We start from the raw sequence: 112042 nt of genomic DNA, 5'->3' as shown, positions 1-112042 counted from the left end.
TGTATCCTGTTTGCAGCCCAGATTCCCTTACCTCAAAATAGGAGGGAAGGGCCAAGGGTTTTGCGACACCTTGACACTGAGAGCCAACTCAGTGAATTGCAGCTAGGGACGGGCTAGAGCCCAGGGTGGGAGAAAGCACACAGATGTCACGAGTGGGTCCTGGGACCCATCTCAGCCATTCATTTATTGTGTGATTCAAACAGCGGGCTTCCATTTTCTCTGGATTCTGGAATTAGGTCAAGGACCTTTCTTTTTTTTAGGTCACTGGCTCCTTTGAGAAAGTGTAGAAAGCAGCGGAGCCTTTCTGAAGAAAAAAGGCAGAGATACAATTTGACCTCAGGGAGTTTCTGGGGTCCCTGAGGTGCAGCAGTGGACCCCAAGCTAAGAATTAAGAATCTCAAAGGCTCTTCCCAGCCTTGTAATTCTAATTTCTTCAGCGTTCCCGTGTGCTGTGTTTCAGCTATGTCATCTACTCATTAGATACCAATACTAGATCTATTGGTTATGTTTTTTTGCTTCTAATGACATGCACTCCAAAAGATACAATAACCACTGCTTTGGTAGTTTGGGTTACTGCAGGATGCTTTAGTATTTTTTGGGCATGATATTTGTGAATTTTAAATGTGAAAGGCTAGTAAACTGCAGAAATTTAGGACGATAGAAAACCTGAATTAGAACTTAATCACTTCCGTTAATCTGAGCATAGGGGCTGACATCTTTACCATACAACATAAAAGCTTTATGGAAGTCATGTACTTCTGTGCTTTGAACTGTTTTAATAATGCTCATGAGACCTGTTAATACATGTCCATACCCCCCACTAGTCTAGGTGCTCCTTGAGGGCTGGGATGCTACGTCCATTTCTCTCACTGTTGTCCAGCACAATGACTAATGCATGAAAATCTAAATCAATCTACCTTTCTGTAACGGTATTTGGACTATAAGGGGGGGATGTACACTTAAGATGATCTTCATGTCAGGTACCTTCCATGTTTTTCTTCATTTAAACATATTGCTTGGTTGTATGGAATATATTTAGCATGGTTTTCCATTGGATTCTTCCATTAACAACCTTTAACATCCCCATGTTGGGTGGTGATTTAACCAGAAGTTCTTGCCTTCTTGCACCACTCTGGTTTAAAGTGATTATGGGCAGATCTTGGCTTTCTGCCAAGAATAAAACAGCCATAAGTTTTATCCTTCATGGTAAGAAACCATATACCCCCAAACAGGGAGTGAAATCATAGCTCTATGTAAACAGAAAGCTATTTAGCTATTATATTAGAAATGGAAGTGTGTGGATTTTGTCAATACAATAGATAGGAATGTAAATTGAAAACATTAAGTGTAGTACAGAACTAATTAAAACTATGTGTTCAAAGTGTTTCCTAACAGGAACAAACTCATTTAGTAAAAAGTCTGTTTAATTTTTCCTTTTAAGTGTTTTAGCAATATCAATATCAAAATGCCAGAGGCAAGAGGGAGGAGATATGGGGATACATGTATATGTATAGCTGATTCCCTTTGTTATAAAGCAGAAACTAACACACCATTGAAAAGCAATTATACTCCAATAAAGATGTTAAAAATAAAAAAAAGAAAAAAAATCAAATGCCTTCCTAAGGATAAAAATGTTTAAGTCCTTCAAAATTGACATATTGCATAAATGTAACAATAATTATATCCTTTAAGTACTTTTAGACAAAAGAATCAAGATACTTTGCCTCCAAAGCTTAAAGATAACAGGATGACAAGAAAAGTGAGGTCTGTATAGTAAAATCCAGCTAGGACAAAAGGACATTTGAACAATGAAAAGGTCTGACAGCTTTCCTACAATCACATTTGCTCAGGACTGCAGATAATGGAGAAGGATTCTGATGAATTACATACACAATTTAACTTTGAAAGTGGCTTGGGGTTGAATAGAGCCTCAGCTTTGGGGTCAGCTGTACCAGTGTGTTTATTCTGGCTTTGCCATTTACGTAGCTGTATAAACTCAGGAAAAGTACTTTTCTGCATCTGTCTCCTCATTTGTAAAGCGGGATAATATTCATAAGGCCTTGGGGAGGATTAAGTGTGATAAAATATGCCAATCACTCTAGTCATTCAGTAATATAGCGGTCTCTTTTTTGCTGCCTCTCCATAAGAAGTGAGCCTTTCAACCAATCATAGTATTTTGCTATTTATGACTATTAACAACCTTGTGTGTGAATTGAAAATTTTACTTTGAAAGGTCTAATCTCATATATTGAATGTTCACAATACTACTAAACTTCATGTCAGGCTGGCTGGCTTCAAGGCTTGGAGACAGGGAAGTGACTTTAACACTATTTTACAGATGAGACTGCAGATGCCTATAAAGATTAAGTGACCTATCCAATCCAGTATCACTCAGTAAGGACAATACTGAAACACATGGTTTAGCACAAGATTTGGATGTGATTCTTATACAAGACTGATAGGTATTTCTTGAGTTAGGCCAACAATGTAACGTACAATTTCATTTGCCAATGAATAGAGCTACGCTTATCAGAGCCACTGGCTTTGCAGTTTGCAAGAGAGAAGATGAGAGTCCGCAATGTAAAAGTTACTAGAAACAGAGCAAGATGTTTGTTAGGAAGATGGCTATGATCAGAAACTTGACCTCTATTCCAAATGGATTTTTTTTTTTAAGGAAAATTATGGTAGGATATAGTGTGAATGGTTTAAAATTTCGTAGCAACTTTCGTTAGCAACAGGGAAAAGATAGCTGACACTAGACTACAAATATTAAAAATGTGATTTTTAATAATATAAGTACAAAATTTTATTTCTTTATACAACTATAATGGGATTTGGATCAAACAGCTAGAATTTATTTAAAAAACAAAATAAAACAATGATATAAAAACTGCAAGAAGGTCTGAATCCAAAGTTTTTCCTCTAATAGTACCAAATACCACAAGGAACCGATTATTATACAAATGTGTACAAATTTTAAATACAAATACAATAGGTTTGGATTTTAAAGGAAAACAAACAAAAAGCAGGTCCTCGTCAGGACTTCATTAATGTGTACAAATGACAATGGTAGGATTGACTTCTTTCTGTACTAATCCACGTCTCCGAGGCCCTTCCTTGATACCCTGTGTCAAACAGAAAACTGACATGGGTACAGAGGAGGCGTGGGATAGGTGCTAACACACAAAATTAAACCAGGATTTCTGCTCTTCGTGATTTTGGTTCCCAAGCATTCCTGTTTCCTTCTGTTTCCCAGTTAAATTTCAAGACTGCTCTGAGGTGAGAAAGGCATTCAGCAGCCAGAATACCTTTAAGAAACACAGCCCTGTGACCACACTGGTGGGAAAAAAAGGAAAGAATTAAATAGGATGCAGCAGAATTAAATAGGCTGGCGGCACTGTCCTCAAAGATCTACTTTGATGCTGCAGTGCTCTGTCCAGGCCAAGGGAAGAAAGCAGTCACCTCAGAGCTTGGTTTTGACATGGACTCTCAAACTGAATTTAAAAACAACGCTGAAGTGCTCAACTGTTTTCTTTGGAACTGGGAAGCAAAAGCCTCGTTCTTTGGAAATAAGGGCAGCTGGGAATGGTAACATTCCTTTTTATTTACTTTCTTGACATTATTCATTTGTAAAGAACTAGAATCCCAACATAATGATTCCTTTTTGAGGCACGATACCTTAAAGTGTAGATGATTTGGAGTTTGCAGAGGAGACCAGAGGAAGGAAGGGAGGCAGAAATGACAAATTTGTATCTTCCACATGCTGTTGCTGGTGGAGGCTCTTGTTTTTAAATTATATATACAGAAATTTACAGGATAAAATTAAAATCTAAGAGAGTTTAAAGAGTTAAATACACATAATTAAAACACACATTCACACACGCACATAAATAACCCTACATGAGAACAGAGTACTTTTTTTGCAATTCGCTTACGTGTGGAATGCAGAACCCTGTGTATCTGCCCAGCAGGGGAACCAATGAGATGAACCCAGGAATCAGCCTGGGCAAAGCTCACCTTCCACACCCGCCAAGCAGCTAAGCAGCAGAACTGTGAGCTAAGCTGATGCTGCCAATGGAAGATACCAGCTCTTAGTTCTGCAGACCAAATGCTCTGGGTCAGCTCACGATATAGGCCATTCAACTGGTGGCACTGACAGCTTTACCCTCTCCAGGGCTCACAAATCTCCTTGGCTCCGGCTGAGGCTGCCAATGGTACCAATGATTACAGTAAGTTTTGAGACATGGACACTGGTAGAGCAGGAATTGGAATGAACCCCCTACTAAGTTCACTTAAGCCATCGCAATAACTTTCAGATAGGAACGATGTTATCACTTCCCACCTAGGTCACTTCAAGTTGAAAAGCTTTGTACTTTCAGTTAACTGACATCTTCCCATAATCTTTCCCATTACATTTCAGACTGTAAGACAGGTAAGGCAAATGGTCAGTGATGGGTCTGGAGGTACAACTGAGTTTGGAAAAAAATCACATTTTAGCTGACCTTAAAGCGATGCACTTGGCATCCAGAACAAGCCCCCAGCCCCCAAGTTACACTGATTTTTAAGGCAGATTTATCCACCACAGTAGAAGAAAGAATCCCAAGCCCACATTCATGCCAAGGTTTCCTCTTGGCTAAACCTTTGCCATTTCATAAAATTATTAAAAGCAAAGTAGTTACAGTCCTATGTATATATTATACATTAGATATATATATATATATATGCATATATATAAAAATTTAACAGCTACACCCCGAGGCCAGTGAAGGGGTCTGGAACAGTCACGTACACAAGCCAGCAGCAGGCGGGATAAGCGTTCTGTCCCAGGAGTCTCTGCTGTCACAGTCCAGGCATGATGTAAGCAATGTTGTCTAGTGTGTTTGACTGCAAAACAAAGGAAAAAGGTTCAGCTGAAGAGTATTTTACCTTAGTTCCCTGAGACATATTTCTTTGTTCAAGGGAGAGAGATGAGAAAGAAAATCTAGAGTTAGAGAAAACAGGGAGAGAGAAGATGTCACGCCGTTGTCTGTTATGCTGGGAGCTTTTCTGCTGACTTCTCCCACTAATCCTAGTAAACTAGAGGCAGGAGACTCCTGCACTTTCTTTGTCTCTGGAAGAGCAAATAGGCAACACAGGAGTTGCAGTACCTTAAGGGCTACAACGCTTCTCTCCAAAGGAGAGAAATCTTAGGAAATGGCGTGTTTGCTATTTCACTGAAAGCCTGGCATGCATTCAACACTCAGTGTCAGGTTCCATGGGCCGACAGCCTATGGCAACACTATATCCAGGAAGCTTTATGGGCTTGTGCTTGATAGGGCTCATTAAGGCAGGGCCTCTCTGGCTCCCAAGGGGTCTGGCCCCCAAAATCCCAGGAAACAAGGAAACTCACCAAGACCTGTTTGGGACAGCCATTCAACTCAGGTAGTTGTGTGGTCAGACACGCCAAGGGGCCAAGCGCACAGATGATGGAATCCAGAAGCACTGACAAACTGCCGGACACAGCCACCATGCCCTGAAAAGGAGAGCGTGACAGGAGAGGACTGCAACTTGAATCACACTCATGAGGCTCCCGCCAGGTTCTGGGTGAGTTCCTTGTGGCAGAAATGGAAGGTCTCTGCTTTGATAAGAATACATTCCCAGGTTTCCTTCCAATATTCCTAATCCACTGTACCCTCTGTGAGACCTTAGGTTAGTCACTTAGGAACAGTAGGAAAAAACGCAAAAAAACCTATACTGAAACATCTTAAAAAATGCCTCATCTATTCTGGAGACCTGCTGGGAAGATTTGTGGAGATCATGTATGCAAAAGTATTTTTCTTATGAACTCCACAAATATAGCTCAAATGTGATAACCATGAGAATTCTACATGTTAACATATAACACAAACACACACACACTTCTCCACATATGTGGCTGTTTTGATAGTGGATGATACCACTTTTCTGTTCTTTTTAAAACTTAACTTCTTACAAAATGCATATTGTTTATATCTCTGTGATTCAAAGAGATAACAAATAAGATTGCTTGCTACAAATAATGCTGCCCAGCTCTTGTATAATCTGCTTCAACCAGAAGTACTGTGAGGATATGTCACCTAGGAAGGCAGCACAGAAGCGTCCTTCAGAGAATGAGCTCTGGGCTCGAGATGGCGGGGTCGAGGACCTGGCTATCCCGCTCACCGAGAGGCGCAAGCGGCTTTCTATGCTGTGCCTGAAAAACACAGTACTGACAGCGTCTGTAGCATGGAGCGGATTAAGTGAGACAACAGACATATAGTACATAGTACCTGGGGTGGTGCCTGGCACCTGGGAAGTGCTCAGAGAGTATCAATAATGATTACTACTATTACCAACATCTTCATCTCCAAAACTGCCTTTCTGGCTGCCTGCTAGGGCTTTCATTTTGGATATTTCTCAATCTCAACATACGGTAAAGAGAAATAACCTACCCTTCCTCCTAGCATCCCTTCGTCTGCTAAAATCACCACCATTCACACACCTGCCCAGTCTCAAGGCCTTGCCACCGTTGAGTTTTCTTTCCCTTCATTCTCCTTGTCCAATGTCTGCCCCCACTTCCAAGGCAGGCAGCAAAGGGTTACAAGCATGGACCCTGAGGTCATGCCACCAAACTCAAGGCTCTGTTTCAGCACTTATGGGCTAAACGCTAGAGAAAGTTCCTTAACCTAAGTCTGTTTTTCCTTCTCTAAAATAAGGGAACACAAATTTTGTTTCACAAAGTTGCAGTGTGCATTAAAGGAAAGGATCCATGTACAGCACTCTGAATCAAAGCTGCCTGAGTGAGCATTCAACGGAAGACAGCAATTAGTAATATTATTCCCTACTTTTGCCCTACAGTTAATGATAGCTAATATTTTGTGTCTGACTCTCCCAATAAGCAACCTGAGAGCAGGAACCAAGTCATACTCATTTTTATACCCTTCCAATAACTACTGGGGTTCTGCACAGAGTAAGCTCTCAATAAATATTTGTTAAATTAAATTCAAATATTTGTCATGTCTAGACTAGATTATTGTTATAACTTTTCCCTAATTCTGGTCTCTTTTCACTCCCAATCTAAAATAGAAGATTAAAAAAAAAAAAAAAAAAAAATAGAAGATATTCTCAGTGAAAACCAAATGAGAGCTCTGATCATTCCTCCCTACTCAAAAAATTCCGGTAGTTCCTGAGCAGTCATTTCCCTCTGTAGTTTGGACTATGCCCTTAATATTCAGCCTTCCTCTACCTTATGCATTGGCTGTTCTAGTTTTTCATCATTTTAGCAATAAACCCCTTTGGAAATAAAACATAAAGTGGAACCCCAATATATAAAACAGCTAAAAGATCTGGTTAAAGTGAGAATGGGGGGTCTAGAGCCCCACTGGGTCTCTTTTGACCCATCTCTGCAGAAAACCCCAGGGCCGAGAAGCAGATGTTCTCTTGGTTTACGATGTCTCTCTCCAACATCTCCGTGATACCAAGTCCTGCTTATCCCTCCAGGTCCTGCTGGAACCCCACCTCCCCTTCACAGAGCCTCTCCTGACCCCCTAACTCTCTGCTCTCGAGCGCTGCTGTAACTGCTTCAGGTGGCACAAAGCCGCAGAATGAGAGCAGGCTGAGAAGTGGGGCAAGCTGCGCTCAGTCACAGCGAGTTGCATAAACTTGTAATAACGGTCACTTAATTTCATTAGGTTTCAGGTATTCAATCTTTAAATGAGCAAACTGTATAAGTCAGTGTTCCTTAAAGTGTAGTACGTTTACTAATTTCAGGTGGCGTAGAGGTGAACATTAATTATTTGATATACATCCATTTTGAAGTACATTAGAAAAAAGATTAGAGTATCTCACTTGTGATATCGAGGACATCATTGTGAAAGCATGGATAAATTTATTTAAATAAATATATAAATAAATCAGGAGCTTGGGATGAACACACACACACACTACTATATATGACAGATAACCAACAAGGACCTACTGTATAGCACAGGGAACTCTACTCAATATTCTGGGATAACCTATATGAGAAAAGAATCTAAAAAAGAATGAATATATGTATATGTGTAACTGAATCACTTTGCTGTGCACCTGAAACTAACACAACATTGTAAATCAACTATACCCCAATAAAATTAAAATTAAAAAAATACAAAGTAAATAACAGTATAAAGTGTTATGTGGAAATGGCCGAATTGTGAAGATACACACAAATGATTAAAGTCTGGGAAAAAGTGGAGTATGGGGGAATGGGGAATTACTGCTGATGTATATGGGGTCTCTTTCGGGGGTAATGAAAATGATCTGGAATAGACAGTAGTAATGGAGCCACAAATCTGTGAATATACTAAAAGCCACTAAATTCTACATTTTAAAAGGGTAAACTTTATGGTATGTGAATTATATCGTAATAAGACTGTTCCTTATGTTAAAAAAAAAGGGGACTAGAGATTCTGCAACATTCTTTCCCTTTTCTGGTCAATATGTACATGTAACTCTCCCACAGCAACTGCTCACAGAAGCTGGCTTGTTTTATTTGCTAATTATTAATCTATTCTATCTTTCCAATTAGACTGTAAGTTTCCTGAGGATACGAAATCATCATAATTTCTACTCCCCCCAGTTTTTGGAATAATGCCTAAGTACTCAACAAGTATTTGCTAAACTCAATGGAAACGTCAGGGAAAATCTGGAATATGGAAGGTGAAAAAAACAAATCATTTAAAATTTTAACTTTTTAGGAAACGTAAGAATGTCTAAATATGAAAAATAAATAAGGATCCCAGAATATTTTATTCTGGAAATATCTATATCCATTCAAATATCTGGGCCTACAGGAAAGTAACTGTTTTGACACCTACTAAATTTTGAGAAACTAGCCAAAGAACTTAGACAAAGCTTCATCTCTTGCGGCCTTTGGCATTTTATTTGTTGAATAATAATTCAACTTCCACATAAAAGCAAGTGAGGAGTTTTATATCCCTACACCGATTTCTCAGCTTAAAGATGCCTTTAGTAATTCAGACTGATTTCTTTGCTGAAATGTCCTATTAGGACCCAGTGGAAAACTGAAATACTACACTACTTACTGAGTTAGCCGGGAGAAATATGATTAGAAATTGAATATGGTAATAGAAATGGAACATGACAGCTTTGCAGGTTAAGTGATTTTGAAATTGAAGCTTAAAAGGACACAGATCTCCTTAGGGTACACAGCACAGTATGATTCAAGTGCAGAGTAATGAAGAGCTTGAGAGCCTCAATCTCCCAGTTGCTACCTACTTTCAAAGCAGCAGAGGAACACTTAATCCCCTGTACAATCTAATCTGTCTATTGAAAACCTTGCTGGAAATGCATAGAAAAATCCAAACTCTCTTAGAAATAAAAATGATCAAAGCTTCCATGGGATTTGTACTCATTTTTCCCATTGCATTTTTAAAAAATAAAAATGAGTTACAGGATTATATGTCAATTGTATCTCTGTAAAACTGGGGAAAAAAAAGTTACAGGGTAGTCTAATTTCCTTTTGTGCCATTGCTTCAATAGGATGGTATCAGTGTAAACTTTGAGAGCCAGTAGGTAGATTCCAAATCTCTAGACGTTTCTATCACCATCTCTCTTCTTTATCACCGTATCCTGAGCACCTGGCATAACCCAGCATACAGCAGTTGCTCAATGAATGTATGTGGAATGAGCAAGTGGATTCAAATCACATATGCAACTGGAGTCATGCTGCTGGCAGGGCCCTCACCTCGGTTTCCTGCAGGCGGTGTCCAATGAGGCTCAGGGACTCTCCCAACAGCTGGAGATGAGCAGCCACGTCGATGGGCTCTGTCTCAGGGGCTTTGGCTGGCGAGGCGGGTAGCAGCATGGTGGTGGGTGGGGATTTCTTTTGGGGTGACAGTACTCCTGCAGGGGAAGCTGAGAACAGAGGCAAAATAGAGAGAGAAAGCTTGCCAATGTTCTTCCAGATTTTCCCTTTTTATGAGCTCTACCAGGCATTAACAAAATTATGGACTGTGGGCCAAATTTGGCTCATGACTTGTTTTTGTATTGGCCTGTGAGCTAAGAATGATTTTAGATTTTTAAATGGCTGTTGTAGAAAAAACAAAGAGGAGTACATGACAGAGAATGCATATGGCCCTCAGACTTAAAATATTTACTCTCAGGGACTTCCCTGGTGGCAGAGCGGTTAAGACTCCAAGCTCATGCAGGGGGCCCGGGTTCGATCCCTGGTCAGGGAACTAGATCCCACATGCATGCCACAACTAAGAGTTTGCATGCCGCAACTAAGGAGCCCAAGAGCTGCAACTAAGACCCAGTGCAACCGAATAAATAAATAAATAAATAAATAAATAAATAAAATATTAAATAAAAAACAAAAAATAAAATATTTACTCTCTGGCCCTTTACAGGAAAGCTTGCTGACTTATGACTTAACATTTTCTAAATTTTTTTGGCAACCCTTAATATTCAGTAATAATATCTGGATATCAAGATCTGCTTCTAATATAGGCTATTCTCCCCATTTCTTAGTGAGGAAGCAAAATTCACAGTGCTCTAGGGAAAAGAATGAAAAGAGGGAGGGGTGTGGTCACTACCTTTCACCTTCATGGAACCTTCTGAGCTGGATGCTTTTCTTTTCACAGTTGTAGCTTCTGCTTTGTTCTGTTTGTGTTGCAGATATTGAGCTTTTTGCTTCCAAATCTGCAATCAGATCAAGGCAAACAAATTTAAAAGGGCAAAAAAGTAAAAGGGAAAGCAGTCATGGAAGAGGAGAATGAAGAAAAGAAAGGGAACAGTGGAGGGGAGCAGACAGAGGGTTAATGTTAACTTTTAAGCGGAGGGTCAGTGAACAGGCTTCAGGTAGCGGTGACAATAGTATCTTAGGAGAGGACCACGAACACCCCCCAGTGCTAATGGTCACATCACAGCATTGATTCTGCGATCACTCTAAAATTGAAATGTAAAATCACAGAGGAAACATCTGGCTCATCCTAATGTCCATGTGGTTTAAACATTTCTTCTAACCTGCCAGTTGGAAACACCAATACTAGGATAACAATGACACGGAAAACAGAAACTGAAGATAATTGACCTGGGTGAAAAATATATGTTGTTTCACCCAGATGAGCTGTACCTTAAAAAAGCAAGATGGTAATTGTAATGCCTAGACTACCTTCATCTCATCTAACTGGAAAGTGGCTGTGATTCAAATATGACTATTTATCGTTGTCTTATTAGCTTTTTGACAGGAAGGTTTATTATTTGGTAATGGTTGATGAGGATGATGACCTGGAACCTACTTACCTAGTAAACATTGTCCCATGTCTTTATTATTTGCTGGGACTATCAGGTGCACCACTTTCCTCAGTTCTCAGACCACAGCTGACTAGTAGGTGTTTGTGGTCAAGGCCTCTGACTTTAGATTCTCTTTTAACACGACTCATTGCCCAAGTTAGGTTATCTTTTGGCTCAAATGTCAGGTTGTTGGGAAAAAATTAGATGAGGTTAGAAGACAGCCTCCCTGCAGCTAAATCCTCATGTCGAGTGAACTGGCACCAACTACTTTATTGTCCTCTGCTAAACCATTTTACACTGATTTGTAATTTTTTTTTTTCTATGTTCAGTGTTGTTTGGGATGGTGTATAGGAGGATTACACATTTTGGAAGGCATAAAGCAATGAAAAATGTGTCCGTAATAAACTGTACTTACCAGTTTGTCTTTCTCTGGCAATTGCTTCCACACCTCAGCCAGTTTTTTGCTCAGTTCCCCAAAATCTAGCATAAAAGAGTAAAAAAAAATAAAAAACAAAAACAACCCAAAACAATAAAGGTTTAACCATAAACAAAACAGACGATTGATAGGAGCAACAACTAGGAAAAGGGTCTTGAAGATCAGATTTAAATAGCACAAGAGTCTTTCAGAAAATCAAACCAAACCCCGTCACTTTCCTTGATTCTTTTCTGGAAGGAAGGGGCTGTTTTGGTGGCCGTGAGACAGGCTCAAATTCTCACATGTCTACTCTCTAAGGATTTATTCCTTAAGCACCTTTCTGGTGTCTTTTAATTTGATCCCACGGAACAGGGCTTATCTACTTAAGTTAGAGAAAATATGTTATGGAGAATTTGACTGATTAAGAGATGTTAGAGTTTTACCGAATTTCTGAGAGCTCAGAGACAAACTTCCCTAGAGCAGCTCGGAAGCGATCTTCCAGACGTGTAATGCTGTGCTTCCACATGTAGAGCGAGGTCATGCTTTATAAAGCACATCTGTGTCTTTCACGGTGCTTCAGTGTGCCTCACAACAACCCTGGTGAGCAGGTTGGGAAGCTAGTTCACACATTGGGCAAATGAGATGTGCAGAGGGTACGTGACTTGTCTAAGGCCTGAGGTGTAGTGTGCTTCTCACCTCCCTAACTTCCGTATAGAGACAAATATGAACAATATAATATGTCATCTCACTCCGACTCTACACTGAGGGCAGTTTAAGGAAAAGGTCAACTGTAGAATCTTGGAAAGAAACAACTGCGTATTTATGTACTGTGCTTTATGGATGGGGTGAACTAAGACAAAATCTACAGTGACTTGCACAACTGAGGAAAGAAATGAGATTTGTGTTCTTTTCATACTATGGGAATAAGTTTGCCTGCTGACTGGATTAACTGCACTGCTTCAGGGACACAAATGGAAAGTAAAATCACTAAAGTTGAGAAATGTTCTTACCTATGCCTGGATGGTCAGCCACAATGGTTACACGATACTCCTTACAGAACACCTGGTAGGCTGACATGTTCTTCTTTTTTGGCTAGTACCACATAAAAATAGAACAGGGTAAGACTTAATTAGAACACAGGTTGAGCAACCTTGCATTTATGGGAACAAAACAAAAAAGATACCTGCACTTTTTCATCAAGAGTTCTAAATTACTAACCAGCTTTCCTAAACACGATAATTAATTTTTAATCCATGTTACTTATGACTCAGAGATGAGTATCAGTTTTATTTTAGAAGGTAAAAACCACATGCTAAATTAATTTTAGATTTTTCAGGTTGTTGCAGCTACTTGATAATTACTTGTAAAGCTCTTCATCCTTCCTACAAATGTTACATATTTCAGTTAGAATTAAGTGCTAAGAAAATCTTTACCTCTCCTGGGGTGTCTAGTTTTCATCTTCTTTGAAAATAAGAACCACATAATTTCCCTTTGCTTTGGGGCCAGAAAATCAAGAGCTAAATTTGTGTTCATATTGTTCCTCTGGTTTTGATTTCTAATCTTAAAATTTTCCTGATCCTGCTTTGACTGTCACTTGTAGTTTATCGTTATTTTATTATTCACATTCTTGTGGTCCAAGGTGAGAAGTAAATCAATAACTGAAGACAATTCTTTGGTACTTAACGTAAGACGAACCTCTTTCACTTCAACAAACTGCTTTGTACTACCTGAAATATGTTTATTCTTCACTTATGACAATTCCAAAAGCAATGCATGATTTTTGGGAAAAACAAAATGAGCTTTTAAAACCAGTTCAATCAGGGATATATAAAACAAGATATTATATATTACTGTGCATCCCATTTTACAATTATCCATAGACTCAGGAGAAAAAAGTTTTCCTACCTGAAAAGGTGCATTAGATAGCACCTGCTCAAACCTCTCATTTTGAGGATGAGGAAGGAAACTTAGAAAAATAGTGACTTTCCTGGGTCCTGCAGCTATGCCAGTTATAACACGAGAATGGCTACAACCTAGCCTGACCTCCAAGGCTATGCATTATGGGACAAAGAAAAGAAATATGTTGTAACAGAAAAAACTACTTTTCGAAAGAAAAGATTATCCCTTTATAACCGTTATCTAATAAACTGAGATGTCTTCAGTCTGGCTTTCCTTACAACCTCATCTGTAAGTATCAAAACATGATGATCGGTCCTCCACCGTCTCCCAAGATAGTCCTTTCTGGTTCTGCAGTTATAATGACATGAACAGTTGGCTGGTGCTTTAAAAGCTACCAGAAATTTCTGTTTGCCTCAAGAATCTGATTTTACAACCAAAACAAACCAACAAACAACACAGTCCTGTCTCGTGACTTCAGAGTTGCACCCTTTTTTTTTTTAAAATAAATTTATTTATTTATTTATTTTGGCTGCGTTGGGTCTATGTTGCTGTGCATGGGCTTTCTCTGGTTGTGGCGAGCGGGGGCTACTCTTCGTTGTGGTGCGCCGGCTTCTTGTTGCGGTGGCTTCTCTTGTTGTGGAGCACGGGCTCTAGGCGAGCGGGCTTCAGTAGTTGTGGCACGTGGGCTCAGTAGTTGTGGCTCACGGGCTCTAGAGCACAGGCTCAGTAGTTGTGGTACACGGGTTTAGTTGCTCCGCGGCATGTGGGATCTTCCCGGACCAGGGCATGAACCTGTGTCCCCTGTGTTGGCAGGTGGATTCTTAACCACTGCGCCACCAGGGAAGCCCCTGCACCTTGTTTTTAAACGAAGCCTGATCACACACTTTATTCACCTTAGTTCTTTTTTTTTTTTTAAACTTATTTATTTATTTATTTTTGGCTGCATTGGGTCTTCATTGCTGTGTGCGGGCTTTCTCTAGTTGTGGTGAGCTGGGGCTACTCTTCATTGTGGTGCGCGGGCTTCTCATTGCGATGGCTTCTCTTGCTGCAGAGCACGGGCTCAAGGCGCGCGGGCTTCAGTAGTTGTGGCACGTGGGCTCAGTAGTTGTGGCACGTGGGCTCAGTAGTTGTGGCTCGCAGGCTCTAGAGCGTGGGCTCAGTAGTTGTGGCGCACGGGCTTAGCTGCTCCACGCCATGTGGGATCTTCTTGGAACAGGGCTTGAACCCGTGTCCCCTGAACTGGCAGGCGGATTCTTAACCACTGCACCAACAGGGAAGCCCTCACCTTAGTTCTTAATGTTGTTTTCATAAAACAACTATCCTCAAAGGCCAAAGACTAGCCAAAACTTATGACAATAAAAAAGCTGTGTGATGGCTCAGACTTTAATTCCAAAAGGAATTCTGAAACCATTTTTGAAGAATGGCAACAACCCTGAAACGTCTTCCAAAGTAACTGCTTTGAATGAGACAGCACTTCTTTGGCTACGAAAATTATGCCATGTTTGTTATAAATTTAGCTTCAAAAATTTTAGACTAATCTTTTAAAAACAGCTTATTCATAGGCCTGACGTTTGGCCATAAAATAAAACTTGCAAGGAGTTTTAACAATGTTTTCTCAAACATGATATAAGACTACGAAAAGTCAATGCTCTCTATTCCACAAGGCTATCTACAGCTATAACATAAAATTGAAACTACCTTTACAAAATTAATCACAACTCTTACCCAATATGTTAGATCCAAATCCACATAGTGAAGAAAGGGGTTCGTCTCATAGCTCTTATAAAGGACTTTATTCAATTATGTAGAAAATATACCGGCATTTATTGAGTATCTGTACTGGATACAATGAGTAGTTAAGAGGATGAGCTTTTGAAGCCCAGATCTTATTCTAAGGCAGTCAAGCAGCATAAAGTAGTGGAAAACATATGAAATGTAAAGTTTAAAGGCCCACCATTTTTTCTCACCATTTTAGCTTCACCTTATACTAATTATTTGATCCTGAATAAAACGCATGAGAAGTGGATTGCTCTCTGACATGTGATATTTAAAAAAAAATATTGTATTTGTTATTTATTTATTTACTTATTTGGCTGCGTCGGGTCTTAGTTGCAGCACGCGGGATCTTCACTGCCATGTGCGGGATCTTCATTGCGGCATGTGGGATCTTTTAGTGGTGGCATGCAGGATCTTTAGTTGCGGCATGTGGGGATCTAGTTCTCTGACCAGGGATCAAACCCGGACCCCCTGCATTGGGAATGCGGAGTCTTAGCCACTGGACCATCAGGGAAGTCCCCTGACATGTGATATTAAAAGTATTTCAGTGGCAAAGAAGGAAAAACAGAGACTAAAAAAAAGGAGACTGAAAAGGAAAGAGAAAAAAAGTAACCCACCAAAGTATTCTGCCATTCATTTCTTAATAAATATTTACTGAGCATCCACTATGTGCCAGACATTGGGAATACAGCCAAGAACCAGACACATAACCTAACAGAAAAGACAGATAAATATGTCATAATAAAATGCGACAATATTATAGGGAAACTACTGGGTATTACAGGAACGTGTAATAGGAGCACCTCACAAATTAGACAATCGAAGAAAGCCTCTGGAGGAAGTGACGTTAAATGTACATTGGAAAGCTGGGTGGAATTAGCCAGGTGAAGAGTGGTTACGGGTGTTCTAGGCTCTTAGAGTGGTAACACTCATCAGAGAGAGAAGTAGGAGATGATCTCAGAGAAGCAGGGAGTGCTTAGAGATGGATGCCTTGTAACCTGTATTAAAGAGTATGGACTCCACTGGACAGAAGTGATGCAAGTATTTTAAGCAGGAAGTCCCATGGTCAGGTTGCACGTTAGGACCATGGAGAATGGACTGGAGCAGAGCAACAGCGGAGGCAGGAAGCCCGATGGGGGTTGGGGGGCTGCTGCAGGAGTGCCCGAGAGGGATGATGAAGGCTTACAGCCAAGACACTGGGGTTGGAGAAAGGCAGATAAATTGAAAGGGAGGGAGAAGTGACAGGATTTATCAGAGATAATGTGAAAAAGTGGAAAGAGCCTGGGCTTTGGAGGCCGACAGAGCTACGTTAGAATCCTGACCATACTATTTACTAGTTACACAAACTGCTTCATTTCCCTGAGCTTTAGTTTCCCTGTCAGTAAAACTTGGGTAATACCATTCCCAGAGGTGGGAATTAATCAGCGTTAGGCACTTCAGTAGGTACTCAGTCATGCTATTTCTGTGGTAGGCAGAATTCCAAGATGGTGCCCAGGATTTTGGCCTCCTGGTGGACACACTCTGTAAAATGTCCTCCCCTTGACTGTGGGCAGGACTGGTGAATATGATGGGGCATCACTCCCATGATCATGTTATGTTATATGGCAAAAGGGAATTTGCAGATGTAATTAAGGTCCCTAAGTGAGCTGAATCTGAGTGAATCCAAAGGGAGATTATCCTGAGTGGGCCTGACCTTATCCAGTGAGTCCTTAAAAGAGGTGAGACCCAACAGGAGACACTCTCCTGCTGTTGGCCTTGAACTTGAAGACAACAAGTTGCCATGAGTTTTACAACTGCAAGGACCTGAATGCTGCCAACAACCTGGAAGAGGACCTCTAGCCTCAGCTAAGAACCCAGTTCTAGCCAACACCTGGATTCAGTCTTGTGAGAGACGGAGCAGAGAACCCAGTGGAGCCCTATCTGGACTTCTGATCTACAGAATTGTGAGCTAATAGATGGATATTGTTTTGAACTGCTAAATTTGTCGTAATTTGTTATGCCACAATAGGAAAGTACCTTTCTATTCCCTCTGTATTTTTCAAAATAGAAGTTGTAGCATCCAAAAAGCTAATACAAGATTTTTTAAAAATAGAAATTCTGGTGAGGGAGGATAGAGTGAAACCTTCTGACCTAAATCAGACAAAGAAAATAGCAGCAAGGCCTTCACTTGAAACTTTCATTTCAGTAGTAAAAGTCCCATTTCCAGTATTCTTCTGGTGAAGTTGGTCATGTTCAGAGATGCTACACTAGTGAGGTCTGGGTGCTGCATCTCCTTTATTAATTTAGTAGCAGCCTCATATCCCCAAATGCTCTAAGTGATCTAATCCTTTCAAGTCCCCCTTTACTGGGCCCAAGATAAAATGAGGTTGCATTACAAAGAAAGGCATGAGTTCATATAATTCTGTTTGGCCATGAGAGAGAGACGGAGAGAGGGAGATATGGATTGTTTAGTCTGTGTGATTCTGCTCTAAGAACCCATTCCTTGGAGTGTGTGTGACAGCATGAGATCTGCTTTCCCCAGATAGTTCCTGTATGTCTTCCTCAGTGTGTGTAACTCGCTACCCAAGTGTAATTCTGATGTTTGGAGCTGACATAGTTTAAAAAATAAAATTATGGCTCTTTAACATATACCAATGACTTCACCTGGTGAAGAGAGTAAAATCCAGGTGCACTGGGCTGACATTCTGTTGGACTGAGCAACTGCTGGCCTTCATCGTGGAGCCTTCCTAAGGGATTTTCAAGGGAAACTCTGACAATTTTCACCTTATGTGCTGACCTTAGAACCTAACCATTGTGCTCTAAGATGCAACTCAGGTCTGTGGATCCAAAGTTTGGAATTCGAACTTAAGAGTTAAATTTTTTCCAGGGAACAGACATTTTTCTACATTAATAGTTAGAAATAACACAAATAACGGATGATCTCGAGACATCAAAATATTTCCAAGTGACTCTAAATGCAAGGCTAGTAACTGCACCCTAGACTTTCTAGTGCAAGAAAACAGTATGGCAAGTAAATCACAGTAGTTACATCTGGAATAACATGGGCTCTCCTTTAACAAAATGTTAATATTTTAAAAATTTGGATACTTTATTACTAGCAGCAAATGACTAGCAACAAATCCACTTAAGTGTGACTCACAAAGTTGTAATTTTTACAGCCAGAACCTCTTTTTAAATGTTTGAGGATATGTGTCACAATATCAAGACCTTCTAAAAGCAACTTCTTAATGCCCTGTTTAAAGCAGTCACGCTGAATTCTTTGAGATCATAGAACTCTTTGAGAAACTCTGATGGAAATCCCTCTTCAAGCCCATCTATGAACCTACAGCTTAGGTTTAAGAACCTATTTTAGTTTAAGAACCTATTTTAAAGGATAAAACATCTGGGAGTTAAGGCAAAACATCATTTATGAATCTTCAAAATAAAACTTGGCTTTCTTCTGCTGATGACAGGAACCCAATCTCTTCATTGATGTTAATACTGTGTAGGAGACACTGTTACCAAGGCTTTACCTATAGAAACTCATTTAACCCGCCCAGCAACCCTACGAGGTAAGTTCCATCATTCCTGCCATTTTAAAGATGAGAAACAGATCCAGAGTCATTTACCCAGGGAGTGGCAGGGCCACCATCTGATGCTCTCCTGAACTAACTTGACTCAGATCCCTAAATGCGATCTGGCTAAAGGAAAGGGTGACAGAGAAGTAAAGTTTTCACACCAAAGCTTTTATTTTAACCATTCTGAATGGGAATCTATTTCTGCTCTCTCTCATAATACACCACTGAATATAATTTAAACATTCTTTCTGGGTCCTGTAATCAGAAAAATCTGGGTTCAAATTCCTGTGCTGCCACTAAACAGGTGTGCATCCTGGGGCAGGTTATTTCACTTTGAGCTTATTTCTGTGAAATGGACAGGATAATACCTACATCTCATTGGGTTCCTGTGAAAATTCACCAATACACCATGGATAAAAAACGTAGTGCAGTGCTTAGAACACATGAACAACTCAGTAAGTATAGCTCTTATTATTATTGTAATTTACTAAAGCCACCTTCCTGCTTTCCACATGGTTACTTTTAACCTTCTGCTGGTTGGACCTCCTGTGTTTCTCTGAACATCCTATGCCCTCTTGGGCCTTCACATGCATTTCCACTCCCTGACTGGAATACCTATTTGGCCTTAAGTTTCGGTTCAGGGCTGCCTCCCCCTGAAAGCTTCTTGGACACCCACAGGCTCTCCCTGGCACTCTGCACCCACCTCTGCTGAGGTTCAACACTCTGAACGCTTTCCAACCCCTTACTACACCCGGAGCTCTTTGAGAGCTAACACTGTACCTGATTCAGTGCCTGGCACAATGTAAGTGCAGAATAAATATGTACTGAATGCATAACAAAGTCTCAGAATTGTGTGTGCAAAGGCCAGTACGCACATTCATTTGTGTTACCTTGTCTGCTTTTCACAACACCCTCGTAGGTGAAGTTCTACGAAGAAAACAACAGGGTCAGGGTGGTCCCCTGACTCCTCTCCAGCTGATGTTCCTTTCCCCAGTGCCCACGACGTGCTCCAAGGAGCTGTAGGAAACTTGCTCTATAACATCTGCTTTTGGTCCTCAGAGACCCTGTTTTCTTTCTGGTTCTTAACTGCTTTCCAAATAGGTGATAGCTACAGAGTTTGCTTCCTTAAAGGTGGATGTTAATATTAAAAAGCAAAAGAAAACATAAAACCATAAAAGCAGAGCCCCTTTTGCTTAGTCGAATATGTGAAATGAGTGGTTGAAAAAAAAACTCTTAAATAGGTGTTTTCAAGTATATTTTATGCTTCCAAAGAACATGGGATGAAAGCAACAGTCGTTGTAACAGCAGCTACTGACTGAGCCCTGCCCTGTGCCAAGCGTGCTACATGTACACCTAATTTAATCTAAGTAACCCTATTTCACAAGTGAGCAGGGAAGTGAGGAAGCAATCTCAAGAGAACAAGGCTAGTAAGTAGCAACAAGAACAAGAACCAAGTCTGCTGAACTCGAGTCCAAGCTTTCAGCCCCTTCATTTCAACATCTGTATGCCTCCATAGGACAAATCTCAGACACCAGCGCACCATGTCTCCCTTACCCTAGAACCTACTTTTAGCTTTGTCAAAGATTGGTTGTGGCACCAGGTAACCGTCTCTTAAGTTTTAGAAAGGCATGTGCTACAGTGGAAAGAGTACGGCCTTGGGGTTAAAGAACCTCTATTAAAATTCTGGCTCCACGTCTTTTCTTCTCAGCTTCCTCCTCTGTGAAAGGGGGCTAACAATACCTATCAGTCAAGACCCCTACATGTGCAAAAATGCCTCAGAGAGCCTGGCACATAGCAGGCTCTCAGAGATGGTACCTCCTGATTTGTACCACTTATCGCTACTGTTACTCAGCTTCAGTCTTACCAGAGGGAGAATTTATGTAACACCATGACAAGTCTAGTTATCTCTCAGAATTCAGTTTATTAGTAGATCAACAGCAATGCCTGAGTGTGCCAGGCACTAGGCCACTGGGCCAGGCTTCGTTTGCTTAGAGGAAGTGAGAACATTCTGGAAACATACAGATAAGTGAAGGCATTCCTCTGAAGTGGCAACATCACAGATTTTAGTTTGAGTGGTAGTGAATGGGCTTTTACTGATTTAGTAAAACCAAAAGTAAGGTATTTCTGAAATATCCTGCTCCTCCAATATAAACCAAAAGATCCCCACTCCAACGGAATGGTCTTAAAGGGGAAACGATGCATCAAGGTATCACCATATGATTTCTCTCTCCTCCTGGAAAGCAGGATTCAACAACAAAGAAACAAACAGGCAAACAGAAAAGCTAAAAAAACACTCCCTAAATGAAACTCCACACTGAAAGCGTCACCATTCACAAGGGAGATAGTCCAATCTCCCTTCTTCGTATCAGTCAAAATTCTCCAGGAAGAGTCCCCCCTGCTGCCTTCGCTTCTCACTCTCGTGTGAACTCTGCCAACCTGGCTTCCATTCTCCCCACTATACCTGTACTCCTGTCTTCTCAAGCAAGAGACCAATCTGTTCTTGAAACTGTCTTCCTCCCTCTGTGATGCTAAGCCTCTCAGTGTCTCCTCCAACACCATGGCCCCTCTTCCCCATCCAGTGCCCTGGTGTGTGTGCTACACGATTCCGCTCTGGGCTGTATGACCTCCCATCCACTCACACGTTGTCATTTACTGCCTGCGAACACCCAACTTCTAACCCTGGTTTCAGGTGGTCCACTGAACTCTAGGTCTCGCATTTCCACTGCTCCCTGGAAAGTCTACTGAGATGGTGACTGTAACAACTAACACGTACTGAATGTTATTTAGCTAACGTGCCGAACGCTGTGCAAAGCCAAGCTTCCCAAACTTTGTTGGTTCATGGTTCCTGTGTGGGTCTTCACGTGGTACGTGCTTTTTATCACAGCGATCACTGAAAGGAATGGAACATAAAAAGACGTTGAAACTGTGAATTACTTTGCGCTAGTTCATAAGGTACCTGACAGATGGCAAGTATGACTGTTTCTCCTGAAATTTTAATGTTGAAAAAATCTAGTGGTGCCACTGTGAGTTTGCTGTGGCGCCCCAGGGGGCCTTAGCACACTGAGGCCCTGAACACCTTTCCATGTATTACCTCACTGAACCCTTAACAACCCTACCAGGTAGGTCTATCATCATCCCCACTTGTAGGTGGAGAAGTCATGCAACCTGTCCAACATCGCACAGCTTCTAAGTGGCAGAGCCAGGGATGGAGCCCAAGGGGTCTGGCTGCAGAGCCACTCTCTTAACCACGTAGCTGTGCTGAATCTCTAGACGCTTATATCTTGGAATCTAAACCTAACTTTTCTTCTTCTCCCAAACCAGCCATTCTCTTGCTTCTCTATTTTCATTGCAGTTTTGGTCACAGATTCTAGGGTAGAAAGGGCACACAGAGGCCTCCTGCATTTCAACCAGTGGGCTCTCTGTGTGTGCTCACTGCAGGCCGAGGGAACGCTATTCGTGAAACCTTCCTTTCTATCTCTAGGTGGACTTTCAGATACTATTTTTTTGGCCGCACTGCTCGGATTGCAGGATCTTAGTTCCCCAGCCAGGGATTGAACTCGTGCCCGTTGCAGTGGAAGCGCAGAGTCCTAACCACTGGACTGCCAGGGAATTCCCTCAGATAGTTCTTTTTTTTATACTGAAACAAAACCCAGGATTTAAAAAATTTCTTTCTTTCTTTACTTTTTTGGAAAGGATTTTTTTTAAAGCTCCATGGAAATTTTCATGCACAGGTCAGGTTTAAAAAACATGGTGTATGTGCCATAAATAATCTGTTGGCTAAATAAATGATTACATTCAAAGTATCAGGTTTCAGGTTTGGACAGTCACAATCAAATACTGATTCATAGTAAGATTTTTTGCTATAAACTGAAATTCACTTTTCACTAGCAACTGCTAGCTGCATGGGGGAATTAGAAATAAGTCCCTACCCTTGAGGAGATTATAATTTTATCTTGCAAAGCACCCAGGTTCAAAACCTTAAGGGACATCTATATACTCATTTATGTTTCTGGCTCCCCAGAGCCAAGCCCAGCTGCCAGATCTTGTAAGTTTTTTCTTCAGAGTCTTTCTTGAATCTGTCTCTTCAATTTTATTTCTATCAGGCTTTCATTACTGACCTCCGACTATAATAACCTCCTGGGTGATCTGCCACAAGTCTCTCCTTGGTCTAAGTCACCAGGTATAGCTTCATCATTTTATTCTTAAATTATCATTTACAGCATATTTAAACTCTGCTCATAACCCCAAAGTGCCCATGGCCAAATCCCTTACTTTGGCATTCAAGATTCTTTACCATTTGTTTACAACCTACCTTTCCGATGCTATGTTTTCATCCACATATTCATTCATTTGACATGTGTCACAAAATGCTTACCAAGGACACTGAGGAGTTGAAGGTAATAACATTAAGGTGGCTAAGAGTCCCTAAGGAGCTAAAATGCCCTCAAGGAGTCTTCAGTAGGGGAAATCGAATATATACAAAGACGAATCCAATATAAGGAAGAAAACAAGTGCAGTAACTTCCCATAGCAAGGGTGTTATGGGAATTCAGAAGTTAATTATAACTGGAGAGTCAGGATGTCTTAGAGGAGGTGGCATTTGATTGCATTTTGAAGGGAAGGCAGGGCTTCAATATGCGAAGGAGAAAAAACAAGGGGAAGAAGGTCACTGCAAAATACCATCCAAGGAGTGGAGCTAAGACTGTAAGGAACAAGTCTGGTTTCCACACAGTACATGCAAAGCAGACTAATAGGAGGTAAAGCTGGAAAGGGAAGTTTAGGGCTAAATCACAATTATGAATGCTTGGTCAAGGGTTTGGACTTTGATATTTATTCATTCAAGAAGTATTTACTGACTTTCTACGATGGGCCAGACTGTGGGTTATGTACCAGGGACAGAGTAGACAGCAAGACAGACATGATCCTGGTCCTCCTGGAGCTTATGGGTCTAACATAAAGGCAGTAAGGATCCACTGAGGACGTTGAACAGACAACTGTCATCATCAAAGTGGTCCTTAAGTTCATTCCGGCATCAGAGTAAGATGAATTGCATGGGGGAAGAAATGGAAAGGGGGCCATTTATTACTACATTAAGTACTGGGAGGGATGAGGCAGTGGTGATAGAGGGCATAAAGGTGGGGAAGTTATTAAAGAGGAAGAGTATCAGGCTCAACAGCTGAGTGGAAATAGTGGTGGGTGTGGGCAGGGAAGAGGGAAATGTAAAAGTGAACCATAAGGGTGGAAAAAAATCAGAACAGTGGTTGGTTTTGGGGGTGGGGCTTGACTGAGAAAGGGTATGAGAAACACCACTGGGTATCTGTGATGAGGGTAATATCTGTATCTTGATAGAGGTTTGGTCACACAGGTGTGTGAACTTATCAAAACTCATCAGGTGCTATACTTAACACCTGTGCATTTTACCATATGTGAATTTTACCTAAAAAAAGCCCAGAAAACAAATATTGAGCTTAAGTTAATGATATGCAAGCTGAAGTGTTTAGGGGTGTGTATATGATACCTACAACTTACTTCAAGATACATTAACAAAGGTAAGATGGATGGATGGATGGATGGATGGATGGATGGATGGATGATAAAGCAAACAGCAAAATGTTAACTGAAGAATCTCTATGGGTGGCATATGGTATTCACTGTACAATTCTTTCAATGCTTTTTGTTTGAAAAATTTCATAATGAAGTACTGAGAAAAATAATCAGCATATAGTTTTTAGTTTGGATTGACTGGTAGGACACGCGGACTACAGAAGGAGATGGAGGAAGAGATGCATGTTTAAGGGTCTGGACGATGAGCCCATTAGTGACACATGGCTCTGAGGTAGCCAAGGCGTCCAGGAAGAAATATTTATCAGACAGTTGGAAACACAGGACTAGAGTTCAGCTGTTTTGCTATGCTGCTTCCTAAACATCTCTCTGCCTCCACGTGCTCCCTTCTGCTGATAACCTTTTTCTTCTTTAGAGCTTTCTCTGACCACCCGGCCCTCCTCACATTTAGCACTGTAACATTAGTTTACGGCATTATCATGTATCACTAGAATGGAAATTCTTGGAATAAACAGACTCTTACACAGGATATGTACTATTTCATGAAACAATTTTGGAATAAACAATGAATAAAACCCACCCTAGTACTGGACTGTTCAGTTCTTGATGCTCACCTGATTCTTAGCTCAGAAGGTACAGTTAAAAAAAAAAAAGATACAGCTTTTTCTTTCTGATCTGTATACTTGCTTAAAAGGCACTCCTACTAGTGGAGAAAATCACTTGTGCCTCAATTATAGACTGAAATGAAATCGCCAATCCCATATTCTTAATATATTTGCTTTTCTCTTTCTTAGCTGCCTTTCTTTCAGATTTTACCTGACATTTAACTTTGCAGAGCAAAGGAAGAAAGTGGTTGTCCTTCGGTGGCAAAACTATGATTTTTTTTCTTTCTACTATTCTGAATTTCTAAATTTCTAGAAAAATAATATATTACTTTGGTAATCTGGGGAAAGAGTTTATCTTTTAAAGGAAACCTGTAATGACACAGTCATCAGCCCCTGTACTGTAGTACAACTGCTAGAAAGTTTCTTGAGTTGTGAGAAAGAAATCACACCAAGGCGGCTGATTTCTCATTCCTGTCTCCTCAACAAACAGTGAGATCACTGAGGCCGAGAGCTGCGTCCTCCTGCTCCTCTTTCCACCTCTCAACTCCTATGGCAGCACTGGGCTCGGCACACAGGAAGCGCTCAAATGGGGAGAGCACACACCTTTGACACTAAAAAGAATACCAGAAAGTAGCCAACACCAGTTAGCGGGAAGCCGTTAGCTTACTTTGTTAATCGGTCATCATTCTAATTTTTTTTTCCCCATCATTCTAATTTTGAAAATCTGTTTTTCACAACGAACTCACAGAATGAATACGTTTTTGTATCTCTCAACTGCCTCAGCCAGACAGCGCTGCTGAGTGAAAGAAATTGGGTTTGGTTCCTTCTGTGAATTTTAAGGGTCAGTTAGAATAAACTCTGTATTTCTAAACCTCTGCTTGGCACTGTGGGAGAACAACTCTATCAAGAAAACCCATGAATAATTAAGGTCGCTGCTATTTCTGTACCATTGGTAATATTTTCTACTTTGTATCATTACAGCAGGTTTACCTGGCTACATTCCCAGTGGTTCATCTGCTAAATTCCAAGTCCGCTTACTACCGTCAAGGAAAAACCTGCTTCACCTCTTACCCCGCATCATACTTTAAAAAATGCCTTACCTTTTCTCCTCTGTCCCTCTCTTTGTCCTTCTCCTCTCTCTTCTTTTTTTTCTCACCGTGCCCATCTGCGTGGAGGCCAGGAAGCGGTGGAGGAGGGGCGCCTGCTCCAGTGTACGGGACGCTGGGAGGAGGGCCGGGCGGCGCCGGGACCTCTCCCACTGCTGCAGCGGGAAGTCCCGAACTTCTCTTGGACTTGGAGTGTCGCTTCTCTTTATGCTTCTCCTTGTCCTTCTTCTTCTTGCTCTTCTTTGACTTCTTTTTCTTCTTGATTTCCCGGTAAGAATCATCGATCACTAACTCCCCAGCCTCCAGCTCCCCGCCAGAGGAGGAGTCTGATTCCACTAGAATAGGTTCAAGCCCTGAAAGATCAAGGTTAGCACTGTGGGATTCTGGGAACTGGGAGGCATCAGACCCACAGCCTTCAGGGCCAGGAGACGAACGTGAGTCTGAGGATGACTTGTGCTTCTTCCGGGCTGTTTTCAGAAAGCTCTGTAACTCATGTCCTAGGAGTAAAGCACCTTGCTCATCCCGAGCTGACTTCTTAGAGGATTTTTTCACAGTCGCTTGTTGAGAGGGGTACTGAAAAGACTCCTCATCAACTGAGCTGCTTCCCTTCTCCTTTGGTGAGAGAATAAGTTTCATCTTTAACCCATCAGGCTCACGAAGAGTCAGTGTCTCTGTGTTCACATAGAGCGGTTTCATTTTTTTGGATTTGTGGGAACCACCATCCTCCAGGGACAGCTCCCCACTGCTTCCGCTGACTTTCTTCCTGTGGTGTTCCTTTTTACTCTCTGAATGGCTTGAAGAACTGGAGGACTTTTCTCCTGTCTTTTTGGAAGGCTTGGTGCCTGTTGCCAGAGGGGAAGTGATCGCTTTCAACAGGTCCATAGCTGTATCAGCAGACTGCGGGCTAGACTTTTTCTTTTTCTTCTGTGACGACTCCAAAGACGAAATATCTAGAAATAATCAAGAGAAGTAATTGTCCATTTGACAAAGCAACTTCCAGCAAGTTTCCTCTCTCACCAAAAACACCCAACTAAGATGAGGAAGAGGCTAACAGGAATGATTGGAGGGGAGGCCCTTCAACTGATTCCGAACATTCAGAGATGACGCCCACGTGCTTCTTGGCTTGGTAGATTCTGCCTCTGACCCTGGAGACAGTTCTTGCCACTCAAGTTGTTTTTCTTCACTGAGTCTTCACAAGCAATCAAAGAGAGCATACCCAGAAGACTGGACCATAGCTGCAGGATTACGAGTAGTTACAATTTAGATTACGCTGAAGACAAAGCATCATTTGTTCCTGTGTTCAGGACAAATCCATTCTAGGAAAGAGTTAGTCTTGTCAGCTACGTGCATAATATAGCTAAGAAAAACTGGTCTTGTGAGTGGATACACGCTGGACTGAGAAGTAACCCACAGGTGCAGGCCAGAGGGCCCAGGACCACATATGGCAAAAGGGATGCTAGACAGCAATGGGCACAAGATAAGTGGATGATTGAGGGGAGAAGGAACCTGGTACCTGGTGTATCACAAATGAAGACTGTTCTTCTATGCTGAATCCTCCAAAATACCAGCCCTCCACCTCTCTCCTCCTTCACACTGGTTTATCGGCACTCAGAACAAGAACCACTGTCCTGTTAAATAGGCCACTGAGTCAGCAACATCTGGATCCCTTTCCCCTACCCCGACTCCAAGAACCAGTGATGTGTTTCTCCCACCTGTTGCCCCTTCCCATCCTTACCTCCATAGTAGTAATCATCAGAGGAGTGCTTCCTCTTTTTCTTGTGCGTGTCCGTCCCCAAGAAGTAAAGTTCACTATCCTAGAATTAAAGAGGAAGAATTGAGCAATGGATAAGATGATGAGGCAAAGGCAGTTTGGAACCAATGTTGTTTTCTGATGATTTCTGACTTTGGAAAATAAAGTAAAACACAGGAAATAGTGAAAATAGATGTGAATGATGTTTATTTTTCTTTTTAAATGTTTTGCAAAGAAACCTCTTTCTTCAAATACTAGGAAACATGATACGAAATAGTTTAAAACTTTCCTAATTCAAATGTTTAGAATTTACCTTTAACTTCTTCTTGGAAGAATTCCTGACCTGAGCAGCGATTTCTTCCTCTTCCCTTAAAAAATCTTTGTAAGAACGTTTCTTTTCTCGTTGGCTTCGGCCAGCAGCTAGCCCTATGTCCTCAAAGCTGTGATCACCATCAAAGCAATCTGAGAAGCACAGGTTCATTTGGGAAAGGAAATGAGAAAGTCAAGTAAGTCACAACCAAATCGCCACATATGAAATGCAACAGTCCCTTCACTTCCAAATTAGAATCATGTTATTTGGTAAGTCCACTGGAACACAGGGCTAGATCCAAGGGGACAAGAATATGTCTCGATGACTTGGCTGCAAATACAGGAATCAAACATGAAGAAACAATGCTTCCACGCTATGCAAAGGCCCAAGGTGCATCCTTAGACATGGTTTCTTAGTTGTGATTTGGCAGGTGGACACAGACTTGCAGAGGTAAGGCTGAAAAGAATAAGGATTCACGTGCTGTGCTGCTCTGTGGGTGTCCACTGTGTGACTCCTATCCTCAGACTCCTGCACACTGGAGCTGGCAAGGACCACGAGTGCTGCAGGGGATCACCCCAATAGACTACAGAGACTTATGGTGCGGACTCTTGTGTTGGAACCCTGTCCTGGTTTTCGTTTCCATGGGCCCAGTCTGGGGATGACGTGGAGTTTTACTAGTGCTCTGGATCATCACTTGGGAGTCCAGGCTCTGATGGCCAGTCCTGGTCTCTATGTCCATGGGCTGCAAGGATTGAAGAGGACACCCCCTTTGGAATGCTTCTCAGGTTAAGGGGTCATACCTTCTTTCTTCACGGAGTCATCATAAGCCATGGCGGTCCTGCCGGGCCTTTGAGAATGGGTCCCTGTGTCCAGGCTCCTTCCCGTCTACAGGACCAGGTCTGAGAAACAAAGAAGGAAAACCCTCCTGTAATGCGAAATCACTGTGGAGAAGCAACCTTCCAGATGGAAATGCGTAGTGATCCAAGGGCAGACTGGAAGGGCAGCAAGGAATAAAGGAGTGTCTTGTCACCTCCTCTTTCTGTTTGTAAACATACTAGGGATGAAGCTGTAGGAAGTGCACTAGGCTTAATTTGATTTGATTCATGAATTAAAGCTGTTGTTTGGGGAAGTATATAAAACACCTCCCATATAAAAAAATACTTCACGGTTAATGAGAACTTCTGACATGCCAACAGGTCTGACAACACTGAGACAGGGTGAAAACCGACATTAAGTCAGAGGGATAGGTTCAATCACGGTTACAAAATGCACAGATAAAGCAGGATGCAGAGGAAGACAGGTTATACCATGCACTCGGGACCACAAAATCCTACCATTTGTATCGGGGAAAGTCTAAAATCTATTGTATTGCAATTTAAACAGAACTGATGAGAACATGATAGTGATATTAAAGATCTTGAGAGCATAATTTTTTGGTATGCATTTTGTTGGGCTCTCTGAATTTGCTCAAAACCAGAGAAGTGTAAAAGTAGGCACACTTCTTATATTAGTTGCCCACAGAACAGCTTTCAGCGCTATCAAGCCTTTCTTAAAGGCTACAGGTGAAAATAAGGAGGAATTGTCATTTGTCCACTGGTGATGAAATTTTTATCATTATTAAGATTTTCACTGATTTGAAGAACTACTAAAATTTAAATCTTCTAAATATTGTCTTAAATTTGTTAAAATTACTTTTTTGGCATTCAAGTTTATACGTCCATTTTGACTTTGAAGATGACAAGCCATAAACTGCACTCGAAGGTAAAGTTCTTCAAATATTTTTAGGACAGGCAATGTCACAATTCCCGCAGGAAAAGTTTTTGCAGGAAATTTAAAAATTATATACTAAATATATTGAAAATGTCCTCATTCAGTTAGTGAAATGCTTAAAAGTTGATCTGACTGGTTATTTACTTAAATTTTATTTTCCCTTCATCACTATAGTGGGGTTTAGAAATGCTGAAGGACACTTCAATGAGACATTGCCAGTCCCTTCAGGAAGGTATCGGTAATAGTGAAGTATGTAACTTTTGGGAAAGAAAAAGATGAATTAACAAAGGAAACTTTCATAAGAGTTACATTTAAAATAAACCAAAAGAAAAAAGACCTACTTGCACAAGTCAGATAATACAATGCACAGATAATGCCTAAGTTGAAAACAGAAAGAGAAGTATTACCAAGAATGATTTACAAGCGAGATTCAGAAACATAAAAAAGCATTTCTCCACCTCCCTAAGAAGTGGAATGAAGAATGAACTTGGTCAAGGTAAAAGTGAAGAAATGAACTGGGTTATTTTACAGGTAATTGGAGAACTATTTACTCAAAGGGCTTTTCACAGGAAATGAAGGGGATATGAGGTCAGGTCTCATGTAGAAACTACGAGGAGGCAAGATACTTAATACAGCCAGTTTTTCATGTTCCAGCATTAGGCGTTCAACTTTCTCAAATAGAAATTACTGTCATCCCCTGTCCACCCAAGTGGTGTAACTCCACAAGGGGTTAGGGTAGGGGGATCATGAAAGGGAATTATATCCATTCATTTAAAAATAGTATATCCACTCACTGGCACTAAAGTAGTGAGCTTATTAGCAGAGTATATGGATCCCATTAATCTTCATAGGCCGATAATGCCAAGAAATACCACATCTTGAGACCTCAGCTTAAATGTTTTCCATGACAAATGGAGTTTGGCAAAGAACATTTGAGAAATAATGGGCAAAAAATCTTAAATATTCAACATCATCAATGTGTCCACCAATCTGTTGTCAACAACAAAATGCTCTTCTGTATGAAGCAAAGGCAGGTCCTGAGACTTATAACCAGGCCTTCCCTTTGGTAACATCAAAACTAACATAAAACAGAGCTGAACAACGAACAGTCAGAATAGGAGTTAAGTACCTCTGAAGACAGTACGAGAAGGAAAACAATGATGTCACTGGACTGTGAAGAAGTGCTCATGGTCTCATAACTGACTGCTTTGAAAAACAACCAGTGGATGAAAAAATTGTAAAAGGGAACAGAAAATTAGGAGCTGATCCTCAGAGGCGCAGAGCAGCACAGAACACATGTGCTGGTTGTTAGCATTATGTATTAGAATTAGGCCTGCTACTATTTAATTTTTACAAAGACATGGAAGAGCACTTTATAAATTACATGATTAAACAACCGATAGTAAAAAATGAACAGGGCCTGAAGGCAAGTCTAATTCAATAAAGAACTGGGACAGCCAAGAGCTTAAAAAACTAAATTTAGACGCAATGGACTATCTCACTCACAGCCTGGGCAGACTGATGGACCCTGAACTTCTGGGTTCTTTAAAATCAGGATATTATTGCAGCCCAGAGGTTAGTTTTGGTTGCTCACTCATAGAAGAAAGATGAAACCAGATAAAGAAGTCTCAAGCAACAGTGTGGAAGAAAGGCAGAGTTAGGGCAACATTTATATAAGATCAGACGACTCCTGTGATATTCTTTCCAGGTCTTGAATATTATCCACGATAAATTCAGAGTCCAGGGTTAGGCAGCAGATTCAGGATTAATGAAAATGAAAAATATTAGGTTTGATATTCACATTAGAAAACAGAAGCCATAATTACATTAAACGTTGGCAAATGTAAAACAGGTGTTAAAGTTCATTCTCCCGAATTCCACAAATTTTGGAGTTTACAGAATCCAATGTTGTCAACTTCAAGAGGCAGTGATAATTTTACAATTATGTTCCTCTCAGTGGGCTAACAAATGACAACAGAAGTAAAAGTTCATTACTTAAAGCTGTTTATGGAAGTAAGAAATATGCCATCATAAAAAATGTGTACTTTTGAAAGGTGCAAATTATCAAATGGCTCTTGTGGTACTTTTCTTTAGGAGATGAAAAAGGAGAGGCAGAGCTGCTCTTCCACTTGTAGATAAGTACATGCGTGATGTTCAGGCTTTGCTTTTAGAATTATCAAAGGAATCAGGGAAAAACTGAAAATCACCAGACACAGTACTTTGTTATTTTGAAGGTCCAAATTACAAATACTGAAAAAAAAAAAAAGTTTCAGAAAGTGATTTTTTGAGGTCATCTGAGCCCCAGCAATCACTAACAAGCCTCTTCATCCCAAAATGTAAGTGTGTATTGAAAAAGACAAAGTACAGCCTCGGAAACGGGGCAGTAAGCAAAATCCTGAGACCCAGGTCCAGTCCAGGAGGACAGCCTTGCTCAAGATTCCGTGTTCTCTTCTTCCAGCACTTCTTTCAGGAACTCAAATTGCCAGTCAGTGCAGGAAAAGGAAGATGCACATCCAGCTGTTGCCAGTTTCTGAATTGTTGTCGTTGTTGTTACTTCTAGGATAGGAGCAGGGGATGTCTTCTCATTTTCGTCGAGATCTCCTCCAATCTCAGAACCCAGCGACTCCGAATTCTTGCCACTCCCTTCTCCACGAACCTACCTATGCAGCACTCACAGCCCCTGCCAGCTCTGGGAACTGCAGAGATCCCGACAGCCTGGGATGGGGACTGAATCCTCTCACTGTAGCGCAATTGAGCGGAACCACGACGACCTCACAGAGCGGCTGACAACACACATTCCCGAAAAACCAGCGGTACAAATTTTGACAAGCCTTGTCCAACCAACGGGCTCTACTTTGGATTCCGTTTTTTATTTATTCTGCTATGGGGGAATATAGTCAGCCACCAGCTTAGCCATCAGGAAGCAGGGAGACAGACGGTTCTCCTCTTCCGCCCGATAGAAAAATAAAGTGAAATCTACAAGTACCAGCTTTGGGGGGAAATGGGCCTGGATGGAGAAGAGCCCACTCGGAAGGTTCGTTCACACTGGGTCGCACGCAAAGAGTACACACCACACCGGGTTATTGCTACAAAGGGCCCCAAGGACCACCGTCTTTGTGGTCCCCACGGCAAACCAACAGGATTCTCCCGGCACTTCTGCAGCAACAGCTAGTTCAATAAAGCTGTGCGAAGAGGAAAAGAAGAAAGCTCCTTGCATCCTCTCCTGCCAGCCGCGGCCCCGGCCCTCCCGTCACCCCGGCCCCCTCGCCCCTTGACAGCCCAGGGACCCTGCGTCCCGGGTCCTGAGCCAGGCGGCCCCGACTCGGGTTCCCGCGTCCCGGCGGCTCCCGGCGCCCCCGAGGGCGGAGACTGCTGGGCAGGGGGAGGGGCGGCCTCGGCCCGCGGGCCCCCGGGGCGGCCGCACGCCCCCTCCCGGCCCGCACTTTCCCGCCTTCCCCATTTGAACAGCTCCCGCCCGCCTTCCTCCTTCGACCCGCTCCAGCCCCTTCCCGGGGGCGGACTGCGGCCGCTACTCCAGTCCCCGGCTCGGCCCCTGGGCTAGGCCGCAACTGGCCCCGGGCGCCCTCAGGGCGGTGTCGCGGCCCGAGGCGGCGGGTGGTGGCGGGGCGGGGCCACTGCCGCCTGGGGGTGGGGGCCCAGCTCGGCCTCGTGGGGGCTCCGCTCGCCGCTACCTTCACTAGGCTCGCTCGGATCCCGCCTCAGCGCCGCCGACCGCCGCCATCTTGGAGAAGGAGAGAAAAGCGCGAGCGGCCAGGGAGCCTCAGTCGAGCCCAGAGCGCAGACTCCGCTTGGGAAGGGGAATCCCGTTGGTGCAAGAGCGCCGAGCGCATCGAATGCGACGCCGGGCTTGCTGAGCTCGTGAGCTCGCCTGTAGTGAGAATTTGCTCTGTGCCGGGCTTGGGCTAGAAGCTTTACGAACACGATAGCATTTGATTCTCACTGCATCCCTGTGAGGTAGGTTTTGTCACATTTTACAAATGAGAAACAGGCTCAGAGGGAGGGGTTAAGTGATTTGCCCAAGGATACACAGGTAGTTGGAGTGGGAGATAGATACTACTTCCAAGTCTTCTGATTCTTAATGAAGTGCTCTTTCCAAAAGACTTTGCTATTTCCTTCAAGATATTTTTATACAGTAATTTCTGTCTTTGCAAAACCTAGACCATGCAGATTAACAGCAGTGGTGCCTGTCTGGAATTTAGCGTGTACATTTGGGTGTTTGGCATATTTAGGGTGAGGTGGCAGAATATATCTTTATAACGATGCACTGTAAAATAATTTGCATGGCACATCATCTGCATTTCTCCCCATAAATTATTTGCATTTAAAAGTTAGAAACAGCCTTCAGAGAAATGAAGAGATGTTACACACAGGAGAGAAAAATTTTTTCTGTTTTGCTCTGGAAAATTTAGACCAATGGGTAGAAGTTACAGTGTGCAGATCTTGGTTCAATATGAAGACGAATTAATTTTTCCAGTGCAGTTCAATTACGTTGGGCTACTTTTTAAGGTAGTGAGCTCCCTGTCACCAGAGGAGTCCAAGCAGAAGCTAGTGTCCTAGTTTCTGCAGAGCAGAGAGGTTACAGATATAGAATGGCTTCTAGAGTTGTGAAACCCATGAGACTCTATGCAAAATTATGTGTTTGTGCACATGTGTATTTTTCTGGGGTTTTGATCCCATTAAAGATTAAGAACATCTTTCCTAGTGGGCTTTCCATTCTGGAATTGGACAGGTGCTTGAAGATGATATAGTTATTCTGCTCACTTTACATACTTACAAATTGAGACCAAGAGGAACAAGGTGATTTGTCTCAGCCCACACTGTCAGTTAGTGATCAGATTAGGATTAGAAACCAGGTTATTGGACTCTTGGTTCAGTGATATTTTCACCATAGTATGCTCTCTTGAGACAGAGTTGTTGAATAAATTCCCTAAAGGTAAACGCAAATAATAAAAAACTAGCATCATGACCTTCTTCTCAGCCCCTATCCTGCTCACCAAAAAGACTGGCAATGAGTTTCACCAAAAGGAATGGGATGGCCCTTCTGGGACACGTTGCCTGACGTTAGGCTTCTCAGCTAGGTATTTAAGAGCCTCAAGAATGTATTTCCCTCCTGTTCTTTAGTACGGGTCAGGATGTTCTTAGTTGTACGTGACAGAAACCCAATTCAAAATAGTTTACCAGAAAAGGAGAATTTGTTGGCTGGCATTATTGAAATGTCCAGTACCTTCAGGTGTGGCTGGATCCAGGGAGGGACTCAAGTTTGTCTCTTGACATCTCTCTTTGATGCTTTCTTCTGAGTTGGCTTTATTCTTAGGCTCCAGGTGGTGACTCCGACAGCCCCAGGCTTTATCGTCTTTGTTGCTAGCAATGTCCCTGGAGAGGAAGTTTCTTTTTCCCATTTGTTTTGGTAGATATCATGGGATTGACTCTTCTTTCCTGAATTGGATCATGTGTCCAAACAGAAAGCAATTGGTATGAGCAAAGGTGTGGGGTATGCTGATTGGCTAAATTAGGTCACATCCTCACCCCAAAAGTAGGTCAGGCAGAACCTCAAGGAAAGTCAGAGGTTATTGTCAGAAGGGTAGGTGGGTGCTAGGTAGGCAAAAACCGAAGCTGTTCGCCTAACTGTACTACTAGCTTGGACCTGAATGCCTCATGAGTCCCATTTGTCCCATTCCTTCTTTTATCCCACCTGAGGATGGGCATAGCAAGTTATTGCTCATCTTCACCTCCTGTAGGCTGGAAGTTGGATCGCTCCTCTGTCTGCTCTCTCTGTTAACTTGGTCTTAGTCTTACATCACTGCATGTGCATTCATTCATTCATTCAACAAATATTTATTGAAAACAGCATGCATCAGGCACTGTCCTAGATGTTGGGCATAGAACAGGGAACAAAACTGAGAGTCTTTGACCCCTTAGAGCTTACATTCTAGTTGACTTGGAGGGCAGAACATAAAAAAATAGGTACCATGTTAGATGATGATTAAAGGTAGAGAAAAGTACCTGGAAGAGATACCAGGATGGGGTGGAGGTGGTAAGGATTGTTATTTAAAACAGTGATCAGGAGAAGCTTCTCTGATGAGTTGTACACTGGAGGCCTGATGAGTTGTACATTGGAGTCCATCTCAACCAGAAGTAGGTCAGTGTGGGAGCCCGGAGGTCATAGATCCTGGAATGGATGCTGATGGAAAAAGATTCTCTATTGAATATCCTATCATGGTTCTTTCGTTTCTGAAACTTGGAGAGAGAGAAAGGAGGACCTGCTTGGTAGCCTGAGTTGGAGAGGGACTTGGTCATGGTGGGCTTTGTGAGTGATAATGCTTTGTCCCGTGATGAGTGGAGGATGGCATTTAAGATATGTGAAGATTGGGCACTCCCTGGGGCTGGGGCTGTTCTCTGGTCCACCTGACCCAAGTAAAACTGCCCAGTGCATGGCAGTAGCAGGTGGTGGCCCAACAAGTTGTGCTTCATTTGGACATTTTCTTCTTCAGACCATTTTTCTGTGCTTTGCCCTTTTCAGCTGGGTTTTTTTTTTTTTTTTTTGTGTAGCCATTTTAATATTGAAGATGGAAGAAAAAAAAGTAACGTGTTCCGCATATTATGCTTTATTATTTCAAGAAAGGTAAAAACGCAACTGAAAGGCAAAAAATGATTTGTACAGTGTATGGAAAAGGTTCAGCTGGGTTTTAATCGGCTTCTTTGTGCTAGGCCTGATGGGTGATGCAGTGATGGGTTGTACATTAGTCAGGGCCCTTTTGGGAGTGACTTCTGGGAGTGATGGGACCTAATTAAAACTACCTTACGAGGCAACAGTTTTTTGGATATGACACCAAAAGCACAAACAACAAAAGGAAAAAATGGTAAGTGGGACTACATCAAGTGAAAAATTCTCTGCACAGAAAAAGAAATAATCAACAAAATGAAAAGGCAATCAATGGAATGGGTGAAAATATTTGCAAATCATATATCTGATAAGGGGTTAATATCCAAAATATATAAAGAGCCCAAGCAACTCAATAGCAAAACCCCAAACAATCCAATTAAAAACTAGGCAGAGGAACTGCATAGACATTTTCCTAAAGAAGACATACAGATGGCCAAGGGGTACACGAAAAGGTGCTCAACATCAGTACTTATTATGGAAATGGAAATCAAAACCACAATGAGAAACCGTATTCTGTTAGAATGGCTATCATCGAAATGACAAGCAATAACAAGTGTTGGTGAGGATGTAGAGAAAAGGGAACCCTTGTGCACTGTTGGTGGGAATGTAAATTAGTACAGTCATGGTGGAAAACAGTATGAAGTTTCTTAAAACAATTAAAAATAGAACTACCATATATGATCCAGGAATCTCTCTTCTGGATGTTTATCCAAAGAAAGTAAAAAAGGATCTCGAAGAGAAAGTTGTACTGCCATGCTTATTGCAACATTATTCATAATAGCCAAGACATAGAGACAACCTAAGTGTCCATCAATGGATGAGTGGATAAAGAAGTTGTGGTACATGTATACAATGGAATATTATTCAGCCATGAGAAAGAAGGAAATTCTGTCATTTGTGACAGCATGGATGGACCTTAAGGATATTATACTAAATGAAATGTCAGACAGAGAAAGACAAATACTGTATGATATCACTTATATGTGGAATCTGAAAAAGCCAAACTTACAGAAAAAGAGAGTAGAGTGGTGTTTACCAGAGGCTGTGGGGTATGGGAAAAGGGAAGGTATTGATCAAAGGGTATAAACTTTCAGTTGTAAGATGAATAAATTCTGGAGAACTAGTGTACAGAATGGTGACTATAGTTAATAATAATGTACTATGTACTTGAAATTTGCTAACAGAGTAGATTTCAAGTATACGCACTGCACATACATACAAATGATAACTATGGGAGGTGATGGATATATTAATTAGTTTGATCATTTCACAATATATACATGTACCAAGACATCATGTTGTACACCTTAAATTATAAAATTTTTTATTTGTCAAAAACAAAAGAGTCACAAACCTACAACTGTATATAGAGTTGTTCATAGTATTTCCATATTATTGTTTTGGTGTCTGCAGGGTCTGTAGTGATAGCTCCTGTTTCAGTCCTGATAATGGTAATCTCTGTTCTCTTTCTCTCTCTCTCTACCCCCTTGTGCTCTCTCTCTGTAAATTTATTGATTTTTGTCTCATTGATTTTCTCTGTTGTTTTCCTGTTTTCAATTTTGTTGGTTTCTGCCCTTAACTTTATTATTTCCTTCTTTCTGTTGCTTTGGGCTTAATTTTCTCTTCCTTTCTAGGATCATTAGGCAGAAGCTTCAATTATCAGTTTGAGATATTCCTCTTTTTTTTTTTTTTTTTTTTAGTTTTTAAAAAATTTATTTAAAAATGAAGTAACATTGATTTGTAACATTATATAAGTTTGATGTGTACAGCATTTATATTTCTACTTCTGTATACCCTACAACATGCTCACCACCAAAAATTTATTTTCCATTCATCACAATACAGTTGATCCACTTTATGCATTTCACCCTCCCCCCACCCCTTCCTCTTTGGTAACCACTACTCTGTTCCCTGTATCTATGTGTTTGTTTTTGTTTGGCTTGGTTTGCTCATTTATTTTGTTTTTGTTTGTTTATTAGTTTTTTATATTCCAGTATGAGTGAAATCATGGTATTTATCTTTCTCTGTCTGGCTTATTTCACTTAGTGTAATACCCTCAAGGTTCATGCGTGTGTTGTCCCAAATGGCAAGATTTCGTATTTTTTATGGCTGCGTATTATTCCATTGTGTATGTATATGCCACATCTTCTTTATCCATTCATCTGTTGATGGGCACTTTGGTTGTTTCCATATCTTGGCTATTGTAAATAATGCCATGATGAACATGGGGGTGCAGATATCTTTTTGGATTAGTGTTTTTGTATTCTTTGCATAAATACCCAGAAGTGGGATTGCTGGATCATATGGTAGTTCTATTCCTAATTTTTTAAGGAACCTCCATACTGTTCTCCATAGTGGCTGTACCAATTTATATCCCACCAACAGTGTAAGAGGGTTCTCTTTTCTCCACATCCTTGCCAGCACTTGTTATTTCTTGCCTTTTTGATAACAGCCATCCTAACAGGTGTGAGGTGATATCTCACTGTGGTTTTGACTTTCATTTCTCTGATGATTAGTGATGTTGAACATCTTTTAATGCACCTGTTGGCAGTCTGTATGTCTTCTTTGGAAAGATGCCTATTCAGCTCCTCTGCCCACTTTTAAACTGGGTTGTATGTTTTTTTTTTTTGCTGTTGAGTTGTATGAGTTCTTTATATATTTGAGATATTAACCTCTTATTGGATATATCATTTGCAAATATCTTCTCCCATTTGGTTGGTTGTCTTTTCATTTTATTGATGGTTTCCTTTGCTGTACAGAAGCTTTTTAGTTTGATGTAATCTCAGTTGTTTATTTTTGCCTTTGTTTTCCTTGCCTGAGGAGACATATCTAGAAGATACTGCTGAGACCAATGTCAAAGAGCATACTGCCTATGTTTTCTTCTCAGAGATTTATGGTTTCAGGTCTTATATTCAAGTCTTTAACCCATTTTGAAATAATTTGTGTATGGTGTGAGATAGTGGTCTAGTTTCATTTTTTTGCACGTGGCCGTCCAGTTTTCACAGCACCATTTATTTATTTATTTATGTAAATTTATTTATTTATTTATTTTTGGCTGCGTTGGGTCTTTGTTGCTGCTCATGGGCTTTCTCTAGTTGTGGTGAGTGGGGGCTACTCTTCGTTGTGGTGCGTGGGCTTCTCATCGTGGTGGCTTCTCTTGTTGCAGAGCATGGGCTCTAGGCATGCGGGCTTCAGTAGTTGTGGCACACAGGCTCATTAGTTGTGGCACACGGGCTTAGTTGCTCAGCGGCATGTGGGATCTTCCTGGACCAGGGATTGAACCCGTGTCCCCTGCATTGGCAGGTGGATTCTTAACCACTGCACCACGAGGGATGTCCCCCAGCACCATTTATTGAAGAGACTATCCTTTCTCCATTGTATGTTCTTTGCTCCTTTGCTGTAAATTAATTGTCCATATATATGTGGGTTTATTTCTGGGCTCTCAGTTCTTTTCCATTGATCTATACATCTATTTGTCTGGCAATACCATGCAGTTTTAATTATTATGTCTTTGTAATATAGTCTGCAATCGGGAAGTGTGATACCTCCAGTTTTGTTCTTTTTTTCCTCAAGATTAATTTGGCTATTTGGGGTCTTTTGTGGTTCCATATAAACTATATATCTTTTGTTCTTTTTCTGTGAAAAATGTCCTTGGGATTTTGGTAGGGATTGCATTGAATCTGTAGATTGCTTTAGATAATAAGGACATTTTGACATTAATTGTTCCATTCCATGAGCACAGAATATCTTTCCATTTATTTGTGTCTTCAGTTTCTTTCAACAATGTCTTATACAGTAAGTCTCCTACATACAAACCTTCAAGTTTCGAACTTTCAAAGATATGAATGTGTGTCACATGTCCAATCATGTAAGTTAGTTCACACGTCTGGCATACATTGTCATGTGCATGCATCCTCTACAAGTGGTTGCACTTTTGTGTACTTTACAGTACTGTGTAGAGTACAGTAGTACAGTATCTTTTATTTCAAGCCCAGCATGTATGGAAGCCAGCGTAAAAGCAGCAGCGATGTAGCTGGTACTGCTGTACTTTTCAAGGTTTGTTTTTTTATGTGTTATTTGTGTGAAAAGTATTATAAACCTATTACAGTGCAGTACTACATAGCCAATTGTGTTAGTTGGGTACCTAGGCTAACTTTGAACAAATTGGACTTACAAACATACTCTCAGAACGGAACTCATTTGTACATAGGGGACTTACTGTAGTTTCCAATGTACAAGTCTTTCATCTCCTTGGTTAAATTTATTCCTAGGTATTTTATTCTTCTTTATGGCAATTGTAAATGAGATTATTTTCTTAATTTCTATTTCTGCTAGCTCATTGTTAGCATATAGAAATGCAACAGATTTTTGTATATTGATTTTGTATCCTGCAACTTCACTGTGTTCGTTTATTATTTCTAATAGTTTTTTGGTGGAATCTGTAGGGTTTTCTATATATAAAAATCATGTCATCTGCAAATAATGACAGTTTTACTTCTTCCTTTCCAATTTGGATGCATTTTATTTCTTTTTCTTGCCTAATTGCTCTTGCTAGGACTTCTAATACTATGTTGAAGAAGAGTGGTGAGAGTGGGCATCCTTGTCTTGTTACTGATTTTAGAGGGATAGCTTTCAATTTTCACTGTTGAGTATGATGTTAGCTGTGGGTTTGTCTTATATGGCTTTTATTATGTTGAGGTATGTCCCTTCTGTTCCTTTAGGTGTAAGCTTAGATTATTTACTTGAGATTTTTGTTTCTTGAGGTAGGCCTGTATTACTATAAACTTCTCTCTTAGTACCGCTTTTGCTGTATCCCATAGATTTTGGTATGTTGTATTTTCATTTTCATTTGTCTTCAGGTACTTTTTGATTTCTTCATTGACCCAATAGTTGTTCAGTAGCATGTTGTTCAGTCTCCACATATTTGTGATTTTTGCAGTTTTCTTCTAGTTTCATTCGATTGTGATTGGAGAATATGCTTGATACAATTTCAGCCTTCTTAAATTTCAGTCTTTAATTTCAATCTTCTTAACTTTACTGAAACTTGTTTTGTGTCCCAACATATGGTCTATTCTTGAGAAAGTTCCATTTGCACGCAGTTTCAAAGTTTCCATTTGAGAAGAATATGTATGTTGCATTTGGATGGAATATTCTGTACAAATCTATCAAATCCATCTGGTCTAATGTTTCATTTAAGGCCGCTGTTTCCTTTGTGATTTTCTGTCTGGATGATCTATCCACTGATGTAAGCAGGGTGTTAAAATCTCCTACTATTATTGTGTTGCTGTCAATTTCCCCTTCAGGTCTGTTAATAATTGTTTTATATATTTTGGTGCTCCTATGTTTGGTGTATAGGTATTAATCACTATTATGTCTTCTTGATGAATTGTCCCCTTTGTTATTATATACTGTCCATTTTTATCTCTTGTTACCTTTTTGGCTTGAAGTCTATTGTGTCTGATATGAGGATGGCCACACATGCTTTCTTTTGGCTTGAAGTATCGGCTTGACGTATTATTTTCCATCCCGTCACTTTTAGCCTATGTGTGTCTTTAGAGCTGAGGTATGTTTCCTGGAGGCGGCTTATAGTTGGGTCTTGTTTTTTAATCCCTCCAGTCACTCTGTGTCTTTTTAAAATTTTATTTATTTATTTATTTATTTTGGCTGCGTTGGGGTCTTCACTGCCGCGCGTGGGCTTTCTCTAGTTGTGGCAAGCAGGGGCTACTCTTCACTGTGGTGCATGGGCTTCTCATTGTGGTGGCTTCTCTTGTTGCAGAGCATGGGCTCTAGGCTCGTGGGCTTCAGTAGTTGTGGCACATGGGCTCAGTAGTTGCAGCATGCAGGACCTAGAGCATGCGGGCTTCAGTAGTTGTGGCGCATGAGCTCAGTAGTTGTTGCGCGAGGGCTTACTAGTTGTGGTTCGCGGGCTCTAGAGCGCAGGCTCAGTAGTTGTGGTGCATGGGCTTAGTTGCTCCGTGGCATGTGGGATCTTCCTGGACCAGGGATCGAACCCATGTCCCCAGCATTGGCAAATGGATTCTTAACCACTGGGCCACCAGGGAAGTCCCACTCTGTGTCTTTTGACTGATGAATTCAATCCATTTACATTTAAGGTGATTATGGATATATTAGGATTTGGTACTGCATTTTTAAAAATTAATTAATTAATTTTATTTTTATTTTTGGCTGCGTTGGGTCTTTGTTGTGGTGTGCAGGCTTCTCATTGCAGTGGCTTCTTTTGTTGTGGAGCACGGGCTCTAGGAGCACAGGCTTCAGTAGTTGTGGCTCGCGGGCTCTAGAGCACAGGCTCAGTAGTTGTGGTGCATGGGTTTAGTTGCTCCGTGGCATGTGAGATCTTCCCGGACCAGAGATTGAACCTGTGTCCCCTGCATTGGCAGGCGGATTCTTAACCACTGCGCCACCAGGGAAGTCCCGATACTGCCATTTTATTTTTTGTTTTCTGATTGCTCTATATCTCTATTGTTTCTTTTCCTTGTATTTCTGGCTGCCATTTTGGTTTGGTGGTTTTCTATATTTTTCTGAATTTCCTTTTTAAAAAATATTGTGTTTCTATGCTCCATGTTTATGTTTTGTGGTTACCTGGAGGCTTGTATAAAATGCCTCAAAGATAAAGTTGTCCTTTTTCTGTTGCTTGCATCTTGTTTTCATTTAGTTTTATGTATTCTGTCCTTTACCTCTTACCCTTTTATGTTTCTTTTGTCTTAAATTATCCCTTTTTATGTTGTGAGTTTGTTACCAAACTGAGATAGCTGTAGTTATTTTTCTGCCTTCTTTTTTCTCCCTTTAACCTTTATACTATAATAGAGCATGTAAAAACCTATAAATTCTGATAGAGAGTTGCAGTTTTCTGGTTCTGTCTGCTTATCACCTTGTTCAAAGTTTTGTGTATTTTGACTGCTTTTTTTCTGGTAGAAAGCTCCTTTCAACATCTCTTATAAGGCAGGTCTAGTGTTGATGAACTCCCTCAGCTTTTGTTTGTCTGAGAAGGTCTTTATTTCTTATTCATATATGAATGATTACTTTGTTGTATAGAATTTTAAAAAAGATTTTGGCCACACTGCACAGCTTGTGGGATCTCAGTTCTCTGACCAGGGATTGAACCTAGGCCACGGCAGTGAAAGTGCTGAATCCTAACCACTAGACCACCAGGCAACTCCCCTAGAATATTCTTGGGTGACAATTTTTAATCTTTCAGTATTTTGAGAATGTCATTTTACTCCCTCTTGGCCTGTAGGGTTTCTGTTAAGAAATCTGCTGATAGCTTAATTGGAGTTCCTTTGTAGATTACCATCCTTTTTCCCCTAGCTGGAAATTCTTTAAAATTCTTTCTTTGTCATTGACTCTTGGCAATTTTAATATTATGTGTCTTGGAGAAGGTCTTTTTGCATTAAGGTAATTAGGTGTTCTCTTAGCTTCATGGACTTATATATCCAGTTCCTTCCCCAGGTTTGGGAAGTTCTCAGCTATTATTTCTTTAAATAATCTGTCTGCTCCCTTTTCCTTCTCTTCTCCTTCTGGGATACTCATTACTCTAATGCTGCCCTTCCTAAAAGAGTTGAATAGCTCTTGTAGGATTTCCTCATTTTAAAAATGTCTCGTTTACCTTTTCTCTTGTATCATTTTTAGATTTGTCTTTGAGCTCACTAATTATTTTTTCCATATAGTCTGCTGTATTTCCAATGCTTTTTAATGCATTCTTTGTCTCGTTTATTGTGTCCATCAGCTCCAGAATTTGTTTGGTTCTTTTTTAGAATTTCAGTCTCTTTGGTAAAATATCCTTTCTGTTCATTAATTTTATTCGTGAGCTCATTAAACTGCCTTCCTGTGTTTTCTTGCATCTTGTTGAGTTTCTACATGACAGCTGTTTTGAATTCTCTATCCATTAGATTGCAATATTTTGTGACTTTAAGTTTGGCTTTTGGAGAATTGTCGTTTTCTTTCTGTGTAGTGTCACTGTGGCTCTTCATGTTGTTTGATGATTATTCCTCTGCTGATATTAAAAGACAGGTTAGGTGTTAGACTCCTTTCTTTTGTTTTCTGGTAGGTGGCACTGTCATACACATTTTTGGTTTCTCTTGCCTGAGCTGCCCCTGGTAAAATTTGAGCGTGGCACTTTCCAGCCTCCACTGGCTCTGTAAGAGGTGTGGCTCTGTGCCTTTGTTGTTGCTTCGTGTGCCACCTGGGTGTTTGCTGCCTTGCTTCTGCCAGAGCCTCTGTCATCACCGGGATGGTGGGCTCTTCCCTTGCATCTGGGACCCCCTGAGTCACAGGCTCTGCTGCTGTGGAGGGAGGGGTCAATGCAGCAGGAGAAGCCAGGGTCGTGCAGGTGCCTCTACCTTGTCCATTGTTGTTGGGTTCATGAATTCTGCCACTGTGAATGGAGGGAGGTGGGGGCTGGGATCATGGGTGCCTCAGCAGCTGGAGGGATGGGGTCCCAGGCCTCACTGCTGCTGCTGCCCAGTTAGCAGTGGCTGTGGGCACTGGTGTGGTTGGGTGACTGGAGTCATGTGTGCTGCCTTCCTTGCTGTCACTGGGTTCTCTGAAGCTGTGGGCTCTGCTGCCTGGTCAGAGGGCTAGGATTGCAGGAACCATGGCTGCTGTTCCCTCCTCTGTGTGTTACAGCCCACCCACCTTTAGATGTGCAAATGTGTGAAATTCTTCGGTGACCTGTTATGTTGGGCAGAGGCACCTTTGTTGAGTTGTGGATTTTTTTTTACTGGCTGTAGATTGACGGGGAGAGACAAGGGTAGATTTTTCACTCTGCTGTGTTTCTGATGTCACCCACATTCCTCTTTTCTAATCTGTGCATTTAATGCTATACATTTCCCTCTTGTCCCTGCTTTAGCTGTGTCCCATGATTTTCATATGTTTTATATTCATTCAGTGTTATTTGTCTATTTCTTTGAAACTTCCTCTTTAACTTAAGGATTATTAAAAGTGTGTTGCTTAGTTTTCAAGCACGTGGAGATTTTCCTGTATCTTTGTTTCTAGTTTGATTCGACTGTGGTCCGTGGATGCACTCTATATTATTTTATTACCTTGATTGTGGCGATTGTCTCATTGGTGTTTATATATGTCAAAACTTCATCTAATATCATACTTTAAATATGTGCAGTTTAATACATGTCAATTATATTTCAATAAAGATGTCAAAAATATCAGAAAGTAAGAGACTTAGATAAAATTTCTAGAGATGAAAGCTACAACATTTGAGATGGAAAATATACTAAATGGGATTTATGGTCAATTAGGCACTGAAGAAGAAAAGTTTAATGAACTTTAAGATATAGCTAGAGACACTATACAAAATGAAACAGAGAGAAAATACCCCCCCCCACGCCAAAATGAAGAGTATCAGTGAGCTGTAGGAAAAGATTAAGTTTAATGTAAAGTGTAATTTGAGTCCCTGAAAGAAGAGAGAGAGGAGAGAGAGTGGATACAAAAAAACTATTTGAAGAAATATTGGTATAAAATTTTCCAAATTTTCCAAAATCACAAACATAAAGAAAATGACACCAAGGCACATCATTATCTAATTGCTTAAAAGCAGTGATAGAGAGAAAATCTTAAAGGCATAAATAGAAAAAGAAGACATTTTGTGCAGAAAAGACTTAACATTGCAGGCCTAAGACTACTTTCCTTAGAAAATTTGGCCCTTGGCTGGTGTCTATGAAGTTGGATTTTTGGGGGGGGGGCGGTTTCCACCCTTTCCTAACTGGTAGGAGTGGTGCACTGTGCCTGCCGTTTGTGCAAACAATGTGATTTATGATGAACACCTGCTTTCTCTGTGGAAGTCTGGAATTTTAGTACATGCTAGGCAGAGTTGGCATGACCAACCCCCCAATATAAGCTTTGAGTATCCAATGGGCTTCTCTGGGCAGGAATATCACACATGTTCCTTCATTTTTACTGCAGAGGAAGAGTGCACTGTGTGACGACTTATGGGAGAGAGAGCATAAGGAAGTCTGTACCTGGGTTCCTCCAGGCTGTTCCTTTGTCTTTTCCCCTTATTTATACTCACTGTGTACCCCTACTGTGTATCCTTACTATATTGTATCCTTACGGTGTATCCTTATACGTTGCTATAATTAATCTTAGCCATGAGTACAGCTATATGGTGAATCCTATGAGTCCTTCTAACAGATTTCTGAATATGTGGGTGATCTTTGGCACCCCACACATATTACACAAAAAAGAGCACAGATAAGGATGACATCAGACTTCTTGTTCGAAACAGTGTAAACCAGAAGACAGTGTAGCACCATCTGTAATGTCCTGAAAAAGAAGTCAACCTAGGATTCTATACCCAGCAAAAGTATCTTTCAAATGAAGCTATAACTGATATAAAAATGTAAAAAAGAAACAATTTCAGAAGCTAAAAATTTCATTACCAGCAGACCTTCACAAGAATGTGAAAGGAATTCCTTTAGACGGAAGGAGTATGATCCCAGATGAAATCTGGATCTGCATAAAGGAATAAACAGCACTGGGAGTGGTAACTATGTGTGTAAACGTGAAAGCTTTTTTTCTTTGAAATCTCTTTAAGTGAAAATTGGCTTTTCAAAGCAAAAATATTCACAACGAATTGTGGGTTTTTAAAAACATATGTAAAATAAGATGAATGACAACAACATCACAAAGGTCAAGAGTGGTAAAAAAAGAAGTAAATTGTTGAAAGATCCTTGTAATATATATGAAGTGGTAAATATCACTTGAAGACAGACTGAGGTAAGTTAAAGATGTATAGTGTAAATCTTGAAGCAATCACAGAAACACTCAAAAGAGTTACAGCTCATAAGCCAAAGAAAGAGATAGAAGGAAATCATAAAAATACTTAATTAGTCCAAAAGAAGGCAGAAAAAGAGAGAAAAGGGAACAAAGTAAAGATGGGAGAAACAGAAAACAAGTAGCAAGATGGTAGCTTGAAACCAACCATATCAATAATTGCATTAAATGGAAATGACCTAAACAATACAAAAATAAAAGAAATTGACAGGTTGGGGAAAAAAACCTCCCAACTATATGCTGCTTATAAGAAACCCACCTTAAATACAAAGCACAAATAAATTAAAAGTAAAATGTGGAAAAAAATATGGTGCTATAGACTGAAAGTGTCCCCCCCCCCCGCCAAATTCATATGTTGAAACCTAATCCCCAATGTGATGGTGTTTGGAGGTAGGACCTTTGTGAGTTAATAGGTTCATGAGGATGTAGCCTTCACAAATGGGATTAGTGCCCTTGTAAAAAGAGATGTAGGAGAGCTTTCTTCCTCTCTCTTGTTCTGCTCTCTGCCACGTGAGGATACAATGAGGAAAAGACCATCTGCAAACCAGAAAGTGGGTTCTCACCAGACACTGGATCTGCCAGCAGCTTGATCTTGGACTTCCAGCCTCCACAACTATGAGAAATAGATGTTTGTTGTTCAGCCACCCAGTCTGTGGTATTTTGTTACAGCAGCCTAAGACACCCTAAAGAAAGCTGGAGTAACTTTTTATATTAGACAAAGTAGATTTCAGAGTAAAGAATATTACCAGAGAGAAAGGGGGGGTTTATTCACAATGATAAGTAGGTCAATTTATTCAGAGGACATAACAATCTTAAATGTTTATGGTCCAATAACAGAGCTTCAAAATACATGAAGCAAAAGCTGATAGAACTGTAAGGAGAAATAGACAAATACACAATTATATCAGAGATTTCGACAACCGTCTCTCAATAACCAATAGACTAAGTAAACAGAAAATCAGGAATGCCACTAAAGACTTGAGCAGCATGTTAATTGGCCTAATTGATATTAACAGAACATTCCACCCAACAACAATACATGCTTTGTAAGGGCACATGGAACATTTACCAAGATAGATAGACTGTACAGTGAGCCCTAAAGAAAGTCTTAATAAATTTAAAAAGGATTCAAGTCATATAAAATATGTTCTCTAACAACAATGGAATTAAATTAGAAATTAATAACATAAAGATACTTGGAAAATTCTCAAATATCTGGAGATGAAATAATATACTTCTGAATCATGCATAGGTCCAAAAATAAAAGGGAAATTAGAAAGTATTTTGAACTGAATTAGAATGAAAATAAAACATATCAAAATTTGTGAGATGCAGCTAAAGTAGTGCTTAGGGGAAAATTTATAGCACTAAATACATCTATCAGCAAAAGACAGGTCTCAAAGTTTTAAATCAAGGACATCAACTTTCACCTTAAGAAATGAGGGGGAAAAAGAGCAAATTAAACTCAAAATAAGCAGAAGAGAGGAAGTAATAAAGGGAAGGGCAGAAATCAGTAAAGTGGAAAGCAGAAGAACAATAGAGAAAAGAAATGAGAGTGAAAAATGGATTGTAGGCTGGGGAAGGGAAAATACAAATGAGCCTGGAGCAGTCCGTAGTACCAGAAAGTAAGGAGAGTTCTTAACAAAGAGAGAAGGGGGCGAGGGTATGTCAAAGGGACAGATGCATCAACCTGAAAGCACTCCCAATGGTCAAAGCTGGAGCAATTCAAGCAACAAACTAAATGATATATTGGATCATAACACAGATTATAAAATAAATATACATGAGTCTGTAATGATATAAATAATAAATAAATAAATAAATAAATAAATAAGGGAGAAGAGACAAATATGCATTGTAGAAGAATCCCAAATAGTATATGCAGACACCCCTGGCCCCCACCAGGAGGCTGAGCTTAATTCCCACCTCTCCATTTGAGAGTTGGCTAGACTTAGTGACTCAGTTCCAAAGAGTAAATTATGGAAAGAGAAGATAGTAAGTGTTGATGTAGAATCCTGACAAATGCTACCTTAACCAAATGATACTAGTCACCTCCGATATGCCAGATGAGAAGGACACTTCACCTTGAGGTATTCTTCCCCTAAATCCATTACTCCAGCCAAATCACGAGAAAATACATCAGACACACCCAAATTGAGGGACCTTCTCCAAAATACCTGACCAGTACCCCTCAAGACTGTCAAGGTCATGAAAAACCAGGGAAGGCTGAAAAATAGTCACAGACCAGAAGACACTAACACAACAAAACACAAAGTGGTATTCCAGAATGGATCCTGGAACAGAAAAAGGACATTAATAGAAAACCTGGAAAATCCAAAGTCTAGAGTTTTGTTAATAGTAATGTATCAGTGTTGGTTTCTTAGATTTGACAAATATACAACAGTAATGTGAGATAGTAGTATAAAGGGAACCTGAAACTGGGTGGGTGGGGTGGTGTATGAGAACTTTCTGGACTATCTTTGCAAGTTTTCTGTAAGTCTAAAATTACTCCAATTATTTTATTTTCAAAAGGTCATCCTTTGAGAAGATCAATAAAATGGATAAATCTCTAGCTGGACTGATCAGGGAGAAAAAAGAAGAGAAGGCATCAGAAACCAAGCTGCAAAATGCACACACACAAAATTTTGTCTTTGCTATCCATCTGTGTTGACACATATACATCCAGGTAATCTATTTTCATAGCTGTATAGTAGTCTATGGTGACAGTGTACCAAATTTTATTTATTCATTTTCATCACTAGGGCCATTTATTTATTTATTTATTTATTTATTTAATTAATTTATTTTTATGGCTGTGTTGGGTCTTCGTTGCTGCACGCGGGCTCCCTCTAGTTGTGGTGAGCGGGCACTACTCTTTGTTGCGGTGTGAGGGCTTCTCATTGCCGTGGCTTCTCTTGTTGCGGAGCACGGGCTTTAGGCACGTGGGCTTCAGTAGTTGTGGCTCGCGGGCTCTAGAGCGCAGGCTCGGCAGTTGCGGCGCACTGGCTTAGTTGCTCTGTGGCATGTGGACTCTTCCTGGACCAGGGCTCGAACCCATGTCCTCTGCATCGGCAGCCGGATTCTTAACCACTGCGCCACCAGGTCCCTAGGGCCATTTAAATTGTATCCATTAAGGACTTCTCTGGTGGCGCAGTGGTTAAGAATCCGGCTGCCGATGCAGGGGACATGGGTTCGAGCCCTGGTCCAGGAAGATCCCACATGCCGCAGAGCAACTAAGCCCGTGCACCGCAACTGCCGAGCCTGCGCTCTAGAGCCCGCGAGCCACAACTACTGAGCCTGCATGCCACAACTACTGAAGCCCGCGTGCCTAAAGCCTGTGCTCCGCAACAAGAGAAGCCCGCGCACCACAACAAAGAGTAGCCCCTGCTTTCCACAGCTAGAGAAAAGCCCATGCGCAGCAATGAAGACCCAGTGCAGCCAAAATAAATAAATAAATAAATAAATAAATAAATTGTATCCATTAAAAAAATTATTGTAAACAGTAGCACAGCAATCTTGTTCAAGTGCCCTGTGCAATTGTGTGAGAGTTTCCTTGAGGTATCTCCTAGGAGTGGAAATGCTGTATCCTAGTGCATATAATTACCTTTACTGGATATTGCCAGGTTGCTTTCCAAAGTGGTTGAATGGACTTCTGTATTTTTCCTACCCTTGGCTTCCTGGGTTCTGCTATGTCTCTGATTTGGGGGCTTCCATCTCTCTCCCTCCTCTCTATGCCTTCTGCCTATGAGATGATTAATTAAGGTTGATCCTTGATGATGGAAACAACGCTACCTCTTTCACCCAGACCTCCTGAAATGCATTAATAACCTTTTGAATTTTACTCTTTCAAAATGTTCTCAAAGCCGCGATCTCCTGGTCAAGTCCAGTGTAAGAGAAATCAACCTGGTGTACATATCTGGTAATTTTCTGTACTACCCGACAAACTGAAGGACACATTCACAGATACCAAGTCATTTGCTTGGTCATTCAAGATATACATTTTCTTCTCAGAAGTACTCCTTTTGGTACCTGGCTGGTCTTATCCTATTGGTTTTTCAGATGTGAAGAGTGAAATATCCCAGATCACACAGTAATTTGATGGCATTACTGAGATGAAAACTCACTTTTTCTTGACCCCCCCCAGACAAGTCACTCCCCACCCTGTCCTTGTGTCTGAAGGCTGGTAATTCTGGTTCAACGTCCAGGGATTCAGGAAGTGTATCCCTGAAGTTCTCCACTTCATGGACCCAGCAGAGTTGCTCAAATGGCAACTGCTCTGAGCCCTCAATTTATTTAGAGGGGGCCCAGTTTTCCCTTGGGTCTCCTAAATGCCCAGAGGTCTTTTCACATACCCATGATTTGGCTTTCATCTGCCCCTCCTGGTCCCCAACAGCCCTCCCTGACCTCCAGCAGGACTGCCCACTCCCTGTGACCCCACCTTTGCCTTCCTCCTTCTCTCTGTGTTATGCTCAGTCAGGGGAGTCACATGGGTCCCCAAAGGTCCCAGCAGCTCTCCAGTGATGAGCTCCCAGAGGATGATGGCAGCCATGTCTTGTCCCCGTGGCACATCCACAGCGCCAGATGGCTGGACCATGACCTCTCCCTGAGGACAGAATCTCAGTGCTGAGTCCAGGTCACTGGTGCATCATTGCGCCCCTCAATTCCCAGCTCCCCATCCCAGGGCAGACTTCCTTCCTGCGTCTTCCTTTCCAGCAATCAAGCTCCAGTTGGGGCTACTGTGGCCCATAAGAAATATTTTAATGACTTTAAACTATAGAGGGAAGGGATCAGAGTCCTCTTCCCTCTTCTTCCTGCAGGCTCTTCTTGTATGTAAAACTGTGGCTATGCAAATGAGAGGGATGACTTCCCATTACTTTCCAGTCCTTGCTAAATCCTAGGCCCCTGCTAAATCCTAGGCCCTTGCTAAATCCTAGGCCCTTGCTAAATCCTAGGCCCTTGCTGAGGACTGTCTTCTTGTGACATTATAAAAATATACTTTATTCCCACTCGCCCCCAAACCTACTCTTCTCCCAATCTTTCTTACTGGCCAAATCTGGGACCATTCGAGCATGAAAATAAACAATGGTAGTAACAAATTACAACCCCTGAATAAAGGAAGAATCATTGAGTCCACTGATAAATGTAAGTAAATAAAAAATGGGCTAGAAGAGAAAGTGCTTCCTTATGAAGAAAAGCCAATAAACAGAGAAAAAAAATGATGGCATTAGACAATCACCATTTGGCAACTATCATAGTTGTAATTGACTCAGATGGCAGTGGGCAAAGGATGCTGATATAGTGGGTAAAGTTGGGGAGTAATGGAATATTACAGTCTTAAATTAGCTCTCCACAAGGTACTTATTAATTGCAAAGGAAAAACCGGCAACATTACTGGAGCAACCTGGCAGATGCCACTTTAGCCAGGCATCAAAGTTAACATCACCAGCAGGGGGACAAATTGACATCATGTGCTTCCTGATACGAGGCACTGGGAAGAAAACATCACTCTCGTGTTATTTTTACAAAAGATGCATAACCCAAATGTAATTATGAGGAAACATCAGACAACCCAAAATGAAAGATGTTCTACAATATTACTAGGCTGTCCTCTTTAAAATGTCAATATCCGTACCTCTCTCTCAGTTTTGTTCTAAGCCTAAAACAGCTCTAAAAAAAAAAGTCTTTTTTAAAAATAATTTCTTTATTTTATTTATTTTTGGTTGTGTTGGGTCTTCGTTGCTGTGCACGGGCTTTCTCTAGTTGCGGTGAGCAGGGGCTACTCTTTGTTGTGGTACGCAGTTTTCTTATTGCCGTGGCTTCTCTTGTTGCAGAGCACAGGCTCTAGGTGCACAGGCTTCAGTAGTTGCAGCACGCAGGCTCAGTAGTTGTGGCTGGCGGGCTCTAGAGCACAGGTTCAGTAGTTGTGGCACACGGGCTTAGTTGCTCCACTGCATGTGGCATCTTCCCAGACCAGGGCTCAAACCCGTGTCCCCTGCATTGGCAGGCGGATTCTTAACCACTGCACCAACAGGGATGTCCCCCCCAAAAAAGTCTTAAAAAAAGTCAGTGTGGGGACTTCCCTGGTGGCGCAGTAGTTAAGAATCCACCTACCAATGCAGGGGACACGGGTTTGATCCCTGGTTTGGGAAGATCCCACATGCCGCAGAGCAACTAAGCCTGTGTGCCCTGGAGCCCAGGTGTTGCAACTACTGAGCCCGCTTGCTGCCACTACTGAAGCCTGTGCACCGCAACTACTGAAGCCCACGCGTCTAGAGGCCATGCTCCGCAACAAGAGAAGCCACCGCAATGAGAAGCCCGCGCACCGCAACGAAGAGTAGCCCCCACTCGCTGCAACTAGAGAAAGCCAGCGCGCAGCAACGAGGACCCAGCGCAGCCAAAAGAAAATACTCCCCCCCCCAAAAAAAAGTGTGGTGAAGTGTGCACACACATGCACGCACAAGGGCACAAGATTGAGGAACTGGCCCAAATTCACGAGGACTAAAAAGATAAAACAATTGAATGTCATGCATGATCCTGGATTTTCTTTTGTATAGATGACATGATTGGGACAGTTGGTGAAATCAAAATAAGGTTCTTGGAGTAGATAATAGTATTGAGTTTATGTTAATTGCCTGATTTTGATAATTGAACTGTGATTCTATAAGAGCCTGTCCTTGTTTTTTTTGGAAATACACACTGATGATTTAGGAGCAAAGGAGCCTCACGTCTGCCATTTACTCCAGATGCTTCAGAAGACAATGCACATACACTCACATCTATCGAGAGAGGATACAGCACACGTGGTACAGGTGCGTGCATGGGGAATTTGGGTGGAGGGAACATGAGAATTCTTTGCGCTATTCTTGCAGCTTTTTTTCTAAATCTGAAATTATGTCAAAATATACTTAGAATGAAAAGACAGTGCTCACTTAGGTTCAACCATCTCACACCCTGTCCAATCACTCTTTCACACAGTGGCTTTTTCTGAAGCCTGTGATTGCCCGTGAGATGTGGAAATGCTGGGGGTGCTCCGGAGATGAATAAACTCCCACCTGACTCTCCTGGGGGCTGCAGAGTGGTGCATGAGGTAGACACACACCCCCTTTCCATCCTGCACAGTGTAACTGGGGCCCTGCATGGTCCTTCTTGGGGGCATAGTAAAGGTGATTTCTTCAGAAGAGTTGATTCAGAAGCAGAAACATAGGTCAATGTCAATACATTTTCCTTAAAAAATAACGTACACATCAAACTTCCCTTTGTATAAAGCACTTACATGTGAGTCATCTTATTTAATCCTTAGAACCACCCTCCGAAGTAGACAGTTAATTTAATCGTATACAGATACATCTTATTTATGGGAAAGGAAACTGAAGTTCAGAAGGGTAAAGTTACTTGCCTCAAATCCAACTACAGGTAACTGTACATGCTGATCTCTGAACCTCTAATAATAATGACACAACTCTGGGGTTGGAAGGTGGGGCTGATGAGAAACTTCGGGGAAGCCGATGGCCAAATTGGCCTGCCTGGCTTTCTGCTGTGCGGGCAGCTGTGTCCGAGCTTTGGGGCCCTCTGAGGCTTTCCTCCGCGTTTCCACTAGAGGGCACTGCTGGCCCAGTTTAGAAGTACTTAACTTTCCCTACAACTTATATGTGGTCAGAGCAGGAATTGCTATAAAAACCAAAAAAGCTTAAGCTTCAGGGTCTCTCACTTGCACAGACCCCTTCTACTTTTGTACCCAATTTTTCATTTATAATTTTGAATTATTTTTCCACAAGAGGCGTCTCCGAATAAGCTTCAGACCCCCCAAATCTGTATTGACCCCAGCTCACGCAAATACTTTGAGAACTAAGGGCTGGGAGCTTTGAGACACTGACACTCGTGAGCAGCACAGAGAGTAACTTTCCACGGGACGTGGCTGTCCCCTCTTTCGGACTGTGGACCCCCAGAGAGCCGGACTCTGCCCTTTATGACCTTGATTCCTGGTCTGTAGCACACAATAAGCTGTCTACACATGTCTGTTGAGTGAATAAATGAGGCGCAAACATCAGCCAGTGTCACTGCTTTTATCTTTTCCTCTTTCTCCTCTTTTGTCTCACTTGCTCAATTTCCAAGGTGGGGGGAGGTGGTCTAGAATTCATCTGAGGCCCCTCCCGGCCAGAGATTTTTTCTAGATTCTCTCCCTATCCTCTCTCCTTTTTTCTCCTCTGCTGCCTCTCATCTGACTTTTTTATTTTTTTATTTTATTTATTTATTTATTTATGGCTGTGTTGGGTCTTCGTTTCTGTGTGAGGGCTTTCTCTAGTTGCGGCAAGTGGGGGCCGCTCTTCATCGCGGTGCGCGGGCCTCTCATTATCGCGGCCTCTCTTGTTGCGGAGCACAGGCTCCAGACGTGCAGGCTCAGTAGTTGTGGCTCACGGGCCCAGTTGCTCCGCGGCATGTGGGATCTTCCCAGACCAGGGCTCGAACCTGTGTCCCCTGCATTGGCAGGCAGATTCTCAACCACTGCGCCACCAGGGAAGCCCCTCATCTGACTTTTAATTTCTCTGTTTCTGCCCCCTCCCACCCCTGCCCCCAGCCCGTGCCTTAACATGGCCAGAGCCCCCTTGGTTCTGCTAACACCCTTGGGGGAGGTCTGGAGTCCTCAGCAGGGTGTGGTTTTCTGGGTTTCCGTGTCTGAGGAACCAAGGATGACACTGGGTGGGTAGCATGGGCAGGGGGATGGGGAGAAGGTCAGCCACGCTTTTCTCAGCACCCACTCAAGCACCAGGAAAGGCTTTGCTCCCTTCCTGCCTGGTCCCCCTCTGCTGCCCCCATTAGCTTCACTTTTCCTCCCGCTCCGCCATCCCGGTTTCCAGAGCCACATCAGCCAAGGAAGAGCCAAGGGCTTACATAACAGCCCTCTGGTCACTTCTTGGACACCATTTCTGATTTTCCTTCCATTGCTCTGATGGTTCTTTTGCAGTCTCCTTCCTGAGCTTGCCCCTTCAGTTTTGGGGTTTTGCAGGGTTGCACGCTCCTTTTTCTGCCTTCCTCGCTCTGCATATTCTCCCTTGGTAAGCTCCTCCACTCCCCAGGTGTCTATCGTGGATACCCCGATGACTCACAAACTCTGCAGCCGAGCACGTCCTCTGAACTCCAGACCCATCTCTGCCATGATATTTCCACTGGCACTTCCAACTCAGGCGTCCAAGGTTTTTATCAGCTTTATTGAGGTATAATTTGTATACAGTGCGACTGACCATTTCAAGCGGCCATCTGTCAGTTTTGACAAAGGCACGCAAGAGCATAAGCTCTACCATGCTCACGATATAGAACACTTCTGTCACCCCCCCAGTTTCCTCATGGCCCCCTTGCCTCCCGCATCTCTGGCCCCTGGCGACTACTGATCTGTTTCCTGTCCCTGTATTTTGCCTTTTCTGGAATTTCACAGAAACGGCGTCCCACAGAATGTGGTCTTTAGTGCCTGGCTCCTTTCACGTATGGTAATGTCTTTGAGATTCACCCATGTTCTGTCTTGCAGCAGTAGTTTGTTCCTTTTTATGACTGAGTAGTATTCTGTTGTATGGATTTACCATGATTTGTTTAATTCACCTACCAGTCAATGACCGAGGCATCTAAAATTAACCTAAAAGTCAGGCAGAGCTGCCTGGGTTTGAATTTGGACTCCGCTACATATCAGCTGTACGATTCTCAGCAAACTGTGGCTTTTATGAGCTTCACGTTTCTCAGCTGTACAATAAGGACAGTAATGCCTTCCTTGTAAGGTTGCTGAGCGGATTAACCGAGCTCACCGATGCCAAGCACGGGGCTGTGCGTCTGGTACTCAATAGCATCGCCATATGGATGTATTGGACCTTCTTGACCACGTGGGGGCGCAATACATGCTACCGTCTCCCTCTCATACTGCTGCAGGCGGATCCCACAGCTCTCTGGTTATTTGCAGCTGAGAACTTCACTTCCACATTCCAGTTCGTGCCCTCTTCCCTCCCTCCAGCGCACACTTGACCCGGGGCACCAGGGACCTGCAAGGACCTGCACGGGCCGGGGGATGGGAAGGCTGAGAGCCAAGGGGCCCCCGTGTGGGTTTCTCTGAGGGCCCTGTGGAGACCTCTCCACGGTCCTGCCCTCTGGCCATCCTCACCACCCGCCCCCGCGCCGTTGCTGACGGTGGAGCTCACAGCTTCTTCCTCCATCCTCTCTCTCCAGTTCTTTTCTTCCCCGTTGAGTTAGACTTAGAGGGAAAGTTGGAAAGCCTGCGACATTAACACAGACTCAGCCTCCTTCCTTTCAGGCCACCTGGAGCAGGTGCTGGGGTGCTCCCCCCCGAAGTGCTCACTCGCTCACTTCTGGGGCAGCCCCTGCATCTCTTTGCCCCAGAGCTTTCTACGGGGGCCTTGGCAGGAGTGGCAGACAGAAGTGCAGGGAATCAACAGCCCAGCAGCAGCCCCCAGCTGATGGCTAATGAGTGTTGGTGAATTAACCCCCATTGTTCCCTTGTCCCTTGATGGGGGATAGATCTGGGGCTCCTGCTCATCCCTGACCCCAGAGCTCCCCAGCGGGATTCATCTCCGTTGTTCAAGGGGTCCCTTGCTCAATAACCAAACCCTTTTCACTGCCCTCATTTCCCCAGCTCCTTCTCACTCCCCTCCTGGTGTTTCCTGGGATCATCTCTCAAGTGAACCACTTGTCCTTCAACCCTTGTGTCAAGGTCTCCTTCTGGGGGAACCCAAATGGAGACTGAGCCCTAATCTTTGTAAGTGGTTTTCTTGAGGTTGGCTGGGGGAGAGGAGGGGTATGTGGCAGGAAAGGAAAAGTTGCAGCCCTCTCCCCCTAGTTCAAGGCTCCGTTCTCTAATGCATCCCCTTAAATTTAGATATTAGCTCTTCTGCTAATAGAGGCTGGAGGGGCTCTAGGAGGGGGGATAACTGGGGGGCAGAGGTGCTTCTGTCTTCCCTTAGCTCCTCCTCCGTGGCTGTGTCACAGCTCTGTTCAGATGTGAGAGTATTTGGTGCCCATTGTCCTAAGTTTTGGGGTTTATGTACAACTTTGGGACAATAGGAGAAAAAACTCATTCATTAGCACAACACACAGTACTTAGGTATTAGTTTGCTCGGGCTGCCACACAAAATACCATAGACTGGCTTGCTTAAGGAACAGATATTTATTTCGCGGTATTCTGGAGGCTGGAAGTCCAAGGTCAAGGTGCTGGCCGATTGGGTTCCTGGTGAGAACCCTCTCTCTGGCTGGCAGCCTTCTTGTTGTGTCCTCATGTGGTAGGGGGACAGCTCTGGTGTCCCTTCCTCTTCTCATAAGCTCACTAGTCCCATCACGAGGGCGCTACCCTCATGACCTCATGTAAACTTAATTACCTCCCAAAGGCCCCAGCTCCAAATGCCATCACATTAGGGTTCAACATATGAATTTTAGGGGGACACAATTCAGTTCTTAGCAACTTGTTAAAATGATGAGGATTTACCTCTGTCCACTAAAATCTGCTTCTACTCCTCTGTTCCTTATCTAGGGCAAGACACTCTTTTCATCCTTGATTCCCTCCTCCCCTCATGTCCAATCAGGTGTCAAGTCTTATCAATTATATCTCCGAAGCATCACCCACATTCCCCCTTCTGTCCCTCTACAGCTTCTCTAGGTCAAGCCCTCATCATTCAGATCGGCTAGGACTGAGTACCAAGAAACTCTGCTGTAGTGGCTTAAAAAGGTAAAGAGTGTATTGATCACATGCAAAAAGAAGTTTGGGGCAGGCAGTTCAGGATTGGAACGGAAGCCCAAGGATGTCGTCAGAGACCCTGGCTCCTCCTACTTCTTCTCTTCCACCATCCTCAGCGTTGGCATTGCTTCTCACGGTCACAAGATAGCTGCTGCTTCTCTGACCATCACTTCCACATTCTAGGCCATCACTCCTTTTAATTGAGAGCCTTCGTCTTTTTATTTGGGAAGGGGACCCTTCTCTAGAGTCTTCCATCTATGTCTCAAGAACCATGTCACATGACTCCCACGGGTCTCAGGGGAATCTGGGGAGGTGAGTATTTCACTTTCCAGGCTCTATAGGAGAGGGAGGCGGGGGAAAGGGGAATGCAAGTGGCTTTAGGTAGCCAATCCTGGCATTTGCTACATCGTCCCTCATCTCATCAGCCTCCTAACTGACCTTTCTGTCTCTATTCTCACCAGTGTTCCCATTGACAAAGTGTCTGTCTTAGGGTCATAAGAAACCATTATATGCAGCAAATCAATTACAGTACAGATGGTAATAATAATACCCATGGCAAATGTCTATTATATGTGTACTGGTGTGTCGAACATTCAGGACTTGTGAGGTGTAATTCTAAAAGTCACTTTATTATTGTCTCTCCCTGTCCCTCTAACCCTGGCTTTAGAAGAGTTGTCCCTTCCCTGGTCCTGGAGGAAAATTCTGGTGTCCTCATGGCTCCGCAGGTCAGCTGAGGCAAGAGAAACCCCTGTGGTCACTTTAAGATACAAAACAGAACCTTTGTTCGGAAATTGGAATGTACAGTCCAATCTATTAGTCAGCACTTCAGTGTGTTTCCAAGGTAAGATGCCTCCCTCCCCCATCCAGCTGGGCCGACTGCAGATAGGGCTCTGGCCTTGGGAAGGGGATGGTCCTTCTCTTTTTCCCACTGAGAGCTGCTATTTCTGGCTCCTCTGGGGTTGTGGAGCACTGGGTAGGAGGATGTGGAGGGTAGGAGGAAAAGGGGTCAGGAAAGTTCTTATTTGCCTGGTAGTGTCATCACATGCCTTCCAGATCTTTGGAGTGGTCAGTGGAGCTGACCTTCTCTTTCGGGCGCCAGATGGATTTTCTGGGGATCCCGCTGCTGCCCTCAACTCCCATTCAATTCCCCTGGACACTTCTGCCTCATCAGCTCCTGGATTTCCCACAATCCACTCCCACAGACCCTTGCAGTTGTTAGAAGCCCCCTGACTGGCAAACCCTGGGTCCTTTCCCAGAGGCAGATCCTGAGACCAACCTTTGTGTCCACGTGGTTTATTAAGGAGATGCTCCCCGGAGAAACCTGTAAGTAAGTTGGGAAAGGAGGACAGGGAAGGGGAAGAAGCCTAGCAACCGCGCGACCTTAGGCGAAGCCCCAGCATCAGTCTCGTTCCATGGGAAGCTCTGGAGTGGATATTAAACCTCAGAACACGTCCCCACTCGGAGCTCTGGGCTCTGGGCTTTCGTACTGTCACACCAGACAGTCACTGGCTGAGAGCTGTCCTGGGGGTGGGGGGACGGGGTTGGAGATTGGAGGTGGGAGGTGGACTGCAGAGTCGCAAAGTCACTCCAGTAGCCCAAGGGCAGGCTTCCAAAGAGAGTTTGCAGGTGTAGCCTTGAGAATCAAAGCACCTAGAAGCTGGGTGATGGGCACACAGGACAGGTAAGAGCCATCTAAGGGAATATGAGCAGGGTACCAGCAATGTCCCCAGTACCATCCCTACTAGGCTGGTTTTATTTTATTTCCCAAGCTGGTTTTTCCAGCGATCAGCCCCCTTGTTTATCCTCGTAGCTGAAATCTTCTTGGCCTTTCACCTCCCAAACTCCCTTCCTAGAGGCTGAACCCCGTTGCAGGAGGAAAAGCAGTTGTGAGCATCTCTCTGCCTGAGGCCACCCCCCACCCCTTCCCTTCTCCCGACATCCCTCACAACTCATCACCATCCGTGTAAACTTGGACATACACTTTGTGTATTTCCGTAATGTTGTCAGCTGCCCATAGAGCATCTAGAATATTTTCGCCCATTTTGGGGTGCTGGTGACTCAACTTATAGCAATTTATTCCACAAAAGCAGACAATAACTCAACTGGAGAGAGGGGGAAAAATAACCCTACCAACCCACCACCGTCTCTCCGCGCTGGAAATCAAAATTGTAATGCATAGAATAGATTACTGCAAGGAATAGGCTTGGTTGGCAGACGTGCGAGCTGAGTTAAATGCCTTTTAAGTAAATCTCAGCGTGAGTTATCTATTCACTCAGACGTGTGTGCATGGAGACAGAGGGAGGCCGTGTGGACAGACGGCACACGCTGTAACTTTCATTATCCCACACTGAGGTTCTTTGTTAATAACCACAGTCAAAGGCACTGCAGGTTTTCTGATCTCTGTGACAGGTGGCTACCAGTGTGAGGCTGAGGCATTCATTCATTCATTTGTTCATTCATTCCCCAAGCCACTGTGAGGCCCAGGATGCACCAGGCGTTGAGCTGGGCATTGGAGGCATAGAGGTGCCGAGATGGGTCGACAAGGTCCCAGCCCCTGCCGAGCTCACCGTCTGGTGGGAGGAGACAAAGTGATAAACAGGGCAGGTGATAAGGTGTTCACGTGCTATGAGGTTGGGCAAGGTCTGGAGCTTGCTCTGGAGAGTCACAAGCTCTGGAGTCAGACTGCCAGGGTTCAAATCTGGGCCCTGCCACTTACTTGGGCAAGGTGCCTACCCTCAGTTTCCTCATCTGCAAAGTGGATAGAAATAGTGCCCATTTGATAAAGTGGATAGAAATAGTGGATGGGAGGAGTAAATGACACATGCATGGCAGAGTGCCTGGTTACACTTAGTGCTTAATAAATGCTGTTTGTTGCTGTCCTGATTACTGACATCTGTACAGGGCCAGTGTAAGGAGGGTTGGGAACGTTTTGTTGGAGAGGGTGATGCTTGTTCAGAGATTTGAGTGGTGCTGGCGCACCTGAGCCAGGAAAGGGACCTAAGTGCAGGGAAGTAGGATGAGCAAAGTTCAGAGTGAGGGGCAGGTGACAGGGGCACATTAAGACGGTGCTGGTGTCTGTCTTAGTCTGCTCGGGCTGCCAGAGCAATGAACCACAGACTGGTGGCTTGAACAACAATTATTTTCACACAGGTCTGTAAGCTAGAAGTCAATGATCAAGGTTCTGGCTGATTTGGTTTCTTAATGAGGGCTCTCTTGCTGTCTCTGTGCAGGTGGGGGGAGGGGAGAGAGAGAGAGGTAGAGAGAGAGAGGAAGGGAGGGAGAGAGAGAGAGAGAGAGAGAGAGAGAGAAAAAGAGAGGGAGAGATCCTTGGTGTCTCTTCCTCTTCTTATAAAGGACACTAGTCCTATAGGATTAAGGCCCCACCCTTATGACCTAATTTAACCTTAATTACCCCCCTAAAGGCCCCATCTCCAAATACAGTCACACTGGGGGTTAGGGCTTCAACATGTGAATTTTGGAGAACACAAACATTCAGTCCATAACAGAGTCGTTGGAAAACTGGATCTGAGAATCATGTTTCTCTGTTTACTAGCGGTGTGACCCTGGGATCTATAAAATTAGGCCAATTATAGCTAACTCTTGGGACTTTTGCATGAATTAATTCAGGTAATATTTTGTATTGAAGTGGAAGAAAATGTTGAAGGCTGTGGCTCCTTAGTGGAATGATGGAGCAGGAGACAGCTCCCAGCGGCATCTGGCTCCCAGAACAATGCAAGGGCAAGAGTATGTTCCATGCCCACCAGTGGAGAGGTCATCCAATCCCGTGGCCCACTGACCCGCTGGGAAGTCAGAGTGAATCTAACTTCTGCTGCAAATCCATCCGAGAGTTCCTCTCCTGCTGCTTTGGACAACCCATGCTGCATGAGCTACTGGGGCCTTTTGTATCTCAAGGTGCTGGACCTGTCACTGCCAGTTAAAACCACACACACCAAATCTTCTCATTGGTCCTTTCTCCACTCCTGCCTTCTTCCTTAGCTAGGGCATGAAAAAAACACAAAAAGGAAATTTGGACAATCTAACAAGACCAGACAACAAGTTGACTGTAGATCAGTGAACCTCAGGAGTGACTTTTAAGTTTGCTGTATGTCGAGCTAATTCTGTGGCGTTCTCATTTTGCGTAAGACTGGCATCTCAAAGATATCATTGCCGATTGACTAATGCTATGGTCTCCTATCATGTTAAAAACATCATCACGCATATAAATTGTAGGCCACTTTTTTTTTAAATTAATTAATTTATTTTTGGCTGTGTTGGGTCTTCGTTTCTGTGCTAGGGCTTTCTCTAGTTGCGGCGAGCGGGGGCCACTCTTCAACGCGGTGCGTGGGCCTCTCACTGTCACAGCCTCTCTTGTTGTGGAGCACAAGCTCCAGACGTGCAGGCTCAGTAGTTGTGGCTCATGGGCCTAGTTGCTCTGCGGCATGTGGGATCTTCCCAGACCAGGGCTCGAACCCGTGTCCCCTGCATTGGCAGGCAGATTCTCAACCACTGCGCCACCAGGGAAGCCCTGTAGGCCACTTTTTATCTGTTTTCAACAGGAATCTCATGCAAAGAATGATCAGTCCAGAACCCAAAAGTAGTTGAACAGGCAACTTAATTTTTTATTGCAATCCTCTTGAGAAAATGACAAAGAGAATTGGCATTAAAAGGCATAACAAAACTTCTTAATACTCATTTCTCCTTATTTCTTGTACTCTTCATATCTCTCACATACATAAAGCTCCCCTCACCCCAATCATCCCAACTATAATGGCCCTCTTGCTTTTGTCCCCTCCCACCCACTTCCATTACTATATATTTATTCAATTTTGTGTTCTCTCTTATGTGCCAAGTTCTGAATATAATGGCAAACCAGAGGCACGTGGTTCTTGCTTTCTCAAGTTTACATTTTCCCCCCAGCTTTTCCCAGGCCTGTGTCCACCACTCTTATTGTCATCTCTCACCTGGATGACGCCGGTGGCCTTAATTTCTGTCCCTCTTCCACCCTTGCCCTGTGGATCTGCTCAGACTGCCTGTCTGGGTTCTTGTCCCTGAGGTTCTCACTTCTTTCCCTCCCTCCCTTTGTCACCCCTTCCTCCCTCCCTCTATCTCCCTTTGTTGAGATACGATTCAGTTTACATTCTTTGATAGAAGATATTTAGTATCTTCTCCAGTCTCCCTAGAAGATCCCTAGAAGCCACTATGTGAAATTTATAACTGGGAAAGGAGCATTAGGGCAAGAAAAACAGCTCTGATATTTGGAAGGAACTGTAGAGATTATCTGGTCCAATGTCTGGGAGTCTAGATTGAAAGGACCCCCCTCTGCAATATTCTTGGAATCACCCAGACTTTGCCTTGGCTTATCCAGCATGTCATTTCCAAGGGTAGTTACCTTTCTATGCTGTTCCTGGGAGTAACCCAACACCTGGAACCATAGGTGCTTGGTAAGTAACTGTTCACTTTTGGGTAAATGGGGAACTTCTTCAGAAAATGGGGATCTTGCCTCACGAAGGTTCTTCTCGATGTTGAGCCCAAATCTGCCTTCCTATCCCATGGCCCTGTTGTTCTGAGCGCTACCCGCACAGAATGGTAGCTGCCAACGAAGCTATCCTTTCCAAGATCAATTCGAAGACAATTTCTGCAGCTCCTCTTTTTTTTTTTTTTTTTAATGATAAGTTAGAGTTTATTAAATAAATGAATGAACAAATATTTACTGAGCAATCGTATTGTGTAAAAGGCAATCTGATAGAGAATTTCAAAGGCCGAGCACTTTTCAAACTGTTACTCTTACAATAGTACTTTGAGGTAGAGCCACTTGTCTCATTTTTCCCCATGGGAAAATTGATACTTAGAGAGGTAAGGAAATATTCCAAGCTCACACAGCCAGTCAGTGATGGAGCTTGTATCTAAACTCAGATCTGTCTTGCCCAGCAGCTCTTGTTTTTAACTATGACTCCATGATAGGCTCCCAAGAAACAATTCAATGCTTTAAACATGATTGGGTTCCCTAGAAACAGTCTAATATGGAGATTCTCATGCAAATGATTTATTGAAGGGCTTAGTCTCAGGAGAAAGGGAATGTGAGGACCAAGTAGGCAGGGGGCAGGGGTGGGGAGCCAAGGGTGTGCTCTCAACTGAAAACTAGCTTCAGCCTGATTCTATGGTGAGCTCTGGAGCATGAATTACACTACAGAGTTAGCCCCATCTTCAGGCAAGGGGCCAGCCTTCTGCAGCCCCATGTCAGTCATTCATTTTCTGTAGTAGTACCCCAGGGTATGAGGGGGCATAATGTCCTAGGATCCAAGGGCATTTCTCCAGGGAAGGGAACAGCTCTGAGCTGTTAGCAAACAGTCACAGAACCAGCGGATGGTTGTGTTGGCCTTGTAAAGAGGACCCAGGTAGGGTACTAAGAGCATCCTTCCTGGAGGAGCTAAGATGCAATGGTTACACCTCTTTGTGGATGGGGCTATAGTCTTTTGGCTTTGACTGGATGTGTACTCCAGCTGCCGAATGAGTATTGGCTGTCTTTCCTCTGGGTCAGCACAGCCTCTAGCTTTAAACTAAATTGGTGGTTTTTGCAAAAGAGGCTCTGGCTCTGAATCTTGCTGAAAATGTTGGGGCACTTTGGGCTCAGATTGCCAAAGTATGCACTTGGCACTTCTAGGTGAGGCATTCAAGGAGGGCTCCACCTGTACAGCCTCAGGAACCCACTGGAGCAGATTGCTTCTGGGAACGTGTTCCTCAGGCAGGAAATGGCAATTAAGCACCTGTTAATATATGTAATATCAACTGTCATTGTTCAGGTCAATAAGCAATTTTTTTTTTGTTGTTGGTTTTGCAGCTCCTCTTTAAAAATGGTTTTTGGTGCCTGTTTCTGAACCATATAAAGGAATTGTGCTTGGTGCTTTGTCTTAATATCAGTGTCCTGGAGTCTTTTCTGTATTGGGATTTGCAACGATCCTGTATTTAGACCAAGGGAGACTCAGATGGTGAGGGAGTCATGGCTGGGTTGCAGAAATCACTTAGTGAGCTGACACTCTTCCAGGACTCATCTCTACCCGATCAATACATTGCAATTGGATGTATAGATTTTTTCATTCATTTATTTATTCATTCGGTCTCTCATTTATTTGTTCAACAAACTTTTGTTTAGCACTTACCGTGTGCCAAGCCCTGTGTTAATCACTGGATACAGAGATGAATGAGAAATCTTATATTCTCAAGAAGCCGTTAGCCTGGTGGGGAAATCGGATATGAAGACAGATAATTCCAATACATTGTGATACATACTATAATAATCATTATAGTGCACAAGGCACAGTGGGAGCTCCAGAGAGGGAGGGTCCATTCTACATAGCAGATGGGGTCAGGGAAGTTCTCACTGAAGATCTGACACTTGAGCTGAATTTTGGAGGTAGACCAGATAGATAGATGGCATTGAGGAAGGTGTTGGAAGAAACCACCAGGGAAAGGCGCAGAAAATGCAAAAGCTTGTAGGGGGCATGAAGGATTGTGATCTGTTTGGGGAACTAGGTTGTTTTCGGTTGGCAGGGTGAGAGCATATATGTAGGAAAGCAGCAGGATGGAGAAGGAGGCAGGGACAGACCTTGGAGGACATCAGCTCAGAGCCACTCGTGTATTCTCAGCACAAGTTTGCTCAATCTTCTATGTTTAATGTGGAGTTCTTAGCTTTATGGAGGTCATAAAAGGATAGCCAGATTTGAAATAATAATTATAGAAAACTTGAACATACTCAAAAATTGAGATATAGTACAATGACTTCTCATATATTCATCAATAATTACCGTGTTTTTGTTACATTTGCTCTATCCATTTTCTTTTCCTTTTTCCCTGCTGAAATACTTGAAAGTAAACTTCAGACACTATGGCATTTCATCCCAGCATACTTTATTATGTATTTCTAAAAAATGGTCATTTTCAGGAATTCCCTGGTGGTCCAGAGGTTAGGACCCTGAGCTTTCACTGCCAGGGGAGGGTTCAATCCCTGGTTGGCGAACTAAGATCCCGCAAGCCGCGCACCATGGCGATAAAAGGAAAAAAAAAAGGTCATTTTCTTATATAGAATCACAGTGCTATTAGCACACCTAATAAAATTAACACTATTTTCTTCATATCATCTAATATATAGTTTATATTCAAAATTTCCCAAGTGCCTTAAAAGTATTTTATAGCAGTTGGGTTGTTTCACTCAGGATCCAGGTGAGGTGGGAGGGGAGGATTTTAATCTGAATTCGATCAATAGATGTATCAGTAAGGATGGTGGGCAGGCTGAAGGATGGCTCCAGTAATGCCCACCCCCTGGCAGTCCTGCCATGTCTAAATCCTTCTATGTGAGTGGGCAGGACCTGTGACTTTCTTCTACCCAGTGGAATATGGCAAAGGTGCAGACTTCTGTGACTGGATTATGGAAGACGCTGGCTTCTGTTATATTTGTGGAATCTCTCTCCTGCTGGCTTTGATGAAGCCAGCGGCTACGTTGTGAGCTGCCCTCTGGGGAGGCCCAGATGGCAGGGAACTGAGGGTGACTTCCAGCCAACAGCCAGCAGGGAACCAAATCCTTTCACAACCAGAGTCCCTTCAGATGAGACCCCAGGCCCAGCAGACACCCTGCCTGCAGCCTCTTAAGGGGCCCGGAAGCATAAGACCCAACTATGCTGTGCCCAGATTCCAGGCCTCCAGAAACTGAGATCATACATACGTGTTGTTTTCAATGGCTAAGTTTGTGGTAATTTTATGCAGCAATGGATAACTAATATAGATGTGTTTGGTTGCTAGTAATAGAAACCCCAACTACCAGTGGCTTAAAGCACAAGGAGATTGTTTGCCTAACAGGAAATTAGGTAGTTAGGTAGGCTGTTTCAGCAACTGAATGGTGTCATCAGGGACCCAGATCTTCCTATCTTTCTGCTCTGTCAAGTATTCTTGTGTGTTGGGTAATGTCTTTTATCATGAGGGCAGTATGGTTGCCTCAGCTTTGAGGATCATGCCCTCACTGCAGTGACCAATCAGTAAGGGAGAGAATGTCTCTCTCTTACTAGGTAGAAATAGCTTTCCCAGAAGCGCCTGGTTGTCTCCTCTGAGTATCTTTTTTTCCAGAACTGGATCGAATGCCCATTCTCGGACCTAATACCTGGCAAAGGGAAATAAGATTGTACAACTAGTTTGGACCAATCAGTCATGGTTTATCTCCTGAGCTGGGCACTTTGTCACCTGAATGAAACGGACGTTTTATTAGCAAGGGAGAAGGGAGGAATAACGCTTAGGCAGGCGATGGTCAGTATCTGCCGAAGCAATACTGCACGCCAACAGAGGGATGCGTATGACCTTTTTCACACGTTGAACCTGCACATCAAGCCTCTTCCCTCAGCCTGGCAGGAGCTAGAAGGAACTTTCTCTCCCTCTGGCTGACAGCTGCAGCCAGCACTGTATTGTCTCGTCGTGAATCCGAGGATAACAGGCATCCAATGATCAGGGCTGGAACCTTTTGGAACATGTTTTTTCTAACTCAAATGAAAAAAAGAATACACATGCATTATAAGACTGTGCATCACAATGTAATGAGTCACTAGGTCTCAAAATCTGGTTCTGTCATTATCTGTGATGTAAAATTGGGAAATAACCTCGTGACCTTCAGTTGCTTTATCTGCAGTGCCCATTTGATTTTTTTCTTTCAACATTTCTCCTTCTAAAGCTGGGGTTTACTAAAGGGCTATATGCAAAGCTGGGGTTTACTAAAGGGCTATATGCAAATTTTTTTTTTTTTAACATCTTTATTGGAGTATAATTGCTTTACAATGGTGTGTTAGTTTCTGCTTTATAACAAAGTGAATCAGTTATACATATACATATATCCCCATATCTCTTCCCTCTTGCGTCTCCCTCCCTCCCACCCTCCCCATCCCACCCCTCTAGGTGGTCACAAAGCATCCAGCTGATCTCCCTGTGCTATATGCAAATATTTTAACCAGGGGACTCCTAAGGACTTTAATTGGAGCCCATTGCTGAGGGCTTGTATACACTACCTTTGGAAAGGGAGGCCTGAAAACTCCCCTCCTGTTACCAGTAATTCTCTCTCTTTTCCTTATTTCCAGGAAGGACAATTCACATGTTTTGAGGAGCACATCTGGTGTGTGACTTCATGCCATGGCTCAGTCCAGACAACGGTGACTCTCTCGGTAGGATGGGGGCAGGATGGACTTTTTTTTTTTTTTTTTTTTTTGCATATTGAATGAAATTTAGCTGGGAAGGGGTGGGAATGTCCATTTATTTATTGCAAACGAGCGTGCAAAACCTGACACATCAGAAGGAGCAGAAACTCCTCCAAAATTCTCCCCTGGGGAGGGGCACGGCTCAGGACCCAGCTGGCTGTCGTGTTTAACTAAAGCAGCTGATAAAAGCAGAAGCCTAGTTCTTCTGGAAGCAGATTCCAGCTAAAGTGAAGGATTTAAGGACTGGCACAGCTGCAGGGCTGGGGGTGTGTCCGGGAGACCTGTGTTTCTCAAATGCACAGTAGAATCATTTGGGAAGTTTATAGAAATCTGGAGGCCCAGACTGAACCCCCATGCCAATTATGTTAGAATCTCTGGGAATAGGATCAGTAGCTTTTATAACTCCAAAGCTGATTCCAATGTACAGCCAAGTTTGAGAACCAGTTATCGTTCTAGACCAGGGGTCCGCAGACTTTTCTGGTAAAGGACCAGATAGTAAATATTTTTGGCTTTGCTGCCCATGTGTTCTCTATTGCAACCACTCAGCTCCGCCACTGTTGCAAAAACAGCCATAGCCAATGTGTAAATAAATGAGTGAGGTGGTGTTCTAATAAAACTTTATTTACAAAAACAGGCAGTGGGCTGGGTTTGGCCCATGGGTCCTAGTTTGCTGATCTCTGTTCTAGACCCTGCAATGCAGTTTGGGCTGCAAGCGTCACCTGGGATCTTGTTGGAAATACAGACTCCCGGGCCCCATTCCAGACCTACTGGGTCTGCATCTACATTTAAACAAGATTCTCCAACTGATTCCTATGCACACTGAAGTTTAAAAAGCAGTAATCTGGACCATTGGTTCTCAAAGTGTGGTCCCTGGATCAGTGCCATTGGCATCCCCTGGGAACTTGTAGAAATGCAAACCCTCAGGCTCCACTCAAGACCTGCTCAGTCAGAAACTCTGACGCACCTTAATGGTTGAGAACCACTGGTACCGACAAGTGGTTCTCAAACATTAGCTTATTCTAGGAGATTTAAATCATCTCCAGGCTCAGGCCTCACCTTGGACCAATTAATATCAGAATCTCTGGGATGGAGACCCAGGCATCGGTACTTAAAAAATAATTCTCCAGGAGATTCCAAGGTGCAAGTGAGTTTGAGAACCAGTGCCGTAGGCAGAATGGGCACATTGAGAGCATGGCCATCGGCTTGGGTGGCGCTTTACTGCAGTAGGCGGTGGAGGGAAGGCCCACCCTGGGAAGCAGGCGGGTAGCAGATACTGTTGATTGATGAGCCAACAGCTTCCCCTACCTTATTTCCCTGCTCAGAGGAACTATGTGCTTCATTAGACGCTGGGCCCTTACTCAGCCCCAGGGAGGAGATCATGAGTGGTCAAACCGATGAATAGTTCAGGCATAGGTGTATGAACCAGTCTTGGCCCAGGGAACTGAGAGGAGGCCTGTTGTCTGTTGTTCTGAAAAGATTTAAAAAAGTACATGATAGGAAACTTCTTTTTTGCTGGATGTGATGTGTGATGCCTGAAAATGATGTAGCCTTCTTGGGCCCGTAAGGCATGATGAAGATTGTAGAGCTGAGAGCAAGCAAGCACTTGGGTCCTTCAAGGTGCTGAATCACTGAATTTACCAATCCTGGACTTCTTTGGATTCCTTGTTATGTGAGATAATAAATTCCTTATCATCTAAGTCACTTCCAGTTGGGTCTTCTATTACCTGTAGCCCAGAGCACCCTAACAATTTAGGGGAGTAATTACAGATTCACAATGTCAGGACCACAGAGGTTCGTCTGCAGGTTTAACAAAGCCATCTATGGCAGGGGCAGGGAAACAGAACTAACATTTATTGAGTGCCTATCTTGGGCCAATGGCTTTTTCTTCTTTGATCTATGAAATACTCATAAAAATCCTGCAGTGGAGGTTTCTGCCTTCATTTCATAGGTAGGACTTAGAGAGTTTGCAGTATACTTCAAGTTAAATAGTGGATCCAGGATTCAAATACAGGTTTTTCTAATTTCAAAGTCTATCCATGATCTATAGACATACGGGAACATGCTTTACCTTGTACTAAGACTGTGAGATTTTAAACTGGGGCTCTCAGCCTTAGAGAGTGGAGCTGGTAAGCAGGGCCCCCCCCCCAAAACATTCATTTACTGGGAACAATGAAGGGACGTAGTTATCATAAGTGGAATGTAGGCAGGGATCTCTCTTGGAAACAAGGCAAAGCTCTCCTTGCAGAAGTGAGGCACAAGGGAAGGGTCAGGCCAAGAGCATGGTGCCGTACCCTAAAAGAAGACTTGAGGCTGCTGTCACCCCTGTGAGTCTCCTGGGCATCTTGTTAAAACGCAGATTTGTATTCAAGTGATTTAAGGTGGGGCCTGGGATTCTGCATTTCTAACACACTCCCAGGTGATGCTGGTGCTGCTGGGCTGGGGACCCCGCTTAGAGTGTCAAGTGGTTAAATCCATCCCACTGAGGCTCAGTCCTCACTCTGTCTGACTTGAGTGGGTCTGAACCCACAGCCAGGGCAGGGTTGCTAAATGGCCTTGGTGGTGGGGAGAGGAGGGCTCGAGGGATGGGGGCCCAGGTGGGACCTGATGTAGGGCTACAGGGTGAATCTAGTGCCACTGTCAAAATGGTTTCTGGAATTCCTGAGAAGAAAATTCAGAGGCGAGATCGTTGGGGAAGCTTCCAGAAGCAGCATTTGTCTTGGGGTCAGTGTGATGTGGTGAAACATATATGGGTTTTGAAGTTGTTCGTTCACCCCTCTGCCCATCCATCCACCCATGCATTCAAGTTGGCGTTCATTTATGCAATAGCCATGTGCCAGAACTGTTCTAGGTCTCCTTCTGGCTCTGTCCTTTGGCAAACCACTCTATTTCTCTGATTCTTCATTTCCTCATTTGTAAAATGGGGGTGAGCGTAACAGTCACCTCACAGGCTTGTTGTAAAGATTGGGTGAGACAATTGAAAGGGAAACTGCTTTTTAGAGCATGAAAAGGCACCATGAATAGGGAGGAAGGTTGTTTTCTCGTTCACCGTGTCTTTCTTCATCGGGTACTCCTAGAGGCAGTGCTGGTGTGAGAAGCTCTTTGAACTTCTGACTTGTGACTGGGATGGGGGAGAATGTTACCATGTGATAGGGCACATCCTCCTCCCTCCCCAGGCTGCCAAGGGGATTCTGTCTGTGTCAGGTTGATTCCTGGGCCCTTGTGTAGAGCTGAGATAATGGGTCAGGGCAGAAACAGTCACTCAGGCTGGCTGGAGTGATTAATGTGGGTGGAGAAGGAAATGCAGAGAGATACAGCTCAAAGCCAGAAGAATACACATGAAAGGTGTGAGAAGATGGAAGAAAGATGAGATGGACTGATTGGGGGAAGAGTTTAGGGAAGTTTGGAGAAAGGAAGAAGAGGGTTTTGGGGGGTGGTTCATGGGAGATATTGAGAGAGTTGAGGAAAGAGGAGTTGTGAGATGTTTGTTGTGCGTTATAAATAGACTTTCCTTCTTTAGAAGTTTTGTGAGGCTCTTCAAGTGAGGATTTACCTTGCTTTTCAAAAGAAAAAAACCAGAGCATAGAGACTGTTGGTTTGGAATACAGTACTGGGTCACATGCAATATTGGGTCTTGGTAGAACCCTAAGGCCACTTTTTTTTTTTTTTTAATATTTATTTATTTATTTGGTTGCACCAGGTCTTAGTTGCGGCAGCGGGCTCCTTAGTTGCAGCTCACGGGCTCCTTAGTTGTGGCTCACCAGCTCCTTAGTTGTGGCATTCGAACTCTTAGTTGCGGCATGCATGTGGGATCTAGTTCCCTGACCAGGGATCGAACCCCAGGCCCCCTGCATTGGGAGCGTGGAGTCTAATCCACTGCGCCACCAGGGAAGTCCCGCCACTTGGTTTTATAGGGGTTACATGGAATGAAAGTAATGATGTTACAAATATACATATACATATACATATACATATATGGAAGGGGGAGAGAGAGAGAGTGAGATTGATTGATTGATTTGAGGTTCTCCCAAGGAAAGGAGCTTTCTATATAAAGTAACCTTCATCAGGAAGACACTCTGACACCATGGAAAGAGCATTCTCGACTTGGGTGTCAAACACACGTGGTAATCACTTCCGGTTTTGCCACCACTTGGAGATGTTTGTTTCTTTAGTTCTCAGTTTCCTCCTCTGTGAATTGGCAACACTATCTGGCATCCCTACGTCGTGAGGGCTTTGTGAGGGATAAAGTAGAATAAGAGGCAGTAAAGCATTGGGGAACAGTGAAGTGTTCTGCCCACGTGAAAAGCATAATGAAGGAGGAGACTGCATTTAAAATTAAGGCGTCCATGGCAGATGCCCAGCACAGCCTCTGCGATAGTCGTTTCCTTCCCACCTCCTTTCTTCTTAGAGCGTCCAGGCTTTGTTCAGGTAATGAGTGCCCAGGTACTCCATGGGCCCCTCCCTAGTTGGGGGGTGGAAACTGAATGCTGATTGGTGTAAGCTGAAGACAGTAATCCCATTCTCCTGGCCAATGGTAGGTTGAGGCATAAACATGTGATGCAAATTGTCCCATGAGGCTGCTGGGGACTTGTGGGAAAATTTCCCTTCATCCTTAAAAAGGGGCAGAGAGTGGACACCTGCTGCTTCCTGACTTTGGACATTGTCACATCAAGATGTGATGCTTTGAGCTGGGACAACTATCTTGCAAGCATGATGGAAAAGCCAGGAGAACCACAGAGAAACCAGCTGGATCCCTTGATGTCATGGAGCTGCCGATTTATCCACCCCGGAAGCAATTTGCCTCTGCACTTCATGAGATGTAAAATACATTTCTGCAAGCCGCTTTTAGTTAGGCATCCTTTTCTGCACTCATTCTTCGTTATTCATTTGTTTGACAACTATCTGTAGATGTCTGACTGTGTATCAGGACCTTCAAGATACTGGGGCTAAGGTGGTGATATCCCTGCCCTCACGGAACTTACTTTCAGATGTGGGAGGTGGAAAATGGACAAATCAGTAAATGAAACATAGAGAATTTCAGATGGGGATGAAGGCTGTGGGGAAAAATAAAGTAGGGAAGGGGGCTCCTGGAATAGGGTTGTCCTCACCACCTGTAGAACCGAATGAGGATGTGTCCAGAGATGAGAGTGCCGGGGGTCCTGGGCTTCTCCTGGGGACTGATGCAAATGGACATGAAGGGCATGATGAGAATAGACCTGGGGGGGTCTCCAGACATTTGGCAGTCGTGAGTATTGGGCCAGGGGAGGGGCAGGCAGGGGGGGGTCTTACTAGGTGCCCACCCTGTTTGGGGGCCCCCTCTTTTTTTTTTAATATATGTATTTTCTTGGCCGCACCGTGCGGCGTGTGGGATCCTAGTTCCACTACTAGGGATGGAACCCGTGCCTCTTGCATTGGCAGCTCGGAGTCTTAACCACTGGACCACCAGGGAAGTCCCTGGGGGCCCCCTCTTTACTTGGCTGTAGCAAAGGGGACGTGTGGACTGAAGGAAGCGGGGGTGTTGACATGACATGATCTTCTGAGCTTCCTTTTGACTCCTGAAGGCATCCCGTTGATGCTGCATCCTCAGAAGTAGTGCCCCCGCCCCCTTCCGCCTTGGAACTGAGTATGGCTGGGACGTGGGTCCGCTGTGGGGTTTCAGGGGAGGCTGGCAGGACCACCATGTTCGTGGCGGGGGGATCTGCACACTGCACAGCTGTAAACTGTGGTCCGAAGGGTCAGGCTTCCAGCATCCCTCAGACCAGCGTTTGCTCTTCCTGGAAGGCACGGCTGTCATGGGATTTGCCTTCTGCTCCTGTAGGGACTGAGGGTCAGAGACGGGGGCTGAGGGGCTCAGTCTCCCCTCCCGCACCCGTCACTGGCCACCCTGAGCCCCAGGACAGCCGGCTGAGGCGGAGGTTGAGCTGCGGTGTTTGTCAATCTCCTGTCATCACTCAGCTCTTCCAACACCCCCGGCTGCCACAGAAACCCCCAAAGGGGCAGCACAGCTAAGGATGCCCCTCCCCGGGCTCTTACTAATAATGCAGATTCCAGAATTAGCAGGAATTAGCAAATTCCAGGCCAAGCAGGGTCAGCACTGGTTGGCTTTCTGGCAGGGCTTACAAAGGACAGATCCAAAGGCGAGGAGCCTCCCAGGGCCTCTTGCCCGGACACACTCCCACACAGCGGGGCACCGTGGCAAGGGCGCGGCTCAGGCTCAGGGCAAGCGCTGTGTTCCCATTCACCCTCCAGCACGTACCAGCTGGTCACTTTAGGTCAATCATGTAATGTCTTGGAGACTCGCTTTTTTCATCTGTAGAAGACGAGGACAATGCATCCCCCATAGGGTTGCCATGGGAATGAGGATAAGCAGGATAACGGATGGGTAGAGGATAAATGTTAGGTTGTGTTAAGAACCTGGGCTGCTCTTTCGAGCTAATAGAACAGCATCCCCCTGGGGCACCTGGAGTGACACAGGCTCTGTAAATGAGTGACATGTGTTTTTTTTCCAATAAATTGTCAGAACCACAAAAAAAAAAAAAAAAAAAAAAGAACATGGGCTGTAGGTACGAGTCCCTGGGTCTGAACCCAAAGTCCTCCACCTCATAGCTGTGTGAAGTTGGGCACGGGCATGACTTGGGACCTCAGTTTACTCATCTATCAAATAGGTGTGTTAATAACACCTACATTATGGGATTGTTAGAACTTGATGAGATAATGCAGGTGAAGCTCTTAGCATAGTGTCTGGTGCCTAGTAAAGTTTCATTCAATGTTTGGCATTATTAATTTACTATTATTTCAGGTTACATGACTTTTGATTGGAAGACTCTATACTGAGCACACTCAAACCCTTGGGCAGTTAGCGGTTTGAACAAGGAAAGGGAACTCAAGTGTCTTGACTCTCCAGTTCCTTTGATTTCCCCATGGCTGTAATTCCTTTCCTCCTAGACGAGGCTCCAGCACTTAGGGCTACAATTTCAGGGTAGAGTAAGGAGCAGGGGATTACAGCCTTTTGGCTCTTTCTGTGTCAGCCCCAGGTGTTTCTGTAGAAGTCATAAACTGACTCAGTGTCAGAGCTATAGATCATCTGGTTCAATACTTCCCATTTTACAGGCAAGGAAACTGAGACCATAGTCCCAGATGGTAGAAGAGCCTGATCATCTGACTCCTGGGTCAGTGCTCTTTCCACTACCTTACACTGCTAGCTGATTAACCCGGGACTCATTCCCAACATTTTCTCCCTTGATTAGTCAATCTAGAGTACAGCTAGGTGTTTTAATGTGGTCCTATTTTAGCCAATGAGATATAAGTGGAAATTTGTTGCAGGTGAAGTGAGGCTTCCAAGAAAGCTTTTGCTTTACTGGTAAAAGGGATAGGTAGAGTTGTCTTTGCTCTCCTCTGCCTTTCATCCTGCCTGGAATGTGGGTATGATGCCTGGAGCTGTAGCAGCCATTTTATAACCATGAGGGAAAGGCCGAGAGAATTGCAGAGACACTGCCCTGACATCATTGAGCTAATGAGTGGATTCTGGCAGCCCCTTGTTTGTTTGTGTTAGTCAGATGTTCTGTTACCAGCAGCAGAAAGCATCTCTAACTGCCTTTCCCCTTGTTGAGCTCATCTTAGAGGTGAAGCACCGAGATCTTCAGACAGGAGGAAGGGCCTGCATGGAGGGTGGGGGCCAAGGAAATGCTGGCTGCTCTTACAGAGCACTAACCCTTGGATCTAGCCATTTTTAGACGTAGCTTTTGGTTCTCACTAGCCTGTGGGGTCTCATTCCAGCCTATGACTTAGGGCTGAGAGCCCAGTTACCAGTTAATAATACGGGCTGCTGCAGGATGATGTTTGCAGGCACTCCCTGCCGCACAGCGGTCTATGAATACGGAGTATTATTATTATTAACCCTCGCCTGGCCTCCAGGAGCCAATGGAAGTGAACCGTCTTACTTGTTTGAGAGACAGCGAGAGAAATGTAATTTTGATTTAATTCTTGGCTCCTCTGAAATGTGCCTGTACGCTGCTCAGAGGTGGGAGGGAGAGAGACAGTAAAAAGAGAACACTTCTCACAGGTGGAGGGGAGAAAAATGGCAGCGTGAAGGAGCATCGGTCTCCATTTAAAGGACCATTTTCTATGTGACATTTTATAAATTATTTCAAATATAATCTTGAATATAATCCAACAGTCACTCTTCTGCCTACCTCCCTGCACTCCACATCTTCCCCCACCAATCTTCGAAGGAAAAGATCTCAGGTAAGCCTGCCCTTCCATTGAATCCTCCAGAACTGTAAAAAGCTGAAATTATGGCTTAAAATGACCTCTTAGCTTAAATGAAGGTAAATCTGTGAAGGTAAATCTCACAGAAAAGAGACAGTAAGTTTGGCTTCTGTGGCTCAGAGTGGCTCCCCTCCTCACAAATGCGATGAATTACTAATTAATTAATTAATTAAACAGTTGTGTGGTGGGCACTCTATTTTATGTATCTGGCCCACTCTCTGGGAGCAGAGATTCTGTCTTATTTCCACAAGATACAGGCTGTTTAATTAGTGATGATGTGATGGATGCTGGTGCCAGACTTCCTGGGTTCCAACCCTGGCTCTGCCACTTAGCTGTGTGATCTTGGGCACATTGCTTTACCTCTCTGTGCCTCAGTTTCTTATCTGTAAACTGGGGATGATAATAATACCTACCTCCTGGGGTGGCTGTGAAGCTAAGGGAAAGAGTACGTGTAAAGCTCTTAGCTATAGCTCTAATGTGTTAGCAGGCTCACTGTGCGTGACACACGGCCAGGTGTGGTTAACATGCTGGAAGAATAACTCCAGTAGAATTGGTGGTAGAAAGAACAGCTAACGATTATTGAACCCTTATCCTTACCCAGGCACTTTGCTAAGCTTTTTGCATCCATTATCTTATCTAATTCCCAGGCCAGTGCTGTTCATTCACTCACTCACTCACTGACCATGGTTATTGGATGCTGCACTGTGCCAGGCATTGTGTATACAGTGGAGAACCCAAGAAACAGGGTCCCTGCTCCAAGCCAGTTACATTAATTTACATTCTCGTGGGGAGACAGACATGAAGCTAACAAAAATGTCACCTACAGTGAAATGTTATAAAGGGACAAGAGAGATGCTCTGAAGGGACGCCACATAGCCTGGGAAGTAGGGCATCGTGGGAGGGACTATTTTAAGCAGGGTGGTCGAGGAAGGTCTCTTCATGGAGGTTACCTTTGTGGAGACTCCAATGATGGGAGGGAGTGGGCCATGTTCCTCAATGGATTGGGAGGATTTAGGCAGGCATCAAGCTCTCATGAGACTTTTGGTGGGAGAGTCAGATGTGATGTCTGGACCTACAAGCAAGGGTGACAAGAGCTGCCACAGGAAAAATGCAGGGCACTCTGAGGACACCACCTATTCATGTGTCTCTCCTCTGCAAGTGACAGAAACCCCACTCGACTGGATTAATGAAAAGAGGGCCCTGCTGGTTCAGGTAATTTACAGGGTGGGTTAGGTTGGCTTCAGGCATGGCTGAATCCAGGTGTTCTAATGGTGGCTTTAGAACGAAGTCGCTGCTTCACTTCTCAGCTCAGCTTGCCTCTGTGTGGGCTTTGTTCTCCACAGGCTCTCAAAGTGGTGCCCTCAGTCCCTACCCTGATTACCGTGGTCAGGAGGATGGTCAGAGGCCAAGTCATGTGCCCACCCTGCCCACTCACTGAGGACTGACAGTAGGCTTCTAGAAGGAAACTCAGGCTGGTTTTACAGGAGAAGGTCTGCCAGGCAGATGGAACTAACTGGCCCCCACCTAGTCTGGGGGCACAGGGCGGGGCTTCTTGTGGAAGTGATGTTCAAACAAGTCCTGCAGCTGAAGAGCGGGGAGAGAGGCAACAGGGTAGGGAAGAGAATCAGACTCTCAGGGTTGAAAGGGGTATAAAGTTAGGGGTCCACTCTGGGACACTTCTGGGGAGTAAAAGAGCGCTGTTAACAATTGCACTGGGACAACCGTGGTAACAGGGACTGCGGTGGGCTCACTGCGACATAGGGCCACCCTACTTAAAGTCATCTTTTTTGAACTTCTTCTGATACTCAGCTCCCCTCCATATCCCTGCTCAGTGCTCCCCAGCCTTGGCTTTCATGCCTTCAGGGCCAGGACTCTCACTGCTTCCTGTATAAGCCTGTTTTCTTTTGGTTCAGGTCTGCTTGTTTGTTTTTCCGTCTTTTGCACCCAAATTTATTTCTCTGAAGCGTCCGTCCATTGGTCCAGGTCCCAGATTCAACACTTTGGAGTGCAACACATTTTTTTAAAATTGAAGAGGAGTTGATTTACAAGATTGTGTTAGTTTTAGGTGTACAGCAAAGAGATTTGGTTGTGTTGTACATATCTATAATATATGTATATGTCTATATTATTTTTTTTGATTCTTTTTTCCATTATAGTTTGTTACAAGATATTGAACATAGTTCCCTGGGCTATGCAGTAAATCCTTGTTGTTTATCTATTTTATATATAGTAGTGTGCATCTGCTAATCCCATTTTATCCCTCTCCCCACTTCCCCTTGGGTAACCATAAGTTTGATTTCTATGTCTGTGAGTCTGTTTCTGTTTGGTAAATGAGTTCATTTGTGTCATACTTTATTTTTTTTAGCTTTTTTTTTAACATCTTTATTGGAGTATAATTGCTTTACAATGGTGTGTTAGTTTCTGCTTTATAACAAAGTGAATCAGCTATACATATGCATATATCCCCATATCTCCTCCCTCTTGCGTCTCCCTCCCATCCTCCCTATCCCACCCCTCTAGGTGGTCACAAAGCACCGAGCTGATCTCCCTGTGCTATGCGGCTGCTTCCCACTAGCTATCTATTTTACATTTGGTAGTGTATATATGTCAGTGCCACTCTCTCACGTCATCCTGTGTCATATTTTAGATTTATATATAAGTGATATCATATGATATTTGTATTTCTCTCTCTGACTTACTTCACTTAGTATGATAATCTCTAGGTCCATCCATGTTGCTGCAAATGGCATTATTTTGTTCTTTTATATGGCTGGGTAATATTCCATTGTGTGTATGTACCGTATCTTCTTTATCCATTCACCCGTCGATGGACACTTAGGTTGAATCCATGTCTTAGCTATTGTAAATAGTGCTGCTATGAACACTGGGATGCATGTATCTTTTTTTAAAAAATGTATTCATTTATTTTATTTATCTTTGGCTTCGTTGGGTCATCGTTTTTGTGCGTGGGCTTTCTCTAGTTTTGGCGAGCGGAGGCTACTCTTCATTGCAGGGCATGGGCTTCTCATTCTGGTGGCTTCTCATTGTGGAGCATGGGCTCTAGGCACACGGGCTTCGGTAGGTGTGCCACGCAGGCTCAGTAGTTGTGGTGCCTGGGCTTAGTTGCCCCACAGCATGTGGGATCTTCCTGGACCAGGGCTCGAACCTGTGTCCCCTACATTGGCAGGCGGGTTCTTAACCACTGTGCCACCAGGGAAGCCCGCATGTATCTTTTTGAATTAGAGTTTTCTCTGGAAGACAGCATAACTGTTGAAGTACAGAGCCAGTGTTTGAACTTGCTGCCTGACCCCACTACGCAGCACAGCCTCCCAGGCTTTGAATCAGAAGACGTGCGTTTGCATTCCAGCTTTGCACATGCCCACTGTGTACTTGGGCATATTGTTTCACCTCTCCAAGCCTCAGTCCTCCCACCTGTTAAAATGGGTTAATAGCTACAACCTCCAGGAGGATGGCTGTGAGTATCATGGGTGAAGAGGCTGTTTGCAAAGTTCTCTAAACATCTTCAACTTCCACCGCTGCCTTCGTGTTAGGCCTCAAATGGCTGAGATAGTTGAGAAATCTGTCCCAGTGCCAAGCCTCAACGTCTTCACATTGACCGTTGCACGTAATGGACTGATTGGTTCCTGTTGCACTGAAGAAAGAAACCAGCTCCAGAGGGGACTGGCCCCCGGGAGGGTGGGAGCCGGGTCTGGGTGTGTGTCTGAGTCCGAAGGGAAGTGTTTCCCAGAAGTTTTTTCTTAACAACCTGCACACAGACTAGCCATTTCCCTCACCGGCTCTGTGGTCGGAAGGAAATATCAATAACATGACTAATTATGGAAATTGCATAATGCACCATTAGTTAGTAATTATGACTTTGTCAAGTGCCTGTTAATTTTTATGTAAGAACCACTCAGTGTGTGACATGGAAATATTAGCTTGTCATCCAGCTTTCCTTTCTGGTGGGGGAGAGTGATCTTGAAAGTTTAGGTTAATGATGTGTCAGGGTGAAGGAAGAGGAAGAGGGGGGGAGGAGGAGGAGGAGGGGAAGAGGGGGAGAAGGATCGGGGAGGAAGAGGATGGAAAGGAGGAGGGCAGCAGAGGGGCGTGTGGCAGGACAGGTGATGTCACGCTTGGAGAGGTGCAGATGCTCCCATCTGCATGGGACCCAGGAGCCGGCCTCAGAAGGTGACTCATGTCAGATGGGCCTCCCACTTCTATCCCAGAGCCAAAGACTTTGCATGGGATGTTGACACATTTTCCTAGTAAGACGGCTTTATCATTTTACAGCCTCCCCGGGGATTCTTGGCATGTCTCATTTTGCTTGAATAAATTATTAATTTGGTTTAATTAGGCTCATCCAGCTGCTGGGAGGCAGGTTGAGCTAATTCGGGATTCCTGTGTGGGTCCGCATGCACGCTTGGCTCCATGGAGATGGGGGTTGTGGTGGAAAGCTCTTGGAAGGAAGGGGGAGGTAAGGTTTTCTGCAACTCCAACCACTCGTGACTATTTCTTCTTGGGCACCTGCCAACTGAGAGACAAGTGCTAAGAACCTTTGCCTTTCTTGGGACACTTGGATCCTTAATTTTGGCGGCAGAGTTGCCTAGGTCAGGAGAGGGCATGGTTTAAAAGAGTGGATTCTGTCAAGGTGTCTTCCAGCCTGATGTTCAAGGAGCTTCACAGTCAGGCGTGCATCTACCAAGTTCATTTCCTTGGAGTTACAGACCCTCAAAGGCCGCTTCAGCTGACAGGCTTTAAAGCAACACAGCTCTGGGTTCAGAATGTAGCTTTACCCCACATAGCCCTTTGAACTCCGGAAGTTATGTCAACTCTCTGTGGCCTCTGTCATACTGAGATAATAATGACCTGCCCTTGCACTGTCAAGATGAATGGAAATGATAAATGCATGGAAACTTCCTAGGATGGTGTCTGGCCCATCATATGTGTTCAGTAAATGGTAGCCGTGAAGTTCATGGGAGAAGCAGGGCAGAAATGGTTACAGCTACTTTATACGTGGGGAAATGAAAATCCACGGATTTGCTTAGGACAGATGAGACGAAATCCCTATCCATTGTTCTTCCAGCCCCATCGGCCACCTCTCAAAGTTGACATTGGCTATTCAGCTATTTATGTTTTTCGACAAAAGTTTGTGTTTTCACAGGCTATGAAAACAATGTGCTTAAGAGCCCTGATTATATTTTAATGGTATTCAAATCCCTCTGATACTTCTCCCCATGTAATAAGCTTTCATGATTTAACTTGTTTTGGGGAGAACAAAATCATCTTCATGGGTTTTGTGATTAATAACTTGTTTCTAAGCGGCAGCACAGGAATCCATCTCGTCCTCCTCTGAGCCCCGGAGCCCGGGTGCGAGCTCAGACAGCACATCTATGTTGGGTCTTCAGTGGTTCTTTCTGTGTTTGTCTCCCAGGCTAGGCTTCAAGCATCTGGAGGAGATGCTTCTTCCCCCGGGTTGGGGGCTGCAGACAGCACGCTCTTCCAGGCTAGGAGCTATGTCTCTTATATGGCACCTAGTGGCCTTTCTAAAACGTCTTGATGGATAAAGACAAGACACTTAACAACAGAGCTGCAGTGGCTGTCATTTAATCATTCCTCGGTGTTCAGAAGGCTCCGTAACATCTCAAGGCCATCCATTTAAATCAATCAGCACGCATAATAAATATCACCACTGTTGCACTGCTTCTGTGCCCACGTGCCAGCTCACATAATCTGATGATCAGAGACTCCCTTGTTTACAGAGAGGAGACCAAGGGCAGAGGAAGAAAGCAACTCGTGCAAGGTCACCTATATTTAACTCTTCCCTCTCCATGGCCCCTTTCATTAATTGGTCCGACATTGTTGACTCTTCTGATAATATATATAATATATATGATATATACCATATATATATATTTAATCCTTTCTACACCACTTTATGCCAAGATTGCTGCAACCCCTCCTCACTGATCTTCCTGCCTGGGTCTCTTCTATTTCAGGTTGTTTAGCTTCACAGAAAGACAGATTCTCCTGAAAGAGGGTTTTTTTGTCTTATTCTACTTCTTAAAAGAACCTACTGTGGCTTTTTCATGCCTACTGCTTGTCTAAGGAAAGAAAGTCTATACAGGCTTGCTGAAGAAAAGTGTGTGTGCATGCGGGTTGGGAGGGGTTACAGAATTTGTCCAAGTGCTTAAAAAAGTGCTTGCGACATGGTACTGTATAAGCATTGGTGCTGCTGGTGATATTATTGCTTATTATTGTAGTTGCTGTTATTTTTATTATTAATCTCTAATAGAATCCAAGGGTAACAAATCAGTGCAGCAGGACCTCGTGGAAATTAGAATTGAGACTCAGCAAATATGTTACTTCTTTCAGGAAATGTTCTTGACACCGCTATGCTTTAGTTGGATTATCTGAGTGGCCCCAAAACAGTCAAGAACCATTATCCCAGTTCATATCAATATTGTCTTTGGATCAAGCCAGACATCAGGGAGCTGTGTATTTGGACTTTACTGTCTTGGCCCTTGTAGAACTGCTTTCATATAGGCCTTCATTGAAGGGCATTATAAAAAACTAGGGCAAAAAACCATGCTCTTGGATTTGTTAAAGAAATATCTAGAAAGTGGTATCCATTACCTTGCATACTTTCCCCTGTATTGGGGACCAGGGAAAGCTGTCATTCTTCTTTCAGTTTGTATTTGATGCTTTGGACATTGGGAATGTTACAATAATGTTCATGTTTCCCTCTTTGCTTTTGCTGCTGGGAATCTCAGAGTTAACTCTCCAGCTGACATCCAGCAAGGCTTTATGGATGCATTTTATGTGCTAATCTGACTTCATCTTATATTATTTTCAACCTATTTTCCTTTTTCTTTGATTTCATCATAAAAATTCTGTTTTACTGTATGCATCCCTGTAAGCCACATTGATTCCTTTTGGATATCAAGTAGTATATCAGCGAACAAATGTTCATCCATATCCTTGTCATACCCCATCCTGACCCCAGAGGGTGCATCAGAACAGAAAACCCCTATAGGCTGCCAGGCAGAACCCATTCCCAGATCCCATATAGTTGAATTTTTAACCCAGTGTTAAAATCTCAGTCTTTTAACTGGAGAATTTAGTCCATTTATATCAATTATGATTTATATATTTAGATTCATTTCTGCTATCCAATTTTGACTTTTTATGCATCTCACTTTTTCTAGCTTTTTTACCTTTCCTTTCCTATTTTCTTTTGCCTTGACTGAGATATTTTAATCCTTATTTCAATTTTACCTCTGTTTGTCTGGAAGTTGTACTAAACCTATGTTTTTATTTTTTGTGTTTTCCCTAGAAATATATATGATAATAATATATAATATTATTATATATTATACTATATTACAACATATATATTATAATTAAATATACTAAAGTATAATAGGTAATACTATATATTCTTATATATATAAGAATATAACATGCACAAATGTAATATATATTATATGTAGCATATACATATATATGACATTGTTCTAAAATTAATTAACATCTTTACCTTCCTCCTGAACAAAGCAAGGCTATGAGAATACTTTATTATTATCTGCCTCCAGGCTTATTTGTCATTCTTCAGTATTTTAATTCTTGGTTTTTTTGAACCTCATATATTGGACATTATTGTGAATATTTTATAAAATCAATTTTTGTTTAAATTTATCCACATATTTACCATTTATTTGTTCCTGTTTCTTCTTTCATGTGAAATCTTCTCTTGGGATCATTTTCCTTCCTTGTGAAGCACATGCTTTAAAAGTTCCCTTTGTGAAAGTTTGTTGGTTAATAGTCTTTTCTTTCTCTCTCTCTCTCTCCCCTACCCTTCCTCCCTCCACAAATGCCTTTATTTCACCTTTATATATAGTTTTTTTCTCGGTGCAGAATTCTAGGTTGATGATCACTTTCAGCACTTCGAAGATGTTAATTCACTTTCGTGTGGCTTCCATTGTTGCTATGAAGTCAGTTGTCAATCTGATTATTCCTTTGTATGTATTGATAATAGATGCCTTTTCTCTGACTTCTTTTGAGACTTCCTATTTAATCCATTCACTGCCCAAGTAATATTTATTGATGGCTATTATGTGCTTGGTGCTCCTTCCTTTCATGGAACCTATATCCTTGGATCTTTGGCATTCTGAAATTTGCCTTTGATGTATCAAGATAGGGATTTCTTTTAAATTTATCTTGCTTGGGGCTTTCATGGGTTCCTTGACTGTTTAGTTTTGTGTCTTTCATCAGTTCTGGTAAAACCTTAGTCTTTTTCTTTTTATGTCTGCAGATACAGCCTGTTCGTCATTCTCTCTACTCTCTCACTTTCAGTTCTAATTAGACATGTGTTGGATATTTCACTCTATTCTTTATTTCTCTTCACTTTTCCTACCTCCATTTCTATCTCATGGGCATTTTGAATAATTAAATCTATTTTCTGTTTTGCTGATCTTCTCTTTGGCTAGTTCTAATTTATCTACTGAGTTTTAAATTTTAATTATATTTTTATTTCTATAATTCTATTTTAAACATCTGTCTGGTGACCTTGATTGCTTCTTATTTTTCTGTCATGCTTTAAGTTCCCTCTTTCCTTCCCTTGCACTGATACCACACTGTCCTGGTTACTGTAACTTTATGGTAAACCTTGGAATCATGTAGTGAAAGTCCTTTAACTTTATTTTTCAAGAATTCTCTGGCCATCTTAGGTCTTTTACATGTTCATCTGTTTTAGAATCAGCTTATCAGTTTCTTCAAAAAAGTCTGCTGGGATTTTAACTAAGATTGCATTGAATGGTACATAAATTTGAAGAGAGTGGACACAGTATCTCCCCATTTATTTAGATCTTTAATTTTTAATAGAGAGGTCTTGCATGTCTTTTGTTAGAGTCATTCTTTGGTAATTAATTTTTAATGCTATTTTTAACTAGGTTGTTTTAAAAAATTTAATCTTTCAATTGTTCCTTTCTGGAAATACAATTAATTTTTATGTACTGGTCTTGTGTCCTGTGAACTTGCTAAATTCACCTATTAGTCTTATTGGTGTTTTTGTAGATTCCTTAGAGTTTTCTATATAAACAGTTTTTTTCATTTGGGAATAAATATATCTTTATGTTTTCCTTTACAATATTTGTGCTGTTGTTTCATTTTATCACTTTATTGCACTGGATAGGACTTCCAGTATCATGCTCAATAGAAGTAGTGCGAGCAGACATCTTTGACTTCTTCCAGATCTTAGGGAGCTTCAGTATTTCACTATTAGGTAGGATGTTAGCTGTAGATATTTCATAGATGCTCTTTATCGGACTGAGGAAGCTCCTTCCTATTTCTAGTTTTCTGAGAACTAAAAAAATCATGAATTGGAATTGAGTTTTGTCAAAGGCGTTTTTTGAATCTTTTGAGATGATCATGTGATTTTTATCCTTTATTCTTTTAGTGTGGTGAATTGCATTGATTTCTTTTTTTATATTAAATCAAGTCTCGAGTTCTTGGAATAAACACCACGTGACCATGCTGTATTATGTATTTTTACTCTCTTGCAGATTCAATTTGCTAATATTTAATTAAGGGATCTTTGCATCTATGTTCAAAAGGATTATTGGCTTATAATTTTCTTTTCTTGCTATACCTTTTTTCAGTTTTTGTTATTGAATTTTTGCTGGCCTCATAAAATGAGTTGCAAAGTGTTTCTTCCTTTTTTACTTTCTGAAATAGTTTGTAACAGATCCTGTGGTGTCCCTATCCACTCCAGATACCACTTTCAGGAATGAAGGGCTCATTTTTCCAGCTTCTGGGAATGGTGCCTGTTGATGAATCAGCCCCAGGAATTGCCCTGAGACAAATGGAGTTGTCTTGCCTACTCTGCACCCAATGACAGGTTGATGTAGGACTACAGAGATCTGGACCCCTCCTGTGTTTGGGATGACTTTAAAGAGGCTGAAACCTCTGTTTCAACTCCATCATTGTTCAGCTTTTTCTGTTCAGTCTTTCTTCCTCTGCTCCATTATAGATGTTGTTCCCAAGAGCATCCCCCAATAAACTACTTCACTAAAACTCTATCCCAATGTCTATTTCTTGGGGAGCTCAACCTATGACAGAGTTTATGTAAAGTTGGTTTTATTTATTTCTTAGATGTTACAATTCATTAAACCATCTTGACCTGGAATTTTCCTTGTGGGACAATTTTGATTAAGAATTCAATTCCTGGGATTTCCCTGGTGGTCCAGTGGGTAAGACTCCACGCTCCCAATGCAGGGGGCCCGGGTTCGATCCCTGGCCGGGGAATTAGATCCCACATGCATGCAGCAGCTAAGAGTTCGTGTGCTGCAACTAAGAGTCTGCATGCTGCAACTAAGAGTCTGCATGCTGCAACTAAGAGTCCGCATGCTGCAACTAAGAAGTCCGCATGCCACAACAAAGACCCTGCCTGCTGCAATGAAGACCCGGTGCAGCCTAAATAAATAAATAAATAATAAATAAAAAAAAAAAGAATTCATTTTCTTCAATAGATATGGGGCTATTCAGACTTTCTAGTCTTCTTGTGTTGGTTTCAGTAAGTTGTGTTTTTCAAGGGATTCGTCCACTTTATCCTTTGTTCACTTTGCCTAATATTAATATAGGCACACTAGCTTTCTCATGCTTAGTGTTTACATGGTGTGTCTTTTTAAAAATACTTTTAATCTGTCAGTTTCATATTTAAAGTGCTTTTGTTACAAATAGCATGTAGTTAGGTCTTGTTTTCTTATCTACTCTGATAATCTCTGGTTTTGTTTTTAAAATTACTTTATTTATTTATTAAAAAACTTTTTTTATTGGAATATAGTTGATTTACAATCTCTGGTTTTGAATCAGAATCCTTAGTCCTTTTACATTAATGAAAGTATTGAGTTTCCTTCTTGGTATATGTTTTTGTTCTGTTTTATCTATTTTTGATCCTCTCCTTTCTTGACTTTTTTTGGGGTGAGCTGAGTAATCTTTAGCATTCAGTGTGACCTCCTTTATTATCTTTAGCTGTGCTTCTTTATGTGTGTTTTTAAAAAGTGATTGTTCTGGGACTTCCCTGGTGGTCCAGTGGTTGGGACTTTGCCTTCCAATGCAGGGGGTGCGGGTTTGATCCCTGGTCGGGGAGCTGGGATCCCATGTGCCTCAGGGCCAAAAAAACCAAAGCATAGAACAGAGGCAGTGTTGTAACAAATTCAATAAACACTTCAAAATGGTCGACATTAAAAAAAAAAAAATGTTTAAAAAGAAAAAAAAAGTGATTGTTCTACAGATTACAACATGTATCTTTAATTCATCACTGTATTTTCAAATGATATACTAATTCACAATATAAGAACTTTAAAACAATATTTTCCTTTTATTGTCTTCTTGCCTTTTATACTCTTGTTGTTGTATAGTTTCCTTCTATACATGTTCTAAACCTCACAATAAATTGCTATTACTTTTGCTTTGAACAGTCTTTTAAAATATATAACACAAAGATAATTTAAATGAGTTATATAAATATTTACCCTCATATTTATCATTCTTATTTCTCTATTTCTTCCTTTAGATCCAGGCTTCCATCTGATTTAATTCCCCATAAGCCTGAAGAACTTATTTTAGCACTTCTTATAGTGCAAGTCTGCTGGAGACAAATTCTCTTTTGTGTCTGCTGAAAATATATTTCTTTCACTTTCATTTTTGAAGGATATTTTCGATGGACATAGACATCTTGGTTGACAGATTTTTTTTTTTTCTTTCCCCACTTTAAAGATGCTGTTTTACTGTTTTCCAGCCACTTTTGTTTGCATTGAGACGTCAGCTGTCATTCTTATTATTGTCCCTTCCATATATGATATGGCATTTTTCTCTTGACACTTTTAAGATTTTAAAAAATCTTTTCAGTGGTTTAACTATGCTGTGCTTAGGTGTGGATTTATTTGTATTTATCCTGCTTGGGGTTCACCATTCTTATTGGATCTCTGGGTCTAAAATATTTTGAATTTTGTGTAGAGATGAAGTTTAAAACAAAGTTTAAAAAAAGTAAGTTTTGTTGAACCCATCACATAAATTTTCTACTCTTCTCAATATAGTGGCAAGAATGCATTATGATTTAAAAGTTTTCCCACCACAGAGGAGATGCAAATCTTCTGGATTGAGAAACAGAGAGAAAATATTTAGTGAAGATTGGAGCTTCGTTGTTTACTCCCTAGAAAAAGCTCTGCCTGTCCTTCCTTTCTGGGGAAAAATAAAGGGGAGAGGAAATGACAGAATTTCCCAATTAATTATGGTACCTGAGAACAGAGGGAACATGTGCCCCCTTTCCTGCATAAGCGCTGGGAAAATGGCAAGACCCCACGATTCTCCTGTGCCCTATTTGGCCTGAGGAATTGAGTAGAAATGGTTCCAGGTGTCTGTCAGGCAGAGATTACTGGGTCAGTCTCATAAGTTTCCTGGGGAGCAAAGAATGCCTTTTCTGGATTCCACTTGTATTACTAGAGGTCAAGAAAAGCTTCAGTCTTCCCCCAGCGAGTTTTCTGAAGGCCCTGAGTAGAATTTAGCCGGTAGGCTTCACTGTTGGGACAAGGACACACAACAGTGCAGACTCTCTGAAGACGCCACGTGGTTAGATAATAATGTCTGAGGATCAGATTCTGCTCTTTATACCTGTGTTTGGACATTATTTAACTCTTAAGAATATGGGACTACACAGCAGGAAAGTAGACTAGAAACTGAGTGAGGTTTAGTTTCTGCCATCAAAGAAAATGAAGCTTAAGAGAGAAATTAAATGCAGTGACAACAATATAAAAAGTTTTATTTCTTGCATCTGTGAGCTTTTGGGCTGTGTAGATTCCATCTGCAATGGTGACTGTTATTATTATTATTGGGATATCAAGTGCTTCCGCTAGGACGTCCCCAGCTCTCCTTGTGTCTGATTATTAAGCAAGTCTCACAAGTTTATTTACTGTATTATGTCATATTATACTCAATACTTAATAGATATTCCATAAAGATTGAATCACATGGTTGAATTCTTTTGACATATCGAGCCAACTAAAGTTGTGCTGGTTTGCCTCCTGGATCCCTAGACCACTTTCTGTTTCAATATTTGGTTCTTTGGGTTTTTTTGGGTTTTTTTTGTTTTTTCCCTAGTCCACTATTTAAGCAGGAGCCAGTTGGGACAATTTAAGGGGGAAGGGAAAGCTCAGTGGGGAATATCCTAGGTCTTTACCGAGTGCACTTGACTACCTGGAGCACTTTTTTACCTTCTTCCTTAATCGAATCTCAGAGAATTCTGTGTTCTTTTTTCAGCGCATGCGTCACTCCCATAGTATACCTATAGTGAATGCATATGCCATTATGTTAGAGTTAAAACCAGAAGAGTGATTTGGAAACACATCATGGAAGACCTTGATGCCAAGCTGATGTGTTTGGACAGAATCCTGCAGGCATGTGGAGTACAGAGGCATTGGATTTTAAACTCTGGGAGAAACTTGATAAGAATGGTGTTTTAAGAAGATTAGCTTGTTTTTCTGGCATTGAGACATCTAGGAAGCTTAAAAAAAAAAAAACCAGAAAACCTAGATTATTTTTTCTTCTCTTTTAAGGAAAAAGAGACCAATTATAAAGTGATATGGGTCAGGTGGGCATAGAGGGGTTAACAGTAGTAAAAATCCAACTTCTAGGGACTTCCCTGGTGGCTCAGTGGTTAAGAATCCGCCTGCCAATTCAGGGGACACGGTTTCGAGCCCTGGTCCGGGAAGATCCCACATGCCATGGAGCAACTAAGTCCGTGCGCCACAACTACTGAGCCTGCGCTCTAGAGCCTGTGAGCCACAACTACTGAGCCCGCAAGCCACAACTACTGAAGCCCGTGTGCCCTGGAGCCCGTGCTCTGCAATAAAGAGAAGCCTGTGCTCCACAACAAAGAGCAACCCCCGCTTGCCGCAACTAGAGAAAGCCCGCGCGCAGCAACGGTGACCCAACACAGCCAAAAATAAATAAATGAATAAATTTATAAAAAAAAAATCCAACTTCTAGACACAACATAGAGTATATCCAGTCTCTGCAACTTTCTACATCCTCATATGTGCAGGTTTCCAAAGGTGATAATGAGACCCTACAAGAAACGAAATATTGAGATCTAGTGCATCTAGGATCCCAGCTCTAGTGCCTCCTCCCCAGAAAGCCTTCCAGGATCCTTCTAGCCCCCAAGCTAGATATTTATCGGTTCCAATAAATATTTAATAATTTATTGTAATTATATATATGTATATGTAATTATATATATGAATGTATATGAATCTGTCTCCCTGTATATCAATTTACCAATTTATCATGATAAATTATTGGCAAATAAGTTATCAATTTACCAATTTTATTGGTTCCAATAAATATTTAATAATTTATTGTAGTATTTATCGATTCCAATTTTAAGGCTCCTATCATTTTTTTGCCTTGACTGAGAGTTAATCTTGACTGAGAGTTAATGGCCCTGCCTTATATGCATTTCCAGACTGTGAGCTTTTTGAGGGCTGGGAAACGCTTTATCTCCAACGTGTGGTGGGCACTCAAAATGTGATGGTTAAATACACATGAACATCTAATATATGTGAACCACTGACACTTATGAATCCTCAAAGGGAAAAAAAGATTAGTACCTGGCAATTTTAGTTGGAAGTGTATTTAATTGCATGCATCCTTTGAAGAGAGGAATTCCGGTAAGCTAAGGGGTGGGAAATTTTAAATTCTAATCATAGTCTGGGATCCACAGGGAGAAAATAGTTTATCCAAGGTCACCTATAAAAGAAACTGAAAATTTGACAAGGAGTTTCAGAAAGAAGTGTAGAATGTCCATCTCTTGTGCATTCCAAATTAGGAGCAGGGATCACATGCGTTACCTCTGATGGGAAGCAAGAATTGGGCTTTGGGATCAGACGTTCCTGAGCTCTCATCCCGGCTGTACAAACTGTCGGCTGTGTGACTTTAGCCAAGTCGCTCAACCTCTTTGAGTCTCAATGGTATAGGCTTTGAATCCAGACTACTTGAATTTGAATTCTGACCCCGTAAAGAACACAACTGTGTGACTTTGGGCAAGTCACGTGTGCCTCAATTTTTTTCATTTGTAAAATAGGGGAGATCATAGCACTTGGCCTTAGAGTTATTGTGAGGATTAAATGTGTTTTAATACTTGTGAAAGTGTTTTAAAAAGCATGTGACATACAGTAAGCATACAGCATATCATTATTATTATTACTATTACTTTACTACCCTTCTGGGTTGTGTGGATTATGTATAAACATATCTATAGTATTATCTAGTGATTTTAGTTCCAGGGTTGATACTAATAGTCATGGAATAAGAGGCTGGTTAGCAAATATGCATACTCTCTTCTCCTGATTGTTTTAGAAGAAGGGGGCAGTGAGGAGAGAAGGAGCATGGCAGTGGAGAAAGAGAAATAGTAAAAGGAAGTGGGATTGATGAGGCAAGATAGAGTAAGGAGGAGAGTAAAAGAAGGAAAAATGTGAGGGAGAGAGCAGAAGAGGAGAGAAAGAGACAGGGAGGCAGATTCATATACATTCGTATATATATATATTCTTTTTCAGATTCTTTTCTGTTATAGGTTATTATAAGATATTGAGTATAGTTCCCTGTGCTATATGTAGGTCCTTGTTGTTTATCTATTTTATATACAGTAGTGTGTATCTGTTAATCCCAAATTCCCAATTTACCCCTCCTCTCCCCTTTCCCCCTTTGGTAACCATAAATTTGTTTTCTATGTCTGCATATCTATTTCTGTCTTGTAAATAAGTTCATGTGTATACTTTTTTGAGATTCCACATGTAAGTGATATCATATGATATTTGTCTTTCTCTGACTTACTTCACTTAGTATGATAATTTCTAGGTCTATCCATGTTGCTGCAAATGGCATTATTTCACTCTTTTTTTATGGCTGAGTAGTGTTCCATTGTATACACCACATCGTCTTTATCCACTCATCTGTTGATGGACATTTAGGTTGCTTCCATGTCTTGGCTATTGTGAATAGTGCTGCTATGAACATTGGATACATGTATCTTTTCAGTTCACTGAGGTTTTGATAAGTCAGGGCTCACACTCTTTCTGACTCATTAAAGGTAGGGACTTCACACTATCTTCCGCTATTTTGAAATATTTACCAACTAATTAACCACCGCCTTCCAGCTAACAGCGGTAATTGTTGGTCTCTGGCTGGGAGACGGTCCTTTGGATGGCGGCAGCGTAAGGACAGCACCTGGGGGGCTGGGAGAGGCAGAGTTGGGGCTGCCTCTCCTTTGGTCCCAGCTCCCCAGCCAGCTGAGCTTTGTCTGTGGCAACTTCCTGTTAAGAAGACCAGAAAGTTAACCCCCAAAATTTGGAATCAATGGGAGCGTCCCCTCCTGTGCCTAACCCCTCTGCCAGCCATTCAGCCGTTGTGCATTTGGATGTACTTGGATGGATGCCCCAGCAGAGAGAATCCACAGAGAACACTGGCTGCATCTCCCTGGCATTCCTCAGATGCTTCTGTGATGTTCAGTGCTCTCCAATTTCTCTTTTCAATCACAGCTGTCCCTGGCTCCAGTAGACATGCCCGGCTTAGCCTCTCTCCTCTAATTTCTGGGAGACAGGGCAGTGGAAGGGGCTTGCTTCAGAGAGGCGAGGCAGCAGAGAATAGGGATGGCAGCATTTTAATTTTCCATTCGGACACTTCACTAACATTTGGCAAGAGGTCCCTGGCTTTGTGTAGACGGTCCAGTTCCCGGGGCTGCCAGCTGTTCAAAGCTTCCTGGTGGCCGCCAAGGGCATGACCACATTCTCCTGCCCATCAGTGCCTGTCCAGGGCACTGCTTGTTGGCACGTCTCAGGGATGGGAGCTCTGAGAATGGAGGCCGGCTGTTGAAAGCCTGGGCGAAGGACGGGGTGGGGAAAGGCAGGCCTGGGACAGTGCAGAGGAATCACGCTAGGGACCCATAGGCCTGCCGGGAATAAGCAGAGAGCATGGTCAGAGCAGGCACTGGGTCTGGGTGAGGAGGACAGGTGAGAAGCAGCTGAGCCACTCTGGGATCAGGTGGGCAGTAAGGTGTAATTTCCACATACGCTGCGCATCTCCTGGGTGCGAGGCTTGTATTTCTGTCCATATCTGTTTCCTTCCTGGTACAATTGCTGAGCTGTCCTGCCCAAGGCTGTCCTTCCACCTGGGCACTAAAATAGGGGAGATCATAGCACTTGGCCTTAAGAGTTAGACACCCTCTATCTTCTTGAGGACAACGCTGCAGCTGCTCTCCCCTCTCCTGCAGCATCAATTTTTCCTTCTAAACTCTGGATGGTTCCCATCAGCATACAAACATGCTGTAATTACAAAATCCTTCTTTGACTCCAAATTTCCCTCCTATGGCCCCTTCCCCCTTTCTTTACCCCTCTTTACAGCGAAACTCTTTGAAGGAGTTTACTGTTCTCCCCATCACCACGACTTCCCCTCTCACTCACTCTTGAATCCAATCAGGCATTTGCTCCTACATCTCCCAGCAGCTTAAACCCCCAGTGGCCACATCTAGTGGGTATTTGTGTTCTTGTCTTAACTGACCTCTCAGCGACTTTCCACCCTGTGGGTCATTCCTTCTTTCTAGAAACACTCCCCTCTCTTGGCTTCACGAAACCACACTTTCCCTGTTTTTCTTGCTGTTGCCCTGCTCATTCTCTCACTCTCCTTGTCTGGCTCTTCCTCCTCTCTTCAACTTCCAAAGGCTGACCTAGACTCTCTATACCTTGACTCTTCTCTAATTTATACCTTTAGCCCATGCGTATTTGAAGCTAGGATGTGTATATCCAATTATCTGCTTGACAGTTGCCTGTTTCTACTTGTATATTTCACAAACATGTCAAACTTACAACTCCAAAACATAACTCTGCCCACTGTTCTCACTATCATCTCTCACCTGGATGACACCGTTGCCTTAATTTTGGTCCCTCGTCCACCCTTGTCCTGTGGATCTGCTGCTCTGACTGCTTGTCTGGGTTCTTGTCCCCAAGGTTTTCCTTTCCTCCCTCCCGCTCCCTTCCTTGCCCCTCCCTGTCCCCTTCCTCAGCTTTCCCCCACCCATCAGTGTTGCTGCATGCCTTTTCTGTACCAGGCACTGAGTGGCTGCTGGGGATCCAGAGGTGATGGTAGTGTGGTCCCTGTCCTTAGGGGGCTCCTGGCCAGTGTTCCTCCTTGCTTTCTCTCTATGCTAACTCCCAACTCACTGATGAATTTTCTGCTTTGGTATCTGTGTCCTCTTGTTTGGGGGCTGACACGAGCTCCTAGAAACACCAGCCAGGAGCTCAAGCCAACATCTGCTTCCAGAATCAAGAGCTGAATCTGTGGAGTAGGGTGTAATACCAGCAGCCAAGAGTGAGAGGGGACCAATTATGAAAGTGAACTCAGGCCCTAGGAAGCACAGAAGGTCAAAATCAGGAAGTCTAGGTTGAGTTATCAAGTCCAGAAATGGGTGAGGCCAGAAATGGGACGTTTGTACACTGTGTTCAGTTGCACAGGTTGTGGACTGCACAAGAGGCTGCCTACCATGGGGGGCAAGTAGGAACTGAAATCCAGCCTTTGTTCCTGACTACTCTTTTGTCTTGAGCTTGAACCCCAGTTCTTGGAGAGGCTTCCCACAACTCCCTGTCTGGTGTGGGTCTCCGCAGCTGTTCTGGTCCTTACTTCCCTCTTTGGTCTTCCTAGCTCTTGTCAAACTTGGAATTGTGCATCTACATGCTGACTTATTTATTACTGGATGTCCCACCAGGCTGCCAGCTCCCGAGGGCAGGAGCCCTCTCTGTCTGGTTCCCCGTGTGTATCTAGCACCTAGCACATTGTGGGCATCGGTTCATATCTGCTGGATGAGGGACCAAGGGCAGAAGCAGAACAGGGGATGGGGGTAAAGAGAGAGGATGAGATAAAAGTGCAGGGGGTAGGCAACAGCAGGTGAGTAGGTGAGACCCACACCCAGCTTTCCTAATTGACTGAGCCCTGTCTGGTTCCCAAGATCTCACCAGCTACTCCTGGGTTCCAGCTCAACTTGCCCTTGGCCCTTCCAGGCCCTTGTATTGAGCACCTGCTGTGTGCCAGGTCCTGCACTAGGTGTGGGTGATAGAGGAGGCTTGGACCTAGTCCAATCGTAAGCGAACTCACTGTCCCTGGTGAGATGAGGCTCGTGGAGCAGAGAAGCAGGCATGGACGCAATGGGACGAGTGCGGAGAAGTGGCAGGAGAGCCAGAGAGGTCTCAGAGAGGAGAGGGCACCTGGGCTGGGACTCGAAGGAGGCACGTGATTTCCTGGGAGGAAAAAGAGGTGGGGAGAAGGGCACTCTGGCTCGAGGGAGCGGCAGCTGGATGGCCCAACAGCAAGTCGCCTTCTTTGTGGCTGCAACATGGGGTGTGTCTCAGCTACTGGGCTAAGCGATTCAATGCTTTCAACCACTCTGCCAGGTAATTATTATTCGTTCTATATTACAGATGAGGAAACTGAGGCGCAGGCAGGCTAACTGGGATGGCCAAGGCCACACGGTGAGAATGTAGTGAAGATGGTGGAGGTTTTAGGAAAGGATGTGAATGTGAGAGGGGATCCTCGTATTAGTCTGCTCAGGCTGCCACAACCAAGCACCACAAACTAGGGGCTTAAACAGCAGAAATTTATGTCCCCACAGTCCCGAAGGCTAGAAGCCCACCATCAAGGTTTTGGCAGGGTTGGTTTCTCCTGAGGCCTCTCTCTTTTGCTTGCAGATGGCGGCCTTTTCCCTGTGTCTTAACGTGGTCTTCTGTGTGTTGTCTCTGTCCTAATCCCCTCTTCTTATAAGGACATCAGTCATAACGGATTAGGGCCCACCCTAAGGGCCTCATTTTAACTTAATTACCTCTTTAAAGACCCTATGTCCGGTACAGTCACATTCTGAGGTCCTGAGGGTTAAGGCTACAACATATGAATTTTTTCAGCTCATACCGGTCCCTCTGGAGGCTGTATGTGGAAGCTGGATCAGAGTGGGTAGGAGGAGGTAAGGCGACCCGGGAGGAGCCACGGCACAGCCTGGTGAGGGGTGAGAGGACGCTCTGGGGTGGAAGGTCCCAGCTCCCGTCCTGTCTCCAGATGCCTGCAGCCTCTTGTCTTAGAGATGAGTTGGCATGTGGCTCTCAGGGAGAAAAGCCTGAAGGCCCGGCACAGATGTTCTCAAGGAACATCCCTCCCTCCATCCTGTCTCCATACTGAATTTGGGACATCCTTTTCTTAAAAGGAGACTAATTGATAATCCAGGGTGATAAAATGTTATCACTGTCATCCCATTGAAATGCAACGGCAATGCCAGGTCCTATAAATCACCCGGAGCTTAAAGAGGAGAGTGAAATGAGCATTGCATTCTAAACCACAGAGCCCATTAATCACATGGCTACAAACCATAAATATGACAAGTCCATCCATCAATCCCGCACCTTTCTTTCTGGTCTGTGAATGCATGCATTAGCAACTTGATGGATTTAGAAGGCATTTTCTCCTATGGACTCGGAAGCAGAGAGTATTTTATGATTAGCCTCATGGGCCCAAAAGGAAGGAAGAAGGAGTCACCTTTCACCAAAGTGCTCAGGGGCACCCCAGGCGGTGCCCAGGCCGTGGCTAACACTACCGATTCTGCCTGTATTCTGGAGACGCGGGAAACCGGAGCCTGGCTTCTGGTGGGAAGGGACCTTCAGCGGCCACGACCTGCCTGCTCCCCCCGACTCCACATTTGTCCCCCACAGCTGTGGCTCCTTGACCTGAAGGCTCAGGCCTGCCCTGAGCTAGTCTTTCCCCGGGATTGGAGAGCTTTAGGTAGCTCGAGTTTAATGCTGGAACCACGTCCATTCCTGCTATTTGAGCTACTTTGATTCTGGCTTAATGCTGGGCTTCTGTCTCCCCTTTGAGCCTGTGTTTGCACCTTACACCTGAGTTCTGTTCACTTACTTGTTTGTCCTCCATTCATTTGTTCTATAAACACTTTCCAGCACTTTTATGCATGAGGCTCACTGTCTGTGCCTGACTCATGGGAAACCTAGGTGAATAGACACAGCTTCTGCCCTTTGGGGCTCACGATGGAGGGGGAGGGGAAGATGTACCCCGAGTGTGGAAGCGCAGAGACAGAGGTCCACAGATGGCGAGAGCCCTATCCTCTGCATAGTCATGGGAGCTCTTACTTGTCACCCCCATCCTGACATCACGACCTGGCCTTGCTGGATATATGGATTTCAGCTCCCCAAAGATGCTAAGATATTTTCAGTGTTTTAGCTCACGTTGTTCTTCAGCGTGGAAGGCCTTTCTCCCAGGTCAATGGCTACTCACTCTTCCAGACCCAACCAACCCAATGGAGCCATGACCCAGTCCCCCAGGCACCCTGGTCTTGCCCTCCCTTGAGCCCTTTGTCACTTATCTATCACCTGTCTGTGTCTTCTACTGCTCTGTGAGCCCCGAAAGGGTGGACACTGGGTCTTGTGCAAAGCCGAAGAGAGGATCTTATGTTTGGCAGGTGATTAATAGGTATTACATAGCACACCCCTGACCTCCCTGTAGTTCCTTCCATGTGCATTTCTGTTTTACATGTCTTTGCACCATGTATTAGTTTTCCACTGCTGCTGTAACTAATTACCACAAACTTTGTGGCTTGAAACAACATGAATTTATGACGTTACATTTCTCACTGAGCTAGAAGTCTGCAACAGGTCTCCCTGAGCTAAAATCATAGTGCCGGCCGGGTTGCTTTCGCTGGGCTCTGGGGAAGAATCCCTTTCCTTACCTTTGCCAGCTTCCAGAGGCTGTCCCTTGGCCCCCTTCCTCCACCTTCAAAGCCGGCAGTGTTGCATCTCTTTGGTCATTCTTCTGTACTCACATGTCCTTCTGACCACAGCCAGGAAAGAGTCTCTGATTTTAAGGACCCATGTGCTTAGATTGGGCCCACCTGGATAATCTAGGCTAACCTCTCCATCTCTAGGTCCTTAACCTTGATCACATCTGCGAAGTTTCTTTTGACGTGTCAGGCAACATATTCACAAATTCTGGGGATTGGGACACGGACATCTTTGTTATTCTGCCTACCACACACATACAGTTCCCTCTACCTGGAATTTCTTGCCTCCTCTGTGTCCACCTGGCTAACTTCTATGGACCTTTCAAGACTCATTCAAATATCCTTCTCCCCTGCCTTCCAAGAAACTTTCCCTGCACTCCTTGTGTGCTGGGAGTCAATCGCTCCCTGCTTAAGTTTCTGTGAAGCCACCCGTATTCTACTGTAATTATTAGTGTATATCTCCTCCTCAGCTGACAACAAACAAAGTCTTTGGCATTAGGGTCTCTGACTTAGTTGTTTCTATATCCTTAAAATCTATTAAAATGTTGGACATAAAAGTACTCTGTGTTTGTGGAATGAATGACTAATTATGTTTTTTTAATGCAGTTGTATTGGAGAGAGTGGAATTCAAGGCTTATATCTTATAATTTAAAAGGAAATCTGATTTCAGCCTAATCATTCCTATAGGATTTCAAGTCTTATCCAAAGGCCTTTTATATCTTAAATGTTTTTTTCTTTTTTTAAAATTATTTATTTATTTATTTATTTATTTAATGGCTGTGTTGGGTCTTCGTTTCTGTGCGTGGGCTTTCTCTAGTTGCGGCAAGTGGGGACCACTCTTCATCGCGGTGCGCTGGCCTCTCACTATCGCGGCCTCTCTTGTTGCGGAGCACAGGCTCCAGACGCGCAGACTCAGCAATTGTGGCTCACGGGCCTAGTCGCTCCGCGGCATGTGGGATCTTCCCAGACCAGGGCTCGAACCCGTGTCCCCTGCATTGGCAGGCAGATTCTCAACCACTGCGCCACCAGGGAAGCCCAGGATGTGTACTTTTAATGACTATTTTAAAGAAGGTTGGGCAAGTTTATACCTATCATGAAATATATCAGCTCAACTTTTGACATGTTCTAATGAACGTTTCTTAACAGGAAACAACTTTGCGTATTTCATGGGTAAAAATTTGTGTCTAATTGTCATTTTAATGTACATGTCTATGTTAGTGAGGGTTTGTATTTTGCTGTTTATTAACCTTTTTTATTTTCCTCTTATAAACTTCCTGTTCTTTGCTCATTTTTCCACTAGAGGTGAATTTTTTTTGTTATCTGTTTATATGTCTTTGAATATAATGATATTAATCCCTGTTCTGTAGTATTTCTGGTAAACATTTGCCCTCACTTTGTTATTTAAAAGTCTCTTTTCAAATAGGAGCTGGGGGCTGGGATCATTCAGCATCGCCCCACCCGCTTTCCTTAGGGAATGACATTGACCTACCTCCCTCTCCAGTGAAGGCAACATGGCTCCCAGCCCCTGACTTCAGAATCTTTTATTTTGTCTTCAAAGGGAGTTGAACTTGAAGCATCTTTCTTAGGTCCTCTGGGAGCGACAGCAGCCATGAACAAAACAGTTGTTCACACATTATAAGGCATTTTACTTATTCAGCCTTTAGAGGGTGATAGGTGTGTGCTTGGATCAGGAACCCTTGCCCTCACTCCACTTCTCCTCGGATCTGATTCCCCCAGGTGGGCAACTGCTGCTGTAGAGGAGGGAGGAGGGGACAACTATCTTTGCCTGTGGCTTTCCTGAAAGAGGTGATATTTAAGTTGGGTCTTGATGGATAAACAGGAGTCCACCAGGCAGAGAAAGAGAGAAACATCATTTTAAATAGAGGGAGCAGCGTGTGCAAAGATACAGAAGCATAAAAGGGCCTGTGGCTGGGGGACTCATGCTCAGGAATAATAATAGCTGATATTTACTGAGCCCTTACTATGTGCCAGAGCCTTTCATGTAATATTTTTACTTCATCTTCACAGAAAGCCTTTGCGTGAGGTGCTGTTATTATTTCCTTTTTATAGACGAGGAAATGGAGGCACAGAAAAATTAACTTATCCAAACTAGTAAAAGGCAGAACCAGGATTCAATCCCAGAGACCTCTGGCATCAGAATGTGCTCACTCTTAACCCACTCTGCTGGTTACCCCAGAAGTTAGTTGGCACACATGACTCAAACACTGGGGCGGGAGTACATTTCAGGATGAGCCAGAAGCCCGTTGGATTTGCCAAGGGGACCCCCTTTCCGGGGGGCTCCGTCTGTGTGCGTTGGGAGATTTCTCTGACTCTAGTCCTCTCCTTGGGAGCAAGATTCGTCTGGGATATGCTCTTGTCTGAGCCCTGCTCACAGGCCCTCTGCCTTAGGATTCCCTCTCTAGGGAGGGGGCGAGTAGGGCGAAATGGGGAAGGCGGGAGGAACTGACCCTGACAACCAGTAAGAGTGCGGTTACTGCTGATGGCGGGGGGAGTGCCACCAGGGCCCTGCTCCAGATGCGGCTCTCAGCCACTGGGGGAAAGGCCAGGCCCGGCCAGCCTTGCCCGAGGAAACTTCAGCCTTGGCCTACCCTCCTGCCTTTGGCCTGAGAGCTGTGTGGTTAGCTGTGTCAGAGACCAAAGGGACCTCAGAGGGCATGAGGAAGTGACATCCCAGGCCAGGCGATGTGTTTTACCTGCCCACCCGGACCTATCCCCAGAGCCCCAAGGGACCTCAGGGGAAAGTCAGTCCAATGCCCTCCTCTATGCAGGAAGCCCGGCAGGAGACAGATGGCCCCCTCAAACTGGAGGGAGTGTACTCAAGGGACTGTTTACAAGGCGCAGGTGGAGCTAGGAAACCTTCAAGTGCTGGTGAAGCTTCCTGGGCCTGGAAGCGTCTGGAGGCACCATCAGTCCTCCACCTGAAGTTGCAAAGGATGCAGCTGTTCAGGATCCGGAGAGAGTTGTAGCCACAGGAGAGGCCAGGAGACCAGGGGCTTTGGGTTGAGGAGGGAGGGAGCTGGGGAATAAATACTCCAGCCCCTCTCTCCTCCCACCCTCCAGTCTCCTTCTGCTGCCTGCCATTGGTGCTCCCCACAGGGAGCCAGAGGGCCAGGGGCAAGAAATCAGTGTGGCCCAGTGGCATCGGACCCCTGAGTTTAATTCCTGGCTCTGCCACTTGCTGGCTGTGTGACTTTAAGCAGATACTGTAGGTGAATCTCAGGGTCCTTGCTGGTGTAGTGGGGACAGCGACACTACAACCAAGATTCCAGTGAAGACTAAAAGTGATGGTGCTTCACCCCTTCCAAGCCCTGTTCCTCATGGGTTTCTAAATATATTCTCTTGTAAGCTCCCCTCCATCCCTGTGTGGCATCCTTATTTCACAGATGAGGATGCTTAGCGAGGGTAGATGACTTGCCATCCCGGGGAATAAGCGGTGGCACCAAAGCCTTGACCACTGCGCAGGCCACTCCCTGTGACAAGTGATGCCAACTTCATGGAGAGCCTGAGATACATAAGCTCAGAACGTGGCACTTAATATTCTTACAATAACACTTTGTAGATGGATATGAATGAATAACTACTGGAACGGTATGAAGCACTTTCCTTGAAGTGACCTTAGCAGTTGGGATTATCAACCTCATGGATGGGGAAACAGACCTAGGGAGGTTAAATGCTTCGTCTCAATCCTACTCTTGCCGTCAGTTTAATTTTAGCACACGGTTTTGCAGCTTTGGGGAAAAATAAACCCAGTATTGTCACTGTCTGATCATGGGATTATGAGGTCTGGCATATTTAGAGGGGGGAAAAATGGGAAAGTTTGCAGAAAAAAAAATGCTATGTTCTCCATCCAAGGGAAAAAAAATACTTGGAATAAAATAAAATACCTACCTCTCAATTTTTCAACTTTTTTCTTTTCTCTAAAATGTTATATCTCTGTCAAGGAGCAAAACCTTGGCCTAGGCCAGGGTGACCTGTCACCGTGAGCAAGGGGGAGGGAGAAAAATGAGCCAATTCGTTTCTAAATGGCTCTGTAACTCCAGGGTGTTATCGAGCAGAGACAAAGGACACCCCATAATTCTTGGGAAGGGAATCAGGATCTCCGGAAAGCAGGCATGGACGCTGTCCCGTCCGCCGCAGCCCCCCTGCCACCCTGGGAAACGAGCTCCATAAATACACAGAGAGATCGATCTCCAGGCGCTGCTGATTTCCCCAGGCCATTATTGATTGTATTCTTAGATGAGTGGAGACTTTTCGACCAGAACCAAGCTCTGTGTCTCTTTCTTGGAAGTCTTTGCAGTGCCGAGAGCTCGGCTGAGAGAGGAAGCTGGGTCTCTGTTCCCTTCTCAGGATGTTGCCCGGTAGCCGTGTCCTGGGCTGGGGGAAATTAGACGTTTGTCTGTCCGTGGGCTCCTCAGTCTTCCAGGGGGTGTCAAGGTTGCGAGTTTCCCCAGGGGAGAAGAAAGTGGCTTCAGCTGATGGCGTCTATAGATGTGTTCTGTATGCATAAAATCAACCCCAATGATAATTCCTTGTACGTGAACGCAGAGGGAGTGAGATAGCCCCTTGCAGGGTTTCTCAAACTTTAAATGTGTAAGTTACCTGGGCATCTTGTTAAAATGCTGCCTCTGACTCAGCGGGTCTGGATGGTCCTGAGATTGTGCGTTGCTTACAACCTCCCAGGAGATGCTGGTGCTTGCGAGCCTTTGCCCCTCAGGGCTGCCTTTAATTCCCTTCTTAACCCATTCATCGAACATATATGAGCTTCTGCTTTGTGCCAGGCCCTGTGCTGGGCGCTGGGGGCAGATGAGGGATGGAACGCAGTGCCTGCCCTCAAATTACCCACAGTTGGATGGGAGAGACCACTGTTTCACAAGCACTGCTAGTGCAATGTGATTCGGTCTTGAGTCCTGCTGGGGGACCACCTCCTAGGTGAGGGGCTAATAATTCTGCTGGGAGGCCTCAGGGAGGTGACACTGAAGCTGGATATTGAAGCGAGGTAGCAGCCTTTGAGATGCAGAAGGTGGAGGCAGGCAGGGTGAATATCCGGAGGCCTGGAGGTTTGAGAATGTTTGCTAAGAGCAAGGAAACAAGAATGTTGGTTCGGTGGATGTGGAGTGCTGATTTGGCTGTTACCACCAGCCTGGGAGTTTTTTGAGGTCAAAGGCCTCGTCTGGCCTATCTCTGCACCCCCAGCCCTGGCAAACTGCTCAGCAAATACCTAATTAAACCAAAATGAAGCTGATTTGTTCACTTTCGGCAGAAGTGCTCATGCTTTAGTGTACATCAGAATCTCCTGGTGGGCTTGTTAAAGCAGATTCATGGCCCCCGCCCTCAGAGTTTCTAAAGCAGTAGGTCTGGGTTGGGGCCCAGAATTTGCATTTCTAACAAGTTCCCAGGCGATGCTGTGCTGCTGATCTAGGAACCACCCTTTGAGAATGGACAGTCAACATTCAACATCATTGTTTTCAGATAAGTGATTAATTCCTCTAGGGGGAGGGGAGTGGGTGGGTTCAGAGAAGACAGTGTGGATTAATGTAGAAAGCATGGCCTTTAGAGCTGGATAGACCAGGTTTAATCAAGTTCTGCCACCTGTGTGACCTTTATGTGATGCTGCTTTCACTTTCCCCCTCTGTAGAATGGGCACTGTCACACCCATCATGCATTGTGGTAATAGACATTTCCGTCTCCTCCACAAAGACAGGGACTTCAGATCTGGGCATCACAGGATAGAAGACAGACATTCCATAATACCCACCATAGGACTCTTTGGTAAACTCTCAAGTGAAACCCAATTTAATCCAGCTTAAGAAATTAAAAAAAAAATTATTGGCGTATATAACGCAGAAGTATAGGTGTCTGGAGTCAGGAGTGCCTGATCAGGAATTCAAATGATGCTCTCAGAACTCTCTTTCCATCTTTTGGCTCGGATTTCTTCTGCATTGGCCCCATTGTCAGGTCAGCTCTCTCCCTGTAGCAGCTTTGATGATCTAGGTAGCGCCAGGATTTTATTGATCCCAGAGGAAAGAGGTTGTCTCTCCCAATATCTCTGGCAAAAGCCCCAGAGATTTCTTTGATTAGCCTGGCCTGGGTCATATGCCCGTCCTGAACCAATCACTGAGCCTGACGATGGAGAGCTCTGATTGGCCAAAACTTGGTCATATGGAGACTTTTAAAAAAGAGAGTGTGGGGAGAATTGTTGAGAATTTCCCCTGGAAAGCTGCTCTATGGCCAGAAAAAAGGGGGCAGAGAAAGCATGCCTGGCATTTAAAAATTGCCTTGCTTTCAAAGAATTTCTAATCTGGCGTCTTCATCATTTTAGAATTCCTCTCTGTCTGCCTGGCTTAATGAGGCTTTTAAAGGGCTGATACGGACTTCAGAGCACCTCACATTATAATAGTACCGAGCATTGACGTGACACAAAGGGGCAGGTGGTGTTTTATATATCAATTTTACTTATTCTTTTTAATAAGTAGGCGCTATTCTTTTTTTTTTTTTAATTTATTTATTCATTTACTTATTTATTTTTGGCTGCGTTGTGTCTTCAATGCTGCGTGTGGGCTTTCTCTAGTTGTGGCGAGTGGGGGCTACTCTTCGTTGAGGCGCGCGGGCTTCTCATTTCTCATTGCGGCGGCTTCTCTTGTTGCTGAGCACGGGCTGTAGGCGCGCGGGCTTCAGTAGTTGCGGCACACGGGCTCAGTAGTTGTGGCTCACGGGCTCTAGAGCACAAGCTCAGTAGTTGTGGCACATGGGCTTAGTTGCTCCACGGCATGTGGGATCTTCCCGGACCAGGGCTCGAACCCGTGTCCCCGGCACTGACAGGCCGATTTTTAACCACTGCGCCACCAGGGAAGTCCCAGTAGGCACTATTCTTATTTCTTTTCTTACAGATGAGGAAACTGAGGCACAGAGAGGTTAAGTAACTTGCCCAGTGTCACAGAGCTAGTGATTGGCAGAGACAAACTGCAAACCCAGGCAGTCTAGTTGTCTGTGTGCCTAACTGCTATATACACCATCTTGCAAATCTTGAAATCTTATTACTGAAAAATTTCTTAGAGATGATCTCAACCAGTGGCACTCCCCCATCTCCCTACCCCATCCCCCCCCCCCCTTTTTTTTTTTCAAACTTGAGGCCTAGAGAGGAGGATTCATTTGCCTGTGGTTATGCAAACCGGTAACACACAGGATTTTGTTTGTTTGTTTGTTTTTTTAACATCTTTATTGGAGTATAATTGCTTTACAGTGGTGTGTTAGTTTCTGCTTTAAAACAAAGTGAATCAACTATACATATACATATATCCCCATATCTCCTCCCTCTTGCGTCTCCCTCCCACCCTCCCTATCTCACCCCTCTAGGTGGTCTCAAAGCACCGAGCTGATCTCCCTGTGCTATGTGGCTGCTTCCCACTAGCTATCTATTTTACATTTGGTAGTGTATATATGTCCATGCCACTCTCTCACTTCGTCCCAGCTTACCATTCCCTCTCCCCGTGTCCTCAAGTCCATTCTCTATGTCTGCGTCTCTATCCCTGTCCTGCCCCTAGGTTCTCAAGAATCTTTTTTTTTTTTTTTTTTTTAGATTCCATATATATGCGTTAGCATATTGTATTTGTTTTTCTCTTTCTGACTTATTTCACTCTGTATGACAGACTCTAGGTCCATCCATCTCACTACAAATAACTCAATTTCATTTCTTTGTATGGCTAATACTCCATTGTATATATGTGCCACATCTTCTTTATCCATTCATCTGTTGATGGACACTTAGGTTGCTTCCCTGTCCTGGCTATTGTAAATAGTGCTGCAATGAACACTGTGGTACATGTCTCTTTTTGAATTATGGTTTTCTCAGGGTATATGCCCAGTAGTGGGATTGCTGGGTCGTATGGTAGTTCTATTTTCAATTTTTTATGGAACCTCCATACTGTTCTCCATAGTGGCTGTATCAATTTACATTCCCACCAACAGTGCAAGAGGGTTCCCTTTTCTCCACACCCTCTCCAGCATTTATTGTTTGTAGATTTTTTGATGATGGCCATTCTGACCAGTGTGAGGTGATACCTCATTATAATTTTGATTTGCATTTCTCTAATAATTAGTGATGTTGAGCATCCTTTCATGTGTTTGTTGGCAATCTGTATATCTTCTTTGGAGAAATGTCTGTTTAGGTCTTCTGCCCACTTTTGGTTTGGGTTGTTTGTTTTTTTGATATTGCACTGCATGAGTTGCTTGTATATTTTGGAGATTAATCCTTTGTCAGTTGCTTCATTTGCAAATATTTTCTCCCATTCTGAGGGCTGTCTTTTCGTCTTGTTTATGTTTTACTTTTAAGTTTCATAAGGTCCCATTTGTTTATTTTTGTTTTAATTTCCATTTCTCTAGGAGGTGAGTCAAAAAGGATCTTGCTGTGATTTATGTCATAGAGTGTTCTGCTTATGTTTTCCTCCAAGAGTTTTATAGTGTCTGGCCTTACATTTAGGTCTTTAATCCATTTTGAGTCTGTTTTTGTGTATAGTGTTAGGGAGTGTTCTAATTTCATTCTTTTACATGTAGCTGTCCAGTTTTCCCAGCACCACTTATTGAAGAGGCTGTCTTTTCTCCACTGTATATTCTTGCCTCCTTTATCAAAGATAAGGTGACCATATGTGTGTGGGTTTACCTCTGGGCTTTCTATCCTGTTCCATTGATCTATATTTCTGTTTTTGTGCCAGTACCATACTGTCTTGATTACTGTAGCTTTGTAGTATAGTCTGAAGTCCGGGAGCCTGATTCCTCCAGCTCCGTTTTTCTTTCTCAAGGTTGCTTTGGCTATTCGGGGTCTTTTGTGTTTCCATACAAATTGTGCAATTTTTTGTTCTAGTTCTGTGAAAAATGCCATTGGTAGTTTGATAGGGATTGCATTGAATCTGTAGATTGCTTTGGGTAGTATAGTCATTTTCACAATGTTGATTCTTCCAATTCAAGAACATGGTATATCTCTCCATCTGTTTGTATCATCTTTAATTTCTTTCATCAGTGTCTTATAGTTTTTTGCATACAGGTCCTTTGTCTCCTTAGGTAGGTTTATTCCTAGGTATTTTATTCTTTTTGTTGTAATGGTAAATGGGAGTGTTTCCTTAATTTCTCTTTCAGATTTTTCATCATTAGTGTATAGGAATGCAAGAGATTTCTGTGGATTAATTTTGTATCCTGCTACTTTATCATATTCATTAATTAGCTCTAGTAGTTTTCTGGTAGCATCTTTAGGATTCTCTATATATAGTATCATGTCATCTGCAAACAGTGACAGTTTTACTTCTTTTCTGATTTGGATTCCTTTTATTTCTTTTTCTTCCCTGATTGCTGTGGCTAAAACTTCCAAAACTATGTTGAATAATAGTGGTGAGAGCGGACAACCTTGTCTTGTTCCTAATCTTAGAGGAAGTGGTTTCAGTTTTTCACCATTGAGAACGACATTGGTTGTGGGTTTGTCATATATGGGCTTTATTATGTTGAGGTAAGTTCCCTCTATGCCTACTTTCTGGAGGGTTTTTATCATAAGTGGGTGTTGAATTTTGTTGAAAGCTTTTTCTGCATCTATTGAGGTGATCATATGGTTTTTCTCCTTCAATTTGTTAATATGGTTTATCACATTGATTGATTTGCGTATATTGAAGAATCCTTGCATTCCTGGGATAAGTCCCACTTGATCATGGTGTATGATCCTTTTAATGTGCTGTTGGATTCTGTTTGCTAGTATTTTTTTGAGGATTTTTGCATCTATGTTCATCAGTGATATTGGCCTGTAGTTTTCTTTTTTTGTGACATCTTTGTCTGGTTTTGGTATCAGGGTGATGGTGGCCTCATAGAATGAGTTTGGGAGTGTTCCTCCCTCTGCTATATTTTGGAAGAGTTTGAGAAGGATAGGTGTTAGCTCTTCTCTAAATGTTTGATAGAATTCACCTGTGAAGCCATCTGGTCCTGGGCTTTTGTTTGTTGGAAGATTTTTAATCACGGTCTCAATTTCAGTGCTTGTGATTGGTCTGTTTATATTTTCTATTTCCTCCTGGTTCAGTCTCGAAAGGTTGTGCTTTTCTAAGAATTTGTCCATTTCTTCCAGGTTGTCCATTTTATTGGCATAGAGTTGCCTGTAGTAATCTCATGATCCTTTGTATTTCTGCAGTGTCAGTTGTTACTTCTCCTTTTTCATTTCCAATTCTATTGATTTGAGTCTTCTCCCTTTTTTTCTTGATGAGTCTGGCTAATGGTTTATCAATTTTGCTTATATTCTCAGAGAACCAGCTTTTAGTTTTATTGATCTTTGTATTGTTTCCTTCATTTCTTTTTCATTTATTTCTGATCTGATTTTTATGATTTCTTTCCCTCTGCTAACTTCAGGGTTTTTTTATTCTTCTTTCTTTAATTGCTTTAGGTGTAATGTTAGGTTGTTTATTTGAGTTGTTTCTTGTTTCTTAAGGTAGGATTGTATTGCTATAAACTTCCCTCTTAGAACTGCTTTTGCTGCATCCCATAGGTTTTGGGTCATTGTGTTTTCATTGTCATTTGTTTCTAGGTATTTTTTGATTTCCTCTTTGATCTCTTCAGTGATCTCTTGGTTATTTAGTAGTGTATTGTTTTGCCTCCACGTGTTTGTATTTTTTACAGATTTTTTCCTGTAATTGATATCTAGTCTCATAGCGTTGTGGTCGGAAAAGATACTTGATACAATTTCAGTTTTCTTAAATTTAACCAAGGCTTGATTTGTGTCCCAAGATATGATCTACCTTGGAGAATGTTCCATGAACACTTGAGAAGAAAGTGTATTCTGTTGTTTTTGGATGGAATGTCCTATAAATATCAATTAAGTCCATCTTGTTTAATGTGTCATTTAAAGCTTGTATTTCCTTATTTATTTTCATTTTGGATGATCTGTCCATTGGTGAAAGTGGGGTGTTAAAGTCCCCTACTATGATAACACACACGATTAAATGTTGGTCTTTGAACGCTGAATCTAGTGCCCTTTCTGAGACATCGTCCTTCTCCTGCCCCCTGCTCTCTGGAAATAGTCACTCTTCCTAAGATTGTGAAGAAATCAGGTGGACCGCAGGCTGTGAGCTCTTGTTTTGGCATCCCCAGCACCTGGCCCTGTGGTCTGGTGCTTGTGGACACTCTCTACGTATGAGTGCTTTGGGGTAACACCAGAAAGCGTTTCCTTATGTTTCCTTATGTGTGACCCCGTCCAACTGCATTTCTTCCGTTCTGACCACCGGCAGGCTGTGCCCACTGGGGCCACTGACAACCTACAAGCCTCGTGGATAAGCCCCTGCGGGTTTGCCTCTGGTCGGCACCGCTCAGGAATGCCATCTTCCCTGCCACTCGAAGTGGGGTCTGAGGACCACCGGTACCAGCCTCTCCTGGGAGCACCTTAGAAATGCAGAGTCTCAAGCCCCGTCCCCAACCTCCTGAGTCCGAATCTGCCCCGGTGATTCCTATGCAAAGCCTCATCGTCTCCCAGGCTCTTTGCGCATCCTGGAGAGAGGGGAGCGTCACCACTAGGTGGGGGTGTTGCCTGCGCCGAGGCCAGAATGGAGCTGCGGGATCGCCAGGGGAGCGTCACCACTAGGTGGGGGTGTTGCCTGCGCCGAGGCCAGAATGGAGCTGCGGGATCGCCAGGCTGAGCCGAGCAGAAGCAGAGCCAGCCAGGCTCTGGGCTGCAAACGAACAAATGTCTCAGGCTTCAAAGTGTCCCCACCGTCCGCACCCACGTGTCCCCCAACTCCCAGCAATCTTGGGATGTTTCAAGATATCCAAACTAGCCCTACAGAGAAAGATTTCCCCCATGTAGACGATTCAGAGAAAGGGCCCCAGGCTCTATAGCTACCCTCAAAGCTGGGTTAATTCCATGTGTCGTTGAGGAGACAGAGGGTCCAGGTGGCCCAGCTGGGAAGCGGCTAAGTTGGAGTCCCATTTGAGGACCTTGACTCCAAAGCCAACGCCCATCTGTCCCTCCGCCCTGGCCCCGGTAATGCCCTGAACACCAAGTGCCTTGTTGGAATGAATGTCTAGTCACATTGGGGACTTCTTTGAAGGATGTGGGCAGGAAGGTCATCAGGCTGTAAAAGTCCTGGCCTTTTGTCCAAAAAACTTGTCACTGGGCATTGTGGGTCTAGATGTCACTCTCTCGAAGCTGTGTGTGTGTGTGTGTGTGTGTGTGTATGTGTGTGTTTACCATCTTTCTCTTCAGGGAGTGATATTCTTCCAGTCCCTGGCTCTGCCACTAACTAGCTGTGGCAGAAAGGTCACTCACCCTCTCTGAGCTCTGGTCTCCTCATCTCTGAGGTGGGGATGACAGTGCTGTCTCTTGTGTTTGTTGTGAGGATCACAATCCAATGTCATTTTCAAGTGAAGATACCTTCTCAGCCG

The 112042-nt window shown here is 43.3% G+C and overlaps 1 protein-coding gene and 1 long non-coding RNA gene across 5 annotated transcripts; one reads left to right on the top strand and one right to left on the bottom strand.

The window, feature by feature from the left end:
- Positions 1 to 2769: 2769 nt before the first annotated feature.
- HMGXB4 (HMG-box containing 4) lies at positions 2770 to 33807 on the bottom strand. Of its 4 annotated transcripts, none has more exons than XM_059936848.1 (11): positions 33737 to 33807; positions 29075 to 29173; positions 28278 to 28426; positions 27950 to 28028; positions 26209 to 27164; positions 12721 to 12802; positions 11711 to 11775; positions 10596 to 10701; positions 9746 to 9915; positions 5390 to 5512; positions 2770 to 4884 (listed from the first exon to the last, which is right to left on the bottom strand). In XM_059936848.1, the coding sequence occupies exons 2-11, from the start codon at positions 29103 to 29105 to the stop codon at positions 4840 to 4842; spliced, it is 1806 nt and encodes a 601-aa protein (XP_059792831.1). In that variant the 5' UTR covers positions 29106 to 29173; positions 33737 to 33807; the 3' UTR covers positions 2770 to 4839. The 4 variants fall into 4 exon arrangements, with proteins under 4 accessions (XP_059792831.1, XP_059792832.1, XP_059792834.1 ...); XM_059936849.1 differs by lacking the exon at positions 33737 to 33807 and adding an exon at positions 31871 to 31889; XM_059936851.1 differs by lacking the exon at positions 29075 to 29173 and having other exon boundaries at positions 33737 to 33796.
- Positions 33808 to 33863: 56 nt separating this feature from the next.
- LOC132372694 (uncharacterized) lies at positions 33864 to 60010 on the top strand. The gene is made up of 4 exons (XR_009505226.1): positions 33864 to 34019; positions 50068 to 50221; positions 54244 to 54344; positions 59928 to 60010. It is a non-coding gene; the product is annotated as an uncharacterized LOC132372694 (long non-coding RNA).
- Positions 60011 to 112042: the final 52032 nt, after the last annotated feature.

The sequence above is a fragment of the Balaenoptera ricei genome, chromosome 10, assembly GCF_028023285.1.
Source record: "Balaenoptera ricei isolate mBalRic1 chromosome 10, mBalRic1.hap2, whole genome shotgun sequence".
In the NCBI taxonomy this organism is placed as follows: domain Eukaryota; kingdom Metazoa; phylum Chordata; class Mammalia; order Artiodactyla; family Balaenopteridae; genus Balaenoptera; species Balaenoptera ricei.
The sequence above is the reverse complement of the archived record's forward strand: the minus strand, read 5'-3'. Positions and strand labels throughout refer to the sequence as shown.

Excerpts from the sequence above, each read along its gene's own strand:
- HMGXB4 (XM_059936848.1), bottom strand. The coding sequence starts at position 29,105 with ATGGCTTATGATGACTCCGTGAAGAAAGAAG. Across the intron at positions 11,776-12,720 it reads GGCTGACCATCCAGGCATAG|ATTTTGGGGAACTGAGCAAA; the intron begins GTAAGAACATTT and ends CTTTTATGCTAG. Across the intron at positions 9,916-10,595 it reads AGGTTCCATGAAGGTGAAAG|CTTCCCCTGCAGGAGTACTG; the intron begins GTAGTGACCACA and ends CTCTGTTCTCAG.